Source organism: Panthera uncia (genome assembly GCF_023721935.1).
Source record: "Panthera uncia isolate 11264 chromosome B3 unlocalized genomic scaffold, Puncia_PCG_1.0 HiC_scaffold_1, whole genome shotgun sequence".
In the NCBI taxonomy this organism is placed as follows: Eukaryota; Metazoa; Chordata; class Mammalia; order Carnivora; family Felidae; genus Panthera; species Panthera uncia.
Genome location: NW_026057582.1, coordinates 120,040,256 through 120,164,552, shown reverse-complemented (window position 1 = coordinate 120,164,552; position 124,297 = coordinate 120,040,256). Strand labels below are relative to the sequence as shown.

Here is a 124,297-nt window from a genome sequence, read left to right as displayed (position 1 = left end):
ATACATATAGGTTATATATATACAGGTTATATATATATATATATATACACATAGGTTATATATATACAGGTTATATATATATATATATATATATATATATATATATTAACTTCTTTGTTGACCCATTGGTTGTTCAAGAATGTGTTCTAATTTCCACATATTTTGGAGTTTTCTAACAATCCTCCTATTATTGATTTCTTGTTTCATACCACTGTGGTTGAAAAAGACACATGATAATCTTAGTAATCTCAAATTTGTTAAAATGTGCTTTATGGCCTAACATATGATGCACTTTAAGAATTTCCCATGTGTGCTTGAAAAGAATGTGTATTCTGAATTTGTTGGGTAGAATGTCCTGTATATATTTGTTAACCCATCTGGTACTAAATCTTATGTTTTCTTACTGATTTTCTGTCTCGATTTTCTATCCCTTATTGAAAGTTGATTATTAAAGTTGACTACTATTATTGAATTATATATTGCACCTTTTAGTTCTATCAAAGTTTACTTTATCTAGGTGTTTTGATGTTGTACACATATATATTTATGACTATTATATCTTTTGTTGAATTGGTCCTTTTCATTGGTCCTTTTTTTGAGTAATCATTTTGCCTTTATTTATTTTATAAGACAAATTGCACCCAACACGTTGGCTTAACATATAGTTTACCTTATTGATTAAGTGTAATGTGAGCTAGTATCTTAACAATTAAATCCATTTAGTGGTAAGTTTTTGTGGCCTCTTTGAGTTCATGGACCAGCAATTAGGAAATGCTGGTTTATCTGAAAAGAAAATGGTATAACAAGAACAAATAGAAGAATAGCTAAACTTTATAAGTACAAATAATGTGTCAGGCACTATTCTAAGTGTTTGACACAAATTACGCCATGGCTTGCTGGCTTGCTCCCACTATTCTAAGTGTTTGACACAAATTGTGCCATGGCTTGCTGGCTTGCTTGCATTTATTTATTTATTTATCTCTTATTACACTTTTTTTCTTGTTGTCTAAAAGTCCATCTTGTCTGATATAAATATAGCCATTCCTATTCTCTTTGGTTATCATTTCTATAAAATATCTTTTATCATTTCTTCACTTTCATCTTATGTATATTATTAAATCTAAGGTGAATCTCTTGTGGACAGCATCTGTTTGGGTCTTGTTATTTTATTCATTCAGGTAGTCTATTCCTTTTTATGAGGTTTTGATTTTAATTCCATTTAGTTAACACACAAATTTATATTAGTTTCAGTTGTACAATATACTAATTCAACCCTTTCATACATCATCCTGTGCTCATAACAAGTGTCCTCCTTAATCCCCATCACTTATTTAACCCATCCCCAAACACACCTCCCCTCTGGTAATCATCAGTCTGTTCTCTATAATTAAGAGTTGTTTTTTTTCTTAACCTGTCTTTCTCATATTTTCCCTTTGCTTGTTTGTTTTGTTTTTTAAATTCCATGTATGAGTGAAATCATATGGGACTCATATTTCTGACCAACTTATCTTTTAACATACTCTCTAGTTCCATCCATGTTATTGCAAATAGCAAGATTTCATTTTTATGACTAATATATAGATAGGTAGATGAAGATATAGATAGATATAGATATATATATAGATGATATAGATATATAGATATATAGATATGGATATGGATATGGATATGGATATAGATATGGATGATATAGATATATAGATATACCACATCTTCTTTATCCATTCATCAATAGATGAGCACTTGGACTATCCATATTTTAGCTATTGTAAATAATGTGGCTATAAACAGAAGTGTGCGTGTATCCCTTTGAATTAGCCTTTTTGTGTCCTTTGTGAAAATATACAGTAGTGCAATTCCTGGACCAGAAGGAATTTTATTTTTAACTTTTTGAGGAGCTTCCATCTGCAGTGGATGCACCTGTTTGCATTCCCATCAACAGTACGAGTGTTTTTTTCTCCACATCCTTGCCAACACCTGTGGCAAGGTGGTATTGGCAAGGTGATTATTGTGGTATTGTGGTATTGATTTTAGCCATTCTGACTGGTGTGTGATATCTCATTGTAGTTGTGATTTGCATTTCCCTAGTGATAAGTGGTCATTAGCATATCTTCATGTGTCAGTTGACCATCTTTACGTCTTTTTTGGAGAAATGTATTTTCATATCGTCTTCCCATTTTTAATTGGATTATTTGGTTTTTAGGTATTGAGTTTAATAAGTTCTTTATATATTTTATAAAGTAACCATTTATTAGATATATCATTTGATGGACCATATGATAGACCTTCTCTCAGTCCATTGGTTCCCTCTTAGTTTTGTTGATATTTCCTTCACTGTGCAGAAGCTTTTTGTTTTGATGTGGTCCCAATAATTTATTTTTGCTTTTGTTTCCTTTACTTCAGGAGGCATATCTAGAAAGAACTTGATATGGCTTCTGTCAAAGAGGTTACTGCCCGTGTTATCTTCTAGGACATTTATGGTTTCACATTTAGGTCTTTAATCCATTTTGAATTTATTTTATGTGTATGGTGTAAGAAAGTGGTCCAGATTCATTCTTCTGCATGTCACTGTCCAGTTTTCCCAACATTATTGGTTGAAGAGACTGTTATTTTATCCATTGGATATTCTTTCCTTCATTGTCAAAGATTAATGGACCATATATTGTGGGTTTATTTCTGGATTTTCTATTCTGTTCTATTGATCTATGTGTCTATTTTTGTGGTACTATCATACTGTTTTGACCACAGTAGCTTTACAATATAATGTGAAATCTGGAATTGTGATGTCTCCAGTTTTGATTTTCTTTTTCAAAATTGCTTTGGTTATTTGGGATCCTTTGTAGTTCCATACCAATTTTACTATCGTTTGTTCTAGTTCTGTGAAAAATGTTCCTGGTATTTTGATAAGAATTGCATTAAATGTGTAAATTGCTTTGGGTAATATAGACATTTTAACAATATTTGTTAATCCAATTAATGATCATGGGAGGTTTCTCCATTTCTTTGTGTCATCCGCAATTTCTTTAATCTGTGTTTTATAGTTTTCAGAATTATGGATCTTTTATCTCTTTGGTAAGGTTTATTCCTAGGTATCTTATGATTTCTGATGCAATTGTAAATGGGATTGATTCCTTGATTTCCCTTTATGTTGCCTCATCATTGGTATATAGAAATAAACAGATTTCTGTACACTGATTTTTTTATCCTGCAACTTTACTGAATTTGGTACCTATATGATATGGTCAATTAATCTTTGACAAAGCTGGAAATAATATCCAATAAATATACTGTCTTTTCAACAAGTTGTGTTGGGAAAAGTGGGTAGAAGCATGCAAAAGAATGAATCTGGACCATTTTCTTACACCATACACAAAAATAAATAAAAATGGATTAAAGAACTAAATGTGATACAGGAAACCATTAAAATCCTAGAGAAGAACACAGGCAATAATCTCTGACAGAGGACATAGTAACTTCTTTCTAGATATGTCTCCTAAGGCAAGGAACACAAAAGCAAAAAAAAAAAAAAAGCAAAACAAACAAACAAAAAAAACACAACTATTGGGACTACATCAGAATAAAATTCTTCTGCACAGCAAAGGAAACAATCAACAGAACTAAAAGAGAACCTTCCGAATGGGAGAAGATATTTGCAAATGACATATCCTATAAAGGGTTAGTATCCAAATCTATAAAGAACTTACAAAATTCAACATCCAAAAAACAAATAATCCAGTATAAAAATGGGCAAAAGACATGAACAGATATTTTTCCAAACATACAGATGGTCAACAGACACATGAAAAGATGCTTATGATCACTCACTATCAGGAAAATACAAATTGCAGGCATAAGGAGGTATCACTTAACACTAGTTAGAATGGCTAAAATTAACAACGTAAAAAACAAGTGTTGATGAGGATGTAGAGAAAGGGGAACTCCCTTACACTGTTGTTGGGAATGTAAAATGGTGCAGCCAATGTGGAAAGCAGTATGGAGGTTCCTCAAGAAGTTAAAAATAGAACTACCCTATTATCCATCAATTGCGGTATTAGGCACTTAACCAAAGAATACAAAAATACTAATTCAAAGAATACATGTACATTGATGCATCATTATCTACAATCACAGCATTATCTACAATCTACAATCACCAAATTATGGAAATAGCCCAAAGTCCATTGACTGATGAATTAATAAAGAAGATAAAGAAGTGGTATTATATATATACTATACAATACTACATATACTATGTGTGTGTATATATATATATATATATATATATACACTATATATATATATACATATACTAGATTATACATATATACTATATTATATACATATACTACACTACATATACTATATATATATATGGTGTGTACCATATATATATATATATATAGTGTGTGTGTGTGTGTGCGTGTGTGTGTGTATGTATAAACTCCCTTTTCTTGTTTGCTTTCTTTCTTAAATTCCAAGCTAAAGTGTATTATACTAAGTGAAATAAATCAGTCAGACAATGACAAATACCATATGATTTCACTCATATGTGGAATTTAAGATACAAAACAAATGATCATAGAGGATCATAAATGAAAAAAAGAGGAAAACCAAGAAACAGCTGGTTATCAGTCTGCTCAATTTTTCTATTTCTTCCTTTTTCAGTTTTGGTAGTGTACATGTTTCTAGGTACTTATGCATTTCTTCCAAGTTGTTCTTCCAAGTTATTGTTTTTCAAAATATTCTCTTATAATTGTTTGCATTTATGTGCTGTTGGTTATTTCTACTCTAATATTTATGAATTTATTTATTTGGGTTTTTTTCTTTTTTCTTTTTGATAAGTCTGCCTAGGAGTTTACCAATATTAGAAATTTTTTCAAAGAACCACATCCTGGTTCCCTTGATTTATTCTATCTTTTTTGTTTGTTTGTTTGTTTCTATATCATTTATTTCTCCTCTAATCTTTATTATTTCCTATATTCTTCTGGCTTTGGGCCTTGTTTATTGTTCTTTTTCTACTCCTTTAGGTGAAAGATTAGGTTTTTTATTTGAGATTTTTCTTGCTTCTGGAGGTAGACCTGTATTGCTATAAACTTCTCTCTTGAAACTGCTTTTGTGCCTCCCAGAGGTTTTGGACGATTGTGTTTCCACTTTAATTTGTTTCCATGTACTTTTTAAAAATTGTTTTAATTTTTACTATTTAGTTTTGATAGAGAGATAGAGTGAAAGTAGGGGAGTGTTAGAGAGAGAAGGAAACACAGAATCTGAAGCAGGCTCCAGGCTCTGAGCTGTCCACACAGAGTCTGATGCGGGGCCCAAACTCACGAATCGTGAGATCATGACCTGAGCTGAAGTTGGACGCTTAAGCAACTGAGCCACCCTGGCATGCCTGCTTTCATGCACTTTTTAGTTTCTTCTTTTATTTCCTGGTTAAAAATCATTCATTATTTAGTAGCATGTCACTTAACCTCCATGTATTTGTGGTCCTTCAAGATTTTTTCTTCATATCATTATAGTCAGAAAAGATGCATGGTTTGACTCTGATTGTCTTGAGATTTTGAGGCTTGTATTGTTGGCTAATATGTGATCTATTCTTTAGAATTTTGCATGTGCAATTGAAAAGATCTATTCTGCTGTTTTAGGATGAAATGTTCTGAATACATCTGTTAAATCTGTCTCTTCCAGTGTGCCACTCAAAGTTGTTTCCTTATTTATTTTCTGTTTAGGTGATCTACCCATTGATATAAGTGGGGACTTAAAGTCCCCAACTATTATTGTATCGTTAGCAATTATTTCCTTCATGTTTGTTATTAACTGCTTTATATATTTGGGTGATCTGGGTTGGGTATATAAATATTTACAATTATTATATCTTCTTGTTGGATTGTCTTCTTTGTTATTATTTAATGTCCTTCTTTGTCTCCTATTATATAAAAGTTTTAAAGTTTATTTTGTCTAAAATAAGTACTGCTACTCCAGCTTTCTTTCAACAAATATTTGCATGATAGATGTTTCTCCATTCCCTCACTTTCAATTTTCAGGTGTCTTTGGGTCTCAAATGAGTCTCTTGTAGGCAACTTATAGATGGGTGTTTTTTAAATCTATTCTGTCATTCTATGTTTCTTTTTTAAGTTTATTTTGAGAGAGAGAGCAGGGGAGGAACAGAGAGAAATAGAAGGGAGAAAATCCAAAGCAGGCTCTGCACTGTCAGGCCAAAGCCCAATGCAGGGCTTGCAATCACAAACCATGAGATCATGACCTGAGCTAACACCAAGAGTAAGACACTTACCTGACTGAGCCACCCAGGTGCCACAGTCACCCTATGTCTTTTGATTGGAGCATTTAGCCTATTTACATTCAAACTAATTATTGATAGATATATATTTATTGCCATTTTATTATTTGTTTCATGATTGTTTCTGAAGATTTTCTCTTATATCCTTTATTGTTTTCTGTCTTTCATGTTTTCCTGATTTTCTTTAGTGATATATTTTGATTTTTTCTCTTTACTCTTTGCATGTTTATAAGTGGTTTTAATATATGGTTACCATTAGGTTTGTATATAATGTGCATATAGAAGTCTATATTAAGTTGATTGTCATTTAAGTTTGAACTCATTCTTTTCACCTCTACTCCCCACATTTTAGGTATATGTTACTATATTTTATATCTTTTTTTTAGTTCCTTAACCTATTTTTAACAGAAATATTCATTTTCACTGGTTTTGTTTCCTACCTTCACACTGTCACTTTTGTTCTCTCCTTTCCATTCCAAGAGTCACCTTTAGTATTTCTTGCAGGCTGGTTTAGTGCTCACAAACTACTTTCGCTTTTGTTTAAGAAACTCTTTATCTCTCCTTCTATTCTGAATGACAGCCTTGCTGGATAGTGTATTCCTGGATGCAGCTTTTTCCCATTTAAATACATCATGTTATTACCTTCTTGCTTGAAAATTTTCTGATGAAAATATCCTGCTAGTCTTATAAGTTTCCCCTTGTAAGTTAATGACATATTTAATCTTGTTGCTTTTGAGGTTTTTTCTTTATCACTATATTTTGCAAGTTTAATTACAGTATGTCTTGGTGTGGGTCTGCTTTGGTTGATTTTGATGGAAGTTCTCTGTATCTCCTGGATCTGGATATCTGTTTCCTTCACTATATTCAAAAAGTTTTCTGCTATTAGTTCTTCAAATAAATTTTCTGCTCCTTTTTCTCTCTATTCTTCCTCTGGAGTCACTGAGTTCCCTGAATCTATTCTTGTTTTCTGCAACTATTTTTTTCTCTCTTTTGTTCAGCTTGGTTACTTTCCATTACTTTCTTATCCTCTGCTTCTTCCATCTTGCTATCCATTTCGTCAAGCATGTTTCTCATTTTATTTACTTAACCTTTTATCTCTGCTATGTTATTCCTTATCTGTGTTAGGGTTCTCACTGATGCATTCTACTCCTTCCTCAAGTCCAGTGAGTATCTTTGTTATCATTACTTTAAATTCTCTATCAGGCATGTTACTTATATCTGTTTTACCCAGATCTCTGGCTGTGGCCTTGTTCTGTTCCTTCATTTGTAAAAAATTTTTCTATCTCCTCATTTTGTCTTCCTCTCTGTGTCTGTTTCTGTGTGTTAAGAAAGTCATCTATGTCTTTTGCTTTTGAAAATAGTGACTTTATGAAGAAGAGGTCTTGGGGTGCCATGCACTACAATGTCTCCTCTTCACCACATGTTGGCACTTCAGGAGGTTACCTACGTGTGTTGCTTACATTCTGCTGTTGTGTCTGGGTCGCTTTTACTTTCAGTGAGTATAGTCATCTGCACTTCCTCTCCTCCTATTTTAAGCTGTGATTTCTCTCTGTGGTGTTAGTAGGACCCAATCAGGCCAGGTCTGAGGGGGTGTGCCCACTGGGGAACTTGGGAGTGACTTGGTGGTATTAGCAAAATTTGTTGTTGTTGTGGGCCACTAATCCTATGCCAGATCCCTAGAATTGCTTTGGGAGCTCCAGGTCTTCCAGGGTTCACAGCTGGGCATGAAGCAATGGCTGGTCTCAGTGAGGTGGCTGGGTGCCACATGCAATGGCAGCTGTGCAGCTGGTGGCTGGGCACAACACATGACGGCTGCTGGGGCCCATGTCTTTGTGCAGCCCGGTGTATGTGTGTAGCAAGTGTGGCAGCTGTGTGGCTGAACAGAGTGCATACATGGCTTTTACAAAACATTTTCACAGCAAGAACAGCCGGCTTGGAGTGGCCTTCTCCTCAGGAGAACTCAGGGAAATGGTGCACTGCCACTGAATCAGGCAGCAAATGTCTGTGTATCCCTGCCTCTGGCAGGTGACTCTGTGTTTATGTAGCAGGAAAGGGAGGAAAATGGCATCTGCCAACTCCCTTGTTTTCATAAAAGTTCCCCAACATGCTCCAAAATCTGTATGAATAGATCTGTCTTCTGTTTTTCCTCAACATTGTGCAAACTGCCATTTTTTGGTTGCCTCTCCATGCAGGCTGCTGTCTCATTAAAGTCAGTGACCCAGCTATAACTCACCCTCCCTGTTCACCCAGTGCTGAATCAGCAAACTTTTAAGGCTCTAAGCTCCAAGTATCACTGGTTTTATGAACTCATGGAATTTATAAAATGCTTTGGTTTTTAAAGCAAAGCATTATGAGAATTAGTCTTCCCTGTGTGAACTGCCTGGTGCAAAGGCCCATTTCTCTTCCTCCTCCACATGCACAGCTCCCTCTTTCCTGTGGTCAGCCTCCCTCCACATTTCTGATCTTCCTAAATTTTAAGCTTCAGCTTCCTGTCTATATTTAGTTGTGAAGTTTGTTCTTCCAGCCCTCAGATTGCTCTCTGGTTTGTTGACTTGGATGTGGATGATATCTATTTGAAAATGTGGGATGTGATGGGCTCAGGAATCTCCTATTCTGACATCTTCCCAGGAGTTTTTCACTCTATGTCTTTTAACTCATTAGTTTTATTAATTTACATTGAAGGTAATTATTGACAAGTAAGCAATTAATATTGCCATTTTGTTAATTGTTCTGTTTTATTTGTAGTTCTTTTGTTCTTGCTACCTTTCTTTGTGGTTTGATGATTTTTTGTCGATATATGGTTTATTTACTCTTCGGTTTTTGTATATTTACTATAAGCTTTCTTTGTGGTCACCATGGGATTCACATTAAACTACTTATAGTTATAACGGTCTGATTTAATCTGATAACAACCTCAATTGTACACTAAATATCTACACTTTTATTACTAGGGTTAAAGTAATATATGTGCCATTATACAGTATTATAATATTCTATTTGTCTATATACTTGCCTTCACTAGTGAGACTTGTATTTTCATATGCTTTTTTGTTTCTGTTGAGTGTTCAGTTTTTAACTTGAAGATTAAGTTGAATCCACCACTTGAAGTGGTGACAAATTCCCTCATTGTTTTGTTTAATTGGGAAAGTCTCTCTTCTTTATTAAAAACAATGTTTTATAGGAGATGCAGGCTACCAGTTAGGAAGTAAATAAGACATGAGAATAAAAGTAGAGCAAGAGGAATATAGTCCATTAAATTATAATACTGTTGTATGAAGACAAATTGTAGCTACTCTTATGGTAAGAATAGCATAATATATAGAGATGTGGTATCATTCTGTTGTATACCTGAAACTAACTGTGTGCCAACTATATCCAAATGAAAAAGGGAAAAAAGTTTATTCTTTTTAAATAAATCTTGCAAATGATACATGTTAAAATGTAAACATATTTAAAATATTAAAAATTTTAAATTTTTTTCCAGGATTAATATTCTTGGTTAGCAATTTTTTTTTTCTTTTAGTCTTTTAAATACACCATCCCTTTATCTCCTGGTATGCTTGGTTTCTACTGAGAAACTACTTATAGTCTTATGGGAGTTCCCTTGTGTATGCTAGGTTGCTTACATATTGCTGCTTTTGAAACTCTGTCTTTGAACTCGACAATTTAATTATGATGTGTTCTAGTATATGCCTATTTGGTCAAATCTGTTTGGTGACTTTTGGGCTTCATTAATTTCTTTTTTAATGTTTATTTATTTTTGAGAGGAGGGGAGACAGAGAGAGGGAGACACAGAATCCAAAGCAGCCTCCAGGCTCCAAGTTGTTAGCACAGATTTTGATATGGGGCTCAAACTCACGAATGGTGAGATCATGACCTGAGTTAAAGTCGGATGCTTACCTGACGGAGCCACACAGGCACCCCCATTAATTTCATTTCCCTTACCAAATTTGGGAATTTTCAGCCAATATTTCTTTAAATAGAAATTCTGCCCCTTTTGTCTCTCTTCTGGGACTCCCATAATGTAAATATTGTGTTACTTCATAGAATTCCATACTTCTGTAGGCTTTATTTGCCCACTTTAATTCTTTTATATTTTTGTCCCTCTGACTGGGTAATATCAAGTGACTAGTCTTCAAGTTCATTAATTCTTTCTTCTGTTAGATTGAACATGCTGTTGAAGTTGTCTATTAAAAATTTTTACTGTGTTATTGTATTATTTATTTCTAAGATTTCTGTTTGATTTTTTATGGTTTTAATTTTTTAGTTAAATTTTTTTGGTTCATGTATCATTCTCCTGATTTCATTCATCTGCCTATGTATGTTCTTTTCTAGTTCCCTGAGCTTCTTTTAGACAAGTTTTTTGTGTTCTTTATCAAGCTGTTTGTAGATTTGTTTATTTTAAAATGGTTATTGTAGCTTTATTGGTTTCCTTCGATAGTGTTATATTTCCCTAATCTCCTCTAGTCCTTGTATCCTTCTATTGGTATCTGCACACTTGAGAAAGTCACATCTTATAGTATTTACAGCTTGGCTTAAGAATAAAAAGTCCTTTACCAATAAGTCCAGCCTAAGATTCTGGGTAGACCAGCTCTTAGCATACATGGACCAGCAGGGAAAGCTACCAGTGCTGTTAGTTTCAGTGGGAACATTAGCTGGGCCCTGAAATTGCAGGTGCCCTTGGATGGACTTTGTCTTCAGGTAGGGACATTGAATGGACTGTTCATTAAGATGGTGATCTGGCTGAACTCCTTCATTAGTTGGGTCCCCTCGATGGGCTCTGCAATTTGACAGGACTACTTGTTGGGCTCTAAGTTTCACTGGGGTTTCCTGCATAGGCATTACTGCTGGCTGGGCTACACGGTTGGGCTGCTAGCTTACCTCTCCAGGTAGGCAGAGGATCTGGTTGGGCTCTATAGCTGGGATGCAGATTGGACTCCCTGGTTGGGTAGGGCTGGTTGGAGGCATTCCTTGTTGTAGCAATGTTACTGGCAAGATATCCGATTTTCCAAACTGCTAGTGGGAACACAGGTCTTCTGCTAAGATTTGCATTACTCATGAACCCATTTCCCTGTGGACCCGTGTCCCTTTTCCCTGTTTCTAACAGTCCCCATGTGGTCTGCCAATTTAAATTCCTCCTGTTCCATGTAAGACAAGAGAGAAGTGGGTATCTCAGTATCCCAAAACACTGGAGAGGTTGGATGTATTCTCCACTTTCCCCCAGTGGAGAAATCATGGGCCAAGGAGATAGTTCCTGAAGAAGATCTGGTACTGTGCCAGCGTGGGGGAAGGTGACAAGAATAAAATGAATCCTTTACTCTGACCCTTTCTAATTTTTTTAATCAATTTTTGTACTTCCCAAGTCTGCTAAAAGACCTGTGAGGCCTGTGATTCTCAGAAAGGCATTTTTGTTTGTATATTTGCTAAATTGATTTTCCTGTGAGGGAATTAGGGTCAGAGACCTCCTTTTCTGTCATCTTGCTGATGTCAGTCCACATTAGCCTTAAGTCTTAAATATGTATACTGATAACAAATATGTGTTTGTGATCGGTTATGCAACGATCAAACTTTGAAAGAATAGAGGCTTTTGAACACTGATAACAACTAAAATATAACATGCTGATTAACAAGAATCATGGAAATTTCTCTAAAAGATTTATATTATTTATTATAAAATTATACTCGAAGACAAGATAAAATATTTTTAAAAGGGAATTTTTAGACCAAGCTGTGAAAAGAGTTACTAAGTTTTGGACTGATAAAGTGAAATGTCCATTACTCATATCCAGGAACTTCTAACCATGACTTTAGAAATACCTCTTTAAGAATTAGAAAATTAGATATCAAGAGGAGCTAAGAAGAATGCCATAGGAAAATGTGAATTATATTATAGGACTTTTCTTTTACCTCAATCATATATGTGGGTGGATTTTTCAACAAGCAGCAAACTCATTCATACAGAGGGAATATGAGGAAAATTTGGGAATTGTGTAACATTTGTATAGGATTAAATAATTTAGGAAATTACACAAATATGTGCTGTTTGTCAGGAAAAAAATCTTTCTAAGAAACATATAAGATAAGTCTAAGGTCAATGTTACCTGAGATATGATGGCAATTTGACTTTATTTAGATTCAAACTTTAGAAGGTTTTACATATTTTTAGTAAAGTTGTATATGATGTCTATATGACCACACATATGTCTGTAAGCTAAAGCTGATGCTTACATTGTGAACAGTGCCTGACTGTACCATCTCAACTTTTGGAATTCCTAAACATATATAATTCAATAAAAGAAGTCATTTTGTATCTGTGGTGATTCACAACCTCTGTAATATCTTATAAGGACTCAAAATTTGGTAACTGTTAGTCGTGTATAATCTGATAGGCAAGTGGAATGAATAAACCATTCCATAAGAAAGTATTTGACTAAATTAAATCAAGCCGCTGACTCACAGTGATCCAAATTCCACTGATTTTATTAAAAATAATATTAACTCTCTGTTGTAAGTATGTACTTCTTTCTTTGAATTTGGAAAACTTATAAATTTAGGGTTTAAGCCTAACCCTTTATCTGGTACAATGAAAAAATAGTCATAATCAGATATAATAAAGAGTTTGTGGGTTTCCCTGGGCTAATTATGCCATTATGTGACCAGGTGCTGAAAAATATCCCCCTGAGGAAGTGTATTATCATTATGGAACAGGAGGCTTGGTCTGCATTAAAGTGTAACAATGACAGACTGGTGATCATCACACTAGACAGAGTCCTACCAGGTGATGTTGATAACATACTACCATCAAGGTAAAGAAGAACCCAAGTGAATGCATGCTTCACATATGAGACCAACACCTACGATTGAGCAAGTTTTAATTATTAAGGATAATTAAGACATTTTAAGGATAAATTATTTAGATAGTTACTTACAATAACATGAAAGCTGAAAAGAAATCTTTAATAGACAGGATAGATAAGTTGCTTTGTTAATGTCTTCTTACATTATCTTGACCATTATAATTTTGATATTTATTCTAGTTAATATTATTTGTGCATGAAACTTAGAGTATTCACCTTTTAGTTTTGAAATTGTGTCTCTTAACTTCAAGGAATTTTAAATTAATTATCAGTTGTCTCGAATATGGGTTTAGCACTTCAAGAATCCTCTATTTTTGTCATAGTACATCAGATCCACGAATTTTATCATTTAAATTTAGAATAAACAGAAAATTTCAAGTGTCATAAAGTCAAAAAAAGCAATCTTAAAAAATAATCTTCAATGTTATTGAATATACTGATGGGAAAGAATTTACATAATCAAGTTTAATACAATTATATTCAAACTGACAATTCCTGAGCAATGACACAAAATCCAACTTCTTTCTGTCTTATATAGCCATAGGGGGCCCATTTAACCATACTGAAATAGATGTGCAAATGAGGAAGAAACATTCCTACCCAAATATTAAGAGTTAGTTACTTCGGAAGTCCCCAAATATATCATTACATAAAAATGAACCTACAGCGTTTAGGACTTGGCAATCCCCAGTTTCCATACTTTAGATTTATATGATTATTAAATGATGGGGCACCTGGGTGGTTCAGTTGGTTGAGCGTTGGCTCAGGTCATGATCTCACAGTTTGTGAGTTCCAGCCCTGTGTCGGGCTCTGTGCTGACAGCTCAGACCTGGAGCCTGTTTCAGGTTCTATGTCTCCCTCTCTCTCTGCTCCTTCCCCACTCGTGATCTCTCTCCCTCTCTCTCAAATAAATAAACATTAAAAAATTTTATATGGTTATTAAATGAATACCTTCAAATATTACTAGTGAAAATGTGGATTAATTCAATTCTACTTCTATGCCTTAGGTTTTACCCTTATAAAAAGTTCTTATGTGAAGATTAAAATGGTGCCATTATGAAACTAAAAGAGATTTATTAAATACTATATTTATAAGTAAATATAAAATTGACCAAATTGCAAACCTTATTTGTATAGAAATGCTGAAATGTTGAAGAACATATTTAGTGCTTTGGGACAATTGCAGAAACATGTAATTAAGATGCAAACAAGATGAAATAAAAACCTAATGCAGGATACAGCAATAGAGAAAATGGAGAATGGAGTTGGGAAAGAATTTGGAACTGGCCATCCAGAAATGAAATCCTGTTTCAAAAAAATAGCTAAGGAATTTTCATAAGCCTTCACTTGTATAACTGAACAACCAGTTATTCAATAACTACAGTATATACTTAATAGTACTGAACTACAAGATTTCACCTACTTAGGAAAACCAGATGTTTGGCAGGATACTACCTCTGGATTGATAAATAGTGTTGTAAAAAGAGTAATCATATTATAGAAAAAGGTAAAATTTGGCGACTAAAGATTGAAACTCCTGAAAACCAAACTAATAAAATTAATTTTACAAAGAAACATAAATTTCTTCTATATGTATGTGAATCTGATATGCTAGATGGGTGCCTAAACTTCAACTGAAGCAATGAAACATTGAAATCAACTTATTTGGCTGAAACAGTCTACGTGCTTATAAGTGGGTAATGATTTATTTAAATTACCAATAATTCCAGAGATGCCTTGGTGGCTGAGTCTGTTAAGCTTCCGACTTCAGCTCGGTCATGATCTCCCAGTCCGTGTGTTCAAGCCTCACATCAGGCTCTGTGCTGACAGCTCAGAGCCTGCAGCCTACTTCAGATTGTGTGTCTCCCTCTCTTTCTGTCCCTCCCCCACTCATATTCTGTCTCTCTCTCTCTCTAAAAAATAAACATTAAAAATTAAATTTATAAATATATATTTATATAAACATTATATAAATATATAAATATAATTCCTAATAGTTTTACACATTTGGGTTCCATGCTTGGCTTTTTTGGTGTCTTATAGCAGGACATACTTCTAAGAGTTAGATATTTGTATTATAAGAGGTGAATGGCATACTTTGGTGACAGATTAATTCCACATAAGTCACTGGACTAGTAAAGATTCATCCTCAAGCAGGGTTTATTCATTAGTCAATCTGGATATTGGGGTGTTCTTATTGAATTACTGGTCTACTTAATGTGATCCTATGACAAAGTTTTTACTTCTTACCTGAATTTGATGTGATTAATAGTGAAGAAAATTTTGACTCATTGGTATCCAGATCTATATTTGATACTTATCTGGGTGTCTATGTGACTAAAGCAATATATTTTTAAGCTTAAATGATATTCTAATAGTGGCATGTTGTTTTAAAGTCACTGACGAACTTTTAATAAACAAAGGATCCTGTCAACAATGATAACGATGTGAAATTAAGTAATTTTCTATTTGTATTAAACCTAAAATTGATTCTACTAATGAGAAACATAGATGAATTTCAGCTTTTAAATATTATGTTAATGTCATATTTTCAATATAGTAAGTTGTATGCTATGAATTATGGAAACTTCTTGGAAATGAGTACTATTCCCAGTGACCTAATACTTTTCTGTAAATACTGTTTTACGTGGCTTCAAGTGTGTCATTTAAGAAGAGTTCATGTGCAATGGACCATGCCAAATGATATTGTTATAACATCCTTTGAATTTATATATGTATATATATTAAATTACATATATATGTATATATATGTAATGATAAGTGGAATGCTGTGTTTTTCTGACACTATGAGCGGCTTTCCAAAGAAACCTGCATTGTGTAATTCATGTGTAAGATGATCAGTATTCTACAACCTCTGTAATAGGTCATTATTTTGAGTACTGACCAAATTGTATCATTAAGGAAAAGCTTTCAAGAACCATACTCCAAGAGAGACTTAGGTTTATGCGTTGATACCTGTCCTGTTCCTGTACACCTAAAATCATCATTGCAGAGAAAGAGCACAGTTTGGCCTTAAACTTGGGGGAATTAATATAAGTCAGGTGCCTAGCACTGAATATATCAAAACTCCTGTCTGAATCAGTACCACAATTGTCTGGTAAACATCTTCAGGTATGAGTGTATGTATGCACTAGGAATGTCATAGCTAGGGTCAAAAGTGAGAACTTCTTGTCTTCAAGAGTGATGATGACTGAAAGTCATGATCAAAAAGATTATGATAAAGACAAACTCATCATAGGTGAAGGTGAAATTCTGGGATAGGATTGTCGGAACATGTTGGAACTCATTACTTTTCTCTAGGCATTTTATCTGGGGCTTGAGACAAGGAATTCTTGAAGGAAACTCATGTTACCCAATCCTGTCCATGCGCTCAAAAGTGAAAAATAAATGTTCCTTCTATAAACTTTGTTTCAGGGATTTATAATTCTTAAGAGCTGGGAACATTCAAGATTCAGTCCTTCCCTGTTTTTCTTTCAATGTGTCTTTGAGTAAGACATCTTACCAAGGGTTGAAACACTGCATTGATAGTATATTTCTGGTTTTCTTTGGTCACAGATATATGCCAAAAAGCAATTGACTGGAGAAGATGCTCTTCTAGGGCATACAAGTTTACACATTACGTAACTTGGATAGAGATATGGATTTTTTCTGAATAAGTGACTGATAAATGCAATGTGATTTTATTACAAAATCTTTTGTTTGAACTTGAAATTTATATTGAAATTGAGAAAAAATAGATCCACTGGTTCTCAGTACAATGTTTAATATTCTCATTCTACATACAAGATAAAATCAATCTCTGTAATTTTATGGGATTTTAACTGCTTTGGGTTACTTTGGAGTCATTGAAAATTTTTCTATATCTGAACTACTATTAAGTAGTTCTACTGGTTATAGGACTAAAATTTGAAACTTAAAATTGTGTGTATTCATGAAGAAACACATATAAGAATTCCAGATCCTGATACGATTCCATTATTACATACAAGGATATGCAACAAATGATGCTCGAAGTTCTAATTTACACTCTGAATTGGCTAGTGTCACCAAACCAGCATTATGAATTATTATTCTCAATTTAGTGACTATCTTAATTGAAGCACTCTCAGGAAGAAAACTACTTTTTTACTGAAAATTTATTGAAAGGATATGAGACTTTTTTTGTGCTCTGGTTCTCACTCCATTTTGCAATTTTCTTTGGCCTAAATATACAAGTAAACATATGTACACTAATTATTGTATTTTCCTTGTTCTGCTTTTGTCAAAATTGTGACATTTAAGAGAACTCACAACATAATGGCTTATTGGTCATGATCTGAAATGGCTTATTGGTCATGATCTGAAAACTCACTTATATAGTTCCAAAGAATTCATAAAATGGTCACAATTTCAATCATCCTGACCTCTTATTAGGTTTTCATGTGGCTGAAAGAATACGATTTTATGTGAATTTATATGCAATGAACCATGGCAAATACTCTGACATGAACTCTTGACTGGATAGAATATTATTGGCCAATGGATATCTCCCATGTTCACAACCACCACATGAAAGTTTATCCCAAATTAAGAAACCTGTATATATTGTCTTTTTTATGCTTGGTAAATGAAAGATGCATGAATTCTGTAAGAGGTCATTTTTGCAGATATGGTCATAAGACTTCCTTAACATAGAGCATGGATAAATCACAAGCCCGGGACAGATGTAACAATATGTTTTGCAATCTATCTTACAACTAACTACACAGATAATGACTTTGAAAAAGAGCACTGTTTGCTGCCACAGAATGAAGCTATGTGAGTCAGGTGTCCATGATGGTATATGACAAAAGTCATATCTATTTTGGCATCACAAATTACAAAATCTATATCTGATAAACATATACAGGTCAAAGCATATACATGGGTAGGTAATGCCATAGCTAGATCAAAATTGAGAATTCATATTGTCTTGAAGAGAAATTATGACCTAAAAATCATGCTCAATAAAATTCCAATGAAGCCCAATGTAGTCAATAATGCCAAAGCAAAACGTTGAAGTTCCATATTTCCTTTGTAGAGTAATGGGATTTGGTTCTTCAGGCAACCAGTCCCTTCAGGGAATCTCTTATATAGGTTTCATGTCAACAACACATCCTCAAGTTTAAGCTATATTTGGTGAACTATATTTCATCACAAAAAGCTATTCTTCAGAGCATCCCTTAGTTATATTTTTATCATTGTGTTATTCAGTTAGAAATTTTGGAAAGAATTGTGCTGTTTCATTAAAATCTGAAGTGATTGAATATGTTTGGTCATAGATATAGGTGACACAGAAAATTGGATACAAAAAGCCAGACTTAAGGAGATAAATAAGTGACTCTTTTCAAAAATGTAAATACTGTAGAGGGTTGATTTATGCCTGGAAATCAGCCCATTGGAATAGTACCCCTGCAAACCTTTTAGCTATACCTAAAATGGATAAGATTCCAAATGGATGAAATGTTTCCTCCACTACCCCTCCACCACAGAAACATTACCATCTGTCTGTGCACAGATTGAAAACTAACCATAATACATTGATACACTGAAGAGATAATAACTTCTGGGATCTTCACTGCATACTCAAAAGAAAGTCCTATAAGGAAGGATCATGGCCATGACATCCAAAAAGTGAAATGCAAGAATTAATCTGCCAATTGGTATTGGCTAAAAAAAACTGTTAAGTATTCAGATAACTACATCGTGACCCCTGAGTATTATTAGGGCTTTAAAATTTCAATTTAAGGAATTGTGGGTTATTGGTGATGACAGTTTTTCCTAATTGGCCCTTTAATCTGTTTGATTTTGCCAAATTAAACACAAGCTTCACATTTGACATTCTTCTCAAGACACAAATCCTTTAGAAGCTGGCACCATAAAGGAAAAAGATTTAAAAAAATTAGGAAGAAAAATTTATCATATATATATATATATATATATGATATTGAGATCTTTGAAGCTTTGTTCAAAGAAGAGAAATAAAGATATATATTACAAAGAAAACCTTTTGCATTACTGATTGGAAGATCTTGATAACAACATGAAAGAGGAGTCTGAACAAAAAGAATATGTCATTCAGATCATGGCCTAAAAAGCCTTATGCAAGGGTTTGTCTCAGTGATGGGTATTGAGGACATTTTCAAGCCTCTGGCTATCTGTCTCAATAAAACTAATTCTACATGATTTTATAGGGTCATTTTATGGGTGTTCATGGCCAATAGTCAAGCCCAATTATCCACATACGAGTACTGCTGTCTAGACAAAAAAAAAGCCATAAACTTGATTTTACCAGACACGTCCTGAACTCTTTTCCAATCTAGAAACTTATTTACAAGGACTTCTCTTCGATGTTGAATCAATGGTGCTTAGCATTTTCATAAGCTAAATTTAAATGTATTTCTTAGAAATTAATTAATTAACAAATTTATTTTGTATTGATTCATTCATTATTTTATCCATTAATACTGGGTGAATCATGGAATTTCAGACTTAAGATAACAATCCCCTCAAGGCAATCCCTTGTGGTGTACAATGTCTATAAGATTCCATGTACCTCACACTTGCTTATATTTTAGGCTTTGTTTCATGATCCATGATCCATGATACAAAAGAGCCTTTATTTGGAATAATTCTATAGTTCTTTCCCTCCTTGTGTCTTCAGGTGAACGTTTTGTCAATGGTTAACTTAATGATATGAAGTGAGATGATGCCTTTGATGATAGATACAGGCCACAAAGAACATGGACAAAAGGAGAGGCTCACCTAAAGGCAATAAATGTTTGACTCATTTTGGAAAACTAAATAGTAGAGAGTTGATTTTCTTCCTGAGTGAAACCCTACAAGAAAGAATCTCTAGAAAGCATAACTTTGTCATTTTCAAAGAAATAGGTAATGTGGCAGTGGAGGATATCATTCTTTCATGGCCACTGGGAAACATGGCACAAGTAAGTAGGTGTTCAGGTTGAAGAAAATATCTCAAATACACTTCAAAGATGATAACAGTTGGAGTATGCATTCGAATCTCAGAACACTTCCCCTAGAAAAGGCTCCAACTATGGTGTTCAGAGGGTAAGATGCAAAACTTTACCACACCCATGGATCTTAGTTGCAGGACACTGAAGAGGATTCAGATAGCTAACTTGTGACTCCATATATTGATAAAACTTCCAATGACAATTTAACAAATTGTGGGTTATTCGTATTGCTAGCTGTTCATGATGAGAACTCTGACCAGCTAAGTTTCACCCAAGAGGGCACTAGTTTTCATACCATTTGAAGAATTTATTTGGGGAAAAGTTATGTCTTAAAGAATGGACAATCAAGAATACAAAAACTCTGTCAAAAATACTTTCATAGATATAAATTAAAAATTCTTCAGAATCATTAAATCAACTCCTTCATGAGATCATGTTTCTTTTATGAAATAACTGGAACCATACACCTGGATTATGAAGTGTTGTTAGCACTTCATATGGATGAAGTGTTAGCAGGATATGGAAGACAATATAAACAAAACATACATGGCTTTTGAAACATGAACTGGAAGTTCTAGTGCAGGGATCTCCCTAGATGATAGGGAGCAAGTATCTTTTAAAGACTTCAGATGTAGGTTTTCCAGAAAACCAATTCCATATCAATTAATAGTATCATTTCAAGAGTGATCCCGAACAATATTAAATTACTGCTCCAAGAAAATCAAATATAAGCAAGAAAAATTAATGAGCCATAAAAGTAAAATTATGAAAAACATAGAGAGTTTACAAATAAAGAATTCAAAGTCTGGGCCTTTGAATGAGTATAAATCTATATATATAAATGAAGACTATTTTCATATTTAACATTTATTTATGAATGAATGTACATATGGATTTGCTAAAGCATTATAATTATACATGAATTTATTGATTTAGTCTAAATAAATTCATTTATTATGTAATTAATGAAGGTGTAAGAAATATAAAACAAAAATGGCACATATGGGAAGGTGGCTTTGACAACTGTCCTACTTCTCTCTACACAGAACACATCCTCAGATGAAGATTCCCCGCCCCCATATGCACATATGTCAGCTTGGCTCCAGGAATAGGCACAAACTCATGTGGCACCCGGGTTTCCTGCTTTCCAGAAACCATCTCTGGTAAGCATGTTCAGGTGGGAGCACATGGACATGTGGGGAGTGCCTTGGTCAGGTCGATGATAAGAACTTATATTGTCTTTAAGACAGATGATGACCTAAAAATCATATGCAATAAAATCATACTAGGCTCAGTAGAGAGCAAAATCATGGGTAAGAATCCCAGGATGACATGTAGCACTCAGAGAGTGATAGAATTTGAGGATTGAGATTACCAATCCCCAGAGGTATCCCCGTGTCCATCCACTGTCAGTGGGATTCCACATTCCCAAGATATGCTCATGCTGTAGGCTTTGTATGCAAACACATAGTTCCTCCCAAGACACCTCATTTGGAGCTATTCCTTAGCACCATTGGTCTTCTTGTGTTTTTCAGCGGGATTTCATGACCAGGGTCTCATCGTTGTCTCCACCATGTGAGGTGAGTGAATGCATCTGACCAGAGACAGAGGCTGCAGAAGACATAGGGTGCATGGGGAGGCTCTCTTCAGGGCAATGCTTGACTTTTAGTCAGGATGGAGACATTCATGGCCATCACATTCTTTGTGACCATCAGCCCTACACAGTAGGAGGTCAAGAAAGTGAAACATTATCATTGCACCTGAAAGGTATCTTAATGTCCAGGGAGGACAATTCTCCTCCATTGGAACACAGGCCACATTAATTTGTATCAGTTTGTGCTCAGCGTGAGGCCAATATTGCTAATGCACTTCAGAGACACTAAGTACTAGATGGGCATTGAAGCCTCATGCAGCATCCAGCAGGGCAAGGGACCAGCCCAGGGCATCCAGAGAGAGTGGTGCAGGAATATAACTGGGGGGGGGGGGGAGTCTTCTTACCTGGATGACATTAGACAGAATTCTAATAGCAGAAAGATGGCACCTGAGAAGTGCTTAATTCTTCCCCAGGTCTAGAGACATAGCTGTATAGACTAGGTCCTGTGTAGTGTTCCCCATCTGCTCGCTGGTCGTGGCTTCTAAGCATAATGGGTCCACTGGTCTCTTACCAATTGATGTGGAGCAGTTCCTGCAGATGCCATCTTTGTGGGTGGCCAGGACCCTGGGAAGAGCAAAACCACTCTAGCATGTATGTTACTACAAGTGAGGTTGAGAATTTTGAATAGGATGGTCATGACTCCCCCATGAGATCCCTTCCTATATGCACCCTTCCACCAAAGAGGAAGGGTATGATTACAAACCATACTAGCATCTCTCCCTGAATCACATTCACCACCAAATCATGAAGAGAGAAGTTGGTCTCAGCAGGGACATATAGGCATTGCTCTTTGAAGATGTGGATTGTGATAGGATGCACAGCAGGGCACTCTATACCTCAGAAAGACATCTGTCAGGCAGGGTCTAGGGCAACACTTTGCCTGAATGGAGGACAGTGGGCAGCTTTTCAGAACTCCATGTACATGAATTCCTAAGAAAGCATTTCATAGTGCTTTATATCCTGGCTCCCTGTGTCCCCAGAAGCCCTGTGCCCAGGCCAGGCTTCAACATAGAGCTCATTCCTAGGAATAACGAATGCTGTGCTCTACATACCATGGCCCTCAAATTTGCATGCCACATTCAGGAAAGCAGTGTGCCGGGACTGCTCCTCAGTTGTACATAAATGATGCTCACCCCCCTGTGTGAAAACTCAGAATTTCATTGCTGTGGGTTCAGCTATATGGGTAGAGATCCTTCTGCACTGTGCTGGATACTTCTTGTCTTCAATCATTACATAATGGATTCATGTGTTGAGACATAGCATTCTGCAACTGGAACTAGCAGGTGTGGGCCAGAAGGGCAGAAGGAATGCATAGGGTGTTTTAAAAGCTGAAGTATCTTTTGAACACAAACCACATACCTATATGAAGATGTCACAGCAAAATATATATGAGCTTGTCCCAGCTTCAAGAATAATCCCAACTCAAGACATGCCACACATCCCACCCTCCAGAAACTATCTCTTGTAAGCATGTTCAGAAGGGGGGACCCAGACAAGTGGTGACTGCCTCAGTTGTGTCAATTATGAGAACTCATAATGTCTAGAAAATACATTATAACATAAAAGTCATCCTAAATAAGATTATGATGAGGCCAAATGGAATGGAAAATCCTGTGGCAGGATCCAGGGGATTCATGTGGCCAATGGAGAGTGATGGATTTATGACTTGAGATGACTGATCATTTGACTCCTGGGTTTGGCTCTTCAACGTCCTTAGGCAACCAAATGTCCAGACATGCTCATGATGTGGGGCTTTGTATGCTGAACCATAACTCCTTGGCCTTTTCATGCAATAGACAATTTAGATGGTGCCTTGCCCAAAGAAGATCAGAGCTCCTCTTCCATACACACTCTTGCCAATAAAGTTCACATCTTTGGAAACCAGGAAGCATCTCTCCATAAGGCCCCACTGGACTGATGGTCAGGAAGAAATGAGTGGACACTGCACTCCTTGTTAGGAGATGGTGATGTTGATGGAATGCACACCAGGCCATTGGACATACCAGGTATTTTCTGTGGGTCTCCATATGGAAGCATCTGGGGAGGAGTTTTGCCTGCCAGGTAACTGTTGGTCAGCTCCCCAGAGATCCACTAAAATTCTTGCTGAGGAGGAATTATATTCCATGGTTCAATGGGCTTTGATTACCATGTCTTATACAGACCTGGCCAATCCCAGGATGCCAAGCCCACCCGTTCCTCAAAAGCCAAAGGCCAAGCCTACCAGCCATTGCTTATGATGCTGTATGCAACATGATCGAAAAAAACTGACCCATTCATTTGGAGAGAATGTGTAGCAAGAATGCTGCTTAGTGGTGCATGTGCAATGCTCAGACACATGTTGGGGCCAGTTTTCCCAAGATAGCATATACACATACAGGCTGAGGGCTTTGGATGCCAGGCTGCAGCACTCCCGCCACCCCTCAATCCTTGCTGGAATCATAAAATGAGTCAGGCCCCATGAATTCAAGTATCATGCACATGGCCCACCAGGTCAGGGCCAAAGGGGAAGGGTATTGTCATAGCTTCCCTACCTTTCTCTATACAGACCCCATGCCCAAACGAAGATTCCACCTGGCATACGGTGGGAAATTGGCCCAATATGGGAATAGGCCCTGAGCCAGGTGCCCAAACGGCCAACCTGTGCTTCATAAACGATATCTTGTAAGCAAGTTGAGCTGGCGGAAAGAAGACAGAGGCTCGTGGGGACTGCCTTGGTTGGGTCAATGATGAGAACTCATATGGTCTTGAACAGAGATGATGACATAAAAATCATGCTCAATAAGATTACACTGAGGCCCAATCGAAGAGACAATCATGGGGTGGGATCCAGGAGACCATGGGGCACTTGGAAATTGCAGGCAAATTGGGCTTGAGGTGACCAATCCCTCGAGGCTCCCAATGTGGCTCTCCCCAGGCTTGGGGGCTTGAACGTGACCAAATTGGGCTCGTGCAATGGTGATTTGTGTGCTCGTAACTAGTTACTCTGGATACACCTCATTTGCAGCCTTGGATTAGCTCCCTTGGTGTCCATGTGTCTTTCAGTGGAACATCATCGTGACAGGGTCTCGAGGCAGTACCAATAAGAAGAGGTGAGTGCATCCCTGTGCTGATACACTGAGGCAAGGGATTGTGTGATCCTCCAAGGGATCCTCTTTCCTGCCAGCCTGTAAGCCATGTTCTCCACTGTAGGAAGGCTGTCAGGTTGATGTCAGAATCACTGAGGCCCTTGGAGGAATGCGAGGTGCGGCAGTGGGCATTGGAGCCCCCCCCCCCGACCCACGACCTCCTACGGGGAAGAGTTCCCACCAAAATTTCACGCAATGGGCGATGGAGGAAGATGCTGGGACTGGGGCTACCTGGCTGGACACTAGACAGCTTTGGCATAGCACATAGATGGTATCCAAAAATTTCTGGAAACATGGACTGGACCACGGGTGGCATTCGGGCTCCTGACTCCTAGATCTTCACCATTGGCCATGACTTATGGATTCATGTCCTTATGGGGCCTGTGGGAATTCCCCAAACTGGATGGTGCTTGGCCTGATGATAGCCTTTTGGTTGGTGCCATGAGCCAGGGCATGCTGGGGTTCTTGACTTGTGGCCCAATTCCCAATGAAGTTGAAGTCACTGGGGAACCATGGTAGCCCCTCTCCTAGCAATAACCTTAAGTGCAAATACAGGAAGGGACGAGGTGTCCAAATGGGAGACATGGAGCAGCGCTGGTTGGGGATGGTGATGGACACTGGCGGGATGCATGCCACGCCCCAGGGCACCCAAGGAATTTTTGTGTTGGGTCCCCGGGGCAGCATCTGTGACCTGTTCTGGGACACCATGCCCACCCATCCATGGCAAAGCCCAAGGCTGGTCCTGCCAGTGATGTCCCAGGATTCTGCATGTGCCAGGCCCACAAAGGGGTGTCCCAATTGCACTGTGAGGGGTCATGTGTGGCTGCCCATGTGCCTGATGCTGCAGCCTCCATGATCAGTTTCTGTGGGGCTCTGATTTCCCTGGTGTCCAGTGGAGCCACAGAGGCTGAGGGACTTGGCGCCATGCTGGAGCCTTCCTTCCTGCCATCCCAGGATTTTTGCTGGTGTCATGAATGCAGTCCACCACCACTCATTCTGAGCTCTCTCCCAATGGCAAAAGGTGAAGTACGATGGGGAAGTGCATTCTCATGGCTGAGCTGCATCTTTCTGCACAGAGCCCGTGACAGGACATAGAACCCACCTGGTTCAGGGAGGGTAGATTGGCCCAGCTTTGGGAATAGGTCCCAAGCCAGAAGAAAAATTGCCAACCTGCGCTTCACAATCTGTGTTAACCATGTTGAGCCGGAGGGCTGAAGACAGAGGCATGTAGGGACTGCCTTAGTTGGGTCAATAATGAGAATTCATATGGTCACGAACAGAGATGATGACTTAAAAATTATGCTCAATAGGATTCTGCAGAAGCCCAATGGAGGCCATTGCACTGAGGTACGATCCTGGAGAATCCTGTGGCTCTGGATTACCACTGGACCCAGGGGCTCGAGGTGACAAATCCCTCCAGGTTACCGAGGGGGTTCTTCTTGGTCTATGGACCTCAGCCACAGAGGCTGAGGGACTTGTGGACACGCTGCAGCCTTCCTTCCTGCTAGGCCAGGATTTCTGCTGGCATTATGAATGCAGTCCCAGTTCCACGCATTCTGAGATCCCACCTAATGCCACAAGGTGAGGTCGGATGGGGAAGAGGTTTGTCATTGCTGAGCTACCTCTTTCTGTGCAGATCAGCGCCCCGACCGAGATTGCACCTGGCGCGCTGAGGGGAGTTTGGCTCAGCATCAGGAACAGCCCCCGAGCCAGGGACCATCATGGCCACCCTGCACATCACAAACCCTCTCTGGTAAGAATGTTGAGCTTGCGAATAGAAAGCAGAGACAGGTGGAGACTGCCTTGGTTGGGTCAATGATGAGAACTCATATGGTCTCGAAGACAGATGATGACCTAAAAATTATGCTCAATAGGATTACGCTGAGTCCCAGTGGAGGGCACTGCACTGAGGCGGCATCCTGGAGACCCTTGTGGCCCTGGCATAGCGCTGGCACCTGGGGCACGTAGCAACCCGTCCCTCGAGGCTCCCCAATGGGGCTTTCCCGTGTCTCTGGGCCTCCGCGCACCTAACACGTGCTCCCGCCCTGGGGCGTTGTGTGCCCATTACTAGGGCTTCCCGGGACTCATCCCTGGGAACCCAGCTAAGCTCCCTCGGTGTCCTGGTGTCTTTCAGTGGGATGTTATCTTGGTGACCAGGGTCTCCCCATTGAGCCCAACATGGGAGGAGAGTGGATGCTTGTGTGAGAACCCAGAAACCCAGTGCCCTTGGGCTGATTAGCGAGGCTGCACTTAAGTCAACACCAGCCATCTTGTGGTACTGGGGCTTCGTCCTCGACCCAGAGGGCTGGTGTGTCCCTGAACATGTGCACTGTACACTAAGCTGTCTGGAAAAAAAAGTTCAACCACGACACCTGCAAGAGATGCCACAGTCCTCTGCATGATCCTCTTACTTGACGGCACATGGGCCACATTTCCCAGTGTGGGAGGGCACTCTGGGTGATGTCAGAATCACTGATGCCTTAGTAGGCACGCGATGTGCTGTGGTGGGCCAATGTGACCGCCTGCATGGAAGCAGTGTGTCCAAATTTCATGCAATGGGCTTTGGAGGCAGGGGCTGGACCCAGGGTTACCTGGAAGGGCACTAGACAGCTTTGGCATAACGGGTAGACGGTATCTGAAAAATGCTGGCAGTGTGGCCCAGACCTGAGTGCCATCTAGTCTCCTGCCCCTGGGTTCTTCACCATTGGCACGGTCTGGTGGTTTCGTGTCCTTATGGGCCTCAGGGGTGGTCCCGCAGCTGGATGGGGCATGGCCTGACAATGGCCTTTTGGTCAGTGCCACCAGTCAGAGCATGCTGTGGTTCTTGATTGTGACCCCGAGTCCCAGTGAGTTTGAAGGCACTGAGGAACCGTGCTGGCCCCTCACCCTTCCCTCACTGTAATCTCAATGACAGGAAAGGATGAGGTGTCCCCATGGGAGCCATGGAGCAGCGCTGATGGAGACAGAGTTGGATACTGCTGGGATGTCCATCAGGGTCTGATCCCCAAAGAGATCTTGGCATTACGTCTGCGTGGTAGAGTTCGTGTGACCTTCCAGCGCCCCATGCCCACCCATTCCTGGCAATACACAGGGCCGTTCCCTGCCAGTCAAGGACTGGGATGCTGTCTGCCACCGACCCACCAAGTTCTGTCCTAATCACACTGCGGGAGGCCCTGTGCATGTGGCCTGGGGCCTGCTGTGGAGGCCTCCATGCTCATATTCCTGTGGGGCCCGAATTCCCTTGTTTCCAATGGATCCACAGAGGCTAAGGGCCTTGTGGACATGCTGCTGCCTTCCTTCCCACCAGGCCAGGATTGCAGAATTATGTCATGAATGCAGTCTCAGCCCCACCCATTCTGAGATCCCTCCCATTGCCACAGGTGAGGTCTGATGGGGAAGGCATGTGTCATTGCTGAACTGCCTGTTTCTGTGTATATCCCCCGCCCAAACCAAGATCTCACCTGGCACCAGGAGGGGAGTTTGGCCCATCTTCTGGAACAGACCCTGAGCCAGGGGCCCTCAGGCCACACTTTGCATCACAAACCCTCCCTGGTAAGCATGTTGAGCTGATGGGTAGAAGGCAGAGACGGTAGGGGACTGCCTTGGTTGGGTCAATGATGAGAACTCATATGGTCTCGAAGACAGATGATGACCTAAAAATTATGCTCAATAGGATTATGCTGTGGCCCAATGGAGGCCACCTCACTGAGGCGGGATCCTGGGGACCCCTGTGGCCCTGGCATACCACTGGCACATGGGGCTCAACTCGACCGATCCCTCAAGTCTCCCCAGTGGCGCTCTCCCCAGTCTCTGACCCTCCATGCGCCGAAGACATGCTCCTGCCCTGGGACATTGTGTGTCCATTACTAGTGCTTCCCGAATTCATCCCTGGGAACCCAACTAAGATCCCTAGGTTTTGGGTGTCGTTCAGTGGGATGTCGTCTTGGTGACCAGGGACTTGCCATTGAGCCCACCATGGGAAGAGAGTGGATGCCTGTGTGAGTACCCGGAGACCCAGTGCCCTTGGGCCTATTGGCGAGGATGCCCTCAGGGCAACACCAGCCATCTTGTGGGACTGGGGATTCATCATTTCCCCAGAGGGCTGATGTCTCCCTGAATGTCTGCCTTTTGCAGTAGGCTGTCTGGAAAATACAGGTCACCCGCGACACCAGCAAGGGAAGCCATGGTCCCCCACAGGATCCTCTTGATTGATGGCCCATGGGCCTGTTTTCCCAGTGTGGGAGGGCAGACTGGTTGATGTTAGAATCACTGATGCCTTAGTAGGCACGCGAGGTGCTGAGCTGGGCATTGCAGACGGCCACTGTGACTTCCTATGTGGAAGTGGTGTGACCAAATTTCACTCAATTGGCTATGGAAGTAGCAGCCAGGCCTGGAGCTCCCTGGCTAGACACAAGACAGCTTTGGCATAATGGGGAGACAGTGTCTGAAAAATTCTGGCAGCGTGGCCCAGGCCTCGAGTGGCATGTGGGCTCCTGCCTCTGGATTGTTCACCATTGGCACCATCTGGTGGTCACGAGTCATTATGGGGCCCGCGGGTCGTCCTGCAGCTGGATGGGGTTTTTCCTGGCAATGGCCCTTTGGTCAGTGCCACGAGCCAGGCAAGCTGGCGTTCTTCACTTGTGATCCCAAGTCCCAGTGACTTAGAAGGGGCTGGGGAACCGTGCTGGACCCTCACCCTTCCCTCACCATAATTTCAAAGACGGGAAGTGATGAGGGGTCCCCATAGGAGCCATGGAGCAGTGCTGATGGAGACAGTGTTGGATGCTAGAGGGATGCCCATCAGCGCCCTGATGCCCCAAGGGGTCTTGGCGTTGCATGTGCATGGTAGCATTCATGGGCCATTCCTGGACCCCATGCCTGCCCATTCATGGCAAAACGCAGGGCCAGTCCCTGCCAGCCAAGGCCTGGGATGGTGCCTGCCACCGACCAGCTAAGGTATGTCCCAATCACACTGCAAGACGACCTGTGCATGTCCTGGTGCCTGTGTAGGCCTGGTGTGCAGGCCTGGTGCCTGCTGGGGGAGCTTCCATGCTCAGAATCATTTGGGGCGAAATTCCCTTGTTTCCAGTGGAGCCACAGAGGGTGAGGGCCTAGTGGACACACTGCAGCCTTCCTTCCCACCAGGCCAGCATTGCAGGATTCCATCATGAATGCAGTCCCAGCCCCCCACATTCTGAGATCCCTCCCATTGTCACAGGTGAGGTCTGTTGGGGAGGGTGTGTGTCAATCCTGAGCTGCCTCTCTCTGCGCAGATCCTGTGCCCCAACCGAGATCCCACCTGGCACCTGGAGGGGAGTTTGGCCCATCTTCAGGAACGGGCCCCCAGCCAGGGGCCTCCATGGCCACCCTGTGCATCACAAACCCTCTCTGTTAAGCAGGTTGACCTGGCGGGTAGAAGGCAGAGTCAGGTGGGGACTGCTTTGCTTGGGTCAATGATGAGAACTCATATGGTCTCGAAGACAGATGATGACCTAAAAATTATGGTCAATAGGATTACACTGAGGCCCAGTGGGGGGCGCCAAACAGAGGCGGGATCCTAGGGACCCCTGTGGCCCTGGCGTAGCACTGACACCTGGGGCTCGAGGCGACCAATCCCTCGAGGCTCCCCCGTGGGGGTCTCCCTGGTCTCTGGGTGTCCGTGTGCCTAATACGTGCTCCCGCCCAAGGGCACTGTGTGCCCATTACTAGTGCTTCCCTGGACTCATCCCTGGGACCCAACTAAACTCCCTCGGTGTCCTGGTGTCTTTCAGTGGGACTTCATCTTGGTGACCATGGTCTCACCATTGAGCCCACCATGGGAGGAGAGTGGATGCCTGTGAGTACCTGGAGATCCAGTGCCCTTGGGCCAATTGATGAGGGAGCCGTCAGGGAAACGCCAGACATCTCGTGGCACTGGGGCTTCATCCTCACCCCAGAGGGATGGCGTGTCCCTGAACGTCTCCTCTGGCACTGGGGTGTCTGGAAAAAACAGGTCAACCACGACACCTGCAAGGGATGCCACTGTTCCCCTGATTATCCTCCTGCTTGACGGACCTTGGGTCACGTTTTCCAGTGTGGGAGTGTGCTTTGGTCGATTTCAGAATCACTGATGCCTTATTAGGCACGTGATGTGCTGCGGTGGGCATTGCAGATGGCCAATGTGAACTTCTGCAAGGAAGTGGTGTGCCGAAATTTCACGCATGGGCTTTGGAGGCAGGAAACAGTCCTGGGGTTACTTGGATGGACACTAGACAGCTTTGGCATAATGGCTAGACAGTATCTGAAAAATGCTGGCAGTGTGGCCCAGACCCAAGTGGCATGCGGGCTCCTGCACCTGGGTTCTTCACCATTGGCACTTTCTAGTGGTCTCATGTCCTTATGGGGCCCATGGGTGGTCCCGTAGCTCGATGGTGTTTTGTCTGACAATAGCCCTTTGTTCTGTGTCATGAGCCAGTGCACGCTGTGGTTCTTGAATTGTGACCCTGAGTCCCAGTGAGGTTGAAGGCGCAGGGGAACCGTGCTGACCCGTCACCCTTCCCTCACCGTAATCTCAAAGACAGGAAGGGATGAGGTGTCCCCACGGGAGCCATGGAGCAGTGGTGATGGAGACAGTGTTGGATGCTGGTGGGATGCACTTCAGGGCCCTGTTCACCCAAGGGATCTTGGTGTTGCATCTGCGTGGTAGCGTTTGTGGGTCCTTCCGGGGCCCCATGCCCACCCATTCCTGGTAAAATGCAGGGCCGGTCCCTGCCAGTCAAGACCTGGGATTCTGCCTATCATCGACCCGTCAAGGTCTGTCCCAATCACGCTGCAGGAAGACCTGTGCATGTGGCCTGGTGCCCACTATGGCAACCTCCATACTCAGATGCCTGTGGGTCTTGAATTCTCTTGTTTCCAGTGGAGCCACAGAGGCTGAGGGTCTTGTGGACATGCTGCAGCCTTCCTTCCCACAAGGCCAGGATTGAAGGATTGTGTCATGAATGCAGTCCCAGCCCTTGCATTTTGATATCCCTCCCAGTGCCACAGGTGAGGTGATGGGGAAGGCATTTGTCATTGCTGAGTGGCCTCTCTTTGAGAAAATCATGTGCCCCAACCGAGATCCACAATGGCCTTTGGAGACAGGGACTGGACCCGGGGTTACCTGGATGGACACTAGACGGCTTTGGCATAATGGGTAGACAGTATCTGAAAAATGCTGGCAGGGTGGCCCCGACTCCGAGTGGCATGTGGGGTCCTGCATCCCGGGTTCTTCACCATTGGCACTCTCTGGTAGTCACGTGTCCTTATGGGCCCCAGGGGTCATCCTGCAGCTGTATGGTGCACGGTGGGGAGTTTGGCCCATCTTCGGGAACAGGCCCTGAACCTGGGGCCCTCATGGCTACCTTTCTGATCACAAACCCTCTCTGGTAAGCATGTTGAGTTGGTGGGTAGAAGGCAGAGGCAGGAGGGGACTGCGTGGTTGGGTCGATGATGAGAACTCATATGGTCTCAAAGACAGATGATGACCTAAAAATTATGCTCAATATGATTACACTGAGGCCCAGTGGAGGGCATGGCACTGATGCGGGATCCTGGGGACCCCTGTGGCCCTGGCATATTGCTTGCACCTGGGGCTCGAGGCCACTGATCCCTTGAGGCTCCCCATTGGGACTCTTCCCAGTCTCTGGGCCTCCTTGCACCAAAGAAGTGCTCCCACCTTGGGGCGTTGTGTGCCCATTACTAGTGCTTCCCGGGACTCATCCCTGGGAACCCAACTAAGCTCCCTTGGTGTCCCAGTATCTTTCAGTGGGATGTCGTCTTGGTGACCAGGGTCTCGCCTTTGGGTCCACCATGGTAGGAAAGTGGATGCCTGTGAGTACCCAGAGATCCAGTGCCCTTGGGCAGATTGTCGAAGGAGCCCTCAGGACAACGCCAGCCATCTTGTGGGACTGGGGCTTCCTCCTCGCCCCAGAGGGCATGCGTGTCCTTGAACATCGCCCCTGTGCACTAGGGTATCTGGAAAAAAAGGTCACCCGTGACACCTGCAAGAGATGCCATGAAGCCCCGCGAGATCCTCATACTTGACTGCCCATGGTCCCCTTTCCGAGTGTGGGTGGGAACTCCGGTTGATGTCAGAATCACTGATGCCTTAGTAGGCTCGCGATGTGCTGTGGTGGGCATTGCAGACGGCCAATGTGATCTCCTGCCTGAAAGCGATGCGCCCAACTCTCACGCAATGGCCTTTGGAGACAGGGACTGGAACCGGGGTTACCTGGATGGACACTAGACAGCTTTGGCATAATGGGTAGACAGTATCTGAAAAATGCTGGCAGGGTGGCCCCGACTCCGTGTGGCATGTGGGCTCCTGCGTCCTGGGTGCTTCACCATTGGCACTGTCTGGTAGTCACGTGTCCTTATGGGCCCCAGGGGTCGTCCTGCAGCTGTATGGGGCCTTGTCTGACAATGGCCCTTTGAACGGTGCCACAAGCCAGGGCACGCTAGGGTTTTTGACTTGTGACACCAGGACGCAGTGAGTTTGAAGGCCCTGGGGAACCATGCTTGCCCCTCACCATTCCCTCACCATAATCTCAAAGACGGGAAAGGATGAGGTGTCCCCACTGGAACCATGGTGCAGTGGTGATGGAGACAGTGTTCGATGCTGGTGGGATGCCCGTCAGGGCCCTGTTCCCCCAAGGGATCTTGCCATTGCGTCTGCGTGGTAGCATTCGTGGGCCCTTCTGGGGCCCCATGCATGCCCATTCCTGGCAAAACTCAGGGCTGGTCCCTGCCACCCAAGGCCCAGGATTCTGCCTGCCACCAATCTGCCAAGGTCTGTCCTGATCACGCTACAGGAAGACATGTGCGTGTGGCCTGGTGCCTGCTGTGGCAGCCTCCATGCTCAGATGCCTGTGGTGCTTGAATTCCCTTGTTTCCAGTGGAGCCACAGAGGCTAAGGGCCTTGTGGACATGCTGCTGCCTTCCTTCCCGCCAGGCCAGGAATGCAGGATTGCGTCATGAAAGCAGTCCCAGCCCCGTGCATTCTGAGATCCCTCCCATTGCCACAAGGTGAGGTCGGAAGGGGAAGGAGTTTTGTCATTGCTGAGCTGCCTCTCTCCACGCAGATCCCGTGCCCCCACCGAAATCCCACCTGGCACACAGAGGGATGTTTGGCCCATTGTCGGGGAAAAAGCCTCAAGCCAGGGGCCCCCATGGCCATGCCACACATCAAAAAACTTCTCTGGTAAGCATGTTGAGCTGGCGGGTAGAAGGCAGAGGCAGGTGGGGACTGCCTTGGTTGGGTCAATGATGAGAACTCATATGGCCTCGAAGACAGCGGATGACCTAAAAATTATGTTCAATAGGATTATGCTGAGGACCAGTGGAAGGCATGGCACTGAGGCGGGATCCTGGGAACCCCTTTGGGCCTTGCAGAGCACTGGCACCTGGGGCTCGAAGCGACCTATCCCTCAAGCCTCCCCAGTGGGGCTCTCCCTGGTTTCTGGGCCTCTGCATGTGTAAGATGTGCTCCCACCTTGGGGAGCTGCATGCCCATTACTAGTACTTCCCAGGACTCATCCCTGGGAACCCAACTAAACTCCCTTGGTGTCCTGGTGTCTTTCAGTGGGATGTCGTCTTGGTGACCATGGTCTTGCTATTGAGCCGACCAAGGGAGGAGAGTGGATGCCTGTGTCAGACCCCAGAGAACCACTGACCTTTGGCCTACAGGTGAGGCAGCCCTCAGGGCAACTCCAGCCATCTTGTGGCACTGGGGCTTCGTCCTCGCCCCAGAGGGCTGGTGTGTCCCTGAAAGTCTGACCTGTACACTTGGCTGTCTGGAAAAAAACAGGTCACCCGCGACACTTGTAAGGGATGCCATGGTCCTCCACAGGATCCTCTTACTTGACGGACCATGGGACACATTTCCCAGTGTGGGAGGGCACTCCAGTTGATGTCAGAATCACTGATGCATTAGTAGGCACACAACATGCTGCGGTGGGCATTGCATACGAACAGTGTGACCACCTGCAGGGAAGCGGTGCTCCCAAATTTCATGAAATGGGATTTGGAGGCAGGGGCCTAGCGGGGGTTACCTGGATGGAGACTAGACAGCTTTGGCATAATGGGTAGATGGTATCCGAAAAATGCTGGCAATGTGGCCCAGACCCCGAGTTGCATACAGGCTCCTGCCGCCGGGTTCTTCACCATTGGCACTGTCTGGTTGTCGCGTGTCCTTATGGGCCCCTGGGGTTGTCCCACAGCTGTATGGGGTTTTGTCTGACAATGGCCCTTTGGTCGGTGCCACGAGCCAGGGCAGGCCTGGGTTCTTGACTTGTAACCCTGAGACCTAGTGAGTTTGAAGGCTCTGGGGAACCGTGCTGACCCCTCACCATTCCCTCACCGTAATCTCAAAGATGGTAAGGGATTAGGTGTCCCCACTGGAACCATGGTGCAGTGCTGATGGAGACAGTGTTGGATACTGGTGGGATGCCCGTCAGGGCCCTGTTCCCCAAAGGCATCTTGGCATTGCATCTGCGTGGTAGGGTTCGTGGGCCCTTCTGGGGCCCTATGCCTGCCCATTCCTGCCAAAATGCAGGGCCGGTCCCTGCCAGCCAAGGCCCAGGATTCTGCCTGCCACTGACCCACAAAGGTCTGTCAATAACACTGCAGGAAGACCTGTGCATGTGGCCTGGTCCTGCTGTGGCAGCCTCCATGCTCAGATTCCTGGGGGGCTTGAATTCCCTTTTTTCCAGTGGAGCCACAGAGGCTGAGGGCCTTGTGGACACGCTGAAGTCTTCCTTCCCTCCAGGCCAGGATTGCAGGATTGTGTCATGAATTCAGTCCCAGCCCTGCGAATTCTGAGATCCCTCCCATTGCCACAAGGTGACGTCTGATGGGAAGGTGTTTTGTTACTGCTGGGCTGCCTCTCTCTGTGCAAATCCCGCGCCGTGACCGAGATCCCACCTGGAGCACGGATGGCAATTTGGCCCATCTTTAGGAGCAGGCCCAGAGCCAAGGGCCCCCACGGCCACCCTGTGCATAACAAACCCTCACTGGTAAGCATGTTGAGCTGGAAGGTAGAAGGCAGAGGTGGGTGGGGACTGCCTTGGTTGGGTCAATGATGAGAACTCATATGGTCTCGAAGACAGATGATGACCCAAAAATTACATTCAATAGGATTACACTGAGGCCCAGTGGAGGGCACCGCACAGAGGCGGGATCCTGGGGACCCCTGTGGCCCTAGCATAGAGCTGGATCCTGGTGCTCGAGGCGACTGATCCCTCAAGGCTCCCAGGGTCTTTCCCCGGTCTGGGCCTCCGAGAGCCTAAGAAGTGCTCCCACCCTGGGCCATTGTGTGCCCATTACTAGTGCTTCCCGGGATTCATCCCTGGGAAAACAACTAAGCTCCTTCGGTGTCCTGGTGTCTTTCAGTGGGACGTCGTCTTGATGACCAGGGTCTCACCATTGAGCCCACCATGGGAGGAGAATGGATGCCTGTGTGAGTATCCAAAGATCCAGTGCCCTTGGGCCTATTGGCGAGAGTGCCCTCAGGGCAAAACCAGCCATCTTGTGGGACTGGGGCTTCCTCCTGGCACCAGAGGGCTGGCATGTCCCTGAATATCTCCCCTGTGCACTAGGCTGTTTGCAAAAATACATCACCTGCGACACCTGTAAGGGATGCCATGGTCCCCCATGGGATCCTCTTACTTGATGGATCATGGGCCACGTTTCCCATTATGGGAGGGCACTCCGGTTCATGTCAGAATCACTGATGCTTTATTAGGCACACGACATGCTGCAGTGGGCATTGCAGATGGCCAATGTGACCTCCTGCGTGGAAGCGGTGTACCAAAATTTCACGCAATGAGCTTTAGAGGCAGGGGCCAGTCCCGGGGTAACCTGAGTGGACACTAGACAGCTTTGGCATAACAGGTAGACGGTATCTGAAAGTTGCTCGCAGCGTGGTCCAGACCCCAAGTGGCATGTGGGCTCCTGCGTCCAGGTTCTTCACCATTGGCACTTTCTGGTGGTCATGTGTCCTTATGGGGCCGGTGGGTCGTCCCGCAGCTGTATGGGGTTGTGTCTGACTATGGTCCTTTGGTCAGTGCCACGAGCCATGGCATGCTTTGGTTCTTCACTTGTGACCCCGCATCCGAGTGAGTTTGAAGGCACTGGGGAAGCATCCTGGCCCCTCACCCTTCCCTCACGGAAATCTCATAGACGGGAAGGGATGAGGTGTCCTCACGGGAGCCATAGAGCAGTGCTGATGGAGACAGTGTTGAATGCTGGTGGGATGCCATCAGGGCCCTCATTCCCCAAGGGATCTTGGCATTGCCTCTGTGTGGTAGCGTTCGTGGGACCTTCCGGGGCCCAATGTCTGCCCATTGCAGACCTGTCCCTGCCAACCTGGCAAAACGCAGGACCTGTCCCTGCCAACAAATGCCCGGGATTCTGCCTGCCACCGACCCCCCAAGGTCTGTCCCAGTCATGCTGCAGGAAGACCTGTGCTTGTGTCCTGGTGCCTGCTGTGGCAGCCTCCATGCTCAGAGACCTGTTGGGCTTGAATTCCCTTGTTTCCAGTGGAGCCACAGAGGCTGAGGGCCATGTGGACATGCTTCAGCCTTCCTTCCCAGAGGCCAGGATTGCAGGATTACGTCATGATGCAGTCCCAGCCCTGCGCATTCTGGGATCCCTCCCATTGTCACAAGGTGAAGTCTGATGGGGAAGGTGTTTTGTCATTGCTGAGCTGCCTCTCTCTGTGCAGATCCTGTGCTCCAACCAAGAACCCACCTGGGTCACAGAGGGGAGTTTGGCCCTTCTTCAGGAACAAGCCTCATGCCAGTGGCCCCCATGGCCATGCCACATATCACAAAACCTCTCTGGTAAGCATGTTGAGCTGGAGGGTAGAAGGCAGAGGCGGGAGGGGACTGCCTTGGATGGATCAATGGTGAGACCTCATATGGTCTCGAAGACAGATGATGACCCAAAAATTATGCTCAATAGGTTTATGCTGAGGCCCAGTGGAGGGCACAGCACTGAGGCAGGATCCTGGGGACTCCTGTGGCCCTGGCGTAGCGCTGGCACCTGGGCTCGAGGCGACCGATCCCTGTAGTTTCCCCAGTGGGGCTTTCCCAGGTCTGGGCCCCCACACGCCAAAGACATGCTCCCGCCCTTGGGTATTTGTGCCCATTACTAATGCTTCCCAGGAGTCATCCCTGGGAACCCAGCTAAGCTCCCTCGGTGTCCTGGTGTCTTTCAGGGGGACGTCGCCATGGTGACCAGGATCCCACTTGAGCCCACCATGGGACGATAGTGGACGCCTGTGTGAGTACCAGGAGATCCAGTGCCCTTGGGTCGATTGGCGAGGGAGTCCTCAGGGCAACCCCAGCCATCTTGTAGGACAGGGGCTTCGTCCTCACCCCAGAGGGCTGGCGTGTCCCTGAACAACTCCCGTGTAGACTAGGCTGTCTGGAAAAAACAGGTCACCTGCAACACCTGCAAGGGATGGAATGATCCTGCGCGAGACCCTCTTATTTGATGGCCATGGGCCACGTTTCCCAGTGTGGGAGGGTGCTCCAGTTGATGTCAAAATCACTGATGCATTAGTAGGCAAGCGACATGTTGTGGTGGGCATTGTAGATAGCCAATGTGACTTCCTGCATGGAAGTGATGTACACAAATTTCACGCAATGGGTTTGGAGGTAGGGGGCAGACCAGGAGTTACCTGGATGGACACTAGACAGCTTTGGCTTAATGGGTAGAAGGTATCTGAAAGATGCTGGTAGTGTGACCCTGACCCGGAGTAGTGTGCAGGCTCCTGCCCCCGGGTTCTTCACCATTGGCACCGTCTGGTGGTTGCATGTCCTTATGGGGCCCGTGGGTCATCCCGCAACTAGATGGGGTTTTGTCTGACAATGGCCCTTGGTCGGTGCCATGAGCCAGGGCATGCTTGGGTTCTTGACTTGTGACCCTGAGTCCCAGTGAGTTTGAAGGCACTGGGGAACCATTCTGGTCCCTCACCCTTTCCTCACCATAATCTCAAATACAGGAAGGGATGAGGTGTCCCCATGGGAGCCATGGAGCACTGCTGATGAAGACAGTGTTGGATGCTGGTGGGATGACTTTCAGGGCCCTGTTCCCCCAAGGGATCTTGTGTTGCGTCTGCAGGTAGCATTCGTGGGCCCATTCCTGACAAAACACAGGGCTAGTCCCTGCCAACCAATGCCCGGGATTCTGCCTGATACTGCCCCGCCAACATCTGTCGCAATAAGGATTTGGGAGGACCTGTGCTTGTGGCCTGGTGCCTGCTGTGACAGCCTCCATGCACAGATTCCTGTGGGGCTTGAACTCCCTTGTTTCCACTGGAGCCACAGAAGCTGAGGGTCTTGTGGAAACGCTGCAGCCTTCCTTCCGACCAGGCCAGGATTGTGGGATTGCATCATGAATGCAGTCCCAGCACCATGCATTCTGAGATCCATCCCATTGCCACAAGGTGAGGTCTGATGGGAAGGCGTTTTGTCATCGCTGAGTTGCCTCTCTCTGTGCAGATCCCGTGCCGTGACCGAGATCCCACCTGGAGCACAGTGGGGAGTTTGGCCCATCTTTGGGAACAGGCCATGACCCAGGGACCTCCATGGCCACTCTGCCCATAACAAAACTTCTCTGGTAAGCATGTTGAGCTGGCGGGTAGAAGACAGAGGCAGGTGGAGACTGCCTTGCTTGGGTCAATGATGAGAACTCATATGGTCTCAAAGACAGATGATGACCTAAAAATTATGCTCAGTAGGATTATGCTGAGGTCCAATGGAGGTCACTGCACTGAGGCGGGATCCTGGGAACTCCTGTGGCCCCGGAATAGTGCTGGCACCTGGAGCTCGAGTTGCCGATCCCTTGAGGCTCCCCAGTGGGGCTCTCCTTGGTCTGGGCCTCCACATTACTAAGATGTGCTCCCGCCCTGGGGCGTTATGTGCCTATTATTAGTGCTTCCCAGGACTCATCCCTGGGAACCCAACTAAGCTCCCTCGGTGTCCTGGTGTCTTTCAGTGGGAAGTCGTCTTAGTGACCAGGGTCTCACCATTGAGGCCACCATGGGAGGAGAGTGGATGCCCATGTGAGTACCCAGAGACCCAGTGTCCTTGGTCCAATTGGTGAGGCAGCACTCAGGGCAACGCCAGAAATCTTGCAGGAATGGGGCTTTGTCCTCGCCCCAGAAGGCTGACGTGTCACTGATCATCTGCCCTGTGCCTTAGGTTGTCTGGAAAGAACACATCACTTGCGACACCTGCAAGGGATGCCACCGTCCCCTGCGGGATCCTCTACTTAACGGCCCATGGCCCCATTTCCCAGTCTGGGAGGGCACTCCAGTTGATGTCAGAATCACTGATGCCTTACTAAGCACACGAGATGCTGTGGTGGGAATTGCACACCCTCAATGTGACCTCCTGCGTGGAAGCGGTGCAACCAAATTTCACAAAATGGATTTTGGAGGCAGGGGCCAGGCATGGTGATACCTGAATGGACAATAGACAACTTTGGAATAACGGGTAGATGCTATCTGAAAAATGCTGGCAGCGTAGCCCAACCCCGAGTGGCATGCGGGTTCCTGCCTCTTGGTTCTTCACCATTGGCACCGTCTGGTGGTCATGTGTCCTTATGGGCCCCAGGGGTCATCCGGCAGCTGTATGGGGCCTTCTCTGACAATGGTCCTTTGGTCGGTGCCTCAGGCCAGGGCACGCTGGGTTCTCTACCTGTGACCCTGAGTCCCAGTGAGTTTGAAGGCGCCTGAAAACCGTGCTGGCCCCTCACCCTTCCCTCACTGTAAACTCAAAGACGGGAAGGGATGAGGTGTCCCCAAGGGAGCCATGGAACAGCATTGATGGAGACAGTGTTGGATGCAGGTGGGATGCCCGTCAGGGCCCTGTTCTCCCAAGGGATCTGCGTGGTAGCGTTCGCAGGCCCTTCTTTGGACCCATGACAACCCATTCCTGGCAAAACGCAAGGCTGTTTCCTGCCAGCCCAGTCCGGGGATTCTGCCTGCCACCAACCTGCCAAGGTCTGTCCCAATCACTCTGTGGGAGGACCTGTGCGTGTGGCCTAGTGCCTGCCGTGGCAGCCTCCATGCTCAGACTCCTGTGGGGCTTGAGTTCCCTTGTTTCCAGTGGAGCCACAGAGGCTTAGGGCCTTGTGGATATGCTACAGCCTACCTTCTCGCCAGGCCAGGATTGCAGGATTATGTCATGAATGCAGTCCCAGACCCAAGCATTCTGAGGTCCCTTCCATGGAAAAAGGTGAGGTCTGATGGGAAGGCATTTGTCATTGCTTACCTGCCTCACTCTGTGCAGATCACGTACCCCGACGGAGATCCCACCTGGCAAACGGAGGGGAATTTGACCCATCTTCAGAACAGGCCCAAAGCCAGGGCCCCCATGGCCTCCCTGTGCATCACAAACCCTCTCTGATAAGCATGTTGAGCTGGCAGGTAGAAGGCAGAGGCGGGTGGGGACTGCCTTGCTTGGGTCAATGATGAGAACTCATATGGTCTCGAAGACAGATGATGACCTAAAAATTATGCTCAATAGGATTACGCTGAGGCCCAGTGGAAGGCACAGCACTGAGGCGGGATCCTGGGGATCCCTTTGGGCCTTGCAGAGCACTGGCACCTGGAGCTCGAGGTGACGGATCCCTTGAGGCTCCCCTGTGGGCTCTCCCCAGTCTCTAGGCCTCCACGTGTGAAAGTCATGCTCCTGCACTGGGGTGCTGCGTGCCCGTTACTAGTACTTCCTGGGACTCATCCCTGGGAACTCAGCTAAGCTCCCTTGGTGTCCTGGTGTCTTTTAGTGGGACGTTGTCTGGGTGACCATGGTCTTTCTATTGAGCCCACCATGGGACCTGAGTGAATGCCTGTGTGAGAACCTGGATACCCAGTGACCTTTGGCCGATAGGTGAGGCAGCCTTCAGGGCAACGCCAACCATCTTGTGGTACTGGGGCTTCATCCTCACCCCAGAGGGCTGGTGTGTCCCTGAAAGTGTGACCTGTGCATTTGGCTGTGTGAAAAAACAGGTCACCCACGACACCGGTGAGGGAGGCCATGGTCCCCCACAGGATCCTCTTACTTGAAGAACCATGGGACACGTTTCCCAGTGTGGGAGGGCACTCCAGTTGATGTCAGAATCACTGATGCATTAGTAGGCACACAACGTGCTGCGGTGGGCATTGCAGGTGACCAATGTGACCACGTGCTTGGAAGCAGTGCACCCAAATTTCACGAAATGGGCTTTGGAGTCAAGGGCTGGACCCAAGATTACCTGGAAGGACACTGGACAGCTTTGGCATAATGGGTAGACGGTATCTGAAAGATGCTCTCAGCATGGTCAAGACCCCGAGTGGCATGTGGGCTCCTGCCCCTGGGTTCTTCACCATTGACACCGTCTGGTGGTCGTGTGTCCTTATGGGCCCCAGGGGCCACCCCACCACCGAATGGGGTTTTGTCTGACAATGGCCCTTTGGTCAGTGCCACAAGGCAGGGCATGGTGGGGTTCTTGATGTGACCCGGAGACCCAGTGATTTTGAAGTTGCTGGGGAACCATGCTGGAGCCTCACCCTTCCCTCACCGTAATTTCAAAGATGGGAAGGTATGAGGTGTCCCCACAGGAGCCATGGAGCAGCGCTGATGGAGACAGTGTTGGATGCTGGTGGGATGCCCGTCAGGGCCCTGTTCTCCCAAGGGATCTTGGTGTTGCGTCTGTGTGGTAGGGTTCATGGTTCCTTCCGTGTCTCCATGCCTGCCCATCCTGGCAAAACGCAGGGCCAGTCCATGCCAGCCAAAATCCGGGATTCTGCCTGCCACCGACCCACCAAGGTCTGTCCCAATCATGCTGCAGGAGGACATGTGCATGTGCCCTGGTGACTGCTGTTGCAGCTTCCATGCTCAGACTCCTCTGGGGCCCTGAATTCCCTTGTTTCTAGTTGAGCCACAGAGGCTGAGGGCCTTGTGGACACACTGTAGCCTTCCTTCCCTCCAGGCCAGGATTGCAGGACTGTGTCATGAATGCAGTCCCAGCCCTGCCCTCCCATTGCCACAAGATGAGGTCTCATGGGGAAGGTGTTTGTCATTGCTGAGCTGCCTCTCTCCTCGCAGATCCTGCGCCCCGACCGAGATCCCACCTGGCTCACGGAGGGGAGTTTGGCCCATAATTTTGAACAAGCCTCAAGCCAGGGGCCCCCATGTACACCCTGCACATCACAAAACCTCTCTGGTAAGCATGTTGAGCTAGAGGGTAGAAGGCAGAGGTGGGAGGGGAGTACCTTGGTTGGGTCAATGATGAGAACTCATATGGTCTTGAAGACAGATGATGACCTACAAATTATGCTCATTAGAATTATGCTAAGTCCCAGTGAAGGGCACCACACTAAGGCAGGATCCTGTGGACCCCTGTGACCCTGGCATAGCACTGGATCCTGGGGCTCGTGGCGACTAATCCCTTGAGGTTCCCCAGTGGTGCTCTCCCTGGTCTGGGCCTCCGAGCACCTAAGATGTGCTCCTGCCCTGGGGCATTGTGTGCCCATTACTAGTGCTTCCCGAGACTCATCCCTGGGAAAACAAGTAAGCTCCTTCGGTGTCCTGGTTTCTTTCAGTGGGATGTCGTCTTGGTGACCAGGGTCTCGCCATGGAACCCACCACGGGAGGAGAATGGGTGCTTGTGTGAGTACCTGGGATCCAGTGCCCTTGGGCCGATTTGCGAGGGAGCACTCAGGGCAAAGCCAGCCATCTTGTGGGACTGGGGCTTCCTCCTGGCACCAGAGGGCTGGCGTGTCCCTGAACGTCTCCACTGTGCACTAGGCTGTCTGGAAAAATATATCACCCACAACACTTGTAAGGGATGTCATGGTTCCCTGCAGGATCCTCTTACTTGACAGACGATGGGCCATGTTTCCCAGTGTGGGAGGGTGCTCCGGTTGATGTCAGAATCACTGATGCCTTAGTAGGCAAGCGACGTGCTGCGGTGGGCATTGCAGACAGCCACTGTGACCTCCTGCATGGAAGCGGTGTGCCAAAATTCCATGCAATGGGCTTTAGAGGCAGGGGCCGAACCCGGGGTTACCTGAGTGGCACTAGACAGCTTTGGCATAATGGGTAGACGGAATCTGAAAGATGCTCTCAGCATGGTCAAGACCCCAAGTGGCATGCGGGCTCCTGCCCCCGGGTTCTTTACCATTGGCACCGTCTGGTGGTCGTGTGTCCTTATGGGTTCCGTGGGTTGTCCTACAGATCGATGGTGTTTTGTCTGACTATGGCTCTTTGGTCGGTGCTACAAGCCAGGGCACACTGTGGTTTTTCACTTGTGACCCCACGTCCAAGTGAGTTTGAAGATGCTGGGGAACCGTGCTGGCTCCTCACCTTTCCCTCACTATAATCTCAAAGACGTGAAGGGATGAGGTGTCCCCATGGGAGCCATGCAGCAGCGCTGATGGAGACAGTGTTGGATGCTGGTGGGATGCCTGTCAGGGCCCTGTTCCCCCAAGGGGTCTTGGTGTTGCGTCTGTGTGGTAGCGTTTGTGGGATCATCCAGGGCCCCATATCTGCCCATTCCTGGAAAAATGCAGGGCCGGTCCCTGCCAGCCAAGGCCTGGGATTCTGCCTGCTACCGACCCGCAAATGTCTGTCCCAATCACACTGCAGGAAGACCTGTGATTGTGGCCTGGTGCCTGCTGGGCAGCCTCCATACTCAAATTCCTGTGGGGCTTGAATTCCTTATTTCCAGTGGAGCCACAGAGGCCTAAGGCCTTGTGGACATGCTGCAGCCTTCCTTCCGGCCAGGCCAGGATTGCACGATTGCATCATGAATGCAGTCCCAGCCCCGTGCATTCTGAGATCCCTCCCATTGCCTCAAGGTGAGGTCTGATGGGGAAGGTGTTTGTCATTGCTGAGCTGCTTCTCTCTACACAGATCCCGCGCCCCGACTGAGATCCCACTTGGTGCACGGAAGGAAGTTTAACCTGTCTTTTGGAAATGGCCCCGAGCCAGGGGCCCTCATGGCCACCCTGCCCATCACAAGCCCTCTCTAGTAAGCATGATGAGCTGTGGTTAGAAGGCAGAGACATTTGGGGACTGCCTTGGTTGGGCCAATGATGAGAACTCATATGGCCTCGAAGACAGTTAATGACCTAAAAATTATGTTCAATAGGATTACACTAAGGCCCTTTGGAGGGCACCCCACTTAGGCGGGATCCTGGGGACAACTGTGGCCATGACGTAGCACTGGCAATTGGGGCTTGAGGCTACCGATCCCTCGAGGCTCCCCAGTGGGGCTTTCCCTGGTCTCTGGGCCTCCATACGCCTAAGACATGCTACCGTCCTGGGGCATTGTGTGCCAATTACCAGTGCTTCCCGGGACTCATCCCTGGGAACCCAACTAAGCTCCCTCAGTGTCCTGGTGTCTTTCAGTGGAACGTCGTCTTGGTGAGCAGGGTCTCACCATTAAGGCCACCATGGGATTAGAGTGGATGCCTGTGTGAGTACCTAGAGACCCAGTGCCCTTGGGCTGATTGGCGAGGACGCCCTCAGGGCTATACCAGCCAACTTGTGGGACTGGGGCTTTGTCCTTGCCCCAGACGGTTGGCGTGTCCCTGAATTTCTGCCCTGTGCACTAAGCTGTCTGGAGAAAACGGGTCACCCGCGATACCTGCAAAGGATGCCACGGTCCCTGTGGGATCCTCTTACTTGAAGGCCCATGGGCCTCATTTCCCAGGGTGCTCTGGTTGGTGTCAGAATCACTGATATCTTAGTAGGCACGCATGGTGCTGTCGTGGGCATTGCAGTCTGCCAAAGCGACCTCCTGCATGGAAATGGTGCACCCAAATTTCACACAATGGGCTTTGGAGGAAGGAGCCGGGCCCGGGGCTATGAGGCTGGACACTAGACTGCTTTGGCATAACGGGTAGATGGTATCTGAAAAATGTGTGCATTGTGGCCTGGAACCCAAGTGGCATGTGGGCTCCTGGCACCGGGTTCTTCACCATTGACCCCCCCCCCGGTGGTCACGTGTCCATATGGGGCTCGTCGGTCGTCCTGCAGCTGGATGGGAATTGCCTGACAGTGGTCCTTTGGTTGGTGCCATGAGCGAGGGCACGCTGGGGTTCTTGACTTGTGACCCCAAGTGCCAGTGAGTTTGAAGTCACTGGGGAAGTGTGCTGGCCCCTCACCTTTCCCTCACTGTAATCTCGAAGGCGGGAAGGGATGAGGTGTCCCCACGGGAGCCTTGGAGCAGCGATGGTTGGTGACGTTGTTTGATGCTGGTGGGAGGCCCTTCAGGGCCCTGATCCCCCAAGGGATCTTGGCATTGCCTCTGCGTGGTAGCATCCATGGGCCCTTCTGGGCCCCATGCTTGCCTATTGCTGGCAAAATGCAGGGCCAGTCCCTGCCAGCCAAGGCCCGGGCTTGTTCCTGATACCAGCCCGCCAAGCTGTTTCCCAATCACTTTGTGGGAGGACCTGTGCATGGGGCCTGTTGCCTGGTGTTGCAATCTCCATGCTCAGACTCCTGTGAGGCCCTGAATTCCCGGTGTCCCATGGAGCCACAGAGGCTGACAGCCTTGGGGACATGCTACAAACTTCCTTCCCGCCAGGCGAGGATTTTTGCTGGCATCATGAATGCCATCCCAATCCTGGGAATTCTAGGATCCCTCTCATTGCCACAAAAGAGGTCTCATAGGAAGGTGCTTGTAATTACTGAGCTTCCTTTCTCTGTGCAGGTCCCACCCCACGACCGAGATCTCACCTGGCGCACGGAGGGGAGTGTGGCCAATCTTCGGAAACAGGCCCCGAGCCAAGGGCCCCTATGGCCACCCTGCATATCACAAACCCTCTCTGGTAAGCATGTTGAGCTGGTGGGTAGAAGGCAGAGGCTGGTAGGGACTGCCTTGGTTGGGGCAATGATGAGGACTCCTATGGTCTCGAAGATATTTGATGACCTAAAACTTATGCTCAATAGGATTATGCTGAGTCCCAGTGGAGGGCACCACACTGAGGCGGGATCCTGTTGACCCCTGAGGCCCTGGTGTAGCACTGGCCCCTGGGGCTCAAGGGGACAGATCCCTCAAGGCTCCCAGTGGCGCTTTCCCCTGTCTCTGGGCCTCCACATGCCTAAAACGTGCTCCTGCCCTGGGGCGTTTTGCCCATCACTACTACTTCCCGGGACGCATCCGTGGAAAGCAAACTAAGCTCCCTTGGTGTCCTGGTGTCTTTCAGTGGGACGTCGCCTTGGTGACCAGGGTCTCACCATTGAGCTCACAATGGGAAGAGAGTGGATGTCTGTGTGAGTACCCGGAGACCCAGTGCCCTTTGGACAACTTGCGAGGGAGCCTCAGGGCAACGCCAGCCATCTTGTGGGACCAGGACTTCGTCCTCGCCCCAGAGGGCTGGCGTGTCCCTGAACGTCTGACCTGTGCATTAAGCTGCCTGCAAAAAACAGGTCACCCACAACACCTGCAAGGGATGCCACAGTTCCTTGCAGGATCCTCTTACTTGATGGCCCATGGGCCACGTTTCCCAGTGTGGGAGGGCACTCCAGTTGATGCCAGAATCACTGATGCCTTAGTACGCACGCGATGTGCTGTGGTGGGCATTGCAGATGGCCAATGTGACCTCCTGTGTAGATGCAGTGAGTCCAGATTTCTGAGACCTCCAAAGCAATAGTCTTTGGAGGAAGGGGCCTGGCCCGGGGCTACCTTGCTGGACACTAGACAGCTTTGGCATAATGGGTAGACGGTATCTGAAAAATGTTGGCAGCATGGTCCAGACCCCAAGTGGCATGCGGGCTCCTGCCTCCAGGTTCTTCACCATTGGCACCGTCTGGTGGTCGCATTTTCTTATGGGGCCCGTGGGTCATCCTGTAACTGGATGGGGCTTTGCCTGACAATGGCCCTTTATGTCGGTGCCACGAGCCAGGTCACGCTGGGGTTCTTGACTTGTGCCCCAAGTCCCAGGGAGTTTGATGTCGCTGGGGAACTGTGCTGGCCCCTCACCCTTCCCTCACCATAATCTCAAAGACTGTAAGGTATGAGGTGTCCCCAAGGGATCCATGGAGCAGCGCTGCTTAGAAATGGTGGTGGATGCTAGTGGGATGCCTGTCAGGGCCCTGATCTTCCAAGGGATCTTGACATTGCATCCACGTGGTAGTGTTCATGAGCCCTTCCATGACCCCATGCCCACCCCTTCCTGTCAAAATGCAGAGCTGGTCCCTTTGGGCCAAGGCCCGGGATTCTGCCTGTCACTGGCCCACCAAGGTGTGTCCCATTCACATTGCAGGAGGACCTGTGCATGGGGCCTGGTGCCTGCTTTTGCAGCCTCCATGCTCAGTCCACTGTGGGGCCCTGAATTCCCATGTGTCCAGCGGAGCCACAGAGGCTGAGGACCTTGGGACACACTGCCGCCTTCCTTCCCACCAGGCCAGGATTTTTCCTGGTGTGATGAATGCAGTCCCAGCCCCGCGTGTTCAGAGATCCCTCCCTCTGCCACAAGGTGAGGTCTGATGGGGAAGGCGTTCATCATTGCTGAGCTGCCTCTCTCTCCGCAGATCCTGCACCCTGACCGAGCTCTCACCTGGCACACGAGGGGAGTTTGGCCCATCTTTGGGAACAGGCCTCGAGCCAGGGGCCCTCATGTCCACCCAGTGCATCACAAACCCTCTCTGGTAAGCATGTTGAGCTGGCAGATAAAGGTCAGAGGCAGGTGGGGACTGCCTTGGTTGGGTCAATGATGAGAACTCATATGGTCTCAAAGACAGATGATGACCTAACAATTATGCTCAATAGGATTATGCTGAGGCCCACTAGAAGGTACCCCACTTAGGTGGGATCCTGGGGACCCCTGTGGCCCTGGCATAGCGCTGGAGCCTGGGGCTCAAGGTGACTGATTCCTCGAGGCTCCCCAGTGGGGGTCTCCCTGGTCTGGACCTCTGCATTACTAAGATGTGCTCCCACCCTGGGGCATTGTGTGCCCATTATTAGTGTTTCCTGGGACTCATCCCTGGGAACCCAACTAAGCCCCTTCGGTGTCCTGGTGTCTTTCAGTGGGAAGTCATCTTGGTGACTAGGGTCTTGCCATTGAGCCCACCATGGGAAGAGAGTGGATGCCTGTGTGAGTACCCAGAGACCCAGTGCCCTTTTGCCAATTCGCGAGGCTGCCCTCAGGGCAATGCCAGCCATCTTGTGGGACTGGGGCTCCGTCATCGTCCCAGAGAGTGTGTCCCTGAATGTCTGCCCTGTGCAGTAGGCTGTCTGGAAAAAACAGGTCACCCATGACACCTGCAAGGGATGCCACGGTCCCCTGCAGGATCCTCTTACTTACGGCCCATGGGCCACGTTTTCCAGTGTGGGATGGCACTCTGGTGGATGGCAGAATCACTGAGGCATTAGAAGGCACTGCAAGGTGCTGCGGTGTTCATTGCTGATGGCCAGTGTGATCTGCATTGAAGTGGTTCGCCCAAATATCATGCAGTGGGCATTGGAGGAAGGGGCCCTGGCTGGGGCTACTTGGCTGGACACTAGACAGCTTTGGCATAACGGGTGGATGGTATTAGAAAAATGCCTGCAGCTTGGTCCGGACCCCGAGTGGCATGGGGCTCTTGGCCCCAGGGTCTTCACCTTGGCCCCATCTTCTGAATTTCTATCCTTGTGAGGCCCTTAGGACTTCCCCCACTCTGTTGGGGCTTTGCATGACAGTCGCACTTCAATGGGTGCCTCAAGACACGTCAATGTCAGGTTGTTGTCTTGTGCATTTAATTCCCAATTATGTTGACATTGCTTGGGAACCGTGGTAGCCCCTTTCCCTGCACTATCCCTAAGCTCAAATACCGGAAGAGATTAGGTGTCCCAATGGGATACATGGAGCAGCGCTGTTTGGGGACGGTGGTGGAGGGTTGTGGAATGCACGCCAAGCCCCTGAGCACCCAAGGAATCTATTTCTTGGGTCCCTGGGGTAGTGGCCATGGCCCTTTCCAGGACACTATGCCTGCCCATTCCTGGCAAAGCCCATGGCCAGTCTCTGCAATCCAATGCCCAGTATTATGCCTGCCAACAGCCCACCAAGTGGTGTCCCAATCACGCTAGGAGTAGACCTGTGTGGCTGGCCTTGTGCCTGATGTTGCAGACTCTATGCTCAGACTCCTGTGTGGCCCTGATTTCCCTGGTGTCCAGTGGAACCACAGAGGCTGAGGGCCTTGGCCCCACTCTGCACCCTTCCCTACTGCCATTCCATGGTTTTGTCTGGCATCATGGATGCAGTCCCAGACCCACGGATTCTGATCTTGTCTGATTGCCACAAGGTGAGGTCTGATGGGGAAGGAGCTTGTCATTCTTGAGCTGTCACTCTCTGCACAGATCCTGTGCCCAGACTGAAATCCCACCTGGCACATGGAGGGAAGTTTTTCCAGCATCTGGAATAGGCCTGGAACTAGGGGTCCAAATGACCAACCCACACTTCACAAACCCTCTTCACAAATCCTCATGTGGATTTGAAGGAGTGAAGACAGAGTCACGTGGGAACTGCCTTGGTTGGGCCAATGATTAGAACTCATATGGTCTCAAAGAGAGATGATGATCTAAGAATTACGCTCAGAAGGATTATGCTGAGGTCCAATGTAGTGCACTGACCTGAGGCGGTATTCTGGTGACCCCTGTGGCCCTGTCGAAGCCCTGGCAATTGGGGCTGGAGGCAACAGATCCCTCGAGGCTCCCCAGGGCAGCTCTCCCTGATCTATGGGCCTCTACTTGCCCAGTCAGCCTCCCGCCATGGTGCTTGTGTGCCCATTTCTAGTGCATCCTGGGACGCCTCCCTGGAAGCCTAACTAAGTTCCCTCAGTGTCCTAGGGTCTTTCAGTGGGACATTGTCATGTGGCCAGGGTCTCACCATTGCCCCAACCATGGGAGGAGAGTGGATGCCTGTGTGAGTAGCGAGAGGGCAAGTGCACTTGGGCCAATTGGGGAGCCTGGCCACAGGGCAACGCCAGCCATCTGTGGACTGGGGCTCCGTCATCGCCCCAAAAGGCTGGCATGTCCCTGATCATCTGCCCTGCGCAGTGGGCTGTCAGGAAAGGATAGGTCACCTGTGCTCTACAAGTGATTCCATGGTGCCCAGTGGGATCCTCTTTCTTGCTGGCTCATGGGCTGAATTATCCAGTGTGGGAGGGCACTCAGGGCGTTTTCAGAAACACTGAGGCCCTTGGAGGAGGTGTGGTGCTGCGCTCAGCATTGGAACCCCCCGCAACCTCCCGCAGGTTAGAGTTTCCATTCAAATTTCCCACAATGGGCATTGGAGGAAGAGGGCAGACCCAGAACTACTTAGCTGGATACTAGACAGCTTTGTAATAGCAGGTAGATGGTCCCTGAGGCGTGCCTGCAGCTTGGCTGTCACCCTTAGTGTCCTGCTTGGCTGCTGACTCACAATTCCTCTTGATGGGCCCACTCCTAGTAGACATGCAGCCTCATGGGGCCATGTAGTGTTCCCCAGACTGATTGGGGATTTGCCTGCCAATGGCCTTTTGGCCGGTGTCCCAGGACAGGACAGGGTTCTTGTCTTGTGCACCCTCCGGTGCTAAACCTAAGCACAAAGACAGAAAGGGATGAGTTGTCCCCATGGGAGACATGGGACAGCGCTGTTTGGGGATGGATGTGGATGCTGGTGGGATGCATGCCTAGCCCCTGAGCACCCCAGGAATCTTTGCAGAGGTCCACCAGTGCAGCATCCATGTCCTGTTCCAGGCCACCATGCCTGCCCATTCCTGGCAAAGCCCAAGGCCGTGCCTTGCCAGCCATGGCTGGGATTCTGCATGACACCAGATCAACAAGTGGTGTGCCAATCACATGGTGGGGGGACCTGTATGGCTGGCCTGCTGCCTGCTGTTGCAGCCTCTATGCTCAGCTCCTTCTAGGGGCCCTGTTTTCCCTGGTGTACATTGTACCTGGCACCGGGCTGGACACATCCTTCCAGCCATCCCTGGATTTTTGCTGGCATCCTGAATGCGGGAATGGCCCCACACATTCAGGGCTCAGTCCCATGGCCACAAGGCGAGGTCCGATAAGGAAGAGTGTTGTCATGCCTGAGCTGCCTCTCTCTGCACAGAGGCCATGCCCAGACTGAGATCCCACCTGTTGCATAGTGTATAGTTTGGCCCCGCTTCAGAAATAGGCCCCAAGCCAGGAGTCTAAATGGCCATCCTGCACTTCACCCAACATCTCTGGTAAGCATGTTGAGCCTGCGGGGCGAAGGCACAGGTGTGTGGGGACTGCCTGGGTTGGGTCAATGATGAGAACTCATATGGACTCAAAGAGAGATGGTGACCTAAAAATTATGCTAAATAGGATTACGCTGAGGCCAAATGGAGAGCAACGTCCTGAGGTGGGACCTGTGGACCCTTGTGGCCCTGGCATGGTGCTGGCACCTGGGCCTCGAGGCTTCTGATCCCTTGTGGCTTCCCATTGTGGCTATCACTGGTCTATCAGCCACCACGTGCCTAAAACTGCTCCCACTCTTGCACTTTGTGTGGCCATCCTTAGTGCATCCCGGGAGCCCACACTCAGAGGCCTGGCCTGAGTGTCCTTGTGTATTTCAGTGGGACATCATCTTTGTGATCAGGGTCTCCACATTGACCCCACCATGTGAGGTGAGTGGATGCCTATGCAAGCAGACAGGGGCCCCAGGGCACATGGGCCCTATGGGGCGGCTGGCTTCAGGGCAATGCCAGCCAGCCTGTGGGACTGGGGCCCCATCATCGCCTCAGAGGGCTGGCATGCCCTGAAAGTCTGCCCTGTGCAGTGGGCTGTTGGGAAATAGTAGGTCTCCTGTGGCTCCTGCAAGTGTTTCCATGGCCCCAGAGGGATCCTCTTTCTTGTCTGCCCATGGTCCACTTTCTGCAGTGTGGGAGGGAGCTCAGGTTGATATCAGAATCGCCGAGGCCCTTGGAGGCATGCAAGGTGCTGCAGTGGGCATTGGAGCCCCCCATGACCTCCTACGGGAAAGAGTTCCCACCCAAATTTCCCGAAATGGGCATTGGAGGAAGAAGCCAGGCCAGGGGCTACATGGCTGGATCCTGGACAGCTTTGGCATAGCGGGTAGTGACAGTCCCTGAGGACTTCTGGGAGCTTGGCTGGGACCCCAATTGGCACGTGGGACTCCTGTCTCCCAGATCTTCATTATGGGCCCACTCCTGGTGGACACATGTCCTTATGGGGCTCCTGGGTCTTCCTCATCTGGATGGAGCTTTGCCTGACAATTGCCCTTTGGTGGTGCCCTGAGGCAGGGCAAGCCGACATCCTTGTCTTGTGCATGCTCTTCTCAATGAGGTTTAAGTCACTTGGGAATCATGATAACCCCTCTCCCTGCACTAATCCTAAGTGCGTAGATCGGAAGGAACGAGTTGTCCCATGGGAGACATGAGGCAGTGATGTTTTGGGATGGAGGTGGACACTGGTGGGAGGTACACCAGGGCCCTGATAACCCCAGGAATCTTTGTGTGCATCCTCTGGGTGCAGCATCCATGGCCTGTTCTAGGCCGCCATGCCTGCCCATTTCGGGCAAAGCCCAGGGCCAGGCCCTGTCAGACATGGCCCAGGAATCTGCATGCCACTGGCTCACCGAGAGGTGTCAATCACGCGGTGGGTGGACCCGTGTAGCTGGCCTGCTGACTTCCAGTGCAGCCTCCATGCTCAGCTCCCTGTGGGGTTCCTGCTTTCCCTGGTGTCCAGTGGAACCACACAGGCTGAGGGCCTTAGTGCCACACGGGAGCATTCCTTCCTGCCATCGCTGGATTTTTGCTGGTGTCATTTATGGTGTCATGTCCTCGTGCATTCGGGGCTTGTGCCCATGTCCACAAGGTGAAGTCCATTGGGAATGTCATTCTCATGGTTGAGCTGCCTCTCTCTGCACAGAGCCCTTGCCCAGACCAAGATCCTGCTGGGCACATGGAGGGCTAATTTGACCCAGCTTGGGGAATAGGCCCTAAGCCATATGCCCAACTAGTCACCCTGCTCTTTGAAACCATCTCTGGTATGCATGTTGAGCTGGCAGGAGGAGGATGCAGGTGGGAGGGGACTGCCTTGGTTTTGTCAATGATGAGAACTCATATGGTCTCGAAGAGAGATGATGACCTAAATATCATGCACAATGGGATTATGCTGAGGCTCACTGGAGGCCACCATCCTGAGGATTCTGCCTCAGGATCCCACCCCTGTGGCCCTGGAAAGGTGCTGTCACATGGGGCTCCAGGCAACTGATCCCTTGAGGCTCCCCAGTGTGGCTCTCCCTGGTCTATGGGCCTTCACGTGACTAAGACGGGCTCCCACTCTGGGGCTTTGTGTGCCCATCCATATTGTGTCCCGGAATGCCTCACTTGGATCCTTGGATAAGCTCCCTAGGTGTCCTTGTGTCTTTCAGTGGGATGATTTCTTTGTGGCCAGGGTCTTGCCATTGCCCCCATCATGTGAAGTGTGTGGATTACAGTATGAGTAGATGGAATTCCCAGGGGATGTGGCAATTCCCTGATGGGGAGGCTTGCCTCAGGGCAACACCAGCCAGTGTGTGGTACCTGGGCCCCATCATTGACACAGAGGCCTGGCATGTCCCTGAATATCACACCTGTGCCATGTGCTTTCCTGACACCATATGTAATCTGTGTCTCCTGCAATGATTCCAAGTTCCCTGGAAAGCTCCTATTTCTCAAGGGCCTATGGTCTCCCTTCACTGGTTTAGCATGTTTTTCATCTTGATGTCAGAATTGCTAAGGTTTTGGGAGGGACTCGAGATCCTGCTGTGGGCTTTGGAGCCTATGGCAAACTCCTGAAGGAAAGGGCTCCCGCCCACATTTTCTAGAATGGGCACAAGGGGAGGGTGGCAGGAACAGGACTTTCAGCTGGATGGCTTTAGAGCACTCTGGGATAGTGGGGAGACCTTCCCTGAAGAGTGCTTGCTGCTCTCAGGGACCCCGAATGTAGGTATTCCCTCTTGGCTCCCAGGTCTTCCCAATGAGCCCTCTTATGTTGGATGCATTGCCTTATGGGTCCAGGCATCCTCCCATACCTGGAATGGGCTTTCCTGCCATCACCCCTTGGGATGGTGCTTCAACCCAGGGCATGCTTGTTTTTCTGTTACCAATGATGTTGACATGGCTTTAGAACTGTGCTGGATTCTCCCTTTTCTAGCCCAATATGCAAAAATAGGAAGGGACGAGGTGTCCCTACAGAGAATTCATAGCAGCACTCTTTGGGAATGGATGTGTATGCTGGTGGGATGCACACCAGTCCCATGAGCACCCCAGGAATCTTTCCGTAGGTCTCTGAACAGCTGCATTCAGAGCAGGGATTTACCTGCCAGGTGGCCGTTGTGTAGCTCCTCAGGTCTCCATATACACTTTCTGCCAAGGAGGCATTCGTTTCCACTGATCAATGAGCTTGGACACCCATGTCTTCAACAGCCCTGGGCCCATCCCTGGCTTCCATCTCTGCCCATTCTTCCTGAAGCCAAGGGCAGGGCCCTACCAGCGATGGCCCATGATTCTGCCTGCCACATTCTCTCCAAGTGTCTCACTCACTTGGTGACCTGTGTTGCAGGCCTGCCTCTTGGTGGCTCTTTTCCCATTCTCATCTCCCTGTGGGGGCCTAGGTTTCCTTTGTGTCAGGTGGACACATATGCACTGAGGACCTTGCATGCTACTTTGGAGCCTTCCTGCCATCCCTCAAGTCTTGCTTATGTCATAGGTGGAGTCATGGTGCTACAACTTCAAGGCTCATGCCCATTGCCCAGAAGGTCAGGAGCAATGGGGAAGGCTGTTGTCACAGCTGTGTTACACTCTGTCCACAGATCCCCTGCCCAAATGAAGATCCCACCTGGCCCACATAATCAATTGGCCCAGCTTCTGGAATATGCCCACACTAAGGTGCCACCCCAGCCATCTCACATTCAAGACACCCTCTTTGGTAAGCATGTTGTGCATGGGGTTGGGAAGCACAGGCGCATGGGGACTGCCTTGGTTAGGTCAATGATGAGAACTCATATGGTCTCAAAGAGAGATGATGACATAAAAATCTTGCTCAATAGGATTATGCTGAGGACCAATGGAGGGGACCATTGTGGGGTGGAATCCTGGGGACCTATTTAGCCATCTGGTTTCAGCCCTTGGGCTTGAATTTAATAAAACCTTGACAGTTTTATATGTGTCTCTCTTCTGTTTGTGGGTCTCCATGTGCCCTGGAAGGCTCTTGTCCTTGAGCTTTTTGTTTCCTTCCCAAATTCCCCTCCTGACGCCTCATGCGAATCTGTTGTTTAGCTCCTTGGTGTCCTTGTGTCTTTCAGTGGGACGTCATCTTGGCCATGGTTTCACCATTTCCCCCACCATGCCAGGTGAAAGATGCCACTGCTTGTAGTGGAGGCCCTAGAGGACATGGTGTGGATTTTGAGGCCTGTATGATGGCAATGCTGGCCTGTGTGTTGAACTGGGGCCTGTTATGGCCACAGAGGTCCGTCCTTTCTGTGAACATCAGCCCTGTGCAATTGGCTGTCAGTAAAGCAACAGATCATCTTGGCATCTGGAAAGTATGTAAATGACAATGGATGGCCCTCTTTCTCGCTGGTCCATGGAACAGTTTTACTGGTGTGAGAGAATACCCAACTGGAGGCTCAAACCACTGCAGTATTTGGAGGTATGCAAGGTGCTTGGGTCTTCTATTTGGCTTATTTTTGTGGTTTTTACTTGGATATCTCTAAACTGGGGTTGATAAGGAAGCTAGCTTTAGGGAAGCACATATCTTTAATGTCATTGTTTAAAGGAGAATGTGGAAGCATGGTTCGAGTGTGGGACTTTTTACCTGGATGATTTTAGACAACATTCTGAAGACATAAGTGTAGTTCTTTAGGAGTGCTTATCATTTCCTCTGGAACACAGATGCTGTGTTTTGGGAGCACACAATGCTTGTCTTCATTTGAAACACTTTTAGATATATCAAATAATTCTATTTACCCAAAAAATCTTTCAGAGTAAAACTTTCAGAGTAAATCTTTCAGATTTATCTCCACACTAGAGGTTGTGAAGAAGCCAGTTTGAGAAAGGTAGAATATATGGAGTCAACATTGATGGAAAAACATTGACAATTGCTGTCAAGGGGAAGGAGCCCTGGTTATGGAGAAATTCAAGAGAGAATGATGCACATATGGGAACACATATACAAACACATCACTGAAGCCATTGGTTGAAAAAATGAGAGCAGCTGATTTTGTGCAGTTTTGTAACAAGTGGGGCTTGAAGACTGGAGTTTTAACCTTTGCAAGCTTGCATTGTGACTCTGCCCTATTTCTAGAGAGAAGGCTTTCAAATAATCCCAGGGTATTCATCAGAATCTCAGGATCTCCTGGGGCACACAATAAGATAATTTGCTTTCTTGGAGCATTGCCATGAGAGGCAAGGTTCTAGAGAGGGCTCTCCAGGGACAAAGGATCCAGGGGACACATTTATCTTTCCCACCCTTAGGCGTAAGTGCAGAGCTACCTACCAAGGGCAGCTTGGCTCCAACATTGGCTGCCTGGTGTGCTTGCTCCAAGTCCTACACCCCTGTGCCCTTATGAGACTATACTTCTTGGTAATATTTCCTCTGTTTCAGTGCAGTGATTCCCTCCCCCAGAAGACCATCACAGGTCCCTGCCCACACCTTGTGTCTAAATCCTGGAGTTTTAAAAGTCAGCAGGCATGGCTGGGATTGAATATGGAGAGCACTGTGCTGCTTCTGGAGAGAAGGCAGACAAACAACCCATAGTCAGATAACGTGAAAACAGTGACTGAAAAAATACCTGAGACACACAGGTTGGAGATTATTTACTCTTCTTAGAATGACTCCCTGAGAACTGCAAGAATGGAGACCCTTTTCCAGGTACATGGGAGCTGGCTGGTGCCATTTCCCTTCCCTGCCCCTTAGCATAAACATAGTACCACCTTCTGTAAATAACACAGCACCCCATGTGGTATGCCAGTACTGCACTTATAGGTAAAATTTGCCTCAGTCCCAGCATGGTGGGTCTCTTACTCAGAAGACCAGCATAAACCTCTGTCCACATTATGTTTACTGACTAGACAGTTCTGTGTGTTCTGTTCTAGTGGAGGTAGCATCAGGTCTTATTTAACGTGCAAAACAGAGCACACCTAGGGAAAACTCACCACACTCTGTTCATGGTCCAAACACTGCCCACTCCAGCCAAGGAGAGCCTCTGCAGCTGACTGGTCTGAAGGATAGAGATGTCAAATGACAGCAGCAGAATGCATGCAGCACACATCAGAGACTCTCCCTGAAGTGCCAGGCCCTGGACAGTATGTGACCTCTTATTCATAAAGCCATTATATTAATGAGCAGGACTTAATAGGATTTCCTAACACAGAGAAGAAGACAGAGACTTAGGCAAAATGCCAAGACAGAGGAATTCATCCCATAAGATAGAACAAGAGAAGGCGACAGCCAGAGATGTAATCAAAACAGATATAAGAAATATGTCTGATGGTGAATTTAAAGCAACAACTATGGGGATACTCACTGGTCTTGAGAAAAGCATATGAGACATCAGGGAGACCCTTACTACGGATATAAAGAATTAAAAACCAAAAATGAAAAATGTGATAACTGACATTCAAAACTGACTAAATATAATGACCACAAGGATGGAAGAAGCAGAGGAATGGATAAGTGATAAAGAAGACAATATAATGAAAAATAATAAAGCTGAAAAAAAGAGAGAAAGAATGATTATGGAACACAAGAGTAGACTTAGTCAACTCAGTCACTCCATCAAACACAATAACATTTGTGTTATAGGAGTCTCAGAAGAAAAAGAAAGATAAAGAGGGCATAAAATTTATTTGAGAAAATAATAGCTGGAAACGTTCCTAATCTGAGGAACAAAAGAAAATCCAAATCCACGAGGCTCAGAGAACTCTTATTAAAATCAACAAAAGCAGGCCAACCTTAAGAAATATTATAATTAAATTTTCAAATTATAGTGATAAAGAAAAGTCTTAAAAGTGGCAAGACTTAAGAAGTTCCTGGATGAGGAGTTAAGATGGTGGAATAGTAAGGAAACCCTGGGATTTTCTCATCTGTTGAACAAAACTAGATCAACATCAAACCATTTTGAATACCTTGGGAATTGATCTGAAGATTAACAGAGCAATATGCAAAATTTGTGGGAGAGAACACAGCAGGTATATGGTGCAGAGAGGTGAATTGGAGGAGAGAAGAGCTGTGGTGGCACAGAGGGAAAAGAGTCATTTTCGTGGAGAGAAGAAAGACAGAGCGGGAGGGAGAACAGCACATCATATTTGTGCATGAATGCATTCCCCCTGAAAGCAGTTAGAGAGAAAACACACACAGGGGAATGCACAAGAAAAATGTTCCCCCAAAAAATTGAAGGGGGAAAAAGGAAAAGGTTTCAATACCACCAGGTCTTTATAAATAGCAAAGCAGATACTGAAGTTTCAGAGGTCAGCTCCTGGTAGTGCTCTGGTAAGGAATCAGGGAGGACCCCTGAAGCAGACAGCATGGTCTGAATAGCCCCTGGTCACATGGGGAGAAGTGGTTCCCCTGATTGGAGTGAATCTGGTAGAGGTGATACGACCTCTCTGTAAGAGCCCTGGTGGTGGTTGTGTGTTGAAATTTACCATAAACTCTGAGCCACTGCCACTACACAGTGGTGTGACTTTCTTAGGACAAGCCAGCCCTGGCCACAGCATGGTGAGACCCTTCCCCAGAAGATCACTGCTGGTCCAAACCATGGGGGGGGGGGTAGTATGAAGCATGGAGCTTTGAAACACAGCTACACCTAAGATAAAACTCTGGATAGAGGCACCACCTTGTAGGCAGACAGCTCAGACACAGACAGGAGGTAGGTGGGGAGCTGATGGAAGTGAGAGACCCAGGAGGGGTGACTGTCAACGTGCAAACTTTCCACTCTCGAGACTAGAGTCCATTTTCACCAGTAGTCCACCAACGCTGATTGACCTTAGGGAGCTAACCAGAGCCACCAAGTGGAGAATGAGTCATTACACTAAACCCTGCCTGCCTTTGCCCTCCAGGCACATCTCCACTAGAATCAGAGTAGCAGACCCCTCACCCAAAGACCAGCACAAATCCCTTCCACGAACTTCTACTAAACATAGACTGCTGCAAAGTTTCAGCTCTAGGGGAAGCTGGATCTAGCTTCATTTCAGTTTTTTTGTTGTTGTTCATGTGTTCATTTTATTGTTGCTTCTATTTCTATTTTTTCTTGTTGTTTATTTTTCTTTTGTTTCTTGGATACAGAAAAGAGCAAATTTTACTTTATTTATTTATTATTTTATTTTTTAATTTTTTTAATTTTTAATTTTTCTCTCTTCCTCTTTTCTTTTTTTTCTATTAAGTGTCTTTTAACAAGCAGACTAAAACACACCTAAGATCTATCTTACTTTATTTGATTTAAACACTTTTTATTTCATTCTATTATTATTATTTATTTTCTTCCTCCAAACTGACAAGATGGAAGGATTCACCTCCAAAGAAAGAACAGGAAGATATGATGGCCAGGGATTTAGTCAATGCAGATATAAGTAAGATGTCTGAACTAGAATTTAAAATAATAGTTATATTGGGGCACCAGGGTGGCTCAGCCAGTTGAGTGTCTGACTTCGGCTCAGGTCATGAACTTGCCGATCATGGGTTCAAACCCCATATTGGGCTCTGTGCTAACAGCTCAGAGCCTGTAGCCTGCTCCATATCCTGTGTTTCTTTCTCTCTCTTTTGCTCCCCACTTGCACTCTCTCTCTCTCGTAAAAATAAATAAGGATTAAAATAATAATAAAATGAAATAAAATGATTATAAGGATATTAGCTGGGCTTGAAAAAAGCATAGAAGACACCAGAGAATCCCTTTCTGCAGAGATAAAAGAAATAAAATCTAGTCAGGCCAAAATTAAAAATGCTATAACCGAGATGAAAACCTAAATGAAGGCTGTAAAAAATGAGACTGGATGAGGGAGAGAAGCAAATTAGTGGTACAGAAGATAAAATTACAGAAAATAATGAAGCTGAAAACAAGAAGGAAACAAACATCAGAGATCATGAGGGCATACTTAGGGAACTCAGTGATCTATCACAAAGTAATAACATTCATATTATAGGGATCCCAGAAGATGAAGACAGAAAAAAGGGGCAGAAGGTTTATGTGAGCAAATTGTAGCTGAAAACTTCCTTAATCTGTGGGAAGGACACAACATCAAAATCCAAGAAACAGAGAACCCACATTAAATTCAACAAAAGATGGCCATTGCCAACATATATCATAGTCAAATTCACAAAATACACAAATAAGGAAAGGATCTTGAAAGCAGCAAGGGAAAAGAGTCCTTAACCTACAAGGGAAGATACATCAAATTCATAGCAGATCAGTCCACAGAAACTTGGAAGACCATAAGACAAGATATAATAAATGTGCTGAATGGGAAAGTTACACAAGCAAGAATACTCTATCTAGAAAGTTTGTCATTCAAAATAGGAGATATAGTTTCCCATACAAACAAAAATTAAAGTGGTTTGTGACCACTACACCATCTGTAACAAGAAATTTTAAGGAGAACTCTTTGAGTGGAAGAAAAAAAGTCTAAAATCAACAAAGACTAGAAAAGAACAGAGATATCACCAGAAATGCCAACTGTACATGTAACAGAATGGCACTAAATTCATATCTTTCAATAATCAGTCTGAAAGTAACAGGACTGAAGAAGATTATATATATATGAAATATATATATATATTTATATAATATAAATAAAATATAAATATAGATATATTATATAAATATAAATAAATATATATTATATATATATATATATATATATGAAAAGACGGGAGTCCAAAACTTTTGGGATGAAGCAAAGGCATTCCTAAGAGGGAAGTATATTGCAATTCAGGCCTACTTCAAGAGGAAAGAAAGGTCCCAAACACACAACCTAACCTTACATTTACAGTATCTAGAAAAGGAAGAGAAATAAAGCCTAAAGCCAGCAGAAGAAGTGAAATAATAAAGATTCAAGTAGAAATAACTGATATAGAAGCAGAAAAACCAGTAGAAAAGATCAACAAAACTAAGAACTGGTTCTTTGAAAGAATTTAAAAAATTGATAACCCTCTAGCCAGACTTATCAAAAATAAAAGAGAAAGGATCCAAAAATCATGAATGAAAGAGGACAGATCACAAACAACACCACAGAAATACAATTATAAGAAAATATGATGAAAAATTATATGCCAACAAACTGAGAAATCTGGAGGAAATGGATGTTACTAGAAAATCACAAACTACATAAACACCCACACACTTCCAAAACTCAAACAGGAAGAAATAGAAAGCTTGAACAGACCCATAACCAGCAAAGAAATTGAATCAGTTATCAAAAATCTCCCAACAAATAAGAGTTCAGGACCAGATAGCTTCCCTGGGGAATTCTACCAGAAATTTAAAGCAGAGATAATATCTATCCTTCTCAAGCTGTTCCAATAAATAGAAAGGGAAGGAAAACGTCCTGACTCATTCTATGAAGCCAGCATTACTTTGATTCCTACACCAGACAGAGACTCAGTAAAAAAAGAGAACTACAGGCCAATATCCCTGATGAATATGGATGCAAAAATTCTCAATACGATAGTAGAAAATCGAATTCAACAGCATATAAAAAGAATTATTCACCATGATCAAGTAGGATTCATTCCTGGGCTGCAGGCCTGGTTCAACATTCACAAATCAATCAATGTGATACATCACATTAATACAAGAAAAGAAAAGAACCATATAATCCTGTCAATCGATGCAGAAAAAAGCATTTGACAAATTTCAGCGTCCTTTCTTGATAAAAACCCTCGAGAAAGTCAGGATAGAAGGAACATACTTAAACATCATAAAAGCCATTTTTGAAAGCCCACAGCTAATATCATCCTCAATGGGGAAAAACTGAGAGCTTTCTCCCTGAGATCAGGAACATGACAAGGATGTCCACTCTCACCGCTGTTGTTTAACATAGTATTGGAAATTCTAGCATCAGCAATCAGACAACAAAAGAAATCAAAGGCATCAAAATTGGCAAAGATGAAGTCAAGCTTTCACTTTTTGCAGATGACATGATATTATACATGGAAAACCCAACAGACTCCACCAAAAGTCTGCTAGAACTGATACATGAATTCAGCAAAGTTGCAGGATACAAAATCAATGTACAGAAATCAGTTGCATTCTTATACACTAATAACGAAGCAACAGAAAGACAAATAAAGAAACTGATCCCATTCACAATTGCACCAAGAAGCATAAAATACCTAGCAATAAACGTAACCAAACATGTACAAGATCTGTATGTTGAAAACTATAGAAAGCTTATGAAGCAAATTGAAGAAGATACAAAGAAATGGAAAAACATTCCATGCTCATGGATTGGAAGAATAAATATTGTTAAAATGTCAATACTACCCAAAGCTATCTACACATTCAATACAATCCCAATCAAAATTGCACCAGCATTCTTCTTGAAGCTAGAACAAGCAATCCTAAAATTTGTATGGAACCACAAAAGGCCCTGAATAGCCAAAATGATTTCAAAGAAGACCAAAGCAGGAGGCATCACAACCCCAGACTTTAGCCTCTACTACAAAGCTATAATCATCAAGACAGAATGGTATTGGCACAAAAACAGACACATAGACCAATGGAATAGAATATAAACCCCAGAACTAGACCCACAAAAGTATGGCAAACTCATCTTTGACAAAGCAGGAAAGAATATCCAATGGAAAAAAGACAGTCTCTTTAACAAATGGTGCTGGGAGAACTGGACAGCAACATGCAGAAGGATGAAACTAGACCACTTTCTTACACCATTCACAAAAACAAACTCAAAATCAATGAAGGACCTGAATGTGAGACAGGAAACCATCAAAACCCTAGAGGAGAAAGCAGGGAAAAATCTCTCTGACCTCAGCCACAGCAATTTCTTACTTGAAACATCCCCAAAGGCAAGGTAATTAAAAGCAAAAATGAAATATTGGGACTTTATGAAGATAAAAAGCTTCTGCACTGCAAAGTAAACAACCAACAAAACTAAAAGGCAATCAATGGAATGGGAAAAGATATTTGCAAATCTGACAAAGGGCTAGTATCCAAAATCTATAAAGAGCTCACCAAACTCCACACCCAGAAACCAAAGAATCCAGTGAAGAAATGGGCAGAAAACATGAATAGACACTTCTCTAAAGAAGACATCCCGATGGCCAACAGGCACATGCAAAGATGCTCAACGTCGTTCCTCATCAGGGAAATACAAATCAAAACCACACTCAGATATCATCACCTCACGCCAGTCAGAGTAGCTAAAATGAACAAAACAGGAGACTATAGATGCTGGAGAGGATGTGGAGAATCGGGAACCCTCTTGCACTGTTGGTGGGAATGCAACTGGTGCAGCCACTCTGGAAAACAGTGTGGAGGTTCCTCAAAAAATTAAAAAGAGACCTACCCTATGACCCAGCAGTAGCACTGCTAGGAATTTACCCAAGGGATACAGGAGTACTGATGCATAGGGGCACTTGTACCCCAATGTTTATAGCAGCACTCTCAACAATAGCTAAATTATGGAAAGAGCCTAAATGTCCATCAACTGACTAATGGATAAAGAAATTGTGGTTTATATACACAATGGAATACTATGTGGCAATGAGAAAGAATGAAATATGGCCTTTTGTAGCAACGTGGATGGAACTGGAGAGTGTTATGCTGAATGAAATAAGTCATACAGAGAATTACAGATTCCATATGTTTTCAGTCCTATGTAGATCCTAAGAAACTTAACAGAAGACCATGGGGGAGGGGAAGGAAAAAACATGGTTAGAGATGGAGGGAGCCAAAACATAAGAGACTCCTAAAAACTGAGAACGAACTGAGGGATGATGGGGGGTGGGAGGGGAGGGTGGGTGATGGGTATTGAGGAGGGCACCTTTTGGGATGAGCACTGGGTGTTGTATGGAAATCAATTTCACAATAAATTTTATATTAAAAAAAAGAAACTCAGAAACTACAAAAATGAAACAGGAAGAAATAGAAAATTTGAACAGACTCATAACCTGCAAAGAAATTGAATCAATAATAAAAAATTTCCCAACAACCAAGCATCCTGGGGCAGATGGATTCTCAAGGGAATTATACTAGACATTTAAAAAAGAGTTAATACCTATTCTTCTCAAACCGTTCCAAAAAATGGAAATAGAAAGAAAACCTCCAAACTCATTCTATGAAGCCATATTACCTTGATTCCAAAACCAAAGACGCCACTAAATATGAGACTTGCAGGCCAATATCCCTGATGACCCTGGATGCAAAAATTCTCAAGAAGATACTAGCAAATGTAATTCAACAGTACATTAAAAATATTATTCACCATTATCAAGTGGGATTTATTCCTGGGCTGCGTGACAGGTTCAATATTCACAAATCTGTCAACGTGATACATCACATTAATAAAAGAAGAGATAACAAGTATTTGATCCTGTCAATAAATGAAGAAAAAGCATTTGACAAAATACAGCATCCATTCTTGATAAAAACCCTCCACAAAATAAGGATAGATGTAACATATCTCAACATCATAAAAGCCATCTATGAAAGACCCACAGCTAATATGATCCTCAATGGGGAAAAAAACAGTCTTTCTCCTATGGTCAGAAACAAGACGAGGATGTCCACTCTTACTGTCACAGATCAGGAATCCTAAGTTCTTTCTTATCTGACAAGAGAGAAAATGCAGAAATAAAAATGAGAGAGTCTAATGTCTGGGAGGAGACAAGAGCCCCAGACAGGGATTTCGTCCCCATATTTACCGAGCTTTCAAGATCTTACATACATGGTGAATGTACAGAAGAAAACAATCAGGTAGTAGTCATTAACTCATGTGTATAAGAAGCAAAGGGTCTGGGGCGCAAGTGGCCTTTGAAGTTGTGATCAAAGCATAATACTACACTGGTGCCAGATGGAAAGTAGTTTCCTGTAGGTGATACAACTAATTAGCTGTTTTCTTTAAATTTTAAGATTGATGGAGCATGCAGCTTTAAGTATATCAAGTTATTCATTTTGCTATCTAACCTTGGGTGCTTTCACCCTGCAGCACTTTCTGCTCTATGCCTTGTTCTATTTAATGACAAAACTTGGGCGCTTTTGCCCTGTGGCAGCTTTTCATCCTAAGCCTTTTTAACCCATTTATGTAAGTGTAAGGAATTCTTGAACCTATTTCCCACGTCTTACCATTAGTATTTAACATAGTCCTGGAAGTCTCAGCCTCAGCAATCAGACAAGAAGAAATAAAAATCATCCAAATCAGCAAGAAAAAGTCAAACTTTCACTATTTGCAGGCGATATGATAAACTATGTAGAAAACCTGAAAGACCCCACTAAAAAATGGGTAGAAATAATACATGAATTCAGCAAAGTCACAGGATATAAAATCAATGTACAGGGGTGCCTGGGTGGCTCAGTCAGTTGAGCATCTGACTTTGCTCAGGTCATGACCTCACAACTTGTGAGTTCGAGCCTCGCATCAGGCTCTGTGCTGACAGCTCAGAGCCTGGAGCCTGCTTCAGATTCTGTGTCTCCCTCTCTCTCTCTCTCTGCCCCTCCCCCACTCACTCTCTCTCTCTCTCTCAAAAAAAATAAACATTAAAAAAATTAAAATCAATGTACAGAAATCTGTTGAATTTCTATACACCAATAATGAAGCAGCAGAAAAAGAAAACAAGGAATCGATCCCATTTACAATCACACCAAGAACACTAAGATACCTAAGAATAAACTTAACTAAAGAGGTAAAATACCTGTACTCTGAAAACAAAAGAACACTTATGAAAGAAATTGAAGATGACACAAAGAAATGGGAAAACATTCCATGCTTATGGATTAGACAAACATTTTTAAAATGTCTATACTACTCAAAGCACGGTATACATTTAATTCAATTCCAATAAAAATACCACTGGTATTTTTTTCAGAGATAGAAAAAAACAATCCTAAAGTTTGTATGGAACCACAAAAGACCCTCAATAGCAAAAGCAATCCTGAAAAATAAAAATGAAACTGGAGGCATCACGATTCCAGTTTTCAATCTGTACTACAAAGCTGTAGTCATCTAGACAGTATATTACTGGCACAAAAATAGACACATAGTTCAATGCAAAAGAATAAAAAACTGATAAATGGACCCACAAGTATATGATCAACTAATCTTATCACAGGAAAGAATATCATAGGGAAAGAATAGTCTCTTCAACAAATGGTGCTGGGAAAACTGGATGGCAACATGCAGAAGAATGAAACTGGACCACTTTCTTTCACCATACAAAAAATAAATTCAAAATGGATGAGAGGCCTAAATGTGAGACAGGAAACCATAAAAATCCCAGAAGAGAACATAGGCAGAAACCTTTTGACCTTGGCTGCAGCAACCTCTTACTAGACATGTCGTTGCCATGGGAAAGGGAAACAAAGGCAATCATGAAATATCATCAAGATAAAAAGCCTCTGCACAGTGAAAGAAACAATCAACAAATTAAAAGGCAGTCTACCCAATGAGAGAAAATATTCACAAATGACAAAACTGATTAAGGGTTAGTATCAAAAATCTATATCAAATTCAACAACCAAAAAACAAGTAACCCAGTTAAGAATTGAGTAGAAGACATGAATAGATACTTTTCCAAAGAAGACATCCAGATGGCCAACAGACACATGAAAAGATGCTCAACATCACTCATCATCAGGGAAATACAAATCAAAACCACAATGAGATAGCACCTTACACGTAAGAATAGCTAAAATTAACAACACAAGAAACAACAGATGTTGGTGAAGATATGGAGAAAGCACAACCTTCTTGCACTGTGGTTGGAATGCAAACTGGTGTAGCTATTCTAGAGAACAAAAACTAAAAATAGAACTGTACAATCCAGCAATTGCATTATTAGATATTCACTGAAAGTGAAAACTAAAAATACTAAAAATAACTCAAAAAACTAAAAATAGAACTGTACAATCCAGCAATTGCACTATTAGATATTCACTGAAAGGATACAAATTATAGATTCAAAGGGGTACATGCAGCCCAATATTAATAACAGTGGAATTAATAATTTTGCATACAGTGGAATATTACTAAGCCATCAAAAAGAATGTAATCTTGCCTTTTGCAGTGATGTGGATTGAGCTAGAACGTATTATGCTGAGCATAAGTCAGTCAGTGGAAGATAAATACCGTATGATTTCACTCATATGTGGAATTTAAGAAATGAAATAGATGAATCTATGAGAAATATGGGAATGGCAGAGAAGGAAACAAACCACAGAAGACTAATGATAGAGAACAAACTGAGGGTTGATGGAGGGAGGTGGGTGGGTGATGGGCTAGATGGGTAGTGGATACTGAGGAAGCCACGTGTTGTGATGAGCAGTGGGTGTTGGATGTAAGTTATGAATCATTGAATTCTATTCCTGAAACCACTATTGTGCTGTATGTTAACTAAAAATTTAAAAATATATATCGTACATGTGTTAATCAGATATATTTATTATATCTATTTCTTATTTTCAGTTATTTGCTATTAATATTTGATGCTCTTGCAAATAATAGTGCATTAAACCTAATTCAGATGTTGGAAAATCAGCAATATCAGGAAAATGACAAAAATATCCTTCTTGTAGGATATTTTCTGTGACTTCTGAAAGGAAATGTATATTCTACATTAGTAAGGAGAACTGGATTTTGTGTTTAAAAATCCAGATGTTTGGAAGCACTTCCAGATTAATGAGGGCAAGTCATGGAATACATTTGGCTTGTGTGTGTTGTGTACTAAAATAAAGTTGCTCCTAGTGAAATAAAACAGAATGGTGTGGGGACAATGATACTATGCTTTCAATATGAACATGTATCTTCTCTGGCCAGGGACTATAGACCTATCAAATGAAAGTAGTATCACATTGTATACTGTTTTCAGGTCTTAACGTAACTTAATATTTTAAGTGATATAATCCAACTTCACAGATAACTTTTGATTGTGGTTCTATCTTATTGAATAAATATATCAGAATTGAAAACTCACCCACTGCAATATCACTTTATGTATCACTCTAAAGAGAAGGATTCTGGGAATCTTCTGGAATTGCCATTAAAACCAGATATACTAAAGTCAAGTTAAACGTCTACCTGTGCTGTTTTTCACTGTAAGGCAAATGCAAGTGTTAACTTGTTAAAAACATTAATGTGGTGTGAGGAAATTTTATTGGTTGGTACTTGTCTTGTCTGGATCATTAATAAGCATAAGTACTTGGGGTTGCTGAGGTCCAGCTGAGTGGTCTTCTAATAAGACAAGTAACACTTTTAGTATTGTTCAATTGATGAGGTCATCAATAATCTTCAGAATACCCCTTATAATACCCTCTCATAATACTCCTAAATAATCTCATAATACTCCTACTATGTGCTTTTAGTTTTTCACATCACAGGGCATTTTTAACATCACAATGTATTTTTAGTCTTTATTGGGTGGAATACAGCTTTAGAATTTCCCATTTTAGAGAAACTGCTGTGTACATATTTGAACAGCTCATTGAAGAGAATTATTGGCCATTTGGAAAGTAAATAACTCTGGAAGGAAATAAGTGAATAAATGATATGACGAAGTAACAAAGGACCAAGCAACTATGATGTTTGTGGCAAGGGGTGTCTGTATGATTAAAACAGAACAAATGTTATGTCTTATTTTTAATTAATTTAATGCATTGTCTCATCTTTTATTTTTTGGTAATGTTTTTCAGGTCAAAAGCTAGAACAGGTTACTATTTTTTTTTCAAGTGAACAAGTTACTTTCAAGAAAGAAAGGTTAGTTGCTATCCTGGTACTTTTGAAATTCTTATGTGTTTTTGACCAGTGATATCAGTATTTCAAAATCTGTGAGTTCTTTCAAAAGTTCAAGGAAAAATATTTTAATGATAGATATTTTTCCCAATGAATATACCTACATGGATCAAGGAATCCTCATTATTGTTTCTTCACTTTTTAATATGCCTTTTTAAAATAACTTGAATAACTTTGGGGAATCATTTCCATATTTCTTTTTTTCACAATTTTGTATTGAATAAAAATAATCTTGTAGTGAAATTCAACTGTGCTAAATACTGATTTTTTATATTTATCTGAAATATTCATAATATAGATGCTTCTACTTATATTTATACTATAATCATATTATTTTTGGTACCTCATTTGCTCCTTAAAATTTTAACTGATTAAAGTGTTTTATATATCTCCAATATATCTTATCTAATTTATTAGAACAAAGGTAGCATTTTAATGCTATATATATGAATCATATTATTAAGATACTAAATAAAATGTCTACTACATGTTTACTGTTCTTTAATCAAACCTACACAAAATCAGCCTGGTTATGGAAATGATTATTTGTTGGGAGGGTGCCTGCCTAGATCAATGATGAGCACAATTGTCTGAGGATCCTGAGGGATTGATTCCGGATGTCAATCTGAGGTCCAGATGAATTGCCCTTTACTAGAACAAAAAAGACTTTCAAGACCTGGCTCTCTTTGGTGACCTCTCAGTGCCAACACAATACCACTGTTAGCATGATTTATATTTTTCTAAGAAAAGAGCATTTGTGTCCTATTTTATAAGGCACTATGCACATTTAGATATGATCAGTAATCCAAGACTTGCTCCATTTTCTCACTTTGAACACACAGTTGTAGAGAGATACTTGTATATAGAAAATATGTTCTTAAGTAACAAATGAGAGAATAAAAATGAATGAATAAGGAGAGAAGCAATAGTGGTGTGTACTGAAATTCCCATTTGGACTAAAAGAAGAAAAAATGTATGCCTATATTAAATAATGACAATGGAACCAATTTTAGTTTTTTGTTAATTTTGCTGTTGAATATTTTTTGATACCTTGTTTTTGCTTTTCTTTCTGTCAAGTTTTGCTGAGATAGGATTGGAATCAGGTTTTCCACTTCAAGGAATAGAGGTGAGTAACAACAAAGATCCTTTGAAGTTCATATGTCATATTCTGTGTGCCAGGTCCTGAGGTCTCTGTGTTCATCTTTTAAGAAGCTTATTTATGGATATTTTTATAATGTGTCATTTTCCTCATTGAGACTCTTATCAGGGTTATCTACATTATTGTATCGTTATAATTCGTTTTTTCATTGTAATTATTTTCTACTTTGATGGAAACATGTAGAATTTAAGAGAATTTTTTTGGCAGTTTCAGATTAGATAAAAAATTGTTAGTGAAATCCAAATATTATCAGATTTTCTGTATTTGTTTAATTATTGAAATTTCAGAAGAGAGACTCCATGATTCACAAAGCTTTTGTGGTCACACTGCATTACATTTCTGCTTCTACCTTAATTTTTGAGGATTGACTTGAATTGTTTCTCAGTTTTACAACATGAGAAGCCATATGTGAAATTTTGTTAGATTTCTTTAAGACCGTAAAATTTTTATATGATAAAATTCTCAATAATTATTTTGAAACACAAAATGGTTCAATTTGCAATACTATTCTGTACTTAAAAAGATATGATGTTAAAAGCATCAAATGGAGAGATATGGAAATATCATATCATTATGATTTCTTACTAAAACTTGAAATATGCATCCTTAAGAAAAATGGTTTCTATATTTCCTGGCATGCCTTGTTGAGGATTTTGTGTTACTTGGGACCTAGTGGTTAATGCTTTAAGAATAGGCAATTTTTTCTTAACAAAGTTCTGTCACTACTCCTATCAAGTACTACTTATTTTTGTATTAATTTATTATGGATTTTTTATTTATATTTATTCTCTAGAACAATAGGAGGTAATTCTAAAGGACTCAGTCATAGATCAAAGAGGGAATTATCTCTGCCAGGTATTGAAATGACTCTAGAACCTCAATCATTAACAAACCTTTGAGCAAGCATACAGATATCAGGACCAATAGGACATGTTTTTATTTAAAAAGCGTATTCTCGCAAGCCCCTACTTGTCTATTTGTTACCATTAGTAGATTCACAGGTTCATGGAACTGGTGCTACTATCTCAATCCAAACAGTATAATAGCATATTGATGCATAATATCTATGCAGTAAATTGTCCATATTAGTATGCTATAATAGTACAGAACTCAGACATACAAGAAAAATACAACACAATAGAATCTTCCCTATGACCAGATCCAGCCTCATAGCCCCAAATGCAATTCTTCTAAAAATGTATTTCACTTTTTTATTTTTTTGTTATTTTTTTGTTTATAAAATATGATTATATAATTTTTCTCTCTTTGTGACTGCATCATTTGCTCAAGATTCTTACTAGTTAGATGAACATTTTATTTGAAACATCAAATTCATTACAGTAAATTTTTTAGTAATATCTTCTTATTTTGTATTTCTTACAGATATTCATATCTGTGTTATCATTCTTGATTAATCTTGCTAGGAGGATTTCAATCATATTAATTATTTCAAATTATTTTTTTTTGCTATTTTTTCCTTTTATAAGCATGCTTTTTATTTTGCTTATTTCTGCTCTCAACCTCTTTATTTTTTCCTTATACTCTTCTGGATTATTATTTATCTTTATCTAGATTCTTGTAAAATAGAATTGATTGATTTTTTAGCCTTCCCCAATTCTAATATATTTTTTTCACTCTAAATTTCCCTGTAAGCACTTTCCAGTTTCATGAGCACAAGTTTAGCATTTACATCCTCACTATTACTCATATAAATATATTTTCTAGTTTCTATGTTGATTTATTTTTGAATTATGGATTATTTATAAAGGCATTGGTTAATTTCCAAGAAGTTAGGCTTTTTCTTTTGACTTTTATTACTCATTCCTAACCTAATTTCATATGATAAAAAACATACTTTGATGTTATTACTTTAGAATAATTTTTTATCTCTGTCATGGCCCCGGGTATGGCATAATTTAATAAATATTACAGTTATAATTACACTAGCATGTAATTATATAATTGTGGATGCAGTGTTCTCTACATGCCAGGTAGTTCTATTTTGAAATTATCTTATATATATCTCTTGAATATTTACTAATCTATGATCTGAAAATGAGTTACTCATGGAAAGTCATATGGGAGATAGTCATGGAAATAAGATAACTGGGTGGTTTCTGCAATGTTTGGAATATTTGTGATTTTTCTGTCTTGATTAATTGGTTTGGATGGTGCAAATTTTTATCTGTACAATTTTCATATATGCACTTTTCTACACATATATTATATTTTAATAGAAAGTTTAAAATATCTCAGGGGCACCTGGGTGGCTCAAGTAGGTTAAGCGTCCAACTCTTGATTTTTGGCTCAGAGCATTATCTCACGGTTTGTGGGATCAAGTCCTGCATTAGGCTCTGTGCTAACAGTGCAGAAAATACTTGGTATTCTCTTCCTCTCTCTCTCTCTCTCTCCCTGCCCCTTCCTGCTCTCTCTCTCTCTCAAAATGAATAAACATTTAAAAATGACATTTTTAAATTTTTTAAACTTCATTTAAAAATGAAAATAAAATGAAACAAAATAAAATTAAATATCTCATCAAATTAACCCAAATATTAGCTAACACATTTCTTAGGAATATTGTCTAATATTTATAAATGTGTTACTTGGTACCTAAAGATTGATGTCTTCAGGATAGGTTGAGTGTTCTCTTTTAAACACATATATTTTCATCTATTTTTCCTCTTCGCTTCCCCCATGGTCTTCTAAACAGAGAGGGTGGGAGGCAAACCACAAGAGACTATTAAATACAAAAAACAAACTAAAGGTGGATGGAGGGGTGGGAGAGAGGGAAATTGGGTGATGGGCATTGAGGAGGGCACTTGTTGGGATGAGCACTGGGTGTTGTATGTAAGCCAATTTGACAATAAATTATATTTATAAAAAGCCACATACATTTTCAGTTAATTGTAACATTACACTGACAGTCATACCAAGATAGACTTTCATTACTAATCACTTAAATATAATTATTAATTGCAAAGCAAAATTAGTATTCTAAGATTTAGATGTTCTGAAAAAGCCATTGAATAAATTACAGCTTTAATAAAATTTTTATTTATAATAACCTACATTCTGATAATATATGCAAGGATGACAATGGAGGACAAAATTTATTACACTGATAAAAAAGTGTTCCCATAAAAAATAATCAGGATAGCTTCCTGATTATAGTAGGAATTTTTAAGATTCTGGCATTCTATTTGTTTCTTTCCAGATAAATTTGAGCAGATTTATGTTTGTTGTATGGATTTTTCTTTTCATGTGTTTGTCTTTAGTGCTGGCAATTCATAATTGAGAGTGAAAGAATAAGAAAATAAATATAAAGGTATAGTTATGGTACCTGAATTAGGTGGTAAATTAATCACACAGGATATAGAGAATTTTAATCTAGCATGATGTTTACTTAGCTTTATAGAAGTCTGTAATATGCAGAATGGACTAATGTCATCTCATTGAGAGATCTAATAGTTACTCATGCACAGTTTTATTTTGCACTAACCACCCTATAAATATTTTATGACTTAATTCATATAGAAGCCTAGGGGTGTGTGTGTGTGTGTGTGTGTGCCTGATACAGAGAAACAAAAATATCTAGCTGTCAGTGCACTTTGTATATATACAGATAGAGTAATGTTGAGTCATATTTACATATCAAACATGCCTTATTCAACTCTGGAGTGAGGCTACAGGTAATGCATTCCAAGTGGGGTTAGCAGGTTAAAGTCTCTTTGCACATAACATTTCATAATTATTTTCTGTCAGTATTTTCTAAATAGACTGTGAAAATAAATCCAAGGTCTTTTCTCCAGGCCAGCCTAAGTATGTGGTGAACTCATTACTTACTGTCTTATTTATAAAAAATTGTAATCACATTGAGAGATTATAACAAAGTTGGCATTATGGAATAGATACTGAAGTGTTAGTAATCATGCTGTTGGTTTGGCTTAAGATGACTTAAGAAAAAATTGGAAAAACACATAGAGAAAGTGTTGATATGACTCCTTTATCTAGAGAGTTTAGCTGTGCGTGTGTGTGTGTGTGTGTGTGTGTAATAGAAATAATGTCGCTAAATAGAAAAATTTTAGGTTTTAGTATTAACAGAGACAAAAAAATTAAAGAAGGAACTGTAAGTGCAGATCAGGTAAAAATATGAAGTTATATCTAGGGATTAAATCAGTAGATGAGAACTTAGTAGTAATATTATTGTTCTAATGTGGGAAAATGTTGCTTAGGATAGAGAAGGGAGACAAAGTTTCTGAAATCAAGTTTATATAAAGTGTTGTTTTGGTGTGGATTAATTCTTGCTTGAATAACCTAAGTGGTAAATTTTGAAAATCAATTTTTGCAACCTTATTTACTCTGTTATAATGTGTGTGTGTGTGTGTGTGTGTGTGTGTGTGTGTGTTTGTGTGTGAACATTGCCATATCCCTAGCTAAACCATCACCATACAGAAGTGGATATGAAGAAGCTTGTGAAATTACCATACTGTCAGCTTCAATAAACTAAAGCCAAAATGTTCACTGTCTTAATATAGTATAAATAACAACCCTGTAAGAAAGTAACTCAGTTATGAAGGAAGCATGGGAAGATGACAAAGTAGAAAGACCTTAAACTCACGTCATTCCATGATTACAACTAGATATCACTCACATCTGAGTAAAATAAACTAGAGAGTTATCCAAAGACTAGCAGAACAAACTCCACAACTAAAGGTGTGGAAAAAGGCACATCAGAGAAGTTAGAAAAGGTAGAAGTTAGAAGGGTAGAAAGGGCAGAAAAGAGTTGCCCACAGAAAGGAGGGAGCCACAATAGCAGACAGGAAAAAGCACCGGGGATCCCACATGGGGAAAACAAATCCCCATAATGTCTGGATTTGAAAACCAGAGGGGCTGAATTCCATGAGTTTGTATAGCCAATAGGACTTTGAGCCTGTAACTTTAAAAGTCAGCCAACTCAGCACTGGGTAAACTGGTAAGGCCATTGATAGCTTGGTCTCTTATCTATCTCTATCTATTAAAAAGACAATAACTCAAAGGGAAACAACATAGAAGTGACAGCTTGCATAAAGTGAGGGAGGTCTGTTTATATTGATTTCAAAATGTGCTGGGGGACTTCTCTAGAAACAAAGGAGCTGGTGGCTGCCTTTTCCTCCCCCACCCCCCCCAACATAAACATAGAGACACCTGCAGGATATAGCACTGCACAGACAATTGTTACATAATCTGCTAGCAGTGCACCCCACCCACAAGTTCTCCCAAGAACTCATCCACTCCAAGCCTATTTGCCTCACCCTTTAGCTCAGCATGCATTTTATTAAGACCACACACACCCTGCCTAGTCACTGACTCTCTGTGCCATGGCCAAGCAGCTGACATGCTTCTGGGGATCTGTTCAAGTACTATAGACTCAGTGCAAAATTTTCTAACACTAACACCACACCCCTGAGCCCTTCTGGTGTGACACCACCTCAGAGCTGGCCTCCCTGGTTCTCACTAACATTAAAAACAGTAAGAAAAACCCACAACAGGCAAGAAGTCAGTATAGATGTCTGAAATGAAAGGAAAAGTGACTCAGACACGGTATCAGGATGCAAGCAACATACATGGGAGCCTGAGCTAAAGTGCCAGGTTCTAGTGAAGGGAAGACACTGCACTGCAGAGCACTACATGACCTTTTCTTCACAAAGCCACTACTTTCAAGAGTAGAAGACATAACAGACTTTCCTGACACAGAAAAACAAACACAGAGAGGTAGACAAAATGAGGAGAGAGAGGAATATGTGCCAAATGGAAGAACACGAGAAAAATCACAGCAAGAGATCTAACTGAAGGAGAAACAAGTAATATGTCTGATACATAATTTAAAGTAACAATCATAAAGATACCCACTGGATTTCAGAAAAGGATGGAGGATATCAGTGAGAATTTGACAAACAGATAAAAATAACATCAGAGATAAAGAACTCAATAAATGAAATAAAAAATACGACAGATGAATAAAGAATAGGCTACAGGAAGCAGAGGACAGTATCAGTGACCTGGAAGAGAGAATAGTAGAAAGCAATCAAGATGAATAGGTGAGAGACAAACAAATACTGCACAATGAGAATAGACCTAAAGAACTCATTGACTTCATCACGTGTAATAAAATTCACATTATAGGGACTCCAGGAGAAGAGAGAGAAAGGAGGGCACAAAATATATTTGAAGAAATAATGGCTGAAAATTTCCTGAATTGGGGGAGGGGAACAGATCCAGATTCAACACACATAAAGGTTCCCCAACAAATTCAACCCTAGGAGGTTCACACCAAGACAGACACATAGTAATTAGAATGGCAAAATATAATGATTCTGAAAGAATATTAAAAGTTGTAAGAGAAAAGAAGACAATTACATACAAATGAAACCCCATAAGTATATCAGATGATTTTTCAACAAAAACTTTGCAGGCCCAAAGGAAATAGCATTATGCATTCAAAGCGTTGAAAGGGAAAAATCTATAGCCAAGAATACTTTTCCAGCAGGGCTATCATTCAGAATATAAGGAAAGCTGAATAGTTTCTTAGAAAACAAACGTTAAAATAATTCATGACCACTAAACCAGCCCAACAAAAAAGATTAAAAACCTCTGAGTGGGAAACAAAAATCATAAGTAAGAGTAAGAAAAATAGAAAGTACAAAAGCAAAAAAAATATTAAGTATACTTATAAAAATCACTCAATACAAGCACAAAATAAAAGGATATAAAATATGATACCAAATATCTGAAATGTGGATGGAGAGGAATAAATTAGTACAAAATTAAGCAGACATGAGTTTAATATAGGCTGCTATATGCAGAAAATGTTAGATATAAACAGAACGATAGCTGCAAATCAAAAAACAATAATAGGAAAAAGAATAAATAGTTGGAAATCCAAGTATAATGCTAAAGACACACAGCAAACCATAAAAGAGAAAATGAAGAAAGGATAAGAGAAAAACTACAAAACAACCAGAAAATAAGTAACAACATGGCAATAAGTGTATATTTATCAATAATTACTTTCAATGTAAATGAACCAAATACTAAAATCAAAAGACACAGGATAATAGAGTGAACATGAAAACAAGACCCATCTATATTCTGCCTACAAAATATTCATTTTAGGCCTAAAGACACCCACAGATAGAAAGTTAGGAAATGGAGAAACATTGATCATGCAAATGGATGTCAAAGGAAAGCCAAAGTAGCAAACATATGTCACACAAAATAGGCTTTAAAACAAAGTCTGTAACAAGAAACTAAGAAGGGCACTATGTAATATTAAAGGAGAGAATCCAACCAGAAGATGTAACAATTGTAAATATCTATGCACCCAAAATAGGAGCAGTTAATACATAAACAATCAATAATAAACTAAAGGAAATAATATATAATAATATAATAATAGTAGGGGAAATTAACACGCACATTTACATCAATGGACAGATAACCTGAACAGAAAATAAGGAGCAATATCTTTGAATTACAAACTGGACCAGATGGATTTAACAGATATATTTAGAACATTTCATTCTAAAACAGAAAAATACACATTCTTTTCAAGTTCACATGGAACATTCTCTAGAATAGATCACACAGTAGCCCACAAAACTAGCCTCAACAAATGCAAGTTCAAAGTCATACCATGTGTCTTTTCTGACCACAACACTATGAAACTAGAAACCAACTACAGGAAAAAATCTGTAAAGACTACAAACACATTTAGGTTAAATAACATACTAATAAATGATGAATGGGTAAACGAAGAAATCAAGAAATAAATTAAAAATGCATGGAAAACAAGTGGTCCAGTTTCATTCCTCTGCATGTCGCTGTCCAGTTTTCCCAGCACCACTTGCTGAAGAGACTGTCTTTATTCCATTGGATATTCTTTCCTGCTTTGTCAAAGATTAGTTGGCCATACATTTGTGGGTCCATTTCTGGGTTCTCTATTCTGTTCCATTGATCTGAGTGTCTGTTCTTGTGCCAGTACCATACTGTCTTGATGATTACAGGTTTGTAGTATAGCTTAAAGTTTGGGATTGTGATGCCTCCTGCTTTGGTTTTCTTTTTCACTCATATGAGGACTTTAAGAGACAAAACAGATGAACATAAGGGAAGGGAAATAAAAATAATATAAAAACAGGGAGGGGGACAAAACAGAAGAGACTCATAAATATGGAGAACAAACTGAGGGTTACTGGAGGGGTTGTGGGAGAGGAAAGGGGCTAAATGGGTAAGGGGCACTGAGCAATCTACTCCTGAAATCATTGTTGCACTATATGCTAATTTAGATATAAATTTTTTTTTAGAAAATTTAAAAAAATACATGGAAACAAATGAAAATGAAAACAAAACAGTCCATAACTTTTGGAATGTAGCAAAAGCAGTTCTAAGAGGGAAGTGTGTAACCACATTGGCCTAACTCAAGAAGCAAAAAGAAGTTCAGAAAATAACCTAAACTTACACCTAAGAAGGGTAGGAAAAGAAAAACAACACCCAAAGCCAGCAGAAGGAAAGAAATAATATTAGGGTAGAAATAAATTGTATAGAAACTAAAAACACAATACAGCAGATCAAGGAAACTAATAACTAATTCTTTGAAAAGATGAAAAACATGATAAATTCATCAAGGAGAAAGAGAAAGAATTCAAATAAACAATATCAAAAATAAAAGAGGAAAAAATAAGAACCACTACAACAGAAATGCAAACCATGGTAAGACAATATTATGAAAAACTATGCCAACAAATTTGACAACCGGGAAGAAATGAATAAATTCCTAGAAACATATAACCTACCAAAACTGAAGCAGAAAGGAATAGAAATTTGAACAGGCTGGTTACCATCAAGGAGATTGAATCGGTAATTTTAAAAAATCTCAACAAACAAAAGCCCAGGACCAGATGGCTTCACAGGGAAATTCCACAAAACATTTAAAGAAGAGCTAATACCTATTATTCTCAAACTCCCAAAAAATAAAAGGAGAAGGAAAACTTCCAAATTCATTCTCTAAGGTGAGTATCACTCTATACCAAAGTCAGATAGACATCATAAAAAAAAAGATAACAACAGACCAATAACTGATGAACTTTGATGCAAAACCAACAAACAAAATCCAACAATACATTTAAAAAAAACATTCATCATGATCAAGTGGGGTTTATCCCTGGGCTGCAAGGGTGGTTCAAAATTCTCAAATCAATCAATGTGATACATTACATCAATAAGAGAAAGTATAAAAACATATGGTTATCTTAATATATTCAGGAAAAGCATTTGAAAAAATACAACCATCAACAAAGTAAGTTTAGAGGGAACATACCTCAACATAATAAAAGCCACATACAAAAAAAAAAAAAAACCCACAGCAAATATTACCCTCAATGGGGAAAAACTGAGAGTGTTCCCTGTAAGGTCAGGGACAAGACGAGCATGTTCACTCTCATCACCTTAATTCAACATAGTACTGGAATTCCTATTCACAGAAACTAGACAACAAAAGGAAATAAAGCACATTCAAAGTGGTAAGGAAAAAGTAAAAAATTTACTATTTGCAGATAACATAATACTCTATACAGAAAATGCTAAAGATTCCACCAAAAATATTAGAACTACTAAATGAATTCAATAAAGTCACAGGTTAAAAAAATCAATGTGCATAAATTTGCTGCATTCCTATACACCAATAATGAAGCAGCATAAATAGAAAACAAGGAATCAACCCCATTCACAATTGCACTAAAAACCATAAGATACCTAGGAGTAAACATAGCCCAAGAGATAAAAGATCTGTACTCTGAAAATGATACAACACTAATGAAAGAGGCTGATGAGGATACAAAAAAATGGAAAAACGTTCCATTGTCATGGACTGGAAGAACAAACGTTGTTAAAATGTCTATAATACAAAAGCAATCTACACCTTTGGTGTAATACCTATCAAACAAACATCAGCAGTTTTCACAGAGCTAGAACAAACAATCCTAAAATTTGCATAGAACCACAAAAGACCCAAAATAGCCAAAGAAACCTTGAAAAAGAAAAGCAAAGCTGAAGACATCACAATTCCAGCCTTCACGTTATATTACAAAGCTGTAGTAATCAAGACAGTATGGTACTGATACAAAAACAGATACATAGATCAATTGAACAGAACACCCAGAAATGGGCCCACAAGTATATAGTCAAATAATCTTTTGAAAAGCAGGAACGAATATCCAACGGAAAAAAGACAGTGTCTTCACTGTCTTTTGAAGTGAGTGCTGGGAAGACTGGACAGCAACATTAAGAAGAATGAAATTGGACCACTTTCGTACACCATACACAAAAATAAAGTCAAAATAGACAAAAGACCTAAATGTGATACAGGGAACCATCACAATCTTAGAAGATAAAACAGCAACCTCTTTGATTCAGGCTGCAGCAACTTTTTACTTGACGTGTCTCTGGAGGCAAGGGAAATAAAAGCAAAAATGAACTATTGTGACCTCATCAAGATAAAATGCTTCTGGGGGCACCTGGGTGGCTCAGTCGGTTGAATGTCTGACTTCAGCTTAGGTCATGATCTCCCAGTTCGTGGGTTCAGGCCCCACATCAGGCTCTGTGCTGACAGCTTGGAGACTAGAGCCTGCTTCAGATTCTGTCTCCCCCTCTCTCTCTGCCCCTCCCCCACTCGTGCTCTCTCTCTCTCTCTCTCTTGAAAATAAATAAATGTTAAAAATATTTTTAAAAGAAGATAAAATGCTTCTGCACAGCATGGGAAACAATCAATGAAACTATAAGGCAACTGACAGAATGGGAGAAGGCATTTGCAAATTACATATCTATAAAGGGTTAGTATCCAAAATCTATAAAGAACTTACCAAAGTCAACAAGCCCCGCCAAATACAAAACAAAACAAATAATCCAGTGAAGAAATAGGCAAAAGACATGAATAGACATTTTTCCAAAGAAGACATCCAGATGGCTAACAGACACATGAAAAGATGCTAAACGTCACTCATCATCAGGGAAATACAAATCAAAACTGCAATGAGATACCACCTCACACCTGTCAGAATGGCTAAAATTATCAACTTAGGAAACAAGAGATGTTGGCAAAGATGTGGAGAAAGGAGCACCCTCTTACACTGTAGGTGTGAATACAAACTGGTGCAGCCACTCTGGAAAACAGCATGGATGTTTAAAAAGTTAAAAATAGAACTACCTTAGGATCCAGTAATTGCACTACTAAGTACTTAACCAAACAATATAAATATACTGATTTGAAGGGGCACATGCTCCCCGATGTTTATAGCATCATTGTTATAGCATCCATAATTTGAATATATATATATATATATATATATATATACACAATAGAATATATAAAAAAGAAAAATGAAATATTGCCATTTGCAGTGATGTGGATGGATCTAAAAAGTATAATGTTAAGCAAAATAAACCAGAGAAAGACAAATACAGTATGATTTGACTCATATGTGGAAGTTAAGAAACAAAACAAAGAAAGGGAAAAGGTAAGAGACAGAGAGAGAGAGACAAGAAACAGTCCCTCAATTATAAGTAAAAATCTGATGTTTACCAGTGGGGAAGATTATAAATGGGGGGATGGTTAAATAGGTGATGAAGGTTAAGGAATTCACTTGCAATGAGCACAGGGTGATGTATGGAAGTGCTGAATCACTATATTGTATACCTGAAACCAACATAACAGTGTATGTTAACTAATTGGAACTAAAATGAAAACTTTAAAAATTATAAGGAAAAAATACATTTACAATACTATACTGTAAAAAAAAAGTCCATGTATAAGTGGGCCTGCACAGTTACAACCCATGTTGTTCAAATGCCAACTGTACTATATAAATTTACTTATATATTAAATCTTAAAAAGTCAAATTCATAAAATCAGAGAGTGGAATGGTAGTTTTCAGGGGCCAAGGGGTGAGGAAAGTGAGCAGATTTTGGTCACAGGGTAATAACTTCAGTTTTAAGATTAATAGATTCTGAGAATCTAATGTAAAGCATAATGACTGTAGTTAATACTGTATTGTATACTCAAAATTTGCTAACAGATGTCTTAAATATTCTCACCATAGTAAAAAAAAAAAAAAAAGGTAACTATATGAGGTGATGGATGTATTAATTAACTTGATTGTGGTAATCATTTCACAGTGCATACTTCTATGAAATCATTGTGTTTTAAACCTTAGATATGTAAAACTTTTATTTGTCAATTTTACCTCCATAAACTCTTAAAAAATAGATCAATTAGACAAGATTAATTAAGAAATAAAAAACTTAACACCTAACAGGCATCTGTAGAAATACAGATACAACAATAATAGAATATACATACTGCCCAAATGCCATGGAGCATTCTCCAGAAAGATTATTTGTTCTGCCATAAAATCCACATCACTATATTTAAAAGAATTGAAATCATTCAATTCATAATCTGTGACCACTAAGATATTGTATCATAAATGGATAACAGAAAGAAATTTGGGGAATTCATAATGAGGTGGAAATTAAACAATACACTCCTAAAAACCTTACAAGTCAAAAATGAACTACTGGGACTTCATCAAAATAAAAAGCTTCTGCACAGTGAAGGAAACAATAAGCAAAACTAAAAGGCAACTGACAGAATGGGAGAAGATATTTGCAAATGACATATCAGATAAAGGGTTAGTATCCAAAATCTATAAAGAACTTATCAAACTCAAAATTCAAAAAAACCCAAATAATCCAGTGAAGAAATGGGCAAAAGACATGAATAGACACAATGCAAATCAAAACCACAATGAGATATCACCTGACACCTGGCAGAGTGGCTAACATTAACAACTCAGGCAACAAGAGATGTTGGCAAGGATGCAGAAAAAGAAGATCTCTTTTGCATTGTTGGTGGGAATGCAAACTGGTGAAGCCACTCTGGAAAACAGGTTGGAGGTTCCTCAAAAAACTAAAAATAGAACTACCCTACGACCCAGAAATTGCACTACTAGGTATTTATCCACGGGATACAAGTGTGCAGTTTCGAAGGGACACATGCACCCCCATGTTTATAGCAGCACTATCAACAATAGCCAAAGTATGGAAAGAGCCAAAATGTTCATTAATGGATGAATGAATGAAGAAGATGTGTTTTATATATATATATATATATATATACACACATATATATATATATACACACACATATATACACAATGGAGTATTACTCGGCAATCAAAAAGAATGAAATCTTGCCATTTGCAACTACGTGGATGGAACTGGAGGGTATTTTGCTAAGTGAAATTAGTCAGTAAGAGAAAGACAAAAATCCTATGACTTCACTCATATGAGGACTTTAAGAGACAAAACAGATGAACATAAGGGAAGGGAAACAAAAATAATATAAAAAAAGGTATGGGAACAAAACAGAAGAGACTCATAAATATGGAGAACAAACAGGGTTATTGGAGGGGTTGTGGGAGGGGGGATGGGCTAAATGGGTAAGAGGCACTAAGGAATCTACTCCTGAAATCATTGTTGCACTATATGCTAACTAATTTGGATTTAAATTAAAAACAAAAAACAAAAACAAAACCTATCTATATATACTGCCTGCAAGGGACTCATTTTAGACCTAAAGACACCTGTGTATGGAGAGTGAGGGGATGCAGAAACATTGCTCATGCATGCAAATGGATGTTAAAAGAAAGCCAGAGTAGCAATAGTTATATTGGAAAAATAGACTTCAAAACAAAGATTGTAACAAGGAACAAAGAAGGACACTGTATATAATAAAGGAGACAATACATCAAGAAAATACAACAATTGCAAATATTTATGCACCCAACGTGAGAGTACCCAAATACATATAACAGTTAATAACAAACATAAAGTAACTAATTGATAGTAATACAATGATAGTAGGGGACTTTAATGCTACACTTACATCAGTGAACAGAACATCCAAATAGAAAATCAACAAGGGTGAGCCTGGGTGGCTCAGTCAGCTAAGCTTTCCACTCTTGGTTTCAGCTCAAGTCATTATCTCATGGTTCATTAGCTCGACCCCACTGGGGCATGACAGGGCAGAGCATGCTTGGGATTCTCTCTCTCTCCCTCCTCTCTCTCCCTCTCTCTCTGTGGTCCTCCCCCACTTGTGTGCTCTCTCTCTCTCTCTCTCTCTCTCTCTCTCTCTCTTTCAAAATAAATAAATAAACTTAAAAAAAAAGAAAATCAACAAGAAAACTACTTTGAATGACACATTGTACCAGGTGAATTTAACAGATTTGTTCAGAATATTCCATCCAAAAAACCCAGCAGAATACATATTCTTTTCAAGTGTACATGGAACATTCTACAGAATAGAGAACATGTTAGCCTACAAAACAAGCCTCAATAGACCTGAAACCATAAAAATTCTAGCATATTCTACAGGCATAACAACTTATGATATAAGCCATAAAAACTTTTTTTCCTAGATAAGTCTCCTGAGGCAAGGAAACAAAATCAAAAATAAACTATTGGGACTTCATCAAGATTAAAAGCTCTGCACAGCAAAATAAACAAAAAACTACAAGGCACCTACATAATGGGAGACGATATTTGTAAATAACATATCTGATAAAGGTTTCATCTCCACAATATATAAAAAACTTATAAAACTCAACACCCAAAAAACAAATAATTCAGTTTAAAAATAGGCAGAATGCATGAATAGACATTTTTCCAAAGAATACACCCAGATGACTAACAGATACATGAAAAGATGTTTAACAACACTCATCATCAGGGAAATGCAAATCAAAACTACACCTCACACCTGTCAGAATGGCTAAAATTAATAACACAAGAAACAACAGGTGTTGGTGAGGATGTGGAGAAAAAGGAATACTCCTGCACTGTTGGTAGAATGCAAACTGGTGCAGCCTCTAGAACAAAGTATAGATTTTCCCCAAAAAACTTAAAAATATAACTACCTGATTACCCATCTATCACACTACTGGGTATTTACCTGAAGAATAAAAAACACTAATTCAAAGTGATACATGCACCCCTACATTTATTGGAGGATTATTTGCAATAGCCAAGATATGGAAGGAGCCCAAGTGTCCATTATTTGATGAATGTATAAAGAGGATGTGGTATATATATAAAGTGGAATATATAAAAAATAAGAATGAGATCTTGCCATTTGTGATGACATTGATGGACCTAGAGAGCATTATGCTAAGTGAAATAAGTCACTCAGAGAAGGACAAATAGCATATAGTTTCACTCATATGTGGAATTAAGAAACAAAACAAACAAAGAGAAACAAAGCAAACAAGCAAAGAGAAAAATAAGAGAGTTAATCAAGAAGTAGACTCTTAATCATAGAGAACAAACCAAACAAAACAAATTGATGGTTTTCAGAGGGGAGGTGAGTGGACAGATGGGTGAAATAGGTGATGGGGATTAAGGAGTGCACTTGTGATGAGCACGTGATGTATGGAAATGTTCAATCACTACAAGTGTACACCTGAAACTAATATAATACCCTTTGTTAACTAAATGGAATTAAAATAAAAACTTAAAAGAAAGTAATCTTTGGGTAAATTCTCTGTCTTCCAACCCATCATGGTGATTGCCCTGAGCTCCCAGTGTCAGCATTGTTGATCATTCAGTCATTTGGGAGGTCTTTCTCTTTTCTTGAAGAAAACTTCATATTCACAACTGGATAGTTCTATTGACCCATCCTGTCAAACCCCAGAAATCTAACAGCTTTCCTTGATTTTGCCCCATCCCTATTCCCTTTAATTCAACCTGGCAGTTTTTCTTCTGATACAATTCCATCTTTATTCTTGGCTTCTGCTAAGATGGCTGGTTAAGTCAATGAGTTATACCTGTAATCTCTTTATGCAGCTGTTTTCCAGCCACACTTTGGTATTCTTTCCAGAGCAAGCTTTCTTGTATTTCACAATATGGATAAGTTAAGAATTTTCCAAATATTCAAGTTATGGTTCTTTTTCCCTTAACAATTTCTTCAACTTATTATTCTGCTCTCACATTTTACTATAAGCAACAAAGATAAACCAGGATGTGCTTTCAATACTTTGCTTAGATATCCCCTTAAATATCTATGACCATCACTACAATTTCAACTTTCCACAAGACACTACAACGCAATTTGGCCAAATTATTTCCCACGTTATAACAGAGAACACCTTGGAGCGCCTGGGTGGCTCAGTCAGTTGAGTTTCCAACTTCGGCTCAGGTCATGATATCCCGGTTTGTGGGTTTGAGCCCTGCGTCAGGCTCTGTGCTGACAGCTCAGAGCCTGGAGCCTGCTTCCGATTCTGTGTCTTCCTCTCTCTCTGCCCCTAACCCACTCGCATTCTGTCTCTGTCTCTCTCAAAAATAAATAAACGTTAAAAAAAAAACAGATAACACCTTTCTTCCTATTTTGAAATGTTATTGAATAATATGTTCTTCATTTTTATTTGAGATCTCAGTATAATCACCTTTAGTGTCCATATTCCTACCAACAGTCTTTTCAAGACAATCTAGGTTTTTTTTTTCTATCATGCACCTCAAAGCTCTTCCAGCTTCTATGCACAATCCAGTTCCAAAGTAACTTCTACATTTTTAAGTACTTGTTATAATAGCACCTCAGTTAATTGCACCAAAATTTGTATTATTTTGATAGAGCTGCAATAACAAAATACCAGAAACTGAATACCTTAACACAAATTTATTTTCTTACAGTTATGGAGGCTAGAAGTCCATGAACAAGATATTGGCAGGTTTAGTTCCTCCCATTATTATTATTACTATTATTATTATTAGTTTTTATTCAAATTCCTGCTAGTGAACATACAGTGTTATATTAGTTTCAGGTGTACAATTTAGTGATTCAGCAATTCCATACAACACCTGGTGTTCATCACAATAAGTGTCCTCCTTAATACCCATCACCTCTTTAACCCATTCCCCCCCCCACTTGCCTCTCCTCTAATAACCATCAGTTTGTTCTCTATAGTTAAAATTCTCTTGCTTTGCCTCTATTTCCCTATGCTCATTTGGTTTCTTAAATTCCACATATGATTCAAATCATATGATATTTGTCTTTCTCTGACTGACTTATTTCACTTAGCATAATACTGTCTATCTCCATTCACGTCATTGCAAATGGCAAGATTTATGGCTGAGTAATATTCCATTGTACATATATACCACCTCTTCTTTGTTCATTCAATAGTCTGTGGACACTTGGGCTCTTTCCATAGTTTGGCTATTGTAGATAATGCTGCTATAAATATCACGGTGCATGTATCCCTTTGAATTACTTCTCATATTCTTTAGGTAAATACCTAGCAGTGCAATTACTGAATCATAGGGTAGTTCTATTTTTAACTTGTTGAGGAACCTCCATACTGCTTCCAGAATGGATGTGCCAGTTTGCATTCCCACCAACAGTATAAGGGAGTACCCCTTTCTCCACATCCTTGTCAACACCTGTTGTTTCCTGAGTTGTTAATTTTAGCTTTTCTGACTGCTGTGAAGTGATATCTCATTATAGTTTTGATTTGCATTTCCCTGATGATGAGCGATGTTGAGCATCTTTTCATGTATCTGTTAGCCATTTGTATATTTTCTTTGGAAAATGTCTATTCATGTCGTCTGTACATTTTTAAATTTGATTATTTGTTTTTTGGGTGTTAAGTTCTTTATATATTTTGAGAACTAACTCTTTACCAGAAATTTCACCTGAAATATCTTCTCCCATTCCACAGGTTGTTTTTTAGTTTTGTTGAGTATTTCCTTCACTGTGCAGAAGATTTTTATTTTGAGGAAGTCCCAATAGTTTATTTTTGTTTTAGTTTCCCTTACCTCAGGAGACATATCTTGTAAAAAGTTGCTACGGCTGATGTCAAAGAGGTTACTGCCTGTCTTCTCCACTAGGATATTTATAGTTTCAGGTCTCACATTTAGGTCTTTCATCCACTTTGAGTTAATTTTTGGGTAAGGTAAAAGAAAGTGGTTCAGTTTCATTCTTTTGCACGTTGCTGTCCAGTTTGCCAACAGCATTTGCTGAAAAGACTGTCTTTTTTTTCCACTGGATACTCCTTCCTGCTTCATCAAAGATTAATTGACCATAAAGTTGTGGGTTCATTTCTGGCTTTTCTATTCTGCTCCATTGACCTATGTGTCTGTTTTCGTGCCAGTACCATACTGTCTTTATCACTGCAGCTGTGTAATATGACTTGAAGTTCAGAATTGTGATGCCTCCAGCTTTGCTTTTCTTTTTTAAGATTGCTTTGGTTATTTGGAGTCTTTTGTGGTCTCATACAATTTTAGGATTGTTTGTTCTACTTCTGTGAAAACCACTATTGGAATTTTGATAGGGATTGCATTAAATGTGTTGGTTGCTTTGGATAGTATAGACACTTTAACAATATTTGTTCTTCCAATCCATAAGCACAGAAAGTCTTTCCGTTTCTTTGTATCATCTCAATTTCTTTCATCACTGTTTTATAGTTTTCAGGGTACAGGTCTTTCACCACTTTGGTTAGGTTTATTCCCAAGTATCTTACATTTTTTGCCATTGTATATGAGGTTGATTCCTTAGTTTTTCTTTCAGCTGTTTTATTATAGGTGTATAGAAATGCAACAGATCTCTGTACATTTATTTTGTATACTGTGACTTTCCTGAATTCATGTATCAGTTCTAGCAATATAATACGATGTCACCTGCAAATAGTGAAATCCACAGTTAATGCCATCCTCAATGGGGAAAAACTGAGTGCTTTTCTTCTATGGTCAGGAACAAGACAGCGATGTCCACTCTTATCACTGTTATTTAACATAATATTGGAAGTTCTAGCCACAGCAGACAACAAAAAGTAATAAAAGGCATTCAGGTCAGCAAGGAAGTGGCTTGGTTTCTTTTGAGAAATCTCCCCTTGGCTTGCAGATGGTCACCTTCTTACCGTGGTCTCACATGGCTATTTCTCTGCGTGTGCACATCCCTGGTGTTTTTTATATGTCCAAATTTCCTCTTCTTACATGGATACAAGTCATATTGGATCAGGGGCCATCCATATTACTTCATTTAACTCTAATTGCATATTTGAAAGCTATATGCAAATAAAGTCACATTCTGAGGAACTGGGGCTTAGAGCTTCAACATATTTTGGGAAAATTCAGTCCATAACAGCACTAAAAGTCTGGCATAATGTTATAATGATATATAGGCAAATGAAATTTCACGACACTCTTTCTCCCAAAAGCAGTTATTTCATCTTCAACAAGACTTCTCCTGAGTGTTCTGTTTTCTACTGAAATCCAGATTTCCACTCAAGTTGATTATGACCATTTTTAATTTAAAAACTTTATTTTTAAATCATAAAAACTAAATGGAGGGGCATCTGGTTCAGTCAGTTGAGTTTCCAACTTTGGCTCAGGTCATGATATCCTGGTTTGTGGGTTTGAGCCCTGCGTCGGGCTCTGTGCTGACAGCTCAGAGCCTGGAGCCTGTTTTGGATTCTGTGTCTCTTTCTCTCTCTGCCCCTCCCCTGTTCGTGCTCTGTCTCTGTGTCTCTCAAAAATAAATAAATATTTAAAAAAATTTTTAAAAAACTAAATGGAAAGTAGAGGTATTTCCCATATATCCCCTGTTTCCATACATGCACAACCTTCCCTACTATCAACATCCTTTACCAGAGTAGTACATTTCTTAAAATGAACCTACATTGACATCATTACCACTCAAAGTCCATAGTTTATATTCACCCTTGGTTTGTATATCTTATTGGTTTTGACAAATGTACAATGACAAATATATCCCATTGTATATTACATAAAACTTTCACTTCCCTAAAAATTCTCCATGCCCTGCCTATTCATTCCTATGTCCCCACCTAACCCCTGACAACTACCAATCTTTTTACTAACTCCATAGTTTTGCCTTTTCCAAAATATCATATGGTTTGAATCGATAATCCTCTGACCATGCATTTAACTTTTTCACATTTGTTTCTTTCACTTAGTGATATGTATTTAATTTTCCTACAGGTCTATTCATGGTTTTATGATTCCTTTTATTAGTCATAAATAATATTGCATTTTCTAGAGGCACCACTGCTTATTAATTCACCTACTAAAGGACATATTAATTGCTTCATAATGTGCAATTATGAATAAGCTTCTATAAAACCATTCATGTGGACATAAGTTTTCAAATCATCTGATTAAATATCAAGGAGTACAATACCTGAATTGTATGGTAGGAGCATGTTTAGTATTATAAGAAGCTGCCAAACTGTCTCCCAAGGTGGCTGTTCATTTTTCATTCCCACTAGCAATGAATGAGAGTCCTATTGTTCCACATTCTCACCAATATCAATAGCTAATTTGATATTGCCAGTGATCTAGATTTTGGCTGCTCAAATAGGTGTGTAGTGGTAATTCATTTATGGTTTAATTTGCAATTCCCTGATAACATATGATCTTTTCATATGCTTATTTTTCATTTGTATATATGTTTTGTGAGATGTCTGTTAAGGTCTTTGACCTATTTTTTTAAACTGGGTTGTTCATTTTCTTTTCTTGATTTTTAAGTGTTTGTATGTTTTGGATAACAGTCCTTTACTAGAGGTGGTTTTTGAAATGCTATTTCCCAGCCTGTGGATCGTGTCCTCCCTCTTTTGACATTGTCCTTTTTAAAGGAGAAGTTTTTAATTTTAATGAAGCCCATCAATGGTCTCTTTCATCAATTGTATACTTGGTGTTGTTTCAAAAGTCTTTGCCATATTTTCTCCTATATTATCTGGAAGGAATTTTACAGCTTTGAATTTCACACTTAGATCTTTAACTCGAGGATTAATTTTTATGAAAGGTGTAAGGTCTGTGTATAGATTCATTTTTTTGCATATGGATGTCCATGTCCAGTTGTTCCAGAATTATTTGTTGCAGATACTATCTTTGCTGTATTATATTGCTTTTTCTCTTTTATCAAATATCAGTTGTCTGTATTTATTTGGGTTTATCTCTGGGCTCCCTATTCTGTCCCATGGCTCTATTCCTTTATTCTTTCACTGATACCTTGATTATTGTAGCTTTGTAGTCTTTTTTTAAAGTTTATTTATTCATTTTGAGGGAAGGGGGGAACCAGAGAGAGACAGGGAGAGACAATCCCCAGCAGGCTCCATGCTGCCAGCACAAAGCCCGATATGGGGTTTGATCTCACAACCCATGAGATCATGACCTGAGTTGAAATCAAGAGTTGGATGCTTAACCTACTGAGCCACCCAGGCACCCTGTAGTAAGTCTTGATACAGTTAATATGAAACCTTCTATGGTATTCTTCTCCTTCAATATTGACTTTGCTATTCTGGGTCTTTTGCCTCTACATAAAAACTGTATGTAGTTATATCCACAAAATAACTGGCTGGTATTTGGACCGGATTACATTGAATCTATAGATCAAGTTGGGAAGAACTGACATCTTGACAATCTTGAATCTTCCTATCAATGAACATAAAATATCTCTCCATTTATTTAATTCCTTTTTCAATATTTTAGAATTTCACAGTTTTCTTCATACAGAACTTTTACATATTTTATTAGAATTATATCTAGATATTTAATTTTAGGAGGATACTCTTGTAAATGCTGATGTGTTTTTAATTAAATATTTCATATGTTCATTGCTGGTATGCTGGGAAATAATTGACTTTTGTATATTAATTTTGTGTCCTTCAATTTTCCTGTAATTTAGTATTTTTTTTATCAATTCTTTCATATTATTTACATAGAAAATCATGTTACCTATGAACAAAGACAGTTTCATTTCTTCCTTAACAATATGTATGCCTTTTATTTACTTTTCTGGTTTTGTTGCATTACATAGTATATCTTGTATACATCCTTTCCTTGTACCCAGTCTTACTGGGAAACCAGGTTTCTCACCATTAAGTATGATGCTTGCTGTAGATTTTTTGTATTCTTTATCAAGTTGAGAAAGTTCTCCACTAGCCATAGTTTGTTGAGTTTTTAGCATGAATAAATATTGGATATTTTCATATGTTTTTTTCTTCTGCATCTATTGATATGATCATGAATTTTTTTCTTTTTTTTTGACTTGATGAATTACATTTGCTAATTTTTAAATATTGAACTAGCCTTGCATATGTGGAATAAATTCCTCTAGGCTATGATATGCAATTATTTTTAAACATTTTTAATTCAATTTGCTAGTATGTTGTTGAGGATTTTTTTCATTTATATTTATGAGAGATTTGGGGTTTTAGTTTTATTCTCTTTGTAATAACTTTGTCTGGTGTTAGCGTTAAGATGAGCCTAGCCTTTTAGAATGAATCAGGAAGTATTAAGTATTTTCTCTATTTCTATCTTCTTAAGATGATAGAGAACTGATATAATTTCTTTCTTAAATGTCTGGTAGAATTCACCAGTAAACCCATCTGGTTCTGGTGCTTTCTTTTTTGGAAAGTTATTATCTATTGATTCAATTTCTTTAATAAATAGATCTATATCTATTAATTATTAAAGATTAAAGAGGCATATTCTGTCTTTCATAGAATTAGTTAATTATATCTAAGTTTTCATATGTGTAGATATAGAGATGTTCATATCTTTATTATCCTTTGAATGCCCATGGGATCTGTGGTGATGCCTTCCCTTTCATTTCTGATGTTAGTAAATTGTGTCCTCTCTTTTGTTAGTTTGCCTGAAGATTTTCAAGGTTATTGATATTTTTAATGAAAGAGCACTGTATTCCAGTTTTGTTGAAAAAACAATTGATATTTGTCACTGCATAAGTTTAAGGTGCACAGCATATGGTTTAGTTTACATATGTTTTGAAATAAGTATTGCAGTAGTCAAACAACCGGTTTTTGATTTTGTTGATTTTTTAATTGATTTTCTTTTTCCAATTTTATTGATTTCTGCTTTAGTTATTACTACTTTATTTCTGCTGACTTTGTACTTAATTTGGTCTTCTTTTTCTATTTTTTCTTTTTTTAATGTTTATTTATTTTTGAGAGACAGTCGGGTAGAGGCAGAGAGAGAGAGAGAGACACAGAATCTGAAACAGGCTCCAGGCTCTGAGCTGTCAGCACAGAGCCTGACATGGGGCTCGAACTCAGGAGCCATGAGATCATGAAGAGCTGAAATCTAACACTCAACCAACTGGGCCACTCAAGTGCTCCCATCTTTTTCTACTTTTCTGAAGTGGAATCTTTGATTACTGATTTTAGATCTTTCTTCTTATGTGATATATGCATTCAAGACTCTAAACTTCTCTCTAAGCAAATCTTTCACTGTGTTTCACAAGTTTTGATATGTTGTATTTTTATTTTCATTTAGTTTAAAATATTTTGAAATATTTAAAAAATTTCTTCTTTGAGCTATGTGTTGCTTGTATGTTGTTAAATCCATGTATTTTTTTCAGCTATCTTTCTGTAATTGATTTCAAGTTAAATCCATTGTAATCTCACAGCAGATGCTGTATTATTTCTACTTATAAAAATTTATTAAGTTGGGACTCTTGGGTGGATCAGTCAGTTAAGCCTCAGACTCTGGTTCAGTTCATGATCTCACAGTTTGTGAGTCTGAGCCCCACATTGGGCTGTCTGCTGTCAATGCAGAGCTCGCTTCAGATCCTCTCCCCCCCGCCCGCCCCTCCCCTGCTCTCTCTCTCTCTCTCTCTCTCAAAAATAAAAAATAAAAGCTTTTCAAATAAAAATAATAAAATTTTATTAAGTTGTGTTTTATGGCCCAGAATATGGTCTATCTTGATGAGTGTTTTATGTGACTTGAGAAGACTCTGTCATTTTCTGTTGTTGGATGAAGCAGTCTATGTCAAAAATACCCAGTTAGTTGATGGTTCTGTTGAGGTCCATTAGATGCTTTCTGACTTTCTGCCTACTGGATCTGTCTTTTTCCATTACATGAATGTAAAATCTACTATGATAGTAGATTCATGTGTTTTTAATTGCAATTCTGATCATTTTTGCCTAACATATTAGTGTCCTCTAACTTTAGGTACATACACATTAAGACTTGTTATGTCTTTAGGATGCCTGGATGACTCAGTCAGTTAAGGTCTGAGTTTGGCTCAGGTCATGATCTTGCAGTTCGTGAGTTCAAGCCCCACATCAGACTCTGTGCTGATAGCTCAGGGCCTGGAGGCTGCTTCGGATTCTGTGTCTCCCTCTCTCTCTCTCTGCCCCTCCCCTGCTCACACTTTCTCTCTCTCTCTCTCTTAAAAATAAATAAACATTTAAAAAATAGTTGTTATGTCTTCTAGCAATATTGACATATTTATCATTCTGTAATGCCATTCTTTATCTCTGATCATTTTTCTTGATCTAAAATCTGATTTGATGAAATTAACATAAGCACACCTTTGTTTTGATTAGTGTTGGTTTGGTACATCCTTCTCTATTTTGTTTGTTTGCTTGTTTGTTTATAAGTAGGCTTCATGCACAGCATGGAGCCAAATGCAAGGCTTGAACTCACAACCCCAAGATCAAGACATGAGCTAAGATCAAGAGTCAGATGCTTAAGTAACTGAGCCACCCAGGCACCCCTGTTTCTTTACTTTTAATCTATATGTATATTTAGAGTTGCATGGGTTTCTATAAAGAACACATTTTTGGTCATTTTTTCTTTTTTATCTACTCTGAAAATAGCTGTTTTTTTAATTTAAATTTTAGTTAGTTAACATAACATACAGTGTAATATGGGTTTCAGGACTAGAATTCAGTGAGCCATCACTTACATACAGCACCCAGTGCTCATCTCAACAAGTGGCCTTTTTAATACTCATCACCCATCTAGCTCATCTCCCACCCACCTCACTCCACCAACCCTGAGTTTGTTCTCTGTGTTAAGGGTCTCCTGTGGTTTGTTTTCCTCTTTTCTCTTTCCCCCATTCCCGTATATTCATCTGTCTTGTTTCTTAATTTCCACATATGTGTGACATCATATGGTATTTGTCTTTCTTTGATTGACTTATTTCACTTGGCTCCCACCATAGTTTGACTATTGTTGATAATAGCCATAACTGCTATAAACATTAGGGTGCATGGACACCTTCAAACCTGTATTTGTGTATCCTTTGGGTAAATATCTAATAGTGCAATTGCTGGATTGTAAGGTAGTTATATTTTTAAGTTTTTTAAGGAAATTCCATACTGTTGTCCAGAGTGGCTGCACCAGTTTGCATTTCCATCAGCAGTGCAAAAAACTTCTTTTTCTGCATCCTTGCCAACACCTGTTGTTCCTTGTGTTGTTAATTTCATCCATTCTAAAAGGTATTAGGGGATATTTCATCGTGGTTTTTATTTGCATTTCCCTGATAATGAGTTTTGAGCACTTTTCATGTGTCTATTAGTCATCTGGATGTCTTCTTTGGAAAAGTGTTTATTCATGTCTTCTGCCCATTTCCTAACTAGGCTATTTGTTTTTTGGGTGTTGAGTTTGGTAAGTTAATTATAGATTTTGGATACTAATTCTTTATCAGATATGTCATTTATGAATATCTTCTCTAATTCCATAGGCTGTCTGCTAGTTTTGTTGTTTCCTTTGCTGTGCAGAAGCTTTTTACCTTGATGAATTCCCAGTAGTTCATGTTTACCTTTGTTTTCCTTGTCTGTGGTGACATGTCAAGAAAGAAGTTGCTGTAGCCAAGGTCAAAGAGGTTTCTGCCTGTGTTCTCCTCTAGAACTTTGATGGATTTCTGTCTGACATTTCGGTTTTTCATACATTTTGAATTTATTTTTATGTATGGAGTAAGACAGTGGTCCAGTTTCATTGTTCCACATGTTACAGTCCAGTTTTCTCAACACCATTTGTTGAAGAGGCTGTCTTTTTTCCATTGGATATTCTTTTCTGCTTTGTCAAAGATGAGTTGACCATATACTTGTGGGTCCATTTCTGGGTTTTCTATTCTGTTCCATTGATTTATGTGTTTGTTTTCATGCCAGTACCATACTGTCTTGATTACTACAGCTTTGTAATACAGTTTAAAATCAGGAATTGTGATGCCTCCAGTTTTGTTTTTCTTTTTCCAGATTCCTTTAGCTTTTCTGGGTCTTTTGTGATTCCAGACAAATATTAGGATTGTTTGTTCTAGCTCATAAAGAATGCTGGCGGTATTTTAAAAGGGACTGCATTAATTGCGTAGATTGCAGTATAAGCATTTTAACAATATTTGTTCTTCCAATCCATGAATATGGAATGCTTTTCCATTTCTTTGTGTCATCTTCAATATTTTTAATAAATGGTCTGTAGTTTACAGATCTTTTACCTCTTTAGTTAGGTTTATTCCTAAGCACCTTATTGTTTTTGGTGCAATTGTAAATGGGATTCATTTCTTGATTTCCTTTTCTACTGCTTCCTTATTGGTGTATAAAAATGCAACAGATTTCTACACATTAATTATATATCCTGAGACTTTGATGAATTCATGTATTATTTCTAACAACTTTTTGGTGGAGTCTTTTTGGTTTTAAATAGGGTATCAAGTCATCTGCAAATAGTGAAAGTTTGACTTTTCCTTGACAAGTTGGATGCCCTTTATTTCTTTTTGTTGTCTGATTGCTGAGGTTAAGACTTTCAGTACTATATTAAATAGTAATGGTGACAGTGGACATCCTTGTCTTGTTCCTGACTATAAAGGAAAGGCTCTCAGTTTTTCCCCATTGAGGATGATATTAGCTGTGTGTATATAACCATCCTTAATTTGTGGAGGATTTTACTCAAGAATGGATGCTGTATTTTGTAAAATGCTTTTTCTGAATCTATTGACAGGATCATATGTTTCTTATACTTTATTTTATTAATGTGGCATGTCATGTTGATTTTCAAATATTGAACCTACCCTTCAGCCCAGGAATAAATCCCACTTGATAATGGTGAGTAATTATTTTAATGTACTGTTAATTTCAATTTGCTAGTATCTTGTTGAGAATTTTTGCATCCCAGCTCATCAGGCATATTGGCCTGTAATTCTCCTCTTTAGTAGGGTCTTTGTCTGGTTTTGGAATCAAGGTAATGCTGGTTCTTAGAATGAGTTTTGAAGTTTTCTTTCCATTTCTATTTTTGGAAATTTGAGAAGATTAGGTATTAACTTTCTTTAAATCACTGGTAGAATTCCCCTGGGAAGCCATCTGGCCCAAGGCTCTTTTTTCTGGGAAATTTGTAATTACTGAGTCAATTTCCTTATTGCTTATTGGTCTGTTCAAATTTTCTATTTCTTCCTGTTTTAGTTTTGGTAGTTTGTGAGTTTCTAGAAATTTGTCCATTTATTCCAGATTGCCCAATTTGTTGGCATATAATTATGCCTGTGGTGTTGGCTGTACTCTCTCCTCTTTCATTTGTGATTTTATATATTTGGGTCCTTTCTATTTTCTTTTTGATAAGTCTGGCTAAGGGTTTATCAATTTTGTTTATTCTTTCAAAGAACCAGCTCTTAGTTTCAATGATATGTTTTACTGTGTTTTTTTGCTTCTATATCATTTATTTCTGCTCTAGTAGTTATTATTTCCCTTCTTCTGCCTATATGTTGTAGACTCTGGGTCTGGAGTTCTCTCTTGTCCAGTAAGAGAGTGGATGCAGAATTAAAAGCAAGAGAGACTAATGTCCAGGAGGAGACAAGAACCCTGAGTGGATCTTGCTCCATTTTTATTAGGACCAGAAGGCTTACAAGCATGATGGACGTGCAGAAAGAGACAATGGAACCATGAACATTAACTCATGTATGTGAGAGAAAGGGGGTTTTGAAGATATGTGGTGTTAGGGGGTTGGGTCAATACAAAACAAAATCCTGGCACCAGGCAGATGATGTGGCAAGCCGGAGGCACCACGTCTGTTTATCTCAGCTTGCCTAGGGGATAAGACAGATAGAGCATGATACCTCAGGGTCAACAAGACACCTTTATTTTGCTAATTAGCTCCACTCTGGGCAACTTCACCCTGCTGTGGTATATAGCCCTGTTTACCAGTTTACCTATTCTGGTCCTCCCCTCCTGTGAAAGCAGCTTTCTGCTATTGTACTAAGTTGGGGCACTCCCACCCTGAATATCTAATCTTGGATGTTTTCATCCTGTGGCTTCCTATTCCTCTATGCCTTTGTTCTATACTGGCGGACGCTTTCACCTTGTTTACCTAATCCCAGATGCTTTCATCCTAAACCTCATTAACTCATCGGTGCAAGCTCAGGGAATTCCTAAGCTTATTCCCCACACCTATAGATTTTATTTGCTGTTCCTTTTCTAGCTCCTCTAGGTATAAGGTTAGGTTGTGTATTTGGGACCTTTCTTGCTTCTTGAGATTGGCCTGAATTGCAATATACTTTCATCTTAGGACTGCCTTTCCTGCATCCCAAAGGTTTTGGACTGTTGTGTTTTCATTTTCATTGCCTTCCATGTATTTTTGAATTTCTTCTTTAATTTCCTGGTTAACCCATTCATTCTTTAGTAGGATATTCTTTAACCCCCTGTATTTGAGGGCTTTCCAATTTTTTTTTGTAGTTGACTTCCAGTTTCATAGCATTGTGATCTGAAAATATGCATGGTATGTTCTCGATCTTTTTGTACCTGCTGAGACATGATTTGTAACCTAGTATGTGATCTATTCTGGAGAATGTTCCATATGAATTTGAGAATAATGTGTATTCTCCTGATTTAGGATGAAATGTTCTGAATATATCTGTTAAGTCCATCTGTGTATTCAAAGACATTGCTTCCTTGTTGATTTTCTGCTTTATATGATTTGTCCCTTGCTGTAAGTGGGGTGTTAAAGTCACCTACTATTATTGTATCATTATCAGTGAGTTTCTTTCTGTTGGTTATTAATTGATTTACATATTTGGGGACCCCCAAGTTGGCAGAATAAGTATTTACAGTTGTTAGATCTTCTTGATGGATAGACTCCTTAATTATAATGTAATGTCCTTCTTCATCCCTTGTTACAGTCTTTATTTTAAAGTCTAGATTGTCTGATATAAGTATGGCTACTCCAGTTTTCTTTTGTTGACCTCATAGACCATGATAGATGGTTCTCCATACCTTCACTTTCAATCTTCAGGTGTCTTTAAGTCTAAAATGAGTCTCTTATAGGCAGAATATAGATGGATCTTCTTTTTTTTAACCATTCTGTTATGTTATGTCTTTTGACTGGAACATTTAGTCCATTTACATTCAGAGTGATTATCAGCATATATGAATTTAGTGCCATCATGTTGCCTGTAGAGTTGGTGTTTCTGGTAATGTTTTCTTGCCCTCTAGTCTTTGTTGCCTTTGGTCCTGTCTTGTTTTTTTTCCCCTCCACTCAGAAAGTCCCCTTTAAAATTTCTTTTTTTTTTTTAGTGTTTATTTCTTTTTGAGAGACAGAGAGAGTGCAAGCAGGGGAGTGACAGAGAAAGAGGGAGACAAAGAATCTTAAGTGGGCTCTGCACTGACAGCAGACAGCCTGATGTGGGGCTCAAACTCACAAACTGTGAGATCATGACCTGAGCTGAAGTCACATGCTTAACTGACTGAGCCACCTAGACACACGTCCCCTTAAAAATTCTTGTAGGGCTGGTTTAGTGGTCATGAACTCCTTTAGTTTTTGTTTGTTTTGGAATCTATCTCTCCTATTCTGAATGACAACCTTTTTGGATAAAGAATTATTGCCTGCATATTTTCCCCATTCAGTACATTGAAAATATCTTGCAACTCCTTTCTGGCCTGCCAAGTTTCTGTGGACAGATCTGCTGAAACCTGGTATGTTTTCCCTTGTAGTTTAAGGACTTTTTTTCTTGCTGCTTTCAAGATTCTTCCTTTGCCTGAGTATTTTGTGAATTTCACTATGATATGCCTTGGTGATGGTCGGCTTCTTTTAAATTTAATGAAAGCTTTCTGTGTTTCTTGGGTTTTCATGTCTGTGACCCTTCTCACATTAGGGAAGTTTTCAGCTATAATTTTTTCACTTCAACCTTCTTCCCCTTTTTCTCTCTTTATCTCTGGGACTCTTATGATACAAATGTTATTCTTCTTTAATAGGTCACTGAATTCTTTAAGTCTTTTACCATCATCTTTGGACTTTGTATCCATCTTCTTTTCAGCTTCATTATTTTCCATAATTTTATCTTCTATATCACAGATTCACTGCGCCACTTCATCCATCCTTGCCATCATGGCATCCATTCGAGATTACATATCAGTTATAGCATTTTTAATTTTGATTTGACTGAACTTTAGTTCTTTTATCCCTGCAGAAAGGGATTCTCTGGTGTCTTCCATTATTTTTCAACCCCAGATAGTATTCTTATAATCATGGGGGGTTTTAATTAAATTTATTTTTTATGTTTATTTATTTACATTGAGAGAGAGAGAGAGAGCAAAAGAAAGAGAGCATGAGTGGGAGAGGGGCATAGAAGAGAGAGAGAGAGAGAGAGACAGAGAGAGTCCCAAGCAAGCTCTGCGCTGTCAGCACAGAGCCCAATGAGGGGCTCAATCCTACAAACTGTGAGATCATGACTAGAGTGGAAATCAAGAGTTGGATGCTTAACTGACTGAGTCGCCCAGGCACCCCTATAATTGTGGTTTTAAATTCTGGTTCAGATATCTTACTTATATTTGTGTTGATTAAATCCCTGGATGAGTTCTATTGCCTGTTCTTTCTTTGGGGATGAGTTTCTCTATCTCATTATTTTTTTTTCCAAAAAGAAAAGAGGAAAGAAAGAAAAGAAAAGAAAAGAAAACACACAAAGAGAAAAACAAAAATCAAAAAAGCAAACAAAACACAACAGCAAAAAAAATATCTTGGGTATGTTTTGATCTGCTTGATAAAAGTATCGAGATCCAAAAATAAATAAAATAAAATAAAATTATAAAATAAAACCCACAAAACCAATAAAATAAAAAATTAAAAATAAAAGAAGGGACATGGGGATGGCTCAATAGGTTAAATGTCTTCAGCTCAGGTCATGATCTCGAGGTTCATAGATTTGAGCCACCCATCAGGCTCTGTGTTGACAGCTCAGAGCCTGGAGCTTACTCAGATTCCATGTCTCCTTTCTCTCTGCCTCTCCCCTGCTCATGCTTGTCTCTCTCTCTTTCTCAAAACAAAAAAATAAAAACATTAAAATAATAAAAGAATATGTATATGTAAAAAAAACAAAATATAGTAAAAAGTAAAAAAAAGGAATTAAAAAATGAGAAAATAAAAGAAAAAATAACGAATTAAATAAAACTGAAGTTAAAGCCTAATTCTCCTAGAGCTGGAGCTTTGCAGCACCAAAATTATTAACTTGGTGCAAAGGAGTTGTGTTGATCTTCTTGGATGAGGGACCTGCTTCCCTGATTTGCTTCAGTGGAAGTGCACCTGAAGTGTGCAGAGGAGCAGAGCTTGTTGTAAGTGGCTCCAATCTCCACTAGGTGGTGCTATTTTGCACTCTGAATACTTTCAGCCCTAAAGGGTAGAATGCACCCTGCTCTATAGCCCGGGACCTGAAAGTTCCCGCCCTCCACTCTTCATGGAAACCTCACAGGACAATTAATCACTTCTCGTGTGTCTCTAGTTTCTGTTAGAACCCCACATTCACTCAGCTTGTGTCCAAGCTTTATTTCAGGTACACGACTGAATTTCAAACCTCCAAATTTTAGGGATTCCCACTGTGAGAACCCATGCTGTTCCCCTGGGGGAGGATCTCACTGTACTTTTGCCAGCCCATGTTTAAAAAGGCAGTGGTAAGACTCTGCTGCTGTTCAGAATTTATGTCAAAACAGAGCAGAAAGCAGGCACACCTCCTTGCAGCCCTCAGCTGGGATGAGTCCTCTCTCTTATGCCTGGAAACAGCACAGAACTTTTGTGTGACCTCTATTTCAACCAAAGGATCCTCTGACCATGCTGTCACTCCCGGTATTCTTACCCATTTCATCACTTGAGCATCTTTCAGCTACATTCTTTATCCATGGTAGGGAACTGCTACAAGTTCAGATTTTTTGCTCTGCTACTTGTACTACTTTGCAGTAGCCTCTTTAAGCCAGCTTCCCCGCCCCCCGCCCCCCGCCCCAGTGTGGGCCCAGAGAAATATCTCTCCTGGTAAATTCTCTGCACCTCCTACCTTCCAAAGGATGGTTCCTTTTCTACATGTAGTCTTGCAGCTTTTGTTCATTCATACCTCCACTTTATTTCTTTGGTGTTCAGAATGATTTGATAACTCTCTAGCTATGTTTAAGGGATGAGACAAGATTAGGATCTCCCTACTTCTCTGACTGCTTCTTCTCCAGTCAGAGAAGAAAGTTCTTATTATTTTTATTTTTAAAGAAAGATATAAGGGCATCTGGGTGGCTCAGTCAGTTAAATGTCTGACTCTTGATCTTGGCTCAGGTCATGATCTCACCATTCCTGGAATCAAGCTCTGCATTAAGCCCCACATCAGGCTCCATGCTGACATCTCTGAGATTGCTTGGGATTGTCTCTATCACTCTCTCTCTCTCTCTCTCTGCCCTCCCCCTGCTCCGATAATCTCTGCCTTTTAATTGGTGTATTGAAATCATTGATTTTTTTGTAGTGTAGTTGACACAAAATATTACATTAGTTTCAGGTGTACAACATAGTAATTCAACAATTTTATACATTATTCTATGTTCACCACTAATGGAGCTACCATCTATCCCCATACATTCTTTATTACAATATTGTTCAGTGTATTCCTTATGCTGTGCCATTTATTCCCATGATTTATTTATTCCATAACTGAAGACCTGTACTTCACACTTTCCTCTCCCTTTTACTTATTTTGTGTAACCCTCCACCCTCCTCACCTCTGGCAACCATCATTTTGTTACTTGTATGTATAGGTCGAATTCTGCTTGTTAATTTTTTTTCTATTTCGCTATAAGTAAAATCATATGATATTTGTCCTTCTATTCTTTTTTCAAGTTTTTATTTAAATTTCACTTAGTTAACATACTGTGTAATATTAGTTTTAGGTGTAGAATTTAGTAATTCACTATTTACATACAACACCCAGTGCTCATCACAAGAAGTGCCCTCCTTAATACCCTTCATCAATTTAAGCTATCCTCCAACCCACCTTCCCTCCAGCAACCCTCAGTTTGTTCTCTTAATAAGAGTCTGTTTTAAGGTTTGTTTCTCATTTTTCTTTCCCTTATGCTCATCTCTCTTGTTTCTTAAATTCCACATGTGAGTGAAACATATGGTATTTGTCTTTCTCTGACTGACTTGTTTAACTTAGCATAATACTCTCTAGTTACAACAACATCATTGCAAATGGCAAGATTTCATTCTTTTTGATGGCTGAGTAATATTCTGTCATATATACATACGACATCTTTAACCATTCATCAGTTGATGGACATCTGGGCTTTTTTTCATAATTTGACTATTGAAATACTACTGCTATAAACATCAGGGTGCATGTATCCCTTCAAATCAGTATTTTTGTATCCTTTAGGTAAATACCTAGTAGTGCAATTTCTGGGTCATAGTTCTATTTTTAACTTTTTGAGGAACCTCCATATTGTTGTCCAGAGTGGATACACCAGTTTGCATTCCCACCAATAGTGAAAGAGGATTCCAATTTCTCCACATTGTCACCAACTTCTGTTGTTCACTGGGTTGTTAATTTTAGGCATTCCAACAGGTGTGAGATGATATCTCATTGTAGTTTTGATTTGTATTTCCCTGATGATGAGTGATGTTAAACATCTTTTCATGTGTCTTTTAGCCATCTGTATGTCTTCCTTTAAAAATATCTATATTTCTCTTCTGCCCATTTTTTTAACTGGATTATTCCTTTTTTTGGGTGCTGAGACTGATAAGTTCTTTATAGATTTTGGATAATAACCCTTTATCAGATATATCATTTGCAAACATCTTCTCCCATTCTGTAGGTTGTCTTTTAGTTTTATTGATTGTTGCCTTTGCTGTATAGAAGCTTTTTATTTTGATGGAGTCCCAATAGTTTATTTTTGCTTTTGTTTCCCTTATCTGAGGAAACATACTTAGTAAGAAATTCCTACAGCCGATGTCAAAGAGGTTATTGTCTGTGTTTTCCTCTAAGATATTTATGGTTTCCCGTCTGAAATTTAGGTCTTTCATCCATTTTGAATTTATTTTTAAAATATTTATGGTGTAATAAAGTGGTTCAGTTTCATTCTTTTGCATGTTACTGCCCAATTTTCTCAACACCATTTTTTAATGTTTATTTATTTTGTGGGGGGAGAGAGAGACAGACTGTGAGTGAGTGAGGGGCCAAGAGAGAGGGAGAAACAGAATCTGGAGCAGGCTTCAGGCTCTGAGCTGTCAGCACAGAGCCAAATGCGGGGCTCAAATTCACAAATGATGAGATTATGACCTGAACCAACGTCGAATGCTCAACCAACTGAGCCACCCAGACATCTCTCAACACCATTTTTTGAAGAAAATTTTTCCCACTGGATATCCTTTCCTGATTTTTTGAATATTAGTTCACCACATAGGTGTGGGTTCATTTCTGGGTTTTCTCTTCTGTTCCACTGATCTATGTGTTTGTTTTTGTGCCAGTACCATATAGTTTTGATCACTACAGCTTTGAAATATATTTGAAGTCCAGAATTGTTATGCCTCCAGTTTTGCTTTTCTTTTTCAAGGTTTCTTTGACTCTTCAGAGTCTTTGGGGATTTTAAGATTGTTCTAGCTCTGTGAAAACAGCTGTTGGTATTTTGATGCACTAAATGTATAGATTTCTTTGAGTGGTGTAGACATTTTAACAATATTTACTCTTTCAATCCATTAGCATAGAATATTTTTCCATTTCTTCTTCAATTTCTTCCATCAGTGGTTTACAGTTTTCAGAGTTTAGATCTTTTACCTCTTTGACTAGGTTTACTCCTAGATATCTTATGTTTTTGATGCAGTTGTGAATGGGATCCAATCCTTGATTTCTCTTTATGCTGCTTCATTATTGGGGTATAGAAGTGCAACATATTTCTGTATGTTGATTTTGTATCCCATGACTTTACTGGATTCATGTATCAATTCTAACAGTTTTTTGGTGGCATTTTTCAGGTTTTTCAATATAGTATATCATATCATCTGCAAATAGTGAAAGGGACTTCTTCCTTGCTGATTTGGGTACCTTTTATTTCTTTTTGTTGTCTAATTGCTGAGGCTAAGATTTATGGTACTATATTAAATAACAGTGGTGAGAGTGGACATTTCTGTCTTATTCCTGACCATAGAGGGAAAGCTCTAGTTTTTTCCCACCGAGGATGATATTAGCTGTGTTTTTTAAATATGGCCTTTATCATGCTGAAGTATATTCCTTCTATCCCTACTTTCTGGGTCATTGCCACATCAGGTCCCTGAAGTTTGGAATTTTAAAAGTCAGCAGGCTTCACTGGGATAGAGCTCAAGGTTTGCTGCTCCAGGCAGGCAAGCAACATGAAGATAGTGTGAAAATAGCAATATGAAAAGTGTCTGGGATTCATGAGGGAAATCATTCACTTCTCTGAAAGTGCTTCCCTGAGAGCAGTAAGCATGGACTCCCCTTTCTGGGTACAAAGGAATGGCCTGATGCCATTTCCCTTTCCACTCCTCAGCATAAACCAACTTCAGTAAACAACACAGCACCAACACTGCCTGCTTAACCTGCTTACACCAAGTCTTGTCTCCCTGCATTCTGCTGTTATTGCTTTTCTTGGGCAAGTGTACCTAAGGACAAGCACAGCAGGCCCCTTCCCCAGTTAAGGTTCACAACCACCCACATGCACCACATCTACTGACCATAGAGTTCTGCAAAACTTCAGTTCTCAGTCTCTTAAAAAGCAGACCAGAACACAGCTACTTAAAACTTGCCACACTCTGGCCATTGTCCAAACACTGCCACTCAGGCAAGGAATACCTCTGTCAGATGACTGACCTGGGGGATAAAACCACCAAAATACAGCAGCAGAGTGCACAAGAACACACAAGAGACATTCCCTTAAGCTCCACGTCCTGGACATTATATGACGTCTTCTTAATAAAGCCATTACTCTCAGGAGCAAGAAATATAACAGGCTTTTCTAACAGAGAAGAAGACAGATATCTAGACAATATGCCAACATAAAAGAATTCATCCCAAAATAAAGAACAAGAAAAGGCCATGGCCAGTGTTCTAATCATAACAGATATAAGTAATATACCTAATCCAGAATTTAAAGCAACAATCATAAGCATACTAGCTGGGCTTAAGAAAAGCATGGAAGACATAAGGGATATCCTTACCACAGGGATAAAAGAGCTAAAAAACAATCAAGCTGAAGTGAAAAATGCAATAATTGAGATTGAAAATTGAGTGGATGTAATGACTACAAGGAGGAAGCAAAGGAACAAAAGAACAAATAAGTGATATAGAACACAATTATGTAAAATAATGAAGCTAAAAAAAAGAGAGAAAGAAAAAATGTGGATCATGAGAGTAGAATTAGTTAACTCAGTGACTCCATGAAATGTAATGACATTCATATCATAGGAATTCCAGAAGAAGAGAGAATAGGAGGCAGGTTTATTTGAGGAAATTATAGCTGAAAATTTCCCTAACTGGGGAAGGAAACAGACATCTTGATTGAGAAGGCACAGGAAACTCTCATTAAAATTTTAAAAAGAATGCCAACACCAAGACACCAAGACATATTGTAATTAAATTTGCAAAATGTAGTGATAAAGAAAAATTCTAAAAGCAGCAAGATAAAAGAAATCCTTAACTTACAAGGAGAGACCCATAAGGCTATAAGCAGATTTCTCAACAGAAACGAGGCAAGACAGAAGGGAGTGGTATGATGTATTCAAAGTGCTGAATGGGAAAAATAGGCAACCAAGAATACTCTATCCAGGAAGGCTATCATTCAGAATAGAAGGAGAGACAGTTTCCCAAACAAAAATTAAACAAGTTCATAACCACTAAACCAGCCCTGCAAGAGATATTAAAGGGGACCCTTTAACGGGGAAGGAAAGACCAAAGTGACAACAAGAAAAGAACAAAGACAATCTCCAGAAACAACAATAAAACAAGTAATAAAATGGCATTAAATACATATCTATCAATAATCACTTTGATGTATGTGGACGAAACGCTCCAATCAAGACATTGGGTGTCAGAATGGATTAAAAAACAAGACCTATCTATATGCTGCCAACAAAACACTCATCTTAGACCTAAAAACTCCTGGAGGTAGAAAGTGAGGGGGTGGAGAAATATTTATCATGCAAATGGACGTCAAAAGAGAGCCAGAGTAGCAATATTTACGCTAAATTTTAAAACCAGACTGTAACAAGAGATGAAGAAGGGTGATATATCAAAATAAAGGAGATTATCCAATAGAAGATTTAACAATTGTAAATATTTATGCCCCCAACTTGAAAGAACCCAAATATATAAAACAATTACTAACAAACTTAAAGAAACTCAATGATAATAATACAATAATAGTAGGGAACCTTAACACACCATTTATTGCAATGGACATATCGTCTAAGCAGAAAATCAACAAGAAAACAATGCCTTTGACTGACAGACTGGACCAAATGAACTTAACAGATACATTCAGAACATTTCACCCTAAAGCAACAGAATACACATTCTTTTCAAGTGCACGTAGGACATCCTCCAAAATAGATTACATAGTAGGTCACAAATAGGGTCTCAACACGTTCAAAAAGATTGAGATGATACCATGCATATTTTCTGACCACAGTGGTATGAAACTTGAAATCAACCACAAGAAATAATTTGGAGAGACCACAAATACGTGGAAGTTAAACATCACACTACTAAATAATGAATGGGTCAACCAGGAAATCAAAGAAGAAATAAAAAATACATGGAAACTAATGAAAATGACAACATGACTGTCCAAAACCTTTGGGATGCAGCAAAAATGGTCATAGGAGGGAAGTGTACAGCAATATAGGCCTACTTCAATAAATAAGAAAAATGTCAACTAACCTAAGCTTCTATCTACATAAGCTAAAAAAAAAAAAAAAAAAAAAAAAAAAAAAAAAAAAAAAAAAAAAAAGAACTTCAAATGAAGCCTGTAAGCAACAGAAGAAGGGAAATAAAGCTTGGAGTATAAATAAGGTGGCCCCTCTGAGAATTTGGGGTCAGGCTGTGGCTTGGCCATTGCTGCTTCCAAGTCACCAAGTCACCTCACCCTGAAAATTCCCTTCTCAGAAAGACTCCTTCCACAGCGGCTTGTCCCTGGGGGTGAAGGTCTAGCTGAAGTAACCCTACTCTGGCAGCCCTGTCCCCAGGCACCGGGACCTCCTGTTTTCCCCAACCCCTTCCTCCGCCCCACAACCTCTGTCCCCTTCCTAAGGCAGGGGCTTCAGACCCATGGGACATACGGTGGTGGCTGGTGCTCAGGGCCTCCTTGGTACCCACCAGCCAGACTCTCCAATGCCTCACTAACCTTCTGCCACCTCGTTCTGTGTTCAGATGCTCTCCTTTGGTGCCTTGGGTTTTTCTCAATCATCATTCGCAAATATTGTATTGAAAATATTATGCAAACTGGTTAAGCTTTACTAATCAATAAATGATTTAAACCCAAAAAAAAATAAATGATGCTAAGTGAAATAGGTCAGAGAAACACAAATACTATATGGAATTTGGAAACATATGGAACTCATATGGAATTTAAGAAACAAAACAGGTTAGTATAGGGAGAAAAAAGAGAGAAGCAAACCATAAAACAGACTCAACTATAGAGAACAAACTGAGGGTTGTTAGAGGTGGGGTGGGCATGGGGATGAATTAAGTGGGTGATAGACACTTCTTGTGATGAGCACTGGGTGTTTTGTGTAAGTGATAAATCAGTAAATTCTACTCCTGAAACTAATATTACATTGCATGTTAACTAACTGAAATTTACTTTATTTATTTTTAACAACTTTTTTTAAAGTTTATTTATTTATTTTGAGAGAGAAAGAGAGAGAGCATGGAAGGGGTAGAGAGACAGAATTCCAAGCAGACTCCATGCTGTCAGTGCAGAGCTCAAGGCAGGGCTCAAACTCATGAACCACAAGATCATGACCTGAGCCAAAATCAAGAGTCAGACACTTAACTGACTGAGCCACGTAGGCACCCCCTAACTGAAATTTAAATAAAAACTTGAAACAACAAGAAAAAAAGAATATATCATGATTTATCTTTTCATGTGTCTGTTGGCTATCTGTATGTCTTCTTTGGAGAAATGTCTATTTAGGTCCTCTGCCCATTTTTTTAAAAATCAGATTGTTGTTGTTCTGGTGTTGAGTGGTGTATGCTCTTTGTATATTTTGGATATTAACCACTCATTAGCTACATCACTTGTAAATATTCTCTCCCATTCAGTGGGTGTCTTTTTGTTTTGTTGATGGTTTTCTTTGATGTGCAAGTCTTTTTAGTTTGATGTAGTCCCAATAAATAATTTTTGCTCTTGTTTCCCTTGCCTTAGGAGACATAGGTAGACAAATACTGCTACATCCAATGCCAGAGAAATTACTGCCCATGTTCTCTTCTAGGATTTTTATGTTTTCAGGTCCCATATTTAGGTCTTTAATCCATTTTGAGTTTATTTTTTGTGTATGCTGTTAAAAGGTGGTTCAGTTTTATTTTTTTTTAACCTGCAGCTGTCCAATTTTCCCAACATCTTTTATTGAAGAGATTGTCTTTTTCTCCACTCTATATTCATGTTTCCTTTGTCATAGATTAATTGACCACATGGATCAATTTCTGGGCTTTCTGTTCTGTTCCATTGATCTATGTGTCATTTTGTGCCAGAACCATACAGTTTGATTACTACAGCTTTATAGTGTATCTTGAAATTTGGAATTGTGATACTTCCACATTTATTCTTCTTTCTCAAGATTGTTTTGGCTATTTGCAGTCTTTTGTTTTCCATGCAAATTTTAGTATTACTTGTTCTAGTTTCATGAAAAATGTAGGTATTTTGATAGGGATTGCATTGAATCTTTAGATTAGGGTAATATGGACACTTTAACAATATTAATTCTTTCAATCCATGAGCATAGAAAAGCTTTCCATTTCTTCATGTTATCTTCTATTTCTTTCATCAATGTTTCATAGTTTTCAGAGTACAGAGTTTTCACCTGTTTGGTTAAGTTTATTCCTAGGTATTTTTTTTCTTTTTGATGAAATTGTAAATGATGTTGCTTTCTCAATTTCTCTTTCTTCAACTTTATTATGGAAATGCTACTGATTTCTGGTGTTAATTTTGTATCCTGCAACTGTACTGAATCATTTATTACTTCTAGCAGTTTTTGGTGGAATCTTGAGGATTTTCTCTATATGATTATATAATTTATGTTTAAAGTGATTTACAAAGATGTGTTAATATCTACCATACTTGTTACTGATTTACTTTTTGCCCTTGTTATTTGTTTCTATCCTTGCCTTCCACAATTTTATGCCTTTTATTTTTTTAACTGAGCATTTTATATAATTATTTTTCTCCTTTTGGCATTTAACCTATTCTTAAACATTTTTTTAGTGATTGCCCTAGAGTTTGTAATATATATTTAGAATTGATCTAAGTCCACTTTCAAATAACACTATACTACTTTACAGATATTGTAAGTACTTTATAATATTTCTAATTCCTCCTTCCTGTACCTTATATAATTACTGCTATTCATTTTACTTATACATAAGCACAGACACACACAAACACAGGCATAGCATGCATAATCAAATACCTTGTTGCTACTACTATTTTGAACAAACTGCAATCTTTAGATCAATTAAGGATAAGAAAAATGAAGGTGTTTGTTTTACGTTCACTTATTCATTCTCCAGTGTTCTTACTTTCTTTTTTGTTTGTTTGTTTTTAGAGAGCAAAAGAGAGTGTGTGCTTGTGCAAGCTGGGGAGAGGGGTGGGAGGAGAGAGAGAAAGAGAGAGAGATAGAGAGACAGAGAGAGAGAGAAATTGAGAGAGAGAGAGAGAGAGAGAGAGAGAGGGAGAATCTTAAGCAGGCTCCATGCTAAGCATGACATGGAACTCGATCTCAGGACCCTGAGATCATGACCTGAGCTGAAATTAAGAGACTGACACTCAACCTACTCAGCCACTCAGATGCCCATTTCCTTTCTTTATGTAGATCTCAGTTTTTTTCTTTTTTTAACTTTATTGAGGAATAATTGAAAAATGCATTTGCATATATTTAAAACATAATGACATGCACAGATATTGTAGAATGATTATTAAGATCAAGGTAATTAATATATCTTTTACCTCATGTAGTTAACAAAATGAACTTACATGTGTTGTGATTAAAAATGCCTAAGATCTCTCAGCAACTTTCAAGTATACAATACCATATTATTAACTGTATTCACCCTGCTATACATTAGATCCTCAAAATTTATTCTCATAATTGAAAATTTATATCCTTTGATCTACATTACCCAATTTCTCCCTCCACCAGCCTCTGGCAACCACCATTATATTCTCTCTTTCAATAAAATTAGTGTTTCTGTTTAATTCTACATGTGTTACTATACAGTAGTTGTCATTCTTTCTCTAGCTTATTTCTGACCTATATTAATTTCCTTGTCTCTGAAGAAATTTTTTTTGACACTCCTTGGGAGACAGGTCTACTGGCAACAAATTCTCTCAGTATTGATTGTTTGAGAAGGTGTTTATTTCTTCACTTTTGAAAGATGATTTCACTTGGTGCAGAATTCTACCTTGCTATTGCTTTTCTCTCAATGCTTTAAATACTTCATTCTTCTTGCTTGTAAGGTTTCACAGGAGAAGTTGGTGTAACTTTTATCTTTGCTCTTCTGTAGGTAAAATTTTCCCCCTCTGACTTAATTCAAGATATATTATTTTAATCTTTGCTTTTTTGGAGTTCAAAAAGAATATCTCTTGGTGTAGTGTTTTTGGTGTTTATCTTTTTTGGTGTTCTCTAAACTTCCAGGATGTGTGGTTTTGTATATGACATTAATTTGGTGGATGTCCTCAGTCATTATTGTTTCAAATATTTCTTTGAGTCCCTTTGTCTTCCTCTTAAAAAATCCCTAATATGTTTATGTTACACTTTGTGTAATTAACCCATAGTCTTTGGGTTAGAATAGATATAGACCATAGAATTTGGATATTCTGTTCTGTTTTTAAAGGTTTTTTTTTTTCCTTTTTGTTATTCAGTGTGGGAAGTTTCTAATACTTTTATTTTTAATTTTATATTTTTAAGTTTTATTTAAATTACAGTTAACTAACATATTGTTTAATATTAATTTCAGGTTTACAATTTACTGGTTCAACACTTCCATACAACTCCCAGTGTTCATCACAGCACGTGATTAATCCCCATTACCTACTTAAACTGTCCCCACACACACCTCCCTCTGGTAACCATCAGTTTGTTCTTTATAGTTAAGAGTCTATTTCTTGGTTTTCCTTTCTCTTTTTTTCCCCTATGATCCTTTGTTTTGTTTATTAAATTCCACATATGAGTCAAATAATAAGGTATTTGTCTTTCTTTAGCTGACTTATTTCACTTAGGATAATACTCCCCAGCCCCATCCATGTCATTGCAAATGGCAAGATTTTATTCTAAGACTGCATAATATTTCATTATATATATGCCATCTCTTCTTTATCCATTCATTGGTTGATGGAAATTTGGGCTCTTCCTATAATTTGGCTATTAATGATAATGCTGCTATAAATGTATACATGTATCTCTCTTAATTAGCATTTTTTATCCTTTTGGCAAATAGTAGTGAAATTGCTGGATCATAAGGTAGTTCTATTTTTAATTTTTTGAAGAACCTCCATGCTGTTTTACAGAGTGGCCGCACCAGTTTGCATTCCTACCAATGGTGTGAGACTGTTCCCCTTTCTCCACACCCTTGCCAGCATTTGTTGTTTCCTATGTTATTAATTTTAGCCTTTTTGACTGCTATGAGGTATATCTCATTGTGATTTTGATTTGTATTTCCTTGATGATGAGTGACATTGAGCACCCTTTTATGTGTCTTCTGGCCATCTGGATGTCTTCTTTAGAAAAATGTCTATTAATGTCTTCTGCCCATTTTTAAATGAGATTATTTGATTGTTCAGATTTTTTGCTTTTGGTTTTTGTTTTATTTATTTCTTTTTTTAATTTTTTTTAACGTTTATTTATTTTTGAGACAGAGAGAGACAGAGCATGAATGGGGGAGGGTCAGAGAGAGAGGGAGACACAGAATCTGAAACAGACTCCAAGCTCTGAGCTGTCAGCACAGACCCCGACGTGGGGCTCAAACTCATGGACCACAAAATCATGACCTGAGCCAAAGTCGGACACTTCACTGAGCCACCAGGTGCCCCTATTTATTTATTTATTTATAGAAACAGCACATGAGAAGGGGAGGGTCAGAGGGAGAGAATCCTAAGCAGGCTCCATGCCCAGCATGAAGCCTGACACAGGGCTCAATCCCACCAACTGTGAGATCCAGTTGCCCGGGTATTGAGTTTTATAAGTTCTTTATATACTTTGGAAATCCTTTATCAGATATGACATTTGCAAATATCTTCTCCCATTTTATAGGTTACCTTTTAGTTTTGCTGATTGTTTCCTTCACTGTGTAGAAGCTTATTTGGTGAAGCCCCAATAGTTTATTTTTGCTTTTGTTTCCCTTGCCTCAGGAGACATATCTAGTAAGAAGTTGTTACAGTTGATGTCAAAGAAGTTACTGCCTGTGTTCTCCTCTAGAATAGTTCTTTAATCAATTTTGAGGGGTTTTTTTTCCTTTTCTCTTCTTCTTTTTTTTTTAATAAAGAGTAAGAAAGTGATCCAGTTTCATTCTTTTGCACCTTGCTATCCAGTTTTCCCAACACCATTTGTTGAAAGGACTGTCTTTTTTCCATTGTATATTATTACCTGCTTTGTCAAAGATTAATTAACCATATAGTTGTGGGTTCATTTATAGGTTTTCTATTTTGTTCCATTGATCTGTGTGTGTCTGCTTTTTGCCAGTACCATACTGTCTTGATGACTATAGCTTTGTAATATAGCTTGAAGTCTGGAATTGTGATACCTCCAGCTTTTCTTTTTCAAGATTGCTTTGGGGGGCGGTGGGGCATCTGAGTGGCTCAGTCAGTTAAGGCTCCAACTTCAGTTCAGGTCATGATCTCACAGTTAATGGGTTCAAGCCCTACATCTGGCTCTGTGCTGACAGCTCAGAGCCTGGAGCCTGCTTCAAATTTTGTTTCTTTCTCTCTATGCCCCTCCCCTGCTCGTGCTCTGTCTCTCTCTCTCTGTCTCTCAAAACTAAATAAACGTTATAAAAGTTAAGAAAGAAAGAAAGAAAGAAAGAAAGAAAGAAAGAAAGAAAAAGAAAGAAAGAAAAGAAAGATTGCTTTGATTATTTGATTATTCTGGGTCTTTTATTGTTACATACACATTTTAAAATTGTTTGTTCTAGTTCTGTGAAAACTGCTGTTGGCATTTTGATAGGGATTAAGTGTATAGATTGATTTGGATAGTATAGACATTTTAACAATATTTCTTCTTTCAATCCATGAGCATGGAATGTCTTTTCATTTCTTTGTGTCCTTTTCAACTTTTTTCATCAATATTTTATAGTTTTCAGAGTACAGGTCTTTCACCTCTTTAGTTAGTTTTATTCTTAAGTATCTGATGGGTTTTGGTGCAAATGTAAATGTGATCGATTTCTTAATTTCTCATCATGCAACTTTACTGAATTGGGGTTTAAGTACTAGCAGGGGTTTTTTTGGTGACATTTTTAAGCTTTTCTATATAGATGAAATGATTTTCATCTGCAAATAGTGAAAATTTTACTTCTTCCTTGGTGATTTGGATGCCTTTTGTTTATTTTTGTTATTTGATTTCTGAGGCTAGCACTTCCAGGGCTATGTTAAATAACAGTGGTGAGAGTGGACATCTTTGTCTTGCTCCTGACCATAGAGAAAAAGCTCTCAGTTTTTCCCAGTGAGGATATTACCTGAAATCTTCAAGAATCAGAATATTTAATAATGGAGAAATAGTGGAGACTGGCAGAGATGAGAAGATTAGAGAAAAGTGACAAAGGGAGAGAAAATCATGGGGAATTTTCCAGAGTGAAAAGAAGAAAAAATGATGATAAAATCTTATAGAAGTGGAATGGGAAAGAGTTAAAGTGGAAAAAGTAGGGAGAAAAATTTGGAAACTTGACTTTGGAAAAAAATTTGGAGAATTGTCATGGTTTAGAAAAGGGAGATGGAATGAAATGCCAGAGATAGTTATGGAGAATTGTCAGGCATCAAATATAGAATTAAGGTGAAGAGGAAAAAGATAAAAATTTTGGAAAATCACAGGTATAAGGGGAAGGAAGTGGTAAGAACTCAAGAAAAAATGAATCATTGGCAGATGTCAGAATGGGGAACTGGGGATGGAAAAGAGGAGAATATCCAAAATACAGACCCGATTTCAGGTTGAAGATCCAAGGTCCAGGCCCCTGTCATGAGTCCAAGTAAAAGGTCTAAGAAAAATCTGGTTGAAAGTTTTAAATCCAATGTCCAAAACCAGGTACAATGTCTGGGTCCAAGTGTAGGTTTAGGGCCAGGGTCAAGATCCATAAATCAAGGCCAAGGGCCAGGTCCATGTCTGAGTCCCAGAACTTATAAGTCAAGTCCCAACATTATTGTGTAGATATGAAGTCCAAGAACAACTCCCAGGGCCAGTGTTATGTTGAGGTTCAGCTCTATGTTCTAGGTCCCAAGCCTGGACCTGAATTTTAATAAAGAGGTAAAACATGGGCCTTCTTTCTGAACATGAACCTTGGACTTGAACCTTACACTTAGATTTGCCCAATTCCTTGGACATATCTTTAACATGAAACTTGGACCAGGATATGGAACTTTGATTTAGGCTTAGATCTTTGATGTGGATCTGGATTGTAAAAATAAAGTTTGGACCATCGACCTTGGAAACTGAAACCTTGGAATTAAGCTTTGGTCTTGGCCTTGGAACTTACACCTGGGCATTGGACCTGGGCCTTGGATTTGGCTCTCTAGGTCTCTCTAAAACTTTACTTATGTACTGCCAAAATGCCCATTTCGTATCATATTTTTTTTTCAGTGCAGATGAATTATTTCATTTCAGAGCACAGTAAAAAGGACACTTCAATGAAGGACCAAACACAAAACTCTCTATTGGTCTAGTTTTATCTAAAGATAAACTTAGGATACTGGTGGAGTGACTGGACTGTTTTCTTCTTCAAAAAATCTTAACTACCATCCCCCAAATTAAGATTTAGAAAAACAGAGACCAGATAAAGTAAGATTATACTACTGGCAAAATAAACTGGCAAACCAAACCAAACAAAACAACAAAAAGCACAGCTGTTCTTTGTTGCTAATCAATGGTCAAGTTTTATGCTTCCTTATTCACTGGGGCAGAAGTTAGATTCCAGCAAATAGTTTCTCATGAAAAATTAAAAGGTTTGAATGGATGCCCACACAACAGAAGTGGAGAAATTGTTTTCATTTTGCATTTTGCACAGATTTAAATTTTCCTTTTCCCCAACAAGTTTGAATTAATGAGATAATTCAGTTTAACAACACTTAACATTCATATAACACTCTTCAGTTCACAGAGCATATTTCTACCCCAGTAAAAGTGCTTTGATTCTCAGCTTCATCATGTCTCACTGGAGTTATTACAAAAGCATTTTCTCTGGTCTCCTGCCTCTAGTCCAGTGAATATTAGCTGATAGGACACTGTAGGATCTAATGGAGGCTCCAGATGCTCTCTCAGAAAACTGTCCTTATAAACATTCACAAGAAACTTTTCTTAGAATTTCAAGGGTTCCCCTCTACCCCATCCTCTGATCCCTGATTCCATCTCTGCATTCCTGATGTAGTCCCACGTGTTCTAACCAGGGTAATTAATAAAACCTTTTGTGATTCTTCATTGCTTCAAATAAAATATGAATCCTGCAGAATAATATGTGAAGCCGCTCACAATTGGTCTCTGTGTACCTCTCATACACCATACCTCCTGACATACACATGTTTTCCGGACCCTTGAACCAATTGCTCTTCTAAGATCATCTATGCAGATGTCTACCTGGAGTAACTTTTCTCCAGTTCCTCTGATTCTATCAGAGCTAGGGCAGATTTTGCTTCCCCTGAACATCCACTACCTGAGGCAGATTTGAACACCCCTTTTATGTTTTTATTGTCCCACGTATACACACCTTCTGAATCACTTTGACACATTCAAGTGTAATTCTAAGCTGACATATTTGTCTTCAACTTCAAACCTAAGCTCCTTGAAGATAAATATACTTTGCCTACAGCATCTAGCCCAATGAGGCAATGGTAAGATGTCAATAAATATTTGCTAAAAATTCATCTGCTGAATAAAATGTACTTTATGGATGATACGTTAGACTCTGTAAATTCTATAAGTAACTTTACAAAGGCCATGCCAAACTGAAAAGTGGAGCTGGAATTAAAACATAAATATAATTCTTGACCCCACTTCCCATGACCACATGATGTTCATGTGTCATTATTGTGTAAATGTTCCTCAGAGCCAGTCTCAGGATAGATCATCAAGGTCAGGGCCTCTGGTTACAAGGTGGAAAGAGGGGCATCCTGAGAAAAAGGCACAGAATTTCTAAGGACAGCCACCATCCCTCCTCCCCCTCCTTTTTATGCTTCTCGTTGCCAAGAGAGAGAGATGCCACTGAAGGCCCTATGTGGGAGAACTGACAGTGTTCTCATTCATTTTCAGACATTGAACCTGCCCCCAAAGTGATATAATCAACCTCCTTCTGGAGGATGGGGACTTTAGGAAATGGAGATAAAGCTGAGCTCCAGAAATAATCATGACTTAATGACATTCATTTATTTTGCTAGAGGCCAAGCAAGGCATTAAACATCCCTGCAAAATTTTCTAAATGGAGAAATATTCATAGGCAAAACAATTTTCAAACTCATACCTCACTGAGTTATGTATACTAACATAAAATTTGATATACATGGTCAATACGCAAACAGACTCTCTAATGGGAATGTAGGTAATCTCTGTGACTTAATCAAAAGTCACCTATAATTGAATAAAAAGAGCTTCTGGTGTCTTTGGCTCCAGGATTATCCAGTCCAGTTCACCTACAAGACTGAACATTAAAACAGGGAGCATTTGTGATGAACAAATACAGTATATAGAGAATGCACTCCATGCCATGTAGCAGTGGGTCCATAGCTTCTAGATGGAATGGGTGTGGTGAAGGATATGCTGCTGCCTCTGATATGTTCTGTGCCTCTTCTTGATCTCCAAATATAGTTATTTTGTTGTATATAGGTGTGTACCAGAATTAAAGTGGAAAACCTATGTTCACAGCCTTAGGAAGTGAATTTAGAAGGCTATTTAGCTTCCTCATTGCAGTGGACACGATAATTGGTGTAGAGATAGGCATAGAACACAAAGTATACCATTTGTTGTCTTCATTGGGATTTTTTCTCAAAACCATTAGGAAAGAAACTCTTTCTCCTGGGGTAAAATGTGGGTTACTGGTAGCCATCTTACCTACTATTTGGGGAGAAAAACAGGGATAAAGTTCTGAGGGCCTCATAAGAGTACTACATGCAGATGTTCCATAGTGCAAGGTATACCTCTGTATTTTTTTAATTGAAGCATGATTGACAGATCATAAACTACCCATATTTAATTCTGGGCACATCCATCACTACTACATTTTTTCAACTTTTTTCTTCCACTAAGTTTTCTCTTCCCTCTGCTTCCAAGAAAACCACTGGCTTTCTTTCTGTCTCTATATTTTAAGATAGAATATTATATAATTGGAACCACACAGTGTATTCTATCATTTATCTATCTATATCTATATGTATCATCTATATCTATCTATCTATCTATCTATCCATCATCTATCTATCTGAGTTTCAGTATAATTCACATAGTGTTATATTAGTTTCAGGAGTACTATATAGTGATTCAACAATTCCATACATCACCCAGTGCTCATCATCACAAGTGCACTCAATCCCCATTACTTATTTTGCCCACCAAACTTCCCTCTGGTACCAATTTGTTCACTGTAGTTAAGAGTCTGTTTCTTGGTTTGTCTCTCTCTTTTTTCCTTAACTTATTTGTTTTGTTTCTTAAATTACTCATATGAGTGAAATCATAAGGTACTTGTCTTTCTCTGACTGGCTTATTTCACTTAGCATTATACTCTCAAGCTTCATCCATGTCGTTGCAAACGGCAAGATTTCATTTCTTTTTTATGACTTAATGCTATAAATGTTGCCCTAATTATTGCTTTGGTGACATCCAACACATTTTTTATGTTTGCTTTTATTTTCATTTAGTTCAAAATTCGTCCTAATTTAACTTTTGTGCTCCGTGTGTGTGTGTGGTAATTAATTTCAAATATCAATGGTTTTCCAGATATTTTTATATTATTGATATCTAATTTAATTCCATTTTGGCCTGGGAATATGCTTTGACTTGAGTGTCATTTTTTATTTCTGCAGTAATATTCACATTAACCTACAATTAACCAACTTAAAATGTATAATTGGTTATACATTTATACATTATAAATTCAGTGGCATTTAGTATATTCACAAAATTGTGCAACATTACCTCTATCTAGTTTCCAAAAAATTTTATCACTCCAAAAGAAAACCCCATAACCATTAAACAGACAATCCTCATTCCTCTTTCTCACAGCATATGATAACCAGTAATCTTCTTTCTGTCTCTGTAGATTTACCAATTCAGGCTATTTCATAGAAATGGATTAATATAAAATGGCCTTTTATATATGGCTTCTTTCATGTTGCATGTTTTCAAGGTCCATTCATATTGTAGCATGTATTCATACTTCATTCCTTTTCATGATTGAATACCACATTGTATGGATATACCATGTTTTGTATAACCATTCAAAATTGATAAACATTTAGGTTTTTTCTATAGTTTGACTATTGGGAATAGCGTTGCTATAAACATTGGTGTGCAAGTTTTTGCTTGAATACTTCAATGTTTTTGTGTATATACCTATTAGAGGAAATGTTGGGTCATATGGGAATTCTATATTTAGTTTAAGAACTGCCAAACTGTTTTCCACAGTGACTGTATCATTTTACATTCCTACCCATAATGAATGAGGGTTCCAATTTCTCCAAATTTTCACCAACAATGTTTGTTAATTTCCATTTTTTTCAATTATAGCCATCTTGTGGGTGTGAAGTGGAATATTGTGGTTTTGATTTACATTCTAATGAAAATGATGGTGAGCATCTATTCATGTGGCTATTGGCCATTTGTATACTTTGTTTGGAGAAATCTACTTAAATACTTTGGTCATTATTTGAGTTGTCATTATTATAGAATTATTAAATTTTTTAAAATATTCTGAATAGATATTTTTATATTTGTGCATGTATTTACCTTTACCAGAAATATTTTATCTTCATAAAAGTTTAAAATACGGTCTTGTGTCCTTCTCTTTCAACCTGACATACTCCTTTTAGCAGTTATTGTAGGACAAGTTGAGTGATAATAAAATCTCTGAGCTTTTGTTTATTTGGGAATGCTTTAATCTCTCCATTTTTGAAGGGCAGTTTTGCTGGTTATAGAAATATTAGTTGACAGATGTTTTTCTTTCAAATTTATAAATACATCATCCTACTGCCATCTAGTTACCAAGATTTTTGTTGAAAGAATTCAGCTTATAATCTCACTGAAGATCCGTTGTATATGATAAGTTGCTTCTCTCTTGCTGCTTTCAAAATTCTGTCTGCTTTTTGACAGATTATAATGTGCCTTATTGTTGGTCTCTTTCTTTGGATGCATCTTGCATACAGTTTGTTGAGTTTTTTAGATTTTATACATTCATGTCTTTCAACAAGTTTGGATAATTTTCAGACATTATCTTTTAATAATATTTCCCTTCACCATCTGGGATCTCTACAATGCCTATATTGGTTTACATGATAATGGCTCATATGTCCTTTAGGCTCTCTTCACTTTTTTTCAATATTTTTCTCTCAGTTTGATCATATAACTTGTCCTCTCTTCATTTTTTCTAATTTATTCTTCTGCTTGCTCAAATCTGCTGTTGAACCCTCTATTAAAATTTTTAATTCACTTATTGTATTTTTCAGCTCCAGAATTTCTGTTTAGTCCCTATAATTTCTATCTCTGTTGATACTCTCACTTTGTTCATATATAATGTTCCTGATTTCTTTTATTTGTTTATTTTTTGGTCTGTGTTTTCCTTGAACTATTTGAACATATTTAAGATAATTCTTTTAAAATCTTTATTTAGCATGTTCATTGTCTGTGCTGCTTCAGATATAGTTTCTGCCAAATTTACTTTCTTCTGTTTAATTGTCCATATTTTGCTGTTTCTTTGTATGTATGTCTTGTGATTTTGTTGTTGCTGAAAATTGGAAATTGCAAAAACACTCAGCATTCCCAGTCTTTGTAGACTGTTTCTATGTCAGAGAAGTCATTTACTGAGTACCTGGATATGCTCTGAGTTTAGGGGTTAGCTGAGGTAAAACAAGATCTTTCCGGAGCATGTTTCTTGACTCTGCCTGTGTGTGACCAAATGAAGTTGAAAGCAGAATAGGGGAAATTATAACATTAGAGCAGAAATAAATGATATAGATACAAAACACACTAGAACAGATCAATGAAACTAACAGCTGGTTCTTTGAAAGAATTAATATAAATGATAAAAATCTAGCCAGACCTATCAAAAAGAAAAGAGAAAGGAACCAAATAAATAAAATAACAAATGAAAGAGGAGAAATCACAACCAACACCACATAAATAAAAACAATTATAAGAGAATATTATGAAAAATTATATGCTAACAAACTGGGCAATCTAGAAGAAATGAACAAATCCCTAGAAACATACAAACTACCAAAACTGAAACGGGAAGAAATAGATAATTGACACAGACTCATAACCAGTAAAGAAATTGAATCCGTAATTAAAAATCTCCCAACAAACGAAAGTCCAGGGCCAGATGGCTTCCCAGGGGAATTCTGCCAGACATTTAAAGAAGAGTTAAAACCTGTTCTTCTTAAACTCTTCCAAAAAATAACAATGGAAGGAAAACTTCCAAACTCATTCTACAAGGCCAGCATTACCCTGATTCCAAAATCAGACAAAGTTCCCATCAAAAAGAAGAATTACAGGCCAATATCCCTGGTGAACATGGATGAAAACTTCTCAACAAGATACTAGCAAATTGAATCTAACAATACATTAAAAGAATTATTCACCATGATCGAGTGGGATTTATTCCTGGGCTGCAAACGTGGCTCAGTATTCACAGATCAATCAACATGATACAACACATTAATAAAAGAAAGGATAAGAACAATATGATCCTGTCAACAGAGCAGAAAAAGCATCTGAAAAATACACCATAAATTCTTGATAAAAACCCTCAAGAAAGTAGGAATAGATGGAACATACCTCATACACCATAAAGGCCATATATGAAAGACCCATAGTTAATATCACCCTCAATGGAAAAAAAAACTGAAAGCTTTTCCTCTATGGTCTGGAACAAGACAGGGATGTCCACTCTCATCATTACTATTTAACATAGTCCTGGAAGTCCTAGCCTAAGCAATCAGACAACAAAAAGAAATAAAAGGCATCCAAATCGGCAAGGAAGTCAAACTTTCACTATTTGCACACGACATGACACTCTATGTAGAAAACCCAAAGAACACCACAAAAAGAAATGATAGAACTATACATGACTTCAGCAGTCACAGGATATAAAAATCAATGTACAGAAATCTATTGCATTTCTATACACCAATAATGAAGCAACAGAAAAAGAAATCAAGAAATCAATCCCATTTACAATTGTACCAAAACCCATAAGATACTTAGAAATAAACCTAACCAAAAAGGTAAAAGATTAGTACTATGAAAACTATAAAACAATGATGAAAAACTTGAAGATGGTACAAATAAATGGAAAAACAGTCCATTCTCATGGATTGGAATAACAAATATTGTTAAAATATATATACTACCCAAAGCAATCCACACATTTAATGCAATACCACGAGTTTTTCACAGTGCTAGGACAAACAATCCTAAACTTTTCATGGAACCACAAAAGACCCTAAATAGCCAAAGCAATCTTG

The 124,297-nt window shown here is 40.7% G+C and overlaps 1 long non-coding RNA gene and 23 other non-coding genes across 24 annotated transcripts; all 24 read left to right on the top strand.

Moving 5' to 3' along the window:
• The first annotated feature begins 18,097 nt into the window (after positions 1 to 18,097).
• LOC125910536 (small nucleolar RNA SNORD115) lies at positions 18,098 to 18,178 on the top strand. The gene has a single exon (XR_007454037.1). It is a non-coding gene; the product is annotated as a small nucleolar RNA SNORD115 (small nucleolar RNA).
• Positions 18,179 to 21,381: 3,203 nt separating this feature from the next.
• Positions 21,382 to 21,461, top strand: LOC125910537 (small nucleolar RNA SNORD115). The gene has a single exon (XR_007454038.1). It is a non-coding gene; the product is annotated as a small nucleolar RNA SNORD115 (small nucleolar RNA).
• A 1,875-nt stretch (positions 21,462 to 23,336) lies between these two features.
• On the top strand, positions 23,337 to 23,416 carry LOC125910539 (small nucleolar RNA SNORD115). The gene has a single exon (XR_007454040.1). It is a non-coding gene; the product is annotated as a small nucleolar RNA SNORD115 (small nucleolar RNA).
• Positions 23,417 to 24,539: 1,123 nt separating this feature from the next.
• On the top strand, positions 24,540 to 24,620 carry LOC125910517 (small nucleolar RNA SNORD115). The gene has a single exon (XR_007454018.1). It is a non-coding gene; the product is annotated as a small nucleolar RNA SNORD115 (small nucleolar RNA).
• Positions 24,621 to 26,192: 1,572 nt separating this feature from the next.
• On the top strand, positions 26,193 to 26,273 carry LOC125910525 (small nucleolar RNA SNORD115). Its single transcript, XR_007454026.1, has one exon. It is a non-coding gene; the product is annotated as a small nucleolar RNA SNORD115 (small nucleolar RNA).
• A 483-nt stretch (positions 26,274 to 26,756) lies between these two features.
• LOC125910518 (small nucleolar RNA SNORD115) lies at positions 26,757 to 26,837 on the top strand. The gene has a single exon (XR_007454019.1). It is a non-coding gene; the product is annotated as a small nucleolar RNA SNORD115 (small nucleolar RNA).
• A 1,718-nt stretch (positions 26,838 to 28,555) lies between these two features.
• Positions 28,556 to 28,636, top strand: LOC125910520 (small nucleolar RNA SNORD115). Its single transcript, XR_007454021.1, has one exon. It is a non-coding gene; the product is annotated as a small nucleolar RNA SNORD115 (small nucleolar RNA).
• Positions 28,637 to 30,394: 1,758 nt separating this feature from the next.
• On the top strand, positions 30,395 to 30,475 carry LOC125910519 (small nucleolar RNA SNORD115). The gene has a single exon (XR_007454020.1). It is a non-coding gene; the product is annotated as a small nucleolar RNA SNORD115 (small nucleolar RNA).
• Positions 30,476 to 32,408: 1,933 nt separating this feature from the next.
• Positions 32,409 to 32,489, top strand: LOC125910521 (small nucleolar RNA SNORD115). Its single transcript, XR_007454022.1, has one exon. It is a non-coding gene; the product is annotated as a small nucleolar RNA SNORD115 (small nucleolar RNA).
• A 1,734-nt stretch (positions 32,490 to 34,223) lies between these two features.
• LOC125910531 (small nucleolar RNA SNORD115) lies at positions 34,224 to 34,304 on the top strand. The gene has a single exon (XR_007454032.1). It is a non-coding gene; the product is annotated as a small nucleolar RNA SNORD115 (small nucleolar RNA).
• A 1,732-nt stretch (positions 34,305 to 36,036) lies between these two features.
• LOC125910523 (small nucleolar RNA SNORD115) lies at positions 36,037 to 36,117 on the top strand. The gene has a single exon (XR_007454024.1). It is a non-coding gene; the product is annotated as a small nucleolar RNA SNORD115 (small nucleolar RNA).
• A 1,746-nt stretch (positions 36,118 to 37,863) lies between these two features.
• LOC125910530 (small nucleolar RNA SNORD115) lies at positions 37,864 to 37,944 on the top strand. Its single transcript, XR_007454031.1, has one exon. It is a non-coding gene; the product is annotated as a small nucleolar RNA SNORD115 (small nucleolar RNA).
• Positions 37,945 to 39,646: 1,702 nt separating this feature from the next.
• LOC125910524 (small nucleolar RNA SNORD115) lies at positions 39,647 to 39,727 on the top strand. Its single transcript, XR_007454025.1, has one exon. It is a non-coding gene; the product is annotated as a small nucleolar RNA SNORD115 (small nucleolar RNA).
• Positions 39,728 to 41,438: 1,711 nt separating this feature from the next.
• Positions 41,439 to 41,519, top strand: LOC125910515 (small nucleolar RNA SNORD115). The gene has a single exon (XR_007454016.1). It is a non-coding gene; the product is annotated as a small nucleolar RNA SNORD115 (small nucleolar RNA).
• A 1,718-nt stretch (positions 41,520 to 43,237) lies between these two features.
• On the top strand, positions 43,238 to 43,318 carry LOC125910533 (small nucleolar RNA SNORD115). The gene has a single exon (XR_007454034.1). It is a non-coding gene; the product is annotated as a small nucleolar RNA SNORD115 (small nucleolar RNA).
• Positions 43,319 to 45,045: 1,727 nt separating this feature from the next.
• On the top strand, positions 45,046 to 45,126 carry LOC125910528 (small nucleolar RNA SNORD115). Its single transcript, XR_007454029.1, has one exon. It is a non-coding gene; the product is annotated as a small nucleolar RNA SNORD115 (small nucleolar RNA).
• Positions 45,127 to 46,850: 1,724 nt separating this feature from the next.
• On the top strand, positions 46,851 to 46,931 carry LOC125910532 (small nucleolar RNA SNORD115). Its single transcript, XR_007454033.1, has one exon. It is a non-coding gene; the product is annotated as a small nucleolar RNA SNORD115 (small nucleolar RNA).
• Positions 46,932 to 48,513: 1,582 nt separating this feature from the next.
• Positions 48,514 to 71,064, top strand: LOC125910206 (uncharacterized). Its single transcript, XR_007453889.1, has 5 exons — positions 48,514 to 48,616; positions 55,777 to 55,892; positions 56,269 to 56,615; positions 69,823 to 69,886; positions 71,000 to 71,064. It is a non-coding gene; the product is annotated as an uncharacterized LOC125910206 (long non-coding RNA).
• Positions 48,673 to 48,753, top strand: LOC125910522 (small nucleolar RNA SNORD115). The gene has a single exon (XR_007454023.1). It is a non-coding gene; the product is annotated as a small nucleolar RNA SNORD115 (small nucleolar RNA).
• Positions 50,480 to 50,560, top strand: LOC125910535 (small nucleolar RNA SNORD115). The gene has a single exon (XR_007454036.1). It is a non-coding gene; the product is annotated as a small nucleolar RNA SNORD115 (small nucleolar RNA).
• On the top strand, positions 52,219 to 52,299 carry LOC125910526 (small nucleolar RNA SNORD115). Its single transcript, XR_007454027.1, has one exon. It is a non-coding gene; the product is annotated as a small nucleolar RNA SNORD115 (small nucleolar RNA).
• On the top strand, positions 54,024 to 54,104 carry LOC125910534 (small nucleolar RNA SNORD115). The gene has a single exon (XR_007454035.1). It is a non-coding gene; the product is annotated as a small nucleolar RNA SNORD115 (small nucleolar RNA).
• Positions 55,950 to 56,029, top strand: LOC125910529 (small nucleolar RNA SNORD115). Its single transcript, XR_007454030.1, has one exon. It is a non-coding gene; the product is annotated as a small nucleolar RNA SNORD115 (small nucleolar RNA).
• Positions 70,490 to 70,556, top strand: LOC125910644 (small nucleolar RNA SNORD109A). The gene has a single exon (XR_007454137.1). It is a non-coding gene; the product is annotated as a small nucleolar RNA SNORD109A (small nucleolar RNA).
• Positions 71,065 to 124,297: the final 53,233 nt, after the last annotated feature.